This window comes from Capricornis sumatraensis, chromosome 22, assembly GCF_032405125.1.
Source record: "Capricornis sumatraensis isolate serow.1 chromosome 22, serow.2, whole genome shotgun sequence".
Taxonomy (NCBI): domain Eukaryota; kingdom Metazoa; phylum Chordata; class Mammalia; order Artiodactyla; family Bovidae; genus Capricornis; species Capricornis sumatraensis.
In genome coordinates, this window is record NC_091090.1 from 15,675,706 (window position 1) to 15,812,592 (window position 136,887).

The window sequence follows — 136,887 nt, forward strand, 5'->3', positions numbered from 1 at the left end:
CCAGGGATTGAACCTAGGCCCCCTGCATTGGGAGCACGGAGTCTTAGTCACTGGACCACCAGGAAAGTCCCAGCTTAGAACACTTGGCCCTGGGGCCCTCAGGTCTCTGCCCCGTGGGCAGGGGGATTTCCTGGCCATTATACCTAACCCAGTGCCTTGTTACTCTTTGCCCCTGACCCTCCTTTATTTTTCCTCAGAGCGGTATCCTCCTCTGTTTTCCCCACTAAAATACAAGTTTTATACAAGCAAGAACCTTGCCTTGCTTGTGGTTACACTCCCAGCTCCTAAATAGTGCCTAGCACATAACAGGTGCTCAGTTGATCATACTGATGTCAGCTGGACTTAGCCTGCAGCGGCTTGAAGTAGGGTTTTGGTTCCCAGCCAGAGATGGGGGTTGGGTAGCGGCAGTGAGAAGCTGTATCCTAGCTGCTTGACCAGTGGCCAGTGACAAGGCCTTGGCCCTTCAGCTGTGCAGAAAGGAATTTCCACACAGAGACAGAAGGCAGTGAAACAGGTAATGCGTTTTTTAGGAGGAAAAGAGTCTATGTGGATAGACAGGTGGGCAGGCTCAGCCAGTGTTGTGACCTCGTGGTAGTTTGAATCGCTTCCATGGGGCGTTTCTTCCAGGTTTCCTTTGGCCGATCATTTTGATTTGCCTGGTTCTGAGTCCATATTTGGTAAATCTCAGGAACTTCCCATGTGTGTGTGATCATCTCTTAGTCAAGATGGATTCCAATGAAGAGGCCTATGGGTAGTTGACATCACTCCCCTTTAGACCTCCAATGAGCTTTATAGTCAGGAAGTTCTCCTTGATTTTGAGAATGAGAAATATGTGGTCTCTTATCCTTTACCTGGGCAGGACCTAGCCTCCTGTCTCGCTCCTGCTGTTGTGGAGTTTCTGTCTACAGGGAACGAACCCCAGCTGCTCACCCTGGGGCCCATCTATCTGCTCCTCAATATGACTATATGAAAAGTTCATAAGTTTGTCTCTCCCCTCTGAAACACTGACTCATTCAATGAGGACCCTTGGCTTCTACTGAGCAGTCCCAAACAGGGTTACCACCACATGCATCTCACACCCAGCCTTCATCCATGCAGCATTTATTGAGCATCTATTATGAATTCAGTTGTTGCATTGACAACTATCAGACTGAGACTCTCTGGGCTCCGTGACCACTAGCACAGAGAAGGAAAGGGATCTTATCTATTTACTTTGTTTACCGAGACCTACCATGTAATAAGCACAGCAATACGAATTTAACACCCATCACACGCTGAATCCTCACAGTAACTCTGCGATGCTATTGTCCCATTTGATAAACTCTGTGCCATGAGCTGGGCTAGTTCACTACCAGGGAGAGAGAGACCCAGCCTCCTCAGAAGCTCTGTCCAGTAGAGCTGGAGCGCTTGTTTTGAGTTACGTTCTAGGAATCTATCGAATACGGGTCTTAACTTGCCCAAGTTCACACAGACAAGCAGCAGAGGGCAGGATGCAAACCCAGGCCCTGTCTTTGCCTGACACCAGGCCGACTCCTTCAGCCTCTACTCAGGGCTTGTCGAGGAATCTCGGTGTCTGTGACGTGGCCCCTCACCTGGCCGCGGGGCCTAGTCTGGCGCGATGTGATCTGTGCTCAGAGCCTTGTCCCGTTTACTTTTCACCACAGCACAGACATCGCAGCACATCACTATCTGCCCTCCTCGATCCTCCCCTCCAACATTTAACCCAGTATTTAGCTCTTTATTGTGGTACTGGAAACCTCAGGGCTACAAAGGACTTGAAAGATAATGCAACTCATTTTGATTTTACAGATTTGCAGTCTGAGTCCTAGAGAGGGAAAGAAATTGGCCAAGGTTGTTTTGCCAACAAGTAGCAACTGGAGGTAAAAACTAACAGTTCATATTAGAATGAACTCCTAGGTCTTTTCTTCTCTTAGCTCAGCTCCTTCAAGAAAGGATGGATCCCCTTGACTTTATAAATGCAATTGTGCCATCTCTGGGCTTTTTGTGATAGGGGCCAAGGTGAACCTCCATCTCCACCAGAACCAGCCACATGGTTGGCCTGGCCCTTCTTCCTGCCATTTCCTCTCCACCAGGTACCACCACTTCCAGGAAGCCAGCCTGAATTCACCCAAGGTCACCAAGTTTCTCCTTCCATTGAACCTCCAAAACCTTTCTCTTAGGTAGATTTTCCTCTCTTCTCCACTTCACAGGGGGTGTACCCTGAAGGCTTTGGTCCCTGGATCTTGGTCCTCTATAGCCTGCCCTTTCCCAGCCTCAGCCTCCCTCTCTTCTTTTTTGCTGGATTTAATTACACTTGAACATATGACTTCTCAGTCAGCCAGTCTGCTCTTGGGCCTCCTGAACTCTCTCTTCATTTGATCTCAGCCATTTCCTCTTATTTGTGCATCTTGGGAAATGGAGAATGAATCCTCACATTTGAATCTTCAGAAGCTTAAAAGCAGCCTATGTCACTTTCTGAAGTCTCAGCCTCCCACCAACACACTTGATGTTCTCCTGATTGGCCCAGGGGGTGGGATAAAACAGCTGGATTGAAAGCCTTGATTGAGTCTATTCCCCAACCCCCTCCCATTTCTCCCCCTGGCCTGGTTGCTTGAGGGTCTGCATAGGCCTCAGGTGGATGGGCAGGGAGGGGGGCCGACACTCCACCCCCACCATCGGATTTTTCCTTACCCTACAGCTTTTAGCATGTCCCCCGGCTGGACCTGCGCTGGGGCAGTCTGAAAAGCCACCAAGGGTGAAACTTTTTTTTTTAAGGTATAAATTAATTTTCATGCCAAACTGCTTGTATCTGCCTGCCTGGCTGCGGAAGAAAACGGAAACGTGCATGAAATGCCACGAGCCTGGCTTTGTGTGGAAGCTGAAGTCCCGGCGGCCCTGCCCTGGGGGCACGCCTGCTTGCGTCTCCAGCTGCCTGCTGCGATTTCCCCGAGTTCTATTAACTCTGGGCCCTGCTCGTCAGACACACTTCGAGTCTTGCCTCCTCCTCCTCCACCCCTGGCTAAGAAAATCTGCCCTGATTACGGGAAGCGTGTGTCCCCTGTTCTCCGATAAGCCTATCAGGAGCTGGGCTGAGGCTCAGGCGTCGGGCTTTGGAAGCTGCTGCCGGCCTCTCGGGGCTCGCCTGGCCGCCTGCCTGGGGGCAAGGGGGCAGCACAGGGTTGTCTCCACTCCGACCACTCACGTTGTGACCTTGAACCCCTCATTGTATCTCTGCTTCTCGGGTTCTCCTAGCTTAAAAAAATGGGGATAATAATACCCATTCCACCTTATCCCCTCCAAACTGGTATGAGATTCCAATTAGATGAGGATGTGCTAGAAGGAAATACCATCATAAAACTGACCAAGTTTAGACCACAGCATGGTGAGAAAACAAGTCTGGGCCTCTCATTCTACAGATGGAAGAAGCCCTGCCAAGGGCACGCAACAACCTGGCTTGAAATGACCAGCCTCCATGTTGTCTGAGCTGGAGAGAGGAGGGGGCACAGGATGGTAAGGAAACCATTCCTGGGGGAGTTTCGGGTATGACCAAGGGAGAGAGCAGACCCAAAGCCCAAAGCTCAGCCTTGCCATGACCCAGTCAATCAACACAGAGCCTTCATCTACAAAACGGATTCGTTGAAGTGGACATCATGATGTCTTGTTCACAGGCCTTTGGAGAGGATTCAATGGAGTAATCTGTGCAAAGCGCGTGGCACGTTCCCCAAACACGAGTTCCTTACCGTCTTCTATCTTACACGTGCTTTTGAAAAGGGGAGGCACAAGGGGAACGTTTTCTCTAAGAGCTGAATATTGCCAAAAGGACAACTGTGAGTCTTGGATTTCCTTTTCTTCGGGGGCTTTCCTTATACAGTGACTGTGAAATGGCCATTTTCCCCATCAGCATAATGAGGAAGGAGAAATATTGCTTCTCCCTCCTTCCCCATTGCTTCTGCTGTATGAGAGCTCCCTCGCAGGTACTCAGGCCAGCCAGCTTTTCATGACGCTGTGGCCAGATCCTCGCAGAGGGGAAAGTGATTTCTATGAGATTAGCTGAGTGGTGAGGCTAATAGTTATGATCCAATAAACTCACTGATTAGGGTCATTTGTGCTCCTTCCCTCCCTCCCTCCCCTCCTCCTGCTGAACCTCGGCAGGACTGTGGCAGGCTCTGCTCGGAAGGGCCTTCAAGAAGATGGCTAAGGCTGGGGCTTCCTGGCCAACTTGACCTGAGGATGCTCTAGCATGGAGCCGCTGGACAGGATAGCCTGCAAGGCAGGCGATTCGGGTCCTCACCCGTGCCCTGCACCTAGATCGCTCTCTTTTTCTGCACCTGATCTTCCTCTGAATGTCAAAGGTAGAGATAAAAGGGCTGAACTTCGCATCAGAAGTCCTCAAGTTCAAGAGAACTTGCCTTTCACTAGCCATGCCTCGCTGGGTCCATTATTCCATACACCCCTTCACTCTGTCCAAGGCTTTCTACTTGTGTTTGGTTCTCAGTTGGCTCATCTGCAAATGGGCATACTAAATGCCAACCTCAGGGGCTGGTTTTGGGGATTAAGAGAAACATACACATAAGCAGCTTCCACAGACCACAGAACAAAGCAAGGGTGGCAACGTCTCCTTTTCTTTAAGATTCCTTCTGGTTTCTATGGAAATATTTGCGATTGCTGGGCCTAAAAGATGGCTCCAAAGGTACTTGCTGAGGGATATAAAGTGGCTAAGAAGGACCTGGCTCTTTACCATGAGGCATATCACAGAATCAGGCCCTGAGCACCAGGGCTCATTCCCCGTTCCTATGCACAGCGGACTTCTCCACTTAGTCCCGTAGACAGGAGAAAGAGCCTTCCCAGGCCTGTTAGTGCCAGGCTGACATCTCAGCTCTGGCCCCACACAGTCCGAGCAGTAGCTGGTTTTCCACATCAAAGGGGTGGCTGGCCTGGCTTAGAATCAATCCTGAAAGCCATTGGTAGGCTTCTGCCTCCTAAAGAGACTGTAAGGCTAAATTGTATTCACACTGGCCTCTAGTGGCAAATTTCCAAAACAGCATGCTAAATGGAAAGTTGGCAGTGGAAGGAATCTTCTCAGAATGACCTAGATTTCGAAACTTAGGGTTAATAGGGGCCTCATTCTGATCTTCGTCTGATGAATGAGAAAACAAAGGTTCAGAGGTAAAATGATTTGTCCAAAAGCCTTACAACTCATTGTCATTAAACTGGCTCTCTGTGGTTTTAGGAATGCAGTTAGGGATCATGAATTACCTACTTGAACAAATAAGGATCCATTTTTTCAAAATCAGACCAAGCCAGCCTTAGAACGAGACCCTGTTTTCTCCCCCTATACATTTTGCTTCTTTTTTTCCCTCCCCTCTTTTATCTGTTAAAAAAATTAAAAATGTTGCTGGACAATCTCCTGTCCTGGTATCGACATGAAGAACAGTAATCTACTCTACAGGCAACAGGGCTCTGAGACCATCAAGGGCTTTGTAGGCAGTAAACTCTGCCACTTACACAAATGTGCTTCTCAGTGTTTCCTCCTCCACACGTTGCAAGAATGTAGTGCCAGAAGGGGCCACAGTGACAGCTCGGATTGGCTCGAGGATCTGGGGGTAGGAATCGTTTCCCGTGTGCAAGGAAAGCTATTTTGACATATTCTGGAGACGCAATCCAAAAATAAATCAAGCTGAGGACTTCCACAGGGCTTAGTGGAAAGGCTTTGCTGCCGTAAAGCTAAAGCTTGGGTTGGTAAAGCTATTTCTGCAAATGGATCTCAACCTTTTCCTGACAGAGAACAATTTTTAATTTGATTTATTCAGTAATAACCTCTCAAAGAATTGCATAAGGTGCTGAGGGGGCCCCCAGAGAGGAATAAGACAAGGGTTTTTGCTCTCCGAGTTTAGCCCGGTGGGAGGGAGCGATGTGCAACTTCAAGCCGCTGAAATGCTGGGGTGAAGAGGCAGAAGTGTGCGGTGGCTTCAAGGACCACCAGTGCGAAGGACAGCTGTTTCCCAAAGGCCCGTCCCTGTTCTAAATATTTGCTCCAGTTCATTTAATCTTCACAACAGCCTTAAGAGGTAAGGACCACTGCCCTCATTTTGAGGAAACCAAGGCACAGAGAGATTAAGGAACAAGTTCATCATACTTCTGCTAAGTGGTGACGCTGGGCTCTGAGGCCTGGAAGTCTGGTTTCAGAGCCCTTTACCCTCAATGTCATGACCGATGATGACATATCCCTGCCTTTGTGATGTCTACTAAATCATACCATCTTAGTCATTCTGGTGCCCTCACAGGATCTCAGGGTCACACGTGGTCTGATGTCCATGGTACACTAAATGGGAATGGAAGGTGGAAGGGTACTGGTTCTTAAAGCTCCACCTTAGCTGCCAAAGGCACGAGCTGGTAAAGCTCACCCTGTGCTTTGAATCCCTCCAATCTTCATCATCTTCTGAGAACATTACTGGTCTAGGAGGCAGAAGAAATGGTTAATGTCCTGACTGCCCATGCTCTTAAGAACCACCCCCTTGCCCCAATTTCATGTTGGGCAAACGTGAGAGTTAGACTCTCACTACTCAGTGTGGTCTCTGGACCAGCAATCACCACCACCTGGGAGCTGGTCAGAGACGCAGAAATCTCTGGCCAGATGCTGAATCTGGATCCGCTTTCTAAGGGCAGGCTCCCCAGTGATTCTTATGTGTGGCTAAGTGTGAAAAGCTTGGGCTAGACCCCATGGGGGCCATGCCCTTTTCAGTCTGGGTATACGATCTATTTCATTAATCTCCATCTAAGTTACAAACTCATCCTGCATTCTCCACATAACCTACGCTCATCTTGATCTATTTGAGCTGTGACTGAAATGAGCTGTGTCCCAGCACATCCCACTTCCATGAGAATTGTCCTAACTGTACTTTTCCAGAGAGGATGTGAACATTCATATGACAAAAGGGTCAACCAGGATTCCTTTTACACAAGCTCCCTTTCTCTGGCTACCTGGCAGAATCACTAGAAACTGTGACTCAGTTCAAGTTTTACTCTTTGAGGTCACATCCTTTCTGAAAACTGGCATGTGCTTGCATGTATGATCACCATGGCGTACGTGTAGTATACTCATCCAGAAGCAAGGAACCGTGCCCGTGCGGCTCTCTTCCCAACGTAATCACAACCTTGTTTACTTCTCAAAGTAGCCATAACACCTTTCCACCACTCCCATGACCTGGGTGAAAACAGGGATTTTCAGGATTATAATTTTGGAAGGTGAGTGGCTGAGTGTCTTATTCCTTGCTCCCAGAGGAGGATTCAATTATGTCCACCCAGTCCAAACTGAAAGAAATGTATTTCTACTTTCCTGCAATAGAACTCTGTACCCTAAAACCATCTCTGGGAGGTTAGAGTCAGTTACATAGTTCGTTATTGGGTTTTGCTTTCTTGTCATTGAGAGAAAAGAGAAAGATGTGCATGGGGAAAGCTTGGGGAACAGAACCTTGTTTGGCCATCCCATAAAGAAAATCACCATTTCCAAAATCGGAGAGGCATAAGGAGGAACATTATCTCCTGCAAGTTCACGTAATGGTTCAGGTATCTCAGCACATCCACTTGGTTAATCCACAGGGGCGTGCCCCTCACTCAGAAATGCTGGTCAACATCACTTAACTTCCTTCTCTGGTACCCCCTTTTAAAAGTCAAACCTACTCTTGGATGGCAGAAATCTACTAGAGATCTCCAAACCTAACATAATACGAAAACCTAAAGATCAGTCCTACAATAAGTACTTCTTGAGATGATTCAGAGGTCCAAATGGCTGTTAGAACCTCGTACAATGTTTAAGATCAGACTACAGCAGTGATTTCAACCATCAATGGCATTTTATTGTGGAAGTTTCTATGCATTCCATAGGTATTAACTTCCTTTCCCTCACCACTCCCTCCTTAAAAAAAAAAATTGGAAAGATTAAAAAAATACATATAAACTCTCTTACCTAATTTCTCTTAAGTCTTAGTTTAAAAAAACTTAACTGGTGCTTCTCCTTTATGAGAATACTGCTTTTTTAAGAACTCACAGTCTGCCTTTGTGCTCACGACAGATTTCTACTCCTTCCTGGAGAAAAAATGGTCAATGCGTCTGCTTCTTTTTAATAAATTCATTTCTCGATTATTACACATTATCATTCCCCACTTGACACCTTCTTAGAAACTTGATTGTTGGATGCATTTTTCATTTGGCAAAAATTCAATGTGGCTTTGCGTGGGATGTCTAAGTGTCAGAAACAGCAGTGTTGATGCTCTGAGAGGAAAAATATATACAGAGATGCATACAATCCCTGGAAGAACAAATGCAAGAGACTGAAATAGGGGGCGCACACAGATAAGAAGGCTGAGAGACACTACTTGGTTTTGGATTCTACGGGTGTCAGCCACTAAAGACTGCAGTGTAGGCCAGAATATAAATTTCCACAAGAGGCTGGTTAGGCACAGCGAATGACAGAGTGGGCTTCACTTTGTTTGAAGGGCATGAAGCAGACACACAAGAAGGAGCAGTGTGGGTCGTGCGCAGTGAGCAGCTGTCTGTCAAAGATCACGTAGGAGCATTTCTGCAAATGCTCAGTCAGCACAGGCACGGGGAAGAGAACAGAAGCATCTGATCGAAATACACGTCCGTCTCCAACTCACCCAAGACCCCAGGCCTCCTCAGCGCCTCAGATTTGCAAGGCCAAAACGAAGTTTAGAGTTATGCGTCATTCTAGGTCATCTGCAAACCGTTTTGTTGGGGCCATCTCAGAAGACCTGGGTGTGCCCGAGAGGGCAGCAAGTCTATCCGGAAGGGTACGCCTTAATGATCTTCACGTCGTCCACGGGGCGGTCCTGGGAGTTTGTTTCCACCATTCCAACTCGATTCACCATGCCTATACCCTGACACACACGGCCAAAAATGGTGTGTTTGCCATCAAGCCACTGGGTGGGAGCCAGGGTCACAAAGAACTGGCTGCCGTTGGTGTCAGGCCCTGCATTGGCCATCGCGAGAATTCCAGCCCCTGGTGGCAAAAAGGAAGAGGAAAGAGTATGAGTAAGCCTGACACTCCGGCCTGAACCTGCTATACCAGCCTAGGGATAGAAAGAAGCCACACCAAGCACCCAACCGGACAACCCTGCCCTCAGGCAGGCGCTCTACTCTCGCACAGAGGCTGACAACTGGACTACCCCAATGGCCTCAGCTTCCTTGTCTTCACCAAGTGAAGCTGCTCAGTCATGTGCGACTCTTTGCAATCTCATGGACTGTAGCCTACCAGACTCCTCCATCCATGGAATTTTCCAGGCAAGAGTACTGGAGTGGGTTGCCATTTCCTTCTCCAGGGGATCTTCCTGACCCAAGGATCAAACCCAGGTCTCCCGCATTGCAGGCAGACACTTTAACCTCTGAGCCCCCAGGGAAGCCCTGTCTTCACCTACTCCTCAGCTTATATCCATCGTGATCCCTGCTAACTGCTGGACCAGGTTCTCAATTCCCCTCAAAAATCCAGGAAGGTCTCCTGCTTCTTTGCAGAATCTTTTGCTTTCTTGCAACATTCAACAAGCAGTGAGAATTGAGATCACTCAGACCAGTGCTCTGAATCGCTCAGGACTCTGAGTGGCGCCGCTTTCCCTAATCGGCCGGAGCTCTTCGGGGCGCTGCAGCTGGGCAGCTACATGGCACCACACCATGGTGTCAGGCAGTCACCCTGAATCACTGCCAAATGAGTGAGCTTTTAAAATCCACTCCCTCTTCCTACCGAGTCCAGCCAGATCATACACTTACCTGTGAATTTCAAGTCTGGATGAAGTTCATCTTCAAACTGCTTGCCATAGATAGATGCACCACCTCGGCCTGCCAGTTAGAAGATGGGAAACCAGTCAGTCAGTCCCACATTCTACCACACAACAATGGTCCAGGGCCAAAAGATTGTTCGGAGTGCAAGAAAGGAAAATCAGTGAGCACACCCAGCCAGCTGCTAAGTACAGTGCAACTACACAGCCCAGCAGCAGAATCAAGCACTAACACAGCACACTCACATCACCGGTTTCATTTAGGCAGGACGTTTCTCTTCAAAATAACACTGGTTTTTTTTTTTCCTGCTTATTAAAGTAATACATGTTCACTGTCAAAATGCAGAAAACATAGATCATTATCAAAGGAACAGCAAATTCTCCTGAATCTAACAATCTACACTAACCACCATTCATGATTTGACGTGTTAAGAGCTTCCTTAATTTTTTACATTTTTATGAGTACTTCAGACAGGAGTGGTCCAAGCCCTAACCCTGCGCCCGTCACAGACATTGCTAATCAATCAGCATTCTTCCCTGCAGAGCTCAGTTTGGCCTCTGAATCTGTACCCACCCACAACTCCAGACAGCTGTTTTCAATGGATCAGAGATGGCATAAGAACTGAAACCTATTCACTATCCTTAACCTAGATGAAGGGAAATAAATAATTTAAGTCAAAGATAACTAGCTTAAGGAGAAAAAGGGACAGTGTTAAGTGGCAACGCGGCAGAAAATAATAATATTACAGTAAGCAGAATTCATTAAGAGGACAGGCCACATACCGTAAGTGAAGGAGGAAACAGACAGAGCTGGACTCCGTCTCAGGCCAGGCTGCGAACATTGGGCTACACACATGGTCACCCTCCCAATGGACTCTGAACTCTGTGGCCAGTGTCTACAGAAATGGAACACCAACGGGAAACCAGACCCCCGGAAAAAAGAGCCTCAGGACTTGGACTTGGACTCTCCGTTGCCTAAAAGAATACGCTAATTATCTCTGTAACAGAACAAAGTGGTAAGTTCCATTATGTTTATAGGAATATGACCACAGGCCTACTGATAAACATCCACTGTTCATCTAGTCTTGTGACACATGAATCATGGCTTAACTTTGATCGTATCTCTCTTTTACCTTGTCCAGACTAGTTTCAAGGAATTTGGGGAGGTGGGTTTGAACAAGTACACTTAGGGTATATAAGGTTTTCACAGAAACTGGTCGGGGTCCTTGGCTAAGGGGAGACTCTGCCTTGGGCCCGCCGGTGTAATGAGCTGCACTCCACTATCTGCACTGTCCTGAGTGAGTTTGTTTCCCGGAACGCGTGGCTACAACATTTGGTGCATTGGCCGGGAAACTTCTCACTTTGAGGAGACAAGTCCCATTTGGGACTACGCTGGGGCCTTGCGGCTTGAATCTTCTAGAGGGGGGAAGGCACCTCGCCCTTCTGGAAGGATTCTGCTTCTCAACGCCCGAACTTTTCACATTAGCAGGTAGTGGATGGCAGCAGGGGAGCTGAGCGCTCAGGTGAGGAGGACTCCACCAGGCAGGGTGGAAGAGGGGGCCTGATCACCCCCCTGGGAGGGACTAGAAGGGGCACAGACCCACAGGGGCCTGGAATAGGCAGGCAGCAGCGATTGCTTGGTACACAGGTTGACGAGCATGCTAGGGCTTAGGAAGGGAATTTGAGAAGGTCATTTAGGAGGTGTGTCCTCGCCGTCTTGGGAAAAATTATTACCAAGCGATCGCCAGGGGATTTTAAGATAGACAACTGGTCCTTGTATACTCGTATTCTGCCCTCCCCCAGGAGGTGTCCCGTCTGCTGTAAAATTCTTGACCCCTTCGGAATTGTTAGGCTAGAAGGAGGGGGGATACATAAGTGAATATAAATTGACTTTTCCAGATGTGGCCTGGGACATGGGATATTTAACCCATCTGTGTTTTCATCTGCACCTGATCAAGCCCACCAAGGCAGAATGGACTTTAAGGGAAAAACAGTCTTAGACCACGTGGTGTTCTGGTTTGGCTGTGCTGACCAACAGGTAAAGAAAGACATGCCAACCCCCCTTTGCCCTCTGGGATCTGGCAGGTAAGGCTCTTCTCACCCCAATTAAAAAGGAGGCAGAATGGCAATTTAAGTGTCATTGAGTGGAAATATCGAAAGTACGTAGGGTACTGAGAATTTCATAGACAGAACAAAAAAAACGTAGAAGAAGCTCTGAAAGGTATTTGTCTCATGGACACATTCCTATGCAGACTTCCACAGCACTTCCAGCTGCTGGGTATGTGGGGCTGTGCCTCTGTCAGTGATGGAGGGACTTCCTTGGTGCGGGTCACTGCTCTGCAAAGGAGATTTTAAACCACTCTGCTCTTTTCTGGGATGACAAAAAGAGACTTTCCTCTCTCTTGTCAATCATAACCTCCCCTTGCTCTCCTGGTGTAAGCCCTACAGTCAATAGACTTGGGTCATGGGGTTACATTTGATATAAATGCCAGCATAACAAAAGCCTAACCTACATCAAGCCCCGGTAAATCTATCTTATTTACATGCTAGGTGGACAAGATCCGTGTTTCAATGGTGAGAGTATACTGCTGCCTTATTCGTACCCTCTATAGAGACAACAGATATCATGATTAAAGTAAAGGCCTTGACTAATTTCACAAAACAGGACCTCCTAGATAAAACAAAAGCCATCCAAGCCTTAAATAAAAAACAAACCCAAATGAAAAAAGTGGTGATTCATAAATGGCTTTGGACATACAGCTGCTCAAGGAGGGACCTGTGCTATAATTAAGGTTAAATGTTGTGTATACATTCCTGACTTATCTGGTAATGTATCGACTGCTTTAGATGACACAAAAAACCAGGTAAAAGCAATGTCAAATAAAAACATCCCTTCCTAGACTTTGGTCCTATCTTGGGTGAAGGACGATTGATGGAAGACTTTATTTACCATTGTTATAGTTGCCTTGATAGTTCTGCTTTGCAGATCCTAAATTTTACAAGGTATTATAAACTTTGTAACCCAAAGGCTGATGTCATTCTCCTAAACTGGTGGTCAGAGAGCCAGGGTACAATATATCCCTATGAGTGATGCTCATAATATGAGTTAAGAACATCAAGAGGGGGGAATGAAGAAGGAAACAGACAGAGCTGGACTCCGTCTCAGACCAGGCTGTGAACATTGGGCTACACACATGGTCACCCTCCCAATGGACTCTGAACTCTGTGGCTGGTGTCTACAGAAATGGCACACCAACGGGAAACCAGACCCCCTGGATAAAAGAGCCTCAGGATTTGGACCTGGACTCTCCGTTGCCTAAAAGAACATGCTAATTATCTCTGTAACAGAACAAAGTGGTAAGTTCCATTATGTTTATAGGGATATGACCACAGGCCTACTGATAAACATCCACTGTTCATCTAGTCTTGTGACACATGAATCATGGCTTAACTTTGATCGTATCTCTTTTACCTTGTCCAGACTAGTTTCAAGGAATTTGGGGAGGTGGGTTTGAGCAAGTACACTTAGGGTATATAAGGTTTTCACAGAAACTGGTCGGGGTCCCTCGCTAAGAGGAGACTCTGCCTTGGGCCCGCCGGTGTAATGAGCTGCACTCCACTATTTGCACTGTCCTGAGTGAGTTTGTTCCCGGAACATGTGGCTACAACGTAAGGAGAAGATGAAGAAACACAGCACTGGGAACGATTTGCTGGGAACCATACCACCACATGATTTATATTATTGACACGCCCATAAGAGTCCATACTCTCGCTATGCTGGGCACCCAGGTTTATTGTTAGAAAAAAATGATATGTTAAATAAGAATTTACCATAGGAAAAAATGTCCTAATAGGAGATAATTCTCCTAATCAATTATTTAGTTAGCCATATGCCTTGTTGAACTATTTTGGCCTCTCGGGGCTTTCCTGATAGCTTAGCTGGTAAAGAATCCACCTGCAATGCAGGAAATCCTGGTCCAATTCCTGGGTTGGGAAGATCCGCTGGAGAAGCGATAGGCTACCCACTCCAGTACTCTTGGGCTTCCCTTGTGACTCAGCTGGTAAAGAATCTGCCTGCAATGTGGGAGACCTGGGTTCAATCCCTGGGTTGGGGAGATCTCCTGGAGAAGAGAAGGCTACCCACTCCAGTATTCTGGCCTGGAGAATCCCATGGACTGAACAGTCCTGAGGTCACAAAGAGTCTTACATGACTGAGTGCCTTTCACTTTCACTTTCAAGTTGACCAGTCAAGACAAAACAGCCTGCAACAAAGTGAGCAGAGGATTTTACCAGCTTATTCTGCTCGCCTGGCAGCCAGGAAACTGGCCAGAGGCAGGGAGCTCACTTTCCTTTACAGCCTGCTGTGAAAGTAGCACGTTAAAGCACCATGTCCACCCCCAGAGGGCCCTGGGCCCTGCTAAGATGTAAAAAAAATCCTTTCCTTTATCTTTTAGGATGCTCCACCACAGGGAGCCTGTCACAGCCCCCGGTTCAGGAAGGAAACACTGTTCTCATGTAAAGAGGCATAGGGGTGAATCCTAACAGAGCTGGGGAAACCTCCCACCTGGCCCAGGCTACCTAAGCTTCTGGAAAATTACTGAACTACCAAACTATGTAAAAATTCACTCCAAAAATCCCAACCTGCCAGTATACCTCCAAACAGCACTTATATAACCAATATATTCCCTCTGACTACAGGGTCAATGTTCCTGCTTGAGCCTGGGGTGAAGGTAGTGGGGGTTAGCTGCAGGGCTAGGCCTGAAGATGAAAGAGGAGAAAGAGGGCTATGGGGACAAATCCAGGTCAAGCCCTACCCCCAGGGCTTGAATGAGCAAGCTGAGGGTTCAGCAGTTCAGAAATATGATCTCTGCAAGTCAAGGACTGCCAGAGCCTCATGGATGAAGCCTGGAGTTTTAAGCAATCAGGAGATGAGAAGAAAGGGCCTGGAGGCCCCTTTTTACTCACTAGGTATAGTCTGACCAACCACAAGTACTTCGGGCCATGAAGATAGTTTAGTCATAATGTTATCTTTTCATAACTTAATTCAGTTCAGTAGGGTTTGCAGCAAAATGTCAGAAAGACAGATAATTCCAATCACAGCATTCCTTTGGGCATGTGGAATAGGCGAGAGATGGTAGGAGGACAGGAGTGATTAAAGAGGTCTCTGGTGCGAGAGCGCAACAGGTCAATGATCACACACAAAGCCAACAGCTAGGAAGCTCTGCGGTCAAAACGCACTGTGTGCCTCCTCTGGTACAAACACAGGCCTGTTTTCCACACTCTACTCTCCAAGTCCTTTCACTCTTCAGTCCTCTCTTTCCCACATGTACTCAAAATATTTACTATTTCAGACATAAAATAATACAAAGGATAATAGGACAAGCAAGTGTGCAGCCTCCGCTCGAGGAATAAAAGCGTGCAGGGGCTCCCCTGGTGGTCCAGTGGCTAGACTCCGCCTCCCAAAGCAGGAGGCACAGGTTCAAATCCCTGTCCAGGGAACTAGATCCCCACATTTGAGAATCTGCAACTGAGAGTCTGCATGCCGCAAGGAAGACCTGGTGTAGCCAAATAAATAAAAACAAAGAGAAGAAAGAAAGAAAATACGGCTAGTCTGATAGGGACAGAGTAAAGGGACAAAGTAGGTGATTAAATAATTAACCCCACTAGGGGACTGTAAGTAGAAAAAACATGGGAGACCCTGTAAGTTAATGATAAACAGCCTGCTTGCTTATGAGACCTGCCCCACATCCGGCCCAGTAAGTTCAGTGAGCTAATGATGCCCAGGACACGCTCTCTGCTCACATAAAAAACACAGTAATTCGTGGACCTAACTTGACCATATAGGGATGAAAGACTTTCCTACGCAACCTGGAGAAGGAACTGATGATAGAAACAACGTCTACTCAGAAAAGACAAAAAGAGTTCTTCCCCTGGCTCCCTGCTTTTGATTATAAAACTGTAGCCCAGTAAGTTCTCAGCACCTGGCAACCCCTCGCCTGCCCCCCTGTAAACCACACAAGCGTCCTATTCTAATAAATCACTTATCTGTATCTCTTTGCCTCTCACTGAATTCTTTCCGTGCTGAGATGTAAAGAACTGTGGTACTGGGAACTCTGGAACCTCCTGAAATGACACCAGACAGTCTCAAATCCAGTCAAAGACCCCAGGCACACATCCCCCAGCCCATTTCTCTCTCTCAACTCCACTGTTCCCCGAGAGCCAACAAGGGCTGTGATGGAGCTCACTTTCCTCTCAGATAACCACTATTCTGACCAGGGATTTGTCATTTCTGGGCATTTTCTTTTCTACTACATATTGTCTGCATCCTTAAACAAGGATACTGTTGTTTGCATGCTTTTAAGTTTATACAAATGGTACTATACTCTATATGTGCTATGCTAAGTCGCTCAGTCACGTCCGACTCTGTGCGACCCCGTGGACTGTAGCCCGCCAGGCTCCTCTGTCCATGGGATTCTCCAGGCAAGAGTACTGGAGCGGGTTGCCATTTCCTTCTCCAATACTCTATGTATTCTTCTGCAATTAGCTTTTTTTGGCTCACGCTGTAAGTGATATTCATCCATTTTGTTCCAGGCAGCTCTCCGTAGTATTCATTCTGTTGTCTGATTACACTGCAATCTTATCTTTTCTCGTGGCGATGGATATTTAGGATCTTGCCCATGTTTTTGCTCTCATAAACTATGCTGCAATAACCATTCTTCTACTGTCTCCCGAACACAAGTGCAGGAGCGCTCAGGGACTACACCTCACGGGGGGACGTGCAGGCTCACAGGTTATGAGCGTTTCACCATTACGACATTTCCCCACCTATCCTGTCAGATGGGGCCCCACCCCGCAGGGCTCTCCCTCTCACTGCCTGAGGTCCTTTCGCCAGGCTTTTTAACGTGTGTCAGTTTGAGAGGTATCAGCTCTCTTGTGTTTTAAACTGCGTTTCCCTGGAGCTGTGCGTAATTTCATGTTTAGTGGTTATTTAGCTTTCCTCCTCTGTCAACAGCCACATTTCAACTGAGTGGTCTGACATTTTACACTGTGTGTGTGTGTGTGTGTATATATATATATATTTTACTAGTAGGATTATTCTAGATACTGATCCTTTGTCAGTTAATGCTTTTGCAAGTATTTTTTTTCCAGTTTACTTTTTTCCACTCGTTTAATGGGATCTTCTGGCACTAAGTTTTTTTGCAGTTGAAATTCCTTAAACTGTTTCTGTATGACCTGTGCTTTCTGTTTCTTAAAACTAACAAAACAAAAATCCTTTCTTATTCCCAAGAGTCCTCTGATGTCTCTTCCTCCTGCTCCTGCTCACTGACTACAGAAACCTCTCAAGGTGAACTGAAGTGGCATCTGAGACATGCAGAGTGGTCTCCCACACAAAGATCACCAAACTTGGCGCTACCTGTCCCCACCACTCCCATAGCTGATGGGATCATGGATCAATATCCAGCCCTAAAGCAGCCAACGGTCAGCCAGTTTACTCATTAGGAGGCCCGTGTGAAAGCTCTGCTTGGGGCATTTGACATGAGAAGGTGACTAACCACAATCCAATCAAAGCCTCTCTTCCAGCAAGAAAGCCTCTAACAGATACTGAAGCTGTCTTCTGAGCATTTCCAACCCCTTCTCCACAGCCTGCCTCAACCTCAGAGACAAAAAAGGCAGGTACTGACCAGTCCCTTTTGCAGCTAACGGTGACCAGATGACCCAGTTCTGACTTACTAACGTATACAGAAGCCACTGAGTAGAGCTTCTAGGAAAGCTACAGCTTTCCTGACAAAAAGGGACAGACTTCTCTGTCTCTCATCTTCCTCCCTGGAAGGCGGAGGTGACGTCAGCAGCAACAGCAGCCATCTTGCAACCATAAGACCAGTTTGATACCAAAGGCCAAAGCACTAAGAATGGTGGAGTGGAACGACACAGCAAGCCTGGATCCCCGACAACTCCGCTGGGCAGGGGAGCCCCCCACAACTGCTTAACTCCGGACATTCTGTCACATGAAAAAAGCGAAGCCTCTGTGGTTTTCTGTTACTTGCAGCCAAAAGGATCCGAAACTGATACAACCACTTTGTTAGTTAACAGTAGGAAGGGGAAGCTGCCTAGTGGGGCTGCTAGTGGATTGCCAGGGCAAACGCCAGATACCAGATCTAACACAGCAAATGACACTACAGCTCTCCAAGCAGCTTTACAGTTCTTAAGATAAGAGTCCTCTCTCTCATGCTCACTTGCCTTTGGGGTCAAAGAGATCTGGATTTTGGGTCCCACTTCACCACGGACTAGTTGTGCAACCTTAAGCAAGACACTTACCCTCTCTAAGCCTCAGTTTCCTTGTCTGAAAAATAGGAATAGTAGTAGAAATTATATTTCACAGGACTGTTACAAGAATTAAACGGGATAATGCAAGAAACCATGTGATATATAACACGAAGCACATACAGCGGTATCAGTGATAATGAGCCCCCTCTGAGATAATCTGAGCATTTTCTGTGAGGGGAGACTGTAGGTCATGATCCACCCTGGGAGTCAGTCTGCCTGAGCTTATTCTAGTTCGTCCTCAAACCTCCACCACCCCCCGGCTGCTCCTGCTCTTTGTGGGTAACTTTGCTTCTTAATTCACTAAGAAGAAGATGAGAACTTTCACATATTTTCGCCACCAAGTCCTCTTTCCTTCCTACATCTCTACCCATTTACTTTCCCTCTTCTGCTATTAAACACTCAAACTGTCCAAATGATTATCCTACCACCACATACTAATCAAGCCCATTCACCTTTAAAAAACTTGGCAACTTCGATGTTCTGCTCTCCTATATCAACTTTCTTTCTAGTACATCATTCCTATCAGCATAAAAACATGGTATTACTGTTTCCCATTCTGGAAAAATGGCAACAATAACAAACACTGTCTCCAAGTTTCCCCCTATGTCCCTGCGTCAATTCCCAGAAAAACTCCACCCCACTTCTGCTGCTGCCTCTTGACGCCCTCCATCCAGCTGCTTGCCCTCACTACTCCGCCGAGACGGCTCTTGTCAAGGTCGTCACTGAGTCCCACAGTCCCACTACGTCGTCACTGAGTCCCACAGTCGTCGGGCCTCACCCTGCCTGATCTGCGAGCAGCGTCTCGCCCCTCCTGAACCCCACCTTCACTGCAGCTCTCCACTTTCCTCTGCTGGCCCTTCTCTGCTCCCTCCTCTTCTATCACAGATGCTGGCCCTGCACCGTTACGTGAAGACTTCTCTTTCCAGTCCTTGCTCCCTCACCCCTTTATCTTTCACAGGTGTTATCCCATTAAATCTCCTGAACTCCTAACTCTGTCCAGGCATGCTCTTCCCAGAGGACCAGCACCAAGGGAACCGCTATCGCCGTAGTCCAGACCACAAGCTTTAGCTTTGGCAACAGTGAGACCTTCTAACTGGTCTCCCTGCTTCTGGCCTTGCCTGCAGCTTTCCTCACTAGTCTATGCTCCACGTGGAAGTCAGGGGTATCCTTTTAAAACAAGTCTGATCGTGGCAGACCTCTGCTCAAAATCCTCCAGTGACACTTCTCCACACTTAGGACAAAATGCAAAGTCTTCATGACAACTTACAACACTTTCCAGGACCCCCCGCCACTCTCGGCCTCGCCACCTGCTCCAGCCACACCGGCCTCTGCTGTGTCTTGCAGAGCACACTCTGCACTGAGACCTCTGACTGCTGTTCCCTCCGGATGGCCCCGGCCCTGGCAGTCTCATGGCGCACTGCTTTACTTCATCCAGAGCTCCGCTCACATAACCTACCAGAGGCCTTCCCTAATCACACTATCCACAATACCGCCTCTCTCCATATCCCAGTGGTTCTCAACCAGGCGACACTCTGCCCCTTGGGGACAGTGAACAATATGTGCAGATATTTTTGGTTATCACACTGAGCGGTCTACTGGCATCTGGGGGTAGAGGTCAAAGAAGCAGCTAAATCCTACAAGGCACAGGACACTCCCACAACACAGAACTGTCCTGCCCAACATGTCCGTAATGCCAAGACTGAGAATCCCTGCTCTATCCCCTTATCCATTGTTTTTCCTATATCATTTCTCACCCATATTAGGTACTTATTTGTTCACTCTATCCTACTAGAATGAGTTTCACAGGGGCTTTCTTAGTCATTACTGTATCCCCTGCTCCTAAAATAATGCCTGGAGTCCAACAGACACTTGTTAAGTGAATTAATAACCAAAATGAATAATAAAAGCCCTATTTTTCTGCGCTCGTATTTTGTATCAAGTCTGTGCTAACCATTTTCCAAACATCTGCTCATTTACTACTCACAATAACCCCACGAGGTACATATAACCACACTCCCCATTTACAGATAAGAAGCTCAGCAAGGTTATATAACTTGTCTACATTTAAGAAGTGTTCATGTGAAGCCAAGATTCAACCCCAAGCCCACCAGGCTCCACAACCCTCTGTCCACCCCAGCACTACATTACCTTGCCACGTACCACGGGTGGATTAAATGTCCTCACATACTTTCCTTACGAAGAGTCCCAAATGGTCCCCGACGATGCTGGATCAAACCTGAACTTCTGTCTGTGGACCTCTATGAACCGGCCTGATCCAAATCCCCACTCTCTCTCCTACTGCTCTGCACTCTGTCCCTAACTGGCCCTCCCTTACTGTCCCTTAAACACGCGGTTCAGGGGCCTTAGAAATCACATTTCCAGCATCTGTCCTGGGTGTGGAGAGGTAGCTGGGCTGCGTCACTGCCAGTCCCGTGCAAGACACGGTGCCTGGGGTGACGGCTCTCCCTCACACCCCGGAGGCCTCTCTCCCTTGCGCCTCTTCTTTGCATTCATTCTGAAATCTAAAGTGCCCTTCCCTGTCCTCTCAAGAGTTAAAATTCTACATTTCCTTTACGGCTCACCTCAAAATATGCTTCCATCCCATTCCAGCCCCACTTCCACTGTGCTTCCCTCTTATTATGAGCTATCCCAACCTCTGTTCTATAGATAACCGAAAGCATATAACCACGAATGTGCATGTTTATCGTATTATTACTTCTTTCTGAAAGTGAGTCACTCAGTTTTGTCTGACTCTGTGCGACCCCTTGGACTATACAGTCTGTGGAATTCTCCAGGCCAGAATAATGGAGTGGATAGCTTCTCCAGGGGATCTTCCTAACTCAGGGATTGAACCCAGGTCTCCCACATTACAGGTAGATTCTTTACCAGCTGAGCTGCAAGAGAAGCCCAAGAGTACTGGAGTGGGTAGCCTATGCCTTCTCCAGCGGATCTTCCCAACCCAGGATTTGAACCGGGGTCTCCTGCATTGCAGGCGGATTCTTTACCAACTGAGCTATGAGGGAAGCCCCCATGTTATTACTTTCCCATTGTTTCTTATAATGAGTACCGTGTCTTCATGGCAGGGCAGGGAGCTCTGCAAGGAAGAGAAAAATGCCTTGGCTTCTCATGTTTAAATACTCCTCACAGGCCTTGGAATAGTACAGGATACCTCGCAGACTCTTACCAAACATTCATCAAATGAACAAAATTAACAATGAGCTTGCTGTTCAACACTTTACGTTTCAGGTGTTCCTGGAGCTACTAAGAGGTGAGATGCAATCAGAGGGAGGGTGATGCACAGCACAGGCAGCGCGATCACGGCAGCCGGTGGAAGAGCGAAAGGAGAGCTTGACGGGATGCCAGGTCACTACGGAGGGGACACAGAGAAGTCAGCAGACGAGACACAGGGGACACTCAGAGGGCTAAGGACGCTTTCAACACATCATTATTACAATGAGGGAGATTTAAAAGAAGAAAAATGGTTTAATATGAACAGGAGGTCAAAGATAGCCAAACTGAAAAAACATCTGGCAAAGGTGTCTCAGAAAGATCATGGAAAGTATAGTTACAGAGAAGCCAGACTGAGGGACGGCTGGGGATGGAAATGATTCATTGACCTGCTGAGGAGCTCAGGATGCCATGCGCAGCATATCTTGTATTACGTAATCAGCTAGCAGTCCACACTCGGGACCCAGGAGGGCCCAATTCCTGCTTGCCTTCCATCATAGGCCTGCCAGCAGGCTTAGCTCAACTACTCACTATACTTGAGGTTGGATGCAATTATTTGGAAATCTTCTGAGTGATTCAATTTCATTAAAATTACATCAGGGAAATGTGACATTATGAAGGATTGAGAACCAAGTATAGAAATATTGGGAAGCTCTGATATGAGCACTCACATCTGAGTCACTTCCAATTCTTGTACACTAATCAAGGGCACTCTCAGTTCTACTGGTGTTATAAATTAAAATTTTATCTCATAACAAGGGAGAGGAGGAAGGCAGGAAAGAAGTACATCAACGTGTTGATAGGACGTTTTCAGACTAAGAAAGTGGAGTGAAGCAGAATTAGACTCGGCCCCCTCGAGTAATGGATGAAGCAAACCCAAAAAATTCAATCTCTTTCAAAGTCAAAAATTCATCAGCAAAAACCAAATTGGAAAAGAGAGACAGTCTTATTACAAAGATTCTGGCACAGTCAAGGAAAGAATTAAGAGATTCTTCTTCCTGCACTCCTTAAAAGTAGAAATCAGGAAAGGACATGCCACACAGAATTATTACACATACCCTCCAAGTTTGTGAAGCAAACAAGGGGAGTGGGTGAATAGCCCTGAAAAAGTTAAGGAGAAGCCCACACACCAGAGGCATTCAGTGGTGGTGGTCAGGCTACCAGCAATGGCCACCTTAACGGGCAGGAGGAACACAGGGCCGTGATGGATTAGGATACACTACTCCAAAGAAAGGGTCCACACTGAAGAGTTCAAGTTGAAGGAATCTGAGAAACAGCAGGTGCAGGAAAGACTTCTGACCTTCCCCTGAAGTGGGCATAAAGACCCTCAAGTGAGAGACACCCTTCGTACACGCAGAGGAAAGGAACATTCCTACCTCCAAGAAAGAAGGACATCAAGAGAAATCTGAATGAACAAGCCTTGCTATGTCTCCCCTAGTTTACTACACTGAGCTCATACTCATACCCACTTCTGTCCGATCACATCTTCCCACAACTTTCCACTCTGATCGACGCTCGCATAGAAACGCTCAGACCTTTTCAGGTCTCCATTTCCTTGTAAAGGAAATGTCATGCACAATCTATATGAAATGAATTTGTAGGCTGTTCTCTTGCTAATTTATCTTCTGTTATGGACACACAGCTGAGAACGATAAACGGTATGAGGCTTCTTCCTCTGCTCCAGCTACACTCAAGGGCTGCCCAGGGCCCAGGGCAGAAGGACACCACTAGCCTGGAGTCTGGGAAGACAGGGCAGAAGTCGGCAACGGAGCATTTGGTATGGGAAAGGCAGGCAGTCCCACACAGGTGGGGACAGCAACAAAGAGAACCCACTCAGACTGCACCCAAGCGGGTAAGGGGCAAGCTCAACGCAGATTCCGACACTAAGCAAGGATAAGGCGACAAGAAGCGGCACGGAGACTGTGCGAACATACACAACAAACGGAAGGAGAAAAAGAAGGCAGAAGATAGAGCCCAAGAGGGGCTTCTCCGTGGCTGTCTCAGCTACAGACGCTTCAGCAGTAAGAAGAATCCACCAGAACAAGAGCTCAAAGACAAGATAATATAAATCAACAGGGTAGGGTGAAAAGGTCGCAGAGTTGAGCGAAGTCTGAGAGCCAAATGACACGAAGACTGCACTAATAAATAAGTCAGAGCAGGAAAGAACAGAACGGACATGACTCAAAATTGAATAAGGCAGAGAGTAAAGGTCTGAGATTATTTCAGCGGGTGCAGGAAAAAATAGAGAAACATCATCTCACTTACTCAGAAGAAATGTGACAGATATGGAAGGTAAAGGTGATGAAACCAAGAATAACTAGTTCCCTGAAACAGAAAATCCAATGAGTATAAAAGAGAAAATATTCAGAAATACAAATTTTTTTTCCCTGTATTGAAGGAAGGAGCAAATCTGGCCTCAGTATTTTCCACGGCCACATTCAAAACCAGGAGGCAATGGGGCAGAATTGTCTGAAAAGATCTGAGGGAATTTGTCTGGCCCAAGTATACAGTCATGGTCTTTTTTTAACTGGAAGAAATTCTTAAACACGATTGAGTTAAAAAATATAACACCCTCCAGCCCTTGCAATAAAAGCCATTTCTGCCTTCTAGTACTTACGAATAGAAAAGCCTAGCGGTGAGTGCTGAACCCTCTGAAAATGTAACCCACTCTGTAACTGAAGGGCTCATGGGTGCAGTATAGAAAATGCTCTGCACTGTGCTAAGGAAAAACAAAACTAACAAAAAAAGGGAGCAAAGGAGGGAGGACAGGTGTGAGATAATAGGCAAAAATAGAGAGAGATACCTGCCCCTGGTTCCTGGCACAGAGCTTCCAAAACCTTTGTAATTTCCCAAGTGATAAGAACACTAAGAGTATTTCTTGTTCTAATATTTGGTCTTTGACCCTGTCCCTAACAGACAGCTCTTGAAACCTTTATAAATTCCTAAGTGATAAGAGCACAAAGACCATCTTTTGTTTCAGTGAGGTGACTCTGGGGGGCTCCTGGATGGGGGATGGTCACCAGAAAGACTAAGTCATAATTAGAAGTTAGAATCATCAGTGCCTGCCCCACCCCCTTCTCCACAGAGGGAGGGAGAAAGCCTAGAAATGGAGCTAATAATTGATCATGCCCACATGAGGAAGCCTCCATAAAATCCCAGTAGTACAGGCTCTGCTGCTGCTGCTGCTAAGGTGCTTCAGTTGTGTCCGACTCTGTGCAACCCCACAGACGGCAGCCCACGAGGCTCCTCTATCCCTGGGATTCTCCAGGCAAGAACACTGGAGTGGGTTGCCATTTCCTTCTCCAATGCATGAAAGTGAAAAGTAAAAGTGAAGCTGCTCAGTCATGTCCGACTCTTTGAGACCCCATAGACCGCAGCCCACCAGGCTCCTCCGTCCATGGGATTCTCCAGGCAAGAGTAATTGGAGTGGGTCGCCATTACCTTCTCCAGTATAGGCTTTAGAGAGCTTCAAAGCAGATGAACACATCCACATTGGGAGGGTGATGCACCCCAACTCCACAGGGACAGAAGTTCCAATCTCCAGCACCCTTCCAGACCTCACCTGAAGCATCTCTGTTCATCTGTATTCTTTGTCATATCCTCTAATAAACTGGTAAGTAAGCACTTATGTTTCCCCGGTTCTGTGGCCTGCTCTAGCAAATTAATCAAACACAGCTGGTGTCCAAGGAATTGCTTGACGTGGGGAGAAAAACTCCATATATTTGGTGACCAGAAATGTAAGAAGTACCGTGTTCTATGTGAGCACATAAAAGTAAAGGAGAAGCCCAGGAGGTTAGAACTGAGTTTTTCCCAACACAGGAGGCAGACAAAACTAAGTTTTTCCTAAACAATAGGAATGGGTAGAAATTTAAGTATAACTGCCTCATCTTTCAGAGCAGGAAGTCAATTTTTCTGTTAAATAGATAAAAATTAAATACAACACTTTTTCTTTAAAAAACAACAGGATTCATGACATAGCCTAATTCTCTTGAAATTATTTCCATCTAGCTGGCGATCCATCCTTTTAACTAGGTATCTGAAACGCAAGATGTCTAGAATAATGGTCAACAAAACTTAATGTTCGTTATTTCTGAGAGGTGGGATACTGGGGGAAATAGCTAACGGTGGTTAGGAATCCTTAGGAGGTGTCCTTGTGAGTGATTTTTCTTGTTTTGACCACATTGTGCGGCTTGCAGGATCTTAGCTCCCCAATCAGGGATCAAACCTGAGCCCCGTGAGACGGAAGCACAGAGTCCAAACCACTGTACCAGCAGGAAGTTCCCTCTTATGACTGACTGTTTTATTCTGTTTTTCTTTTTTTTTTTTTAAATTTTTTAATTTTTTTTTAAATTTAAAAATCTTTAATTCTTACATGCGTTCCCAAACATGAACCCCTCTCCCACCTCCCTCCCTATTCTGTTTTTCTACTTTCTTCTATATTCTGTATTTTGAAATGTGTCCATATATATCAAAAAAATAAAATGCCTCTTAATCATAAAGGATAAAAAAAAAAAGGACAATTGAGAATGACAAGAAAAAGACGGAAAAAAAGCTGCCACAGAGAGACCCAAGCTGACTTAAAGGGAAAAGAGCAGGAGTAGGAATCAGCACAGAGAAAATGCAGAGTGAGAGGCAAGGGCCCTTGAAAGTTATAAATGCTGGCATCTAGCGATTTCAGTAATAAATTCCACCTAAATGATGATATCTCCAGAATTCGTACCTCGATCCTAGACCTTTCCATGAACTCCACACTCATATCCCATTACTTACTCTATGGAAGGTCTGACAAGTTTTTCAGACAGTGTCCAAAACCCAAACCAAACTCTTGGTCCACATCCAAATCTGCTGCTCTCTCAGCTTGCCCATTTTACTAAATTCAAGTCAAGAACCTTGAGGTCACCCCTGACCATCTCTTTCTCTCACCCACCTGCCCCCCGCCCCCTTTGCAACCTCAGCAAATTCCACCGGCTCTATTTCTATCAAAACATAACCTGAATCCAGTCACTTCTCACCACCATCTCTACTATCACGCGAGTCCCAACCACATCGAGACTAGCTGACGACAGCTGCTTTCTAACTGGTTCCCAGCTCTCATTCTTGCCCCATCTCTATTCTCCAAACAGAATTCAGTGATCTTTTTTTTTTTTTTCAGTTATCTTTTTAAAGAATAAGTCAGGTGGTGTCACTCTTTTGCTCAAACCTTCTAATGGCTCCCCTCTTATTCAGAATAACACCCGAAGTCTCTACTACTATGCCCTACAAGGTCCCAGCTGATCTCTTGCAGGGATTCCCACCTCACAGCCTCTGGACCTACTGGAATGCTCTTCTCTCAATAACAAAGTTCATTCCCTCACTTCCTTCAGATTCCTGCTCCAGCCACACCTTCTCAGACAGGACTTCCCCGACTTTTCCACTAAAATCCTATCACCGAATCCTTCTCCTGCTTTATTGGGAGCAGGAGGGTTTTTTCCCTTCATTCTGAGCCATGTCCCTCAAACTCAGAAAAATATCTGGCACAAGGTAGGTACTCAATATTTGTTAAATGAGTGAATCAAAGAATCCACTATTTTCTTTTCCTTAAAACATTGCAAATATCTTTCTTCTGATTATCCAGACTATGTGCTTAGTCGCTGAGTCGTGTCCAACTCTTTGCGACCCCATGGATTGCAACCCACCAGGCCCCTCTGTCCATGGGGATTCTTCAGGCAAGAATACTGGAGTGGGTTGTCATGCCCTTCTCCAGGGGACCTTCCCAACTCAGGGATTGAACTCAGGTCTCCCACATTGCAGGTGGACTCTTTACCATCTGAGCCACCAGGGAAACCCATGAATACTGGAGTGGGTAGCTTATCCCTTCTCCAGGGGATCTTCCTGACCCAGGAATGGAACCAGGGTCTCCTGCATTGCAGGTGGATTCTTTACCACATGAGCTATTTACTACAATTCAGGCACATATTATTTGCTCTTAGTAAGCAATACATAGAAGTTATGAGAAACTCTGTAAAGCTCAAGAGTCAAGACTGGTTTCTTGTCATATGTGTGTGTTTGGGGAAGGGTGTGAGGTAGCAAGGGCAGAAGTGGTCGCCAGAATCAACTAACCCAGGCCCTGATACTTGGAAGAGAGCTCTGGTTGCCATATACCCAGTTATAAACAGGATGAGACTTCAGAAACTATCACTGACTTAACTGTACCTGTTCCTGTTGGGTCACCTCCCTGGATCATAAAGTCTTTGATGATTCTGTGGAATTTGGTGCCATTGTAGTAACCTCGACGAGCCAATTCAGCGAAGTTCTTACAGGTCTTTGGAGCATGCTTCCAGTACAGCTCCAGCACGATGATCCCCATGCTGCAGGGGGAGAGGACAGTAGAGCTCCAGTCAAGAACAAGGTCACGGCAGACAAGAACGTTATGGGACCGCCCCACAACTCTTCATTTGCAAGCTTATTGAGTCATGAAATGATGACAAAGGCCAGATTTCATGCTCAGCAAAGGAAAACAACACAATGCAAGTAACATAAACACAGACACCTCCTTGGAGGAAAACATGCTAGGGCTTCTGGTCCTTCTTTCAAGCAAAGTAACCACAGACAACTAAAAATCCTAACGCCTTATACACAACAAATCACTGATCATTGGAAACCAATATTACCAACCCCTAAATTAGGGAGGAAAATCTTACACCTCGTTTATAACTTTATTTAAGTTGGATATTAAAATATTGGGAATTCACATTTATTTACAAAACCTAAGTTTCTGGGGGCTCCCCTGGCAGCTCAGCTGGTAAAGAATCCACCTGCAATGCAGGAGACCCCAGTTCCATTCCTGGGTGGGGAAGATCCCCTGGAGAAGGGATAGGCTACCCACTCCAGCATTCATGGGTTTCCCTGGTGGCTCAGATGGTAAAGAATCAGCTTGTAATGCGGGAGACCTAGGTTCGATCCCTGGGTTGGGAAGTTCCCCTGGAGGAGGGCACAACAACCCGCTCCAGTACTCTTGCCTGGAGAATCCCCGTGGACAGAGGGGCTTGACAGGCTATAGTCCATGGGGTCACAAAGAGTCAGACACGACTGAGTGACTAAGCACAGCACACAGCACAAGTTTCTGGGGATGGGGTGGAAACTGAGTAAATGAGAGACAGAAAGGCTTTCAGTGATTTTTGAGCCATATAAATTTGTAAAAAAATTAATGGAAAAAAAAAAAAGTACAATTTGCGTGTAATGAGGAACGGTGCAACAAAGGCAAAACCTGATTAGTTCAAACCTTGCCCCAAACCTGAGCAAACTCCGGGAGATAGTGAAGGACAGGGAGGCCTGGCATGCTGCAGTCCATGGGATTGCAAAGAGTCAGACATGACCGAGCAACAACAATGTGATGAGCGCTTTTCCCCCTGAAATGCAGCTAAGAAAAAGGAACGAATAAGATTTAAGATAGGTGCTTTCCTATCTTAATTTCATTCATCTACCTCCATTTCATCACTCACTTAGACTTTAAGCTCCAAGAATGTAAGAATTGAGTCAACTCTGTATAGACTGAATACCTGGTGTGAAGCGCAGTATAAGGACTCTATAATTAAACGTGCTATGTGCTAGAACATAGCTTTCTAAAAGCCTTTCTAGTGGCAATTCATCCTTTACACTCCTAACATTCAACATAGATTAACAGTTACTCTGTGCAAGACACGGTTCTAAGTGCTTTTCCTCTTACAGAGGAACATTCTGGTGGATACTTTTAAAATACAGGGAATAACTTTTTGGAATGGCAATCAGAAAATAAGCTATACAGATCTGGAATGTGCATACCTGTTGGCAGCAATTTCAACTTCGAAAGTTTCTACTCTATGTGAAAACTTACAAAAGTGCTTGAGGATATAATAGGTGCAAGGATGTTTACTCCAGTAATTGTCCTAACAAAAAAAAATGAGAAGCAATTTAAATGTCCTTCATAGAGGGAATGACTAAAATATGAAATATCTATACAGAAGCCTGCATGCATTACATGCAAATTACAGAAAAAAAACATACAGTATGATCATACAATCTTATTATTGTTTAAATACAGAACATAAAAGAGACGTCTTTATGTACAGAGAAAAAGATCTGCAGTTCATCCAACATCAGTTCAGTCGCTCAGTCGTGTCCGACTCTTTGCAACCCCATGGACTGCAGCACACCAGGCCTCCCTGTCCAGCACCAACTCCCGGAGTTTACCCAAACTCATGTCCATTGAGTCGCTGATGCCATCCAACCATCTCATCCTCTGTTGTCCCCTTCTCCAGCCCTCAATCTTTCCTAGCATCAGGGTCTTTTCAAACTATTAGTGGTGTGTTTACAGACAGGAGTGGCTGTCACTTCTTACTGTATACACTTCTACAACTGCTTGAATTTAAATTTTCATTTATTTTGTAATTAGAAAAAACAAACAACAGGTAGTTGAGAAATTACATACTTTCAAGCAGACCAGAAAAAGTAGAATTTTTCCCTTGTAAGAAGATGGGCAAGATGGCCAGGGGGCAAAAACAGCATCTGAGAGAACTGTGTTCTGAAGGAAAGCAGCACAAGCAAGAGGACAGAAAGCCAATGGCTGGACTCTGGCTTACTGATGCGCAAATGGAAGATTGTAGGCAGAGAGGTAGGCAAAAATGAGATGAAAAAAATCACCTTTGAAGGTGAGGCCACAAAATTTCAATTTTATATTGCTGGAGCAGTAAGAAATTACTTAAGGTTATTTGTCCTGCAAAAAGATCACTTTTAACTTTTTCCAAAGAGGCAATGGAATGAATGGGGCTAAAGAACCTAGCGCAGCAGGCAAACAGACCAGGCTCCAAATGAGATTCCCCTACTTTACTGGCTACAAGATTTTAATCAAGCAATTTACTTTGTAAATTTTGACATTTCCCCTGCTAAAACTAGAGAGAAGGTGGAAGAGTACCTACATGATCTGAGTTGCTAAGAGGATTAAAGTGAATGTGATGCTACACATAGGGAAAGCGGCACTAGCTGGTTTGGTGCTCAATACTACCTGGGGGCTTGGGCTTCTCTGGTGGCTCAGAGGATAAAGGGTCTGCCTGCAATGCAGGGGACCTGGGTTGGGAAGTTCCCCTGGAGAAGGAAATGGCAAACCCACTCCAGTATTCTTGCCTGGAGAATCCCATGGACAGAGAAGCTTGGCAGGGTACAGTCCACGGGATCGCAAAGAGTCGGACACGACTAAGCGACTTCACTTCACTTCACTTCTTCACTATCACTTTGACAGGAGGGAATGAATGCGCTTCTTCCTGTGTTCTCCTAAATATCTGTGTCAATAACTGAGCTACTTACAACCCTTAATATTTACATGTCTGTCTCCTTCACTATACTGTAAGTTTCTAAAGGCAAAGCTGTTTCATCCACCTCTGACCCTCCTATCGCACGTCCCTGGCCTGTAGACTGAACGCGCGCTGGTTGAATGAAAGGATGAATGAACAGAGGGTTAGGAGGTGGGCACTCGGGCCGCTGTCGCTAACAGAGCAAGTGGGTGTGCAGCTCGGACGCGGGCACTGGCGGTCCCCACTCAGCCCCAAGGCGGCCCTCACTACCGCCCCTCCACGAGGAGGCGACCGGCGCGAGCCCGGAACCCAGCCCCGCGGCTAAGCCTGAAACTCCACGTCGCCTCCACCAGCCCAGCCCCGGGGGCCGGACCCTCACCTGGTCTCCAGGTACACGTTGGGCGGCTGCCAAGAGTCTGGAGGAATCGCCGCCATGGCGAGGATGGCGGAAAACTCCCGAGGCGATCGCTACTTCCGGCGTCGATTCGCCGGGGACCGGCGGCTGCTGCAAGACACTTCCGGCTCCGGCTGTTCAACTCGAGAGATGCCAAAATTGGGGGGATTTGAGACAAGGCAGAAGAAAGGCCCCCACCCCCACCCGCACCTCCAAGGCCGAGAATCTAGAGCGTGAGGCTAAAGCAAGCTGTCTGCTAGGACGGAAAAAAGTGCCAAGCTCCTTTGGAGGTGATCTCCAAGTGGAGACGGCGCCATTCTATGGACGCTCTGATTGGTTCCTTTAGGCATGGGGAGGCGTGACCGACCAGCAAATCCGCACTTCTAATGGAGTTAAAGCCTAACCTTCCGTTCGGAAGAATTTCTTAGTCCCACAATAGTGCTGACACCCAGGAAGAGGAAGAGAACGGAAGGGGATAGAGATGAGAGCTGCCAGAAACTAACACTAATGTAAGGCGCTGTACATTTACATAGCACTTGAACATTATAATGTTATCTACTCCGCAAAACAGTCCTGTAAAGTTGGTGTTATTATTCCCATTTTTCAGATGTGAAAACTGAGACTCAGCAGTTAAATGACTTATATGTCCATAGCCAGGCTTCCCAAGTGGCTCAGTGGTAAAGAATCCACACTTGCCAATGCAGGAGACACAGGTTAGATCCCTGGGTCGGAAGATCCCCTGGAAAAGTAAATGACAACCGACTCCAGTATTGTTGCTTGGGAAAATCCCATGGACAGAGGAGCCTGATCTATAGTCCATGGAGTCGCAAAAGACCTGGACATGGCTTAGGTACTAAACAGCAACAACAGGTCCATAGGCCCATGCTGCTGCTAGGTCACTTCAGTCGTGTCCGACTCTGTGCGATCCCGTAGACGGCAGCCTACCAGGTTCCCCCAGCCCTGGGATTCTCCAGGCAAGAACACTGGAGTGGGTTGCCATTTCCTTCTCCAATGCATGAAAGTGAAAGTGAAGTCGCCCAGTCGTGTCTGACTCTTCGGCGACCCCATGGACTGCAGCCCACCAGGCTCCTCCGTCCATGGGATTTTCCAGGCAAGAGTACTGGAGTGGGGTGCCATTGCCTTCTCCAATAGCCCCATAGCCATGAAGCAAATCAAACTTAGAGTCTCCAAAGGCAAAGTGTCTGGGGAGAGGGAAGAGGGAAGGACTGGGAAGAAAATCAGAGATAAAGGAAGGGAAAGCTAGGAGAATGAAGATCAAATAGGTCAGGGCTAGAAGCAAGGATTAGAGTGACTGCGGCTGGGATAGATGGAAGTCCAAGGTTGTTAGGAGTGTTTGAACATTATCAAAGACAATGAGAGGAGGTTTGGAGGGAGGACAAGAAAGAAATGGGGTCAGTGAACATACTGTAACTGCTTTGCACACCACTTGATAATGGCAGTTAAATGAATGCTTGCTTTATACCAGGCATCCAGTAAGCACTATTGTGTACTTTCACACCGTTAAAAATCAAACACAAATGGAACTCAGACTTGAAAATTTCCTCATTCACAATTGTAGAGGTTATACTCCATTTATAGTTATTATAAAATATTAGCCATATTCCCTGTGCTCTGCAATATATCCTTGTAGCTTATTTTTGAACTTTTGACAACACTTAATCTTCAAACCCACAAGAGGTAGATATCACTATTCCCCCTTTTATTTTGAGCAAACTGAGACTTACACAGATAACTTGCTCAAAGTACCGCAGCTGTGATCCTGTGTTCTTGACCACAGTTCAATCCTAGTTTCCTTAATTGCCAGGCAGGAATAAGGGTATACAAGATTGTAAAGGTCAAACCAGACAGTGCGCTCCTTGAGAGAATAACTGAGCCATGTTCATCTTTGTGCCCTCCTCGCAGAGGACTGAACATAGGATGCTTAAGTTTCATTGAATGAATAATAAACAGAAAATTACATTTTAGGGGCTTCCCTAAATGTTTACCACTGGTGGCTCAGTGGTAAACAATCTGCCTGGAATGAATCCCTGCAGGAAGATCCCAGGCACCACCTTAACTAAACTAACTAAGCCCGTGTGCCACAACTGAGCCTGGGCTCTGGAGCCTGGGAACCGCAACTACTGAAGCCTGTGCACCCAGAGCCCATGCACCGCGACAAGAGAAGCCACCACACTGAGCAGCGCACGCACTGTAACGCAGAGTAGCCCCTGCTCTCTTCAGCTGGAGAAAAGCCTGTGCAGCAATGAAGACCCAGCACAGCCATAAATAAATGAACAAAATGAGTAAATGAATAAAATTATTTTTAAAAAAGAAACTTACATTTTAGACTGATGAAAGACTAATGTAAGGCATAATTAATTTACACTTCCTGCAGTCTTGCGTTCGTGCCCTCTTTATGGCCTTTGAGCTGGATGGAAAAGTTTTCATTGTTGGTCCTGTCTGTTGTTATCTGAGTTTCCTTCCTCTGGACCTTACATAGTTCCTTACTACATATCTTGGGAGGCTTAGGGCATGGTGAAGATGCATTGGGGTTTAACAGAAGCATGAGACAGCACCTTGCTGGCTCATTCCAAAATCCTTACTCAAGAAGCTCAGCTTTGGTTGGACTTTTTATTCCCAAGAGAACATTAGGTGTCAGTGACTTCAGGGCAGAATTGACAAAGAGGCCTAGATTCCTGTTCTAAGTTCACTATTAGATTGCAGTTTGTACTTCATTTATTCTGTATCTAAGTTTAATGTGTCTTCTGAACAAATGCCCCTTATTAAAAACAAAATTATAACATCATTTTTGAGCTGGAATCCTAAGGATCATCCTCTTTATCTCTGCTCCCTGTAAATGACACATCATCAAACATGTCAACTCTTTTTTCCAAAGGTCCCCAAACTGTATTCCTTTCTTCCCATTCCCACTGCTGCTTCAGACCTTTAACACCAGGATTAGTTCAGAAGCTCCTTTGCTGGAGCTTCCCTGCCCTTTGGTTTCCCTCTAGTAACCCATTTTACACACAGCAGCCAAAGCCCTCCTCTGAAATACTATAAGATATTGCCATGAAGTATTAAATGGTTTCTCTTTGCCTATTAAAATCCCAAATCACTTGGCCTGAGCTTGAAGGCCCTTCATCATTGACTGCTCACTGACTTCTCCAGTCAGATTTTGGACTACTTTATTATCCAAGCCTTATATGTGCAATCAGCATTCCCACTTTCAGTGTGCTGCCCAAGCTAGTCTTTTTCCTTGCAGTGCTTTACCAAACTTCACCCAGTCTCCCCTGTTCCATCTCCTGTCTACTCATCCTGTCTGTAGTAGACTCTCCTTCTCTCTTCTTGATCTTTAATTTGGTGCCACATTCCATCACTGTCTAAATTCTTGTTTCAGATTTTCTTCTCACCAAGTAGACTGTCCACCTATGTTAGGGACCCTGTCCTTATGCAGCTGGGCTTCCCAGGTGGCATAGTGGTAAAGAATCAGCCAGCAATGCAGGAGACAGGAGTTCAATCCCAAGGTCAGGAAGATCCCCTGGGGTAGGAAATGGCAGTTCACTCCAGTATTCTTGCCTGGAGAATTCCATGAACAGAGGAGCCTGGAGGGCTACAGGCTATGGGGTCACAGAGAGTCAGACATGACTGAGCAGGCATGCCTTATCCAGTTCAGTTCAACATTCACACAGGGCATGTTCCAGATCAGAATCTGAGCACAGCGAAAGTGAAGTCGCTCGGTGTGTCCGACTCTTTGCAACCCCATGGACTGTAGCCTACCAGGCTCCTCAGTCCATGGAATTTTCCAGGCAAGATTACTGGAGTGGGTTGCCATTTCATTCTCCAGGGGATCTTCCCAATCCACGGATCGAACCCAAGTATCGCGCACTGCAGGCAGACTCTGCTGCTGCTAAGTCGCTTCAGTCGTGTCCGACTCTGTGCGACCCCATAGACGGCAGCGCACTAGGCTTCCTCGTTCCTGGGATTCTCCAGGCAAGAACACTGGAGTGGGTTGCCATTTCCTTCTCCATTGCGTGAAGTGAAAACTGAAAGTGAAGTCGCTCAGTCGTGTCTGACTCTTAGCGACCCCATGGACTGCAGCCCAGCAAGCTCCTCCATACATGGGATTTTCCAGGCAAGCGTACTGGAGTGGGGTGCCATTGCCTTCAACAGGCAGACGCTAATCTCGAGCAATTTAACCTTCCCATAAACTTCAGCTTGGTTAGTAAGAGGGTAAATGAAGGTTGTTGAAGAAGTTTCACGAATATAAAGTCCTTTGTAATGTGTGGCAAAGAGTAAACATTAATGAGAGTGTATACAGAGTGTATAAAGTGTATAAAGAGTAATGAGTGTGCCGTGCGTAAATTTGAGTGATCTGTCTGCCTTTCTTTTAGATTTCTTATGTTATCCCTCCCACTTCCTTCTCTTAATGCCTAACACGCTGCCTGTCACATAGTAGGAGGCTCAACAAATACTCATTGAGTGAATTAGTTCAGCGATGAAGTCGGCATTGGCTCACAAAGAGACCGCTGGCGATGACTGCAGAAGACCGAGAGGGAAGAACTGGCCGCCAGGGGGAGCAAGAAGCCGTGCTCTCCAGATCTCGTGATAGTTCCCAAGTTCTCCGAGACATCGCCTGTTCTACTTCTGGCGGAAGCTTCCGGCGGGAAGAAGGAGCGCTGCCTCGTCTGTGGAGTGGGAGTTGCTTCCGGGTTGCGCGCCCGGAAGTAGGAAGTTGTCGGCCTATCCTCCTCGCCCGGCGGCTTGCTGTCCCCGAGGCGGGAGGAGCCCGAGGGGGCGCGGGCCCCGCATGTGAGTGACTGGGGCCCGAGGCCGGGAGGGGGGAGGCAGCTTCGTGACAACACTGTCGCCGCACCCGTCTGTAAACTCCTCGCGCAGCCCACCTTTTCGCGCCAGTGCCACTCCTGCCCCTGCGCTGACCCCTTCTCTGAGCCTTTGGCGTTTTGCGGACTGACAGCACCCTTCACCAACTCCCCCGGGGTCAACTTTCTTAAGACTTCTCCCGTTTTTCCCTTGGCTCTGCCGGGGAGAGCAGAGAGTTCCGCCCTAATTGAACTTGTTTCGCGGGGTCACAATAGTGACCAAAACAGCGGTCCTAGCGAAGTTTATTTCATTGCCCTTTTAGCTTTGGCTTTTTTTTTTGAATGTTTACAGTAGATTTCCCGCCCCACTCCGAAACGTCTTTTTCTGATAATTGTTAGGGAAGGAATTTTTTTTTTAATTTTATTTTTTATGATAAACATGGAATCTCGGATTTCAGAAAGGAATATGACTTGGTTTATTGGCTTGATTAAATGAGCTGTTTGTAATCTCCATTTAGAACAAGGAAATTTGCCTGCTTCATGTTGCCTAGTATTTTAAGATCATTAGTCCTGCAAGCCACACTTCTTTTCTGATCTAAGAGCCTGCATATTCTTGGTATTTGCCATTACACCAGTTTTAAGGTATTTGGCCTTCTCTTCATGATAGGGGCTTCCCTGGTGGCTCAGATGATAAAGAATCCACTTGCAATGCAGAAGTGGGTACAATCCCTGGGTCAGGAAGATCCCCTGGAGGAGGAAATGGCAACCCATTCCTGTATTCTTGCCTGGAGAATTCTTTGGACAGAGGAGCCTGGCTGGCTACAGTCCATGGGGTTGCAAAGAGTCAGACTGAGCGACTAACACTTTCACTCATAATAGAGACTACTTCCAGAATAATTTCTGGCTTTTCCTATTTGCTCATTTGGTTGTTCCCATAGTGGAATCTTCCGTGGACATCTTTCCCTTAATAAATTTGCTTGTTTGAGTTATGACAGTTTTCCTTTAAGGAAGGACATGCTTTAACCTAAATTTAGCTTTGCTACATTGAAGTTTTGACTGAAGTTCACATCCACCAATTTGAATACCACAGGCCCTGTTTGCCCTTTCTGCTTTAGACCAAAACAGTTTTCAAGACCCAGTTCAAATCCCTGTTCTTCCACAGCTATTTAAAGCTCCACACACACAAAATCCAAGTGTGAAGTTCCTATCTTGCTCACCTAAACTCTCATTAGGCTGATGTGTTTTTGAAAAATAAGTAAAATAAACCATTAGTTTGTGAACAAAATGATTAGGTCTTTTCTATAAATTGTTCAACAGGCAGTGATAAGGTTCCATATCTCTGAGGTGAATTTCCATGTCTGTTACTAGTTTGTGTTGTCATTTTCTCCAAAAAATCTGCTTTCAAGAAACAGTTTCGTGGCAAGGAAGACAAGGAATAGATGTAATACAGGGTGATAGGGTTGTGTTTAAGGTTCAAAGGGCAGAAATGAAGGGCTGAGATTCAAAGGGCACAAATAGTGTTCACTCATTGGACAAAGCACAGGAGGATAGTTTTTGTAAACAGAGAAAATTATGTGTACAGAAGCAGAAAGGTGTGAAATAGTATGGCAGCAAAGAATATGAGGAAAGAATGGGAAACGAGACTGAACAGATAGGCAGTAACCAGTGGGTCATGCTAAGTAGTTTGGACTTCATCTTATTATAATTATTACGTATTTAATTTGGGTAATAAGACAAATGTTTTAGATATATCACCTTGTAATTGATTAACAACATGGTTGAAAAGACACAATTATCCTTATTTTATAGACAAAAAACTCTGAGGCTTTAGAGAGATTAGAACAGTGTCTTATGGCCACACAATAGATGGAGAATCTGGTATTTGGATTCAGTTTTTTCTGACTCCAGTGCTGGCATTCTTAACCACCATGCTAAACTGTTCCCTAGCCAGGCGTGGGAAGTCAAGGAAAGTGCTAAAGTGCTTTGAATAGATGAGCAATGTGAGCCAATTTGTGTTTTAGAAAAATAATTTGTAGAGACAGGCTCAGAAAGGAGAAAAGGGGTTGGAAGTATAGAAATTGAAATATCTTTGTGATGGTCTATGGGAGGGATGTTGAGGGCCTTGACTGCCACTAATGCAGAGCTAAAGAGGAGGTGATGAATGTGAGAGCTATACAGGATATAAAATTGAGGATTTGGTGATTGGTTCATTGGTGGGGATGAGCAAGCAGGAGGAGAGGTTTTAAGTTTGGAAAACTGATGTTTCCATTATTTAAGAAAAGGAATATAGTAGGATAAACAGTTTGCAGAGGAAAAATAATAAGTCAGATATGGACACATCACACGTAGGGGACTATAAGAAATTTGGGCCAGGATGTCTGGTAGCTGATTAGATAGATGGGTCTTGAGTTTTGGAGAGTTCTAGATTGGAGAAGTGGAGAAGGCAATGGCACCCCACTCCAGTATTCTTGCCTGGAAAATCCCATGGGTGGAAGAGCCTGGTAGGCTGCAGTCCATGAGGTTGCTAAGAGTCGGATGCGACTGAGCAACTTCACTTTCACTTTTCACTCTCATGCATTGGAGAAGGAAATGGCAACCCACTCCAATGTTCTTTCCTGGAGAATCCCAGGGACGGCAAGCCTGGTGGGCTGCCATCTGTCGGGTCGCACAGAGTTGGACATGACTAAAGCGACTTAGCCCCAGCAGATTGGAGAGGAGCTTTAGGAATCACTAAAGCTGGTGGCTAAAGCCGTGGAGGGATGAGACAGTCAAGGACATCCGTGATGAATACCAACATTCCGAGAGAATGAGAACAAGAGAATTATGCCAAGATTTGAGGGCACTTGAGGGAGATAATGGATGGGAATGGCAGCTGCTGCAGAGAGATAACTGAAAAAGTGTCCTTTGGACTTGGCACATGAAGAAGGCCTTTGGTGACCTTAGTGAAAGCAGCATCAGTGGCGTGAGGGGAAAAGAAACGAATGGAGACCTGAGAAACGAGAGGGAAGTGAAACTTTTTTTTTTGAGAGCTTAACTTCGAAGAGAGGAAGTATAAGCTCTGGAAGTCTAGAGAGGAAGAATTTTTTTTTTTTTTTTAAACCATAGAAACTAGAAAAAGTGAGATGAGGAGATATGTTTAAAAATCTAGGGGTTCTTGCTTCAAATATGTCAGTGTCATAAAAGGCCAGAAAACAAAACACCAGCATCTGTTGTAGATTTAAGTAGACCAGCGAGGCATAACAGCTAACTGTGATGTGTGATCATTGGTTGGTGCCTAGATTTCTAAAAAGCTGTATGGCCTTTCTTTCCTTCCTTTTTTTTTTTTTGAAAGTTTGACCGTGGACTGGATACTAAGTAATGTTAGAGAATTATTACTTTTAATAGGTATGACAATGATGCTGATGGTTATGTAGAATAATACCCTTATTTTCAGAAGGTACATATTGAAACATTTAGAAGTGATTTCATGATGTGTTACATTAATTAGTTTCAAATGGTTCTAGTAAAAAAAAAAAAAAGACAGTTGGACCGAAAGTAAATATAGCCAAATGTTTGTTAACAATTGGTGAATCTAACTTAAGGATATACAAACATCCTTTGTACTATTACAGTTTTTCTAGAGGCTTGAAATTTTTCAAAATAAAAAATTGAGAGAAAAACAGTATATTTTCAGAGAGCAAAGAAAACACTAGACTCTTCAATGAAGTCTCAATGAGCAGAAATGTCCAGAAAGAGGAATGTTGATGATAAGAGTACAAAAAAGTGGAATTCCCTTAATTGTAAATTTAAAGCAGTTATTACAGTTTTAAATTGCTCCTCTTTTAAATTGTATCATTTTAATGTTTTATCATTTATCTTTTCTTTAAATGTGGAATTTGGTTTTTATTACAATTCAATGATAACATTTTTTTTCCAGTTTAATGAAACACGTCTTCAATCAGTGAGAATCATTGGAAAAAATAGAATGGAATATATTCATAACACTGAAGGATGGATTATTATACTACATAGCTAGCATAATACCAAAGAACCTAGTATGTGGAAAAAGAAAATTTATTGTTAGGTACTCTGTATGTTCCTACCATAGTTGAAGATTGGGAAATATTTAGATGGGCTTTTGAAACTTTCTTTCTGAATACAGCTTTTGTGTTTTAACTAGATGAGTCAGTATTGCATCTTAAGAGTTGCCTAGATGGTATAGCTGTTTATTTAGGGAAACAGCTTTGGATTTGACATCCAGGGTGATGTCATATCAGTGTTCAGGACATATTTATATCAATAGAGAAATTCTGTTTTAAACAGTATAAAGGAGAAATGTACATTTTGTCTGGCCTCTTATCCTGTTTTCTGCCTTAAACATCTTTATTGGTGAGTTCTGTTGGAGTCATTCTACCAGCTATGGCTCTGTCCTGTGTTTTCCTAGACTGAGATTGAGAAGGAATTGTGGAGAACGTCCCTTCAGAGTTGTCAGTTGCCTCCTCCTATTCCTGAAGTAATCCTTCAGACATTAACAGCCCCCTGGCTTAACTCCCCCAGGCCGCTCTTGAAGGCAAGATTTCTTAACCTCAGCACTCTTAATATGTTGAGTTCTTTGTCATGGGGAGTTGTCCTGTGCATCATGAGAGCTTTCGTCTTTATGCATGAGCGGCTTGTAGTGCCCCCTACAGTTTTGGTTTGTGTGTGTATAGCTTTATTTGGAGAAGAATGTATCATTCACAGTCTATTGCCAAGTGCACTAATGTGTGTCCACACCACCGAAGATGGTAATCTGTTACGTAAGAATTTGTTTTGTTCAAGATCAGAAGTAAATACAAGCCTAGGAGACTTGCTGCGAGGCATGAGTTGTGACTATGAGAGAAAGTAGAAATTCCAGGTTTTCCTGCCTGTTCCCTTTGGTTTCCCTCTTCTTGGGACTTTGAAGTTGGCATGGAGAAGAAAAAAATCATTGGGAAACGTTGAGTATCCCTCCAGTTTTGACAGTCTAAAAGGTCTCCAGACATCCCCTGGGGAGCAGAATCACCTGCTTGAGAAGTACTGTTCCACAGCAATGTCTCCTGATTGGGGGTGTGCCTGTGATCAGCAGGAAAGAGGTTTGAAAACTTCCACACCTGGGTCCCACTCCCAGGCTTCTGGCATTTCAGTGTAGAAAGGGTGTTGCATGATACCTTGATTTTTGTAACTCTGCAGGTCATTCTCCCTCTGCCCTTGCAGGTATAAGCCACTGTTAAGGGTCGAGCTCACTCATTGAAACTTCTCTCTGTGGCAAAGCTCATTTCTGCCAGAGTTGGACCTTCTTACTAGAGAGAAAGGGATTGCCATCAAGCTTCAGCTGATTTCACTCAGTCTGGATGAATACACTTGATGCTTAATCCTGACTTTGTTTGTTTGTTTTTTAAGGGACAAGTTCTTTGTATTTGTTTTTTTAGTACAAACCCTTGTGTTGAGGGTTGACTTTCAACAGATCCCAGCAAGGGAGCTGCTCTGCTAGTCTGACCTAAAGGGACAAGATTTTTTGTTGTTGTTGTTTAATTAACATCCACTAGATGCCAGTAGTATCCCTGAAGTGTTATAATCACAAATGTCTCCAAACTTTCTACATACCCCTGGGGGGAGGGGGAGGAGAGTTGCCCCTAGTTGAGAACCACTGAGTTTACCAAAGACAAAAGGAAAGCTTATTACCAAGACCCCCCGTGTGCTCGTAGAAACTTCATTAAATTATTAGTAACTATCCTTTTGGTAACTCGGGAAATGCATCAGAATCTCAGGGAAGAAGGATGTACAGCTTGCAAGAAGTGTGTGTATTCAGTATCATATTATCATTTTGTACTTCCTGAAATAGTCATACTCCCCTGCTAAGTCGCTTCAGTCACGTCCAACTCTGCGCGACCCCGTGGACTGCAGCCCACCAGGCTCCTCCATCCATGGGATTCTCCAGGCAAGAGTACTGGAGTGGGTTGCCATTGCCTTCTCCTGTAACTGCATAGTGATACACCAATTCAACTTACTGCTATGGGGGAAAAACACCATTTAATGAGACATGAAGGCAAAGCACAAACCTGACTAAGGGGACACACGCTGTGGACCACAGCACTGCTCTGACCAGAGCAAGTCGGGGGACGGGGGAGGGGAGACGGATGGGAAACTACAGCCTCGGGGGCGGGGGGGCGGGGTCTGGATTGACGACAACTAAGCAGACAATAGGATGAGACAGGAAAGGAAACTTTAAAAACATTCTGGCTCAGTCCTCATGTCTTTTGGATGAGGAAATAGGTCAAGTGACTTAGCCACATCATAGCAATAAGTATAGTAAATGCCACAACAGCGCTAAGTTCAAATTCTATAAATACACATTTAAAATATCTTCACTGAGATATAATTTATGTATGCCGTGAAACTCACATATTTAAAATATACAGTTCAGTGGGGTTTGTTTATTCACAGCGTTGCACAACAATCACAATTTGTTTTGAACATTTTTCTCACTCCTGGAAGTAGCTTTGTATCTATTAGCAGTCACTCCCCATTCCTCCCCACCCCCTCCCCTAGGCAACCCCTAATAAATATTTTCTGTCTCTATTTTGCCTGTCCTTGACTTTTCATATACATTGTCATGTAATTATCTTCTTTCATTTAGCATAAGGTCCTCAAGGTTCATCCATGTTGTAGCTGCTGCTGCTGCTGCTAAGTCACTTCAGTCGTGTCTGTACCTGTGCGACCCCGTAAACGGTAGCCCACCAGATTCCTCTGTCCCTGGGATTCTCCAGGCAAGAACACTAGAGTGGGTTGCCATTTTCTTCTCCAATGCGTGAAAGTGAAGTTGCTCAGTCGTATCCGACTCTTCACGACCCCATGGACTGCAGCCCACCAGGTTCCTCCGTCCATGGGGTTTTCCAGGCAAGAGTACTGGAGTGGGCTGCCATCGCCTTCTCCAGTCATGTTGTAGCATGTGTCAGTATTTTATTCCTTCTTATTATCCAGTAATATTCCATTTTGTGGATATTATTGATACATGAATATTATTGAAATCCATTTTGTTATCCTTTCCTGGATATTTGGATTGCTTTCGTTTTTGAGCTCTTATGAATACTGTGGCTTAAACAAGTTTTCATGTGGGTATTTGTTTTAGATTATCAGGGGTACATACTTCCAAGTGGAGCTGCTGGCTCCCGTGGTAGCTCTGTATCTGAGTTTCTGAGGAACTGCCAAGCTTTCCAAAGCCGCTGCATCGCTTTCCATCCCCACTCGCAGTGCACAAGAGTCCCACCGCCAGCGCTTGTTACTCTCTGGCTGTTTGATTATAGCCATCCCAGTGGGTGAGAGGCGGCATCTCACTGGCGTTTTGATTTGCACTTCCTTGATGGCTAATGAGGTGAAACCTCTTCTCATGAGTTTCTTGGCCATTTGTATATCCTCTGTGGAGAAATATCTATTCAGATATTTTGCCCATGTTTAATTGGGTATTTATCTTTTTATAATTGAGTTGTAAGAATTCTTTATGAACTCTGACTGCTAGTCCCTTACAGATATATAATTTACAAATAATATCATCCCCTCCCCCCCATTCTGTAAGTTGTCATTTTACTTTCTCGGGTATCATTGGCAGCACAAAAGGTGTTCGTTTTGATGTATCCATTCTTTTGCTATTTGTGCTTTTGGTATCCTGTCTAAGAAGCCATTGCCTAATCTTGTGTTGTAAAGATTTCCCCCTTTGTTTTCTAGTTTTAGGTCTTTTATCCATTCTGAATTAATTTCTATCTGTAGTATAAGGAATCATCCAACTTTGTTCTTTTGCATGTGGATATGTAGTTGTTCCAGCACCATTTGTTGAAAATATCCATTTTATTTTATGTTATTATATTTTTTGGCCATGCCATACAGATTATGGAATCTTAGTTCCCCAACCAGAGATTGAACCCCAGCCCCCAACAGTGAAGGAGCCAAGTCCTAACCACTGGACTACCAGGGAATTCCCGAAAATACACACTCTAGAATAGAGTTTCACCACCCTTTCACCTGAACCTTAAAATGAAGCCCTGTGTGGTCTTAAAAAAGAACGCTTTGAGCAACAGCAGAGCGTTTGGAGAAAGATTGTGTCCCCTAAAATGTGTGGGGTTCCTCCCCCCTCCAGTCCTCAAAATCTAGGTTACCTGTTTGTTAATCTACCGTTCGAAGTCTGACTCTGATTTGGTCAGCCTTGGCTTGGGGCCCAGGTATGAGCATTCCTGAAAAGCTCTCTAGGTGATCCTGCTGTGCAGGCAGTTGAGGACTAGGGCGCTGTTCAAGGAGGAGCTGTACCGGGATGTGTGCTGGCCTGTGGCAGCGCAGGCGGCCGCCTCTGCTGGAGCCTCCTGACGCTTCTGCTCTACAGAGGGCAGCATCTCCTCACAGAAGGGATAGAGTTGTTCTGTGTTCGTGCTTTTCCATGTTAGAAACACCTCGGGGATGAAATCTGTGAAATAAGAGGACCCTGTGCATTAGGAAAACAACAACAGCAAAACTCCCAAGCAACAGAAGACAGCATGGATCCCAAGGGCTGTTTCTCCTCCCATGAAGAAGTGAAAGCGAAGTCGCTCAGTCGTGTCTGACTCTTTGTGACCCCATGGACTCTAGCCTACCAGGCTCCTCTGTCCATGAGATTTTCCAGGCAAGGGTACTGGAGTGGGTTGCCATTTCCTTCTCCAGGGGATCTTCCCAACCCAGGGATCGAACCCAGCCTCCCACATTGTAGGCAGATGCTTTACCGTCTGAGCCACCAGGAAAGTTTTTTCCTCATATAAATGAAGAAAAATACTGTTCCGTAGCCCGAGCACTTTTTAAAGAGAAGTGCTTTATTTTGTTTTACAAGTGATCCAGGGAGAATTCTATATTGCCTTTACTTTTTGCCTTTTATTGTATGACCATTGTGAAACGGCCTGACTTTAAAATAACTGTGAGAACACAAATTGAATTTTAGAATGAGTTATATAGATCTTAGGTTTTTAAAACATGTAAAATACAAACAAAATGCCCTTTGTTGTCTAAAATTCTATTTGCAGAAAAGCATGAGGACTGCAGCCTGCCAAGTGTGAAGTGCTCCCATGCCATGATTTTGTGTTGTCTGAAATCCTTGCTCAGCCAGGAACGAGGCCTATCAGCAGGTTCCTCAGTGAATCTTACCTTCAGTGATCAGTTCCTCCTCTCATGTTGCTAAAAGGTTCATTTAATGTGAAAGGAAGGAAATAAGTGATTAATAACACTTTCTGTAGTCTATTTCTTTTTATTTTAGTAAATTACCTGTAGCAGATCTCCTGTGATTGGTTTCAGAAATCATTTGGGAGACTTCCCAGGTGGTCCAGTAGGTAAGACTCCTCGTTCCCAATGCAGGGGGCCCAGGTTTGATCCCTGGTCAGGGACCTAGATCCCACACGCCTCAACTAACAGATCCCTCATGCCACGACATAGATCCCAAGTGTCACAACTAAGACCCAACACAGACAAATAAATATTTATTTTAAAAAAATCATTTTAGATGGGCACTAGCATTTCGGAGTCCCATTAAGGATTTGTTTTTGTGCTCTGAACTGGTATTCCTGAAAGTGTTTGGGAACCAGTGCTGGTCTGCAAACCATTTTTGTTACGAACCCACAATTAAGAAACACTTAAAAATTTGTATCACATCTTGACATTATCTTAACATAATATGTTTTACAAAAGAATTGGTCAGCAGTGGATTGAGAAAAACACAGAAATGGTCCCTCCCCACAGGTGGCCGAGAAGAACTGTTCTGAAGGATGTAACTTTGAGAAGGAAGTACTTTCAAGAAATCATCTTTTTACATTTATTTTCTCTCTGTCTCTCAGAGACTCTGCATTGGAAGACATGGATCTTGCCGCTAATGAGCTCAGCATTTTTGACAAACTCTCAGAGACTGTTGATTTGGTAAGACAGACGGGCCATCAGTGTGGCATGTCAGAGAAGGCAATTGAAAAATTTATCAGACAGCTGCTGGAGAAGAATGAACCTCAGAGGGGGCCACCCCAGTATCCCCTCCTTCTAGCTGTGTACAAGGTAAAGACTTGGAAATAGCTTAGACAGAGCACAGGCCCATCAACATTCTCCCCAGATATTACTGGTGACTGATTCCACCACTGAACCTTGGTTTTTCTATGAGTCAGTTGGCCTTTACTCTTTGTTACCATATATGATTAGGAAACTTGACTCTTTTGTTAATGTTGTAGATGAAAGTTGTGTACTTACGGTTAGCTGTGTTTGCATGTATTTTTAAATGGTGAACATGGCCCTTGATCCGTGTGATATAAACTTGGTGAGCCTTGCAGTTGTCACCGTTGTCAAGCTTTAAATCCTTTCAGAAGTGAATGTCAATGGCTTGTTTATGAAAATGGATTAGTTCTTAAAACACGTTGGACCCTGTGGGTCTCCAGGCACACTCTGGCCCTTCCCAGAAAGGGGACGGGTCCTTTTTCTCAAAGCTTCAACCACCTGTGTATTAGGCAATCATAGGAGCATTTTATTGTTGATCACAGTCATTATTATTTTATTATATTACTATTTTTATTAAACTTCCCCCTACGGTTGAGAAGGGGGCAAAATAAGTATTTATCTTCTCAAATGCCATATGCCCGGGAGGGATCAACCCTGACGCTCTGTGAGGCAGTAAGAAACCAATAAAAACAGCTTTGTAAAAAAAAAAAAAAAAAAAAAACACGTTGGACATAGTAGAAGATGCCTGTTGTTTTTTTTTTCTTTTCCCTTGGCATTAAAGTATTTCATTTGCTGGGACCATTATTAATCCATTTCCTGTCTTTCCTTGTAGGTCTTCATAACCTTGGGATTAATCTTGCTCACTGCCTACTTTGTGATTCAACCTTTCAGCCCATTAGCACCTGAACCAGTGCTTTCCGGAGCTTACACCTGGCGTTCCCTCATCCATCACATCCGGCTGATGTCTTTGCCCATTACCAAGAAGTATATGCCAGAAACTAAGGGAGCTCCTCTGCATGGGGGCAATGAAGACAGACCCTTTCCAGGTAGAATACTACATTTACTACTTATTAGATGCAGCTTTCTTGGCAGTATATCATGAGAAAGAAGGTCACATTTATTGACATCTAATGAGAGACACTTTGCTGTATTGTCTCATTTAATTCCATCCTCAGTAAAACTGTGGGAATGGGTTTTATTGCCCCATTTTGCAGATTGAGAAACTGAGGCTCAGAGGATGAAGAAACTTGTCAGAGAAACACATCTGGTGTTGTCAAATTCAAGCCCCCCAGTTCTTAAACACACATGTTGGGGATGAGAGTTTTTCCTCATAGGAAGGATTTGAGTGTATCTTTACCATTTTCTCTCCTATGATCCCTATCCATAATAGATATTTTAATAAGCAGCTCTTGCTTTATTGAAAGCATCTGAGTCCAGCCCCTTAATAGTCCTTAGCCTGTTGGGCTAGGTTTTTGTCTAGGTGTATCCCTCTCTTTTAGTTGAATCTTTTCTGTTTCACGATTCACTTACATAGTGCTCATAAGTATACAACTTTGCCAATAAGTTGAATTTAAGAAACCCTTTAATTTAGTAACAGTGCAGTGGTAGCACAGGAATTCCTGGTCCGATAGACCATTTGAGGAGTTGCTTTTTTGAAAATAGTGTAATGCAGTAAGACTTGAAATTTACTTTTTGAGAAAGAATAGAGGAATATTATTTGGGGATTTTATTTTAGTCATTATTATTTTATCTGTTTATCTTATTCGCCTGTATGAAGGAATATGTACATTAACACCACAAATGGATTATAGAACTTTTTGTATAACCGTGTTCTGAAACCTTCGGCTTCAACATAACTGTTGAAAAAGTATGTCTTCTCTTCGATGTTTTCCAAAAAAAAAATTAGTAGTTGAAACCAAGCTTTATAATCATAGTGCTACTCTTTAAGCCAAGACCTAATCAGTCATAAAAATCATCACTTGGTTTGGGTCTCCTTTGAAAGCTATTTTTGTACACTGGGGGAAATCCTGAAGAGGTTTCCAGGATTGTATCAAAATCAGAGGAAGGGAACATTATAAAACAAAAACCCCACCTCATAAGTCTTTTTTTTTTTTTAATCAACTCATATATTTAGACTTTTAAATTCCAGATATAACTCTCTTATGTTTATTTGGAAGGTTATTTTTGAAATGTCATCAACAGAGCTCCAGCTCTTTATCAGGGAGGTCCAGAGCACGTGGGGAAAAAGCCAGAGAGACTGATCAGTGAGGCCAGCCTGCCGTGCTTCCTCGGATGCATCAGCCCCCATCCTGTCTTCCCCTCCCAGCCTCCCGAAGCTCATCTTCTGGTCTGTGGCACGTGGGAGGAAGTCCACAGTGTTTAGCACCAGGTTCACGGCATTTATTTTCTTTCTCCTCATCTTATAAACTACATCTCCACAGATTCTTGAGTTAAAAAAACATAGTCAGTGGACAGTGATTGCTCATTCTGTGTATCAGAGTTTAAAAATTCAAGAAACATCTGTGTCTTGTCAACAAGCCAGGTTCAACAAGCCAGGTTGTTTGGCGACTCCAAATGAATATTTTGCCTTGCATATTGAAATAAAATGAGTCCTTAGAGTGCACTTGTAAAGAGAGAGCATTGGAAGGGTGTGGTTTTAGGTCTTAAATGTTGTTGATTCTACTACAAAGCTGCTTTTACTTGTAAATGGAGATTTGTTACCCTATTTTCCTGTGTCTCATAATTCTGGGAAGCTGTAGACACGTAACAACATTTTGCATAGCATTTGGAAGGAAGCTTCAGTTCAGTTCAGTTCAGTTCAGTCGCTCAGTCGTGTCCGACTCTTTGCGACCCCATGAATCACAGCACGCCAGGCCTCCCTGTTCATCACCATCTCCCGGAGTTCACTCAGACTCATGTCCATCGAGTCCGTGATGCCATCCAGCCATCTCATCCTCTGTCGTCCCCTTCTCCTCCTGCCCCCAATCCCTCCCAGCATCAGAGTCTTTTCCAGTGAGTCAACTCTTCTCATGAGGTGGCCAAAGTACTGGAGTTTCAGCTTCAGCATCATTCCTTCCAAAGAAATCCCAGGGTTGATCTCCTTCAGAATGGACTGGTTGGGTCTCCTTGCAGTCCAAGGGACTCTCAAGAGACTTCTCCAACACCACAGTTCAAAAGCATCAATTCTTCGGCGCTCAGCCTTCTTCACAGTCCAACTCTCGTATCCATACATGACTACTGGAAAAACGATAGCCTTTACTAGACGGACCTTAGTTGGCAAAGTAATGTCTCTGCTTTTGAATATGCTATCTAGGTTGGTCATAACTTTTCTTCCAAAAAGTAAGCGTCTTTTAATTTCATGGCTGCAGTCACCATCTGCAGTGATTTTGAAGCCCCCCAAAATAAAGTCTGACACTGTTTCCACTGTTTCCCCATCTATTTCCCATGAAGTGATGGAACCGGATGCCATGATCTTTGTTTTCTGAATGTTGAGCTTTAAGCCAACTTTTTCGCTCTTCTCTTTCACTTTCATCAAGAGGATTTTTAGCTCCTCTTCACTTTCTGCCATAAGGGTGGTGTCATCTGCATATCTGAGGTTATTGAGATTTCTCCTGGCAATTTTGATTCCAGCTTGTGTTTCTTCCAGTCCAGCGTTTCTCGTGATGTACTCTGCATATAAGTTAAATAAGCAGGGTGACAGTATACAGGTGACGTACTCCTTTTCCTATTTGGAACCAGTCTGTTGTTCCATGTCCAGTTCTAACGGTTGCTTCCTGACCTGCATACAGATTTCTCAAGAGGCAGGTCAGGTGGTCTGGTATGCCCATCTCTTTCAGAATTTTCCACAGTTGATTGTGATCCACACAGTCAAAGGCTTTGACATAGTCAATAAAGCAGAAATAGATGGTTTTCTGGAACTCTCTTGCTTTTTCGATGATCCAGCAGATGTTGGCAATTTGATCTCTGGTTCCTCTGCCTTTTCTAAAACCAGCTTGAACATCAGGGAGTTCGCAGTTCGCGTATTGCTGAAGCCTGGCTTGGAGAATTTTGAGCATTACTTTACTAGCATGTGAGATGAGTGCAATTGTGCGGTAGTTTGAGCATTCTTTGGCCTTGCCTTTCTTTGGGATTGGAATGAAAACTGACCTTTTCCAGTCCTGTGGCCACTGCTGAGTTTTCCAAATTTGCTGGCATATTGAGTGCAGCATTTTCACAGCATCATCTTTCAGGATTTGAAACAGCTCAACTGGAATTCCATCACCTCCCCTGGCTTTGTTCGTAGCGATGCTTTCCAAGGCCCACCTGACTTCATTTTCCAAAATGTCTGGCTCTAGATTAGTGATCACACCATTGTGATTATCTGGGTCGTGAAGATCTTTTTTGTACAGTTCTTCCGTGTATTCTTAAGAATGCATAATGAAATAAGGGGTGAATGGAAACATGTTAGGGAGACTCAGGTAACAGAAGTGCAGGGACTTCCCTGGTGAGTCCAGTGGTTAAGACTCAATGCTTCCATTGTAAAGGACATGGGTTTGATCCCTGATCAGGGAACTAAGATCCCATATCCTGGGAGGCCCCCCAAAAAAAGAAGTGCAAACTGCTGGTCCTGGAAGAGGGCCAGAAAAGCAAAAAACATAAATTATCATTCCTGTTGTCATGTACCAAAAAGCAGCGGGCTTTCAGTCAGGACTACTTAGCAGTACCTTTGCAGTAAATGTGGAGGGAGAATGTAAAGTGAGTGTGGCTGCCCAGAGGAAAGCCCTTCAGCGTGCGTGTCCCTCAGGGCTGGCCTGGTGCCCCCAGCGGTCACCTGACGCTCTGCAGGGCCACAGGCAGCACACCAGTGCTGTTAGGATTCCTCCCGACCGCGGGCGGCTCTCCCTCTTGACTCTACCCAGGGAACAAAAGGCAACAGAAGTGGGGTTTTGTTTTTCTAGGTTTCAGCCTTGGGTAGGAAACCCTGCCCCTGAATCCTCCTCATAGGGTGAATGAGGTGACTCTGTGGTGAGTCATGTAAACACCCCACTCTGCAGCAGAAAATAACTAAGCTGACTTCTTTAGTACTTGCCAGTTGCCAGGCCCTGTTCAAAGGGCTTTCCATGTGGTGGCTCATTTGATCTTTACAATATTCCTAGGCAGTAGGTTCTGGTTTTATGTCTGTTTTACAGAAGACACTGAAGTACGGTGAGATTAGGTCACTTGCCTGAGAGTCCAAGGCTGGTAAGTCATGGAACCAAGGCAGGCAGATTCTTTACCAGATTCCTGACCACTGAGCCACCAGGGAATCCTTGACTTACTATTTGACTTAATCTTTTCTCTCTCTTTTTTAAAAAAAATGCTGGTTGATTTATTCTGTTTGGCTGTGCCAGGCCTTTGTTGCAGCATGCAGGCTCTTTAGTTGCAGCATGTTGGTTCTGTTTCCTGATTGGGGATCGAGCCCTGGCCCACTGCATTGGGAGCTCTGAGTCGTAGCCACTGGGCCACCAGGAAGTCCCAGTCCTTTCTCTTATTAACCTATAGTTTTCCCTTCACATTTACATTTTTAGTTCTTACCCACTCTCCCACCTCCATCTCCCACCTCCTACCTTTATATCCATTTTGACCCTGCCATCTGTCCTCTTGGATTTTATCCTTCCCTAAAATCATTGTCTTAGAGCTCAGAAGGAACATTAGAGTTGATCTGGTACATACTCCTGTTTTTTTTTTTTTTTTTTACTTTTTATTTTGTATTGGCGTGTATCCAATTAACAATGTTGAGATTGTTCAGGTGAACAGCAGAGGAACTCAGCCATACATGTACATGAGTCCATTCTCCCCCAAACTCCCCTCCCATCCAGTCTGCTATAAAACGTTGAGCAGAATTCCACGTGCTATACAGTAAGTCCTTGTTAATTTTCCGTTTTAAGTACGGTGGTGTGTACACGTCCATCCCAAATTCTCTGACTATCTCTATCTTGGAATCTTCCCCTCTGTCAACCATAAGTTTGTTCTGTAAATCTGTGTCTATTTCTGTTTTGTAAATAAGATTATTTGTATCATTTCTATTTTGATTCCCCATATAAGGAATATCATACAGCTTTCCTCCTCCTCTGTCTGACTGACTTCACTCAGCATGACGATCTCTAGGTCCATCCATGTTGCTGCAGATGACACTGTTTCATTTGTTTTAATGGCTGAGTAATAGTCCATTGGACATACATACCGCATCTTTATCTGTTCCTTTCTTGATGGGCACTTAGGTTGCTTCCATGCCCCTGTTTTATGAAGAGGAAACTGAAGCTGGGAGAGGGGGAATAGCTTGCCTACCCAGTTACCCACGACAGACTAGCACTTGAACCTTAGCTTCTTAACTCGAGTCTGCCTCTCTCTCCATCACATCACATTTACTGCCTGCGCCCTTTGCCCTCAGGCAAGCCAGGTTCCAGCCTGTTCAGTTCAGTTCAGTCGCTCAGTCGCGTCCAACTCTTTGTGACCCCATGAACTGCAGCACGCCAGGCCTCCCTGTCCATCACCAACTCCCGGAGTTTATCCAAACTCATGTCCATTGAGTCGGTGATGACGTCTAACCATTCATCCTCTGTCATCCCCTTCTCCTCCTGCCCTCAATCTTTCCCAACATCAGGGTCTTTTAAAATGAGTCAGCTCTTTGCATCAGGTAGCCAAAGTATTGGAGTTTCAGCTTCAACATCAGTCCCTCCAATGAATACCCAGGGCTGATTTCCTTTAGGATGGACTGGTTGGATCTCCTTGCAGTCCAAGGGACTCTCAAGAGTCTTCTCCAACACCACAGTTCAAAAGCATCAATTCTTCGACGCTCAGCTTTCTTTATAGTCCAACTCTCACATCCATTCATGACCACTGGAAAAACCATAGCCTTGACTAGACTGTTAGACTGAACTGTTTTGTTTACTTTGGGCATTTCTGATGTTTAATTGTAACACTCATATATCCTGAGAAGGCCTGGGACAGTTCCTCACATAGTTAGAAGGTGTACCTCTGTGTCTGTACTGCATGATTGGAACCTTACGTATCCACGAACTTTGAAGGGATGGTTGAAGTGGATCTCCTAATATTAAGGAGTTTGGGGAAGAGTAGATCGTTCATTGACTTAGAACTAATCAGACTTAGAGTCCAGGCCAGTGCCCAGACCTATTTATTTGCAAATAAAAGAGTAAAGAGATGACAGCTCTGTCGAGCGCTTACAGTGTGTATACCAGGCACTGTGTCATTTATGCACCCTGTATTCCTCAGTCCTCACAGCAATCACATAAGGCAGTTAACATTTTTATGTTAATATTTCAGAGATGGGGAAGCTGATATGCAAGGTGGTTGACTAACTTAGCTGAAGTCTCACATTTAGAGACAAATTTCTATACGAGGAGGACTTATAAAAATAGATGGACTCTACAGTCTGGAATTGTTCATACGCATTGCTTCCTGACAGCAGAGCTGTTGGCAAAATGATTTCTTGGGTTCTTTCCATCCCTATAGTGTATGAAAGTGTCTCTGGGCCTGTTGCCACTCCTGCATGGGGCCTGGCCAAGGTCAAGGCTTCACCCCTGCCTCATGCCCAGGGAGCCGGAAGTGCTAAGCAAAATGAGCTGCTGGAGCATAGCCTGATTAAATAGTGAGCACGCACCAGTGAATGTCACAGAGGCTTTGTTGTGAACTTTGCAGGCTTCTCTTAGGTGCATTTCTAATATGAGACATCTAAGAAATCATGAGGTTATATTTATTTAATTCTTATTTTGAGGTTTTTCTCCAAATTCAGATCATCTGATTTTTTTTCTCCTGATGGACTTAATCCTGTTGTGTGTGTGTGCACTCAGTCATGTCCAACTCTCAGCGGCCCCGTGGACTGTAGTCCACCAGGCTTTTCTGCCCATGGAATTCTCCTGCGAAGAATTCTGTCCACCAGGCTCTTCTGCCCATGAAATTCTCCTGCGAAGAATCCTGGCTTGGGGTGCTGTTTCCTACTCCAGAGGATCTTCCCGACCCAGGGATCGAACCCGAATCTCTTGCATCTCCTGCATTGGCAGACGAATTCTTTACTACTAGTGCCGGCTGGGAAGCCCGATCCTATCATTAAATCTTTTGAAAAGTCAAAGTTTCATTCATTAAGTCAGTCATTCAGTGAGTGTGTATTGAGACCCTGCTGTATACCAGGCACTGTTCTCAACAGAGCAGCGAACAAAACAGTCCCCACCTCCGCACCCCGCTATCGTGGAGCTGGTCTTGACTTTGTGCTTTTCTTCTTTCCTATCCTTTTTACCCATAGGGAGGTTTTTGTGCTCCTGGAAAGAAATATATATATATGGTTTTTTTTGTTTGCTTTTTGCCAGATTAATAGTCTGTGTAAAAGGACTCTCCACTTCAAATTCTAGAGTATGTTACAATTGTTCACAGCAAGCCAGCCTGGGTGCGTTTCCTTTGTAAACAACTCTCAGGCACCAGGAAGCCTCCTGACAGGCCCTGGCTTGCTGCCGTTCTGCAGGGTGCCCAACTCACAGAGAAGCCTGGGAGGTTACAGATTCTGCCTTCCTTACCTTCAAGGCTGTGTTTTGTCTGCATAGCTTGTATAAGGAGGATACCTTGAGTAAAGAAGCCTTGGAAATCAAAAGAAAGTTAGGGATTGCCATCCAGCTTCCTTTCTGTCTGGTGCTGGAGGACAAGTGGACAGACGCCGAGGAGGGCTGAAAAGAAACGAGATGCAGTGTGTTCGGTAACTGAAGAAAAGCCGTGGACCAGGGTGGTGTGGGATGGTCTGCTGTGTGCTGTTGGCTATTTTCCAGCATGAGTGAGATTTTGCTCACAGAGCACACAGCAGACAAAACCTTTTCAGACAGATGGAGGCCAAGTTGAAGTCTGGTCTCTTTTCCTTTTGTTGTTGGAAATTCTATGAGAAGGGGAGAAGGAGCCCCAGCTGTGCACAGCCCCCCTCCTCCTGGTCACTTCACTGCTTAGCCATTCCTCAATCCCTTTCTGAAACAAATATGAGCACATTCTTTATCCATCTTGGTGACAAAGGCTGCAGAGAAGTCCACAGTAGCTCTCCCTTTTTAAGTGCAGGCTCCCCTTAATTCAGGTGGAGTGCATGAACTACCCCATTCTGGGGGTTGTTTTTCCTCATCACCTCCCCTCTTCCTTGGCTGGCCACCACCCTGGCCCAGGTTCCTCTTCTGTCAGGTGCCTCTTCAGGGACCTGCCTTCCAAGGTGGCTAAACTCTGCATTAAAAGTTAATACTCTCTGTTTGAGTCTTCATGGTCTTCAAAGATGTAAAAAAAAATTTTTTTTTTATTGAAGCATAGTTGATTAACAATGTTGTGTTTCAGGTGTACAGCAAAGTGATTCTGTTCTGCATATACACGTATCTATTCTTTTTTTCCCCACCATTCTGCACGGCTTTCAGAATCTTAGGTCCCCAATCAGGGATTGAACCTGGGCCCTCGGCAGTGAAAGCTCAGAGTCCTATCCACTGGACCACCAGGGAATTCCCTCCAAAGACATTTTTATTTGGAAAATACATAAAACATATATGAAGACAAAAAAAAGACAAGATTTTGATTTTTGAAAAAAAATTTTTTTTTAACTTTTTTTGGCTGTGTCACATGGCGTGTGGCATCTTTATTTCTCTTCCAGGAATAAAGCCCGTGTCCCTTGCATTGGGAGAACAGAGTCTTAACCCCTGCACTGCCAGGAAAATCCAAAAATATATTTTTAATGAAGTAAATTCTCTCAGCTCTACCCCTCCCAACTCCTCCACCCAGGCAACCCCTGGTAATAATTTGAATATACATCCATCTTTCTGAGTTTTTCCATGGCTGTGCAGATTGCTATACTTTATAAATATAAAATATTTTTTGATTCACACACACAAGGAAGGCTTATGTAAATATTTTTGGCTAGGCACATTGTATTAGTTTCTAAGTTTGCTGTAACAAAGTATCAAAGGTCAGGTGAATTAAAACAACAGAAACTAATCTTCTCACAGTTTTAGAGGCTAGAAATCCAAAATCAAGGTGTTTCAGGGCTCTTCTCCTTCTCAGAGGCTCTAGGGATGAATCCTTCTTCGCTTCTTCCAGGTTCTGCTGGTTGCCATCAGTCCTCAGCATCCTTAGCTGTGGCCACATAATTCTGTATGGCCATCTTCCCTCTGGGAGTCATCATGCAGCCTCGCTTCTTCTGATAAGAATGCATGTAGCTTGAATTTAGGGCCCACCCCACTTCAGTATCACCTCATCTTTAATTAATTACATCTGCAAGGAACCTATTTCCAAATATGATCAAATTCTGAGGTTCCAGAAGGACTTAAATTTTAGCAAGGGGACACTGTTCAACCCAGAACACACATTTTTCAGGAGTTTATTTTATTCCATTGTCTGAGGATTGCTTAATAACAGTTTCTACAGTTTTTTTGCTGTTATTAAAAAAAAATGATTTGGGACATTCATATACACATATTTTTATATACCTGTACTATTATTTCTGTGGGACTTCCCTGGTGTTTCAGATGCTAAAGAATCTGCCAGCGATGTGGGAGACCCAGGTTTGATACCTGAGTTGGGATAATCCCCTGGAGAAGGGAATGACTACCCACTCCAGTATTCTTACCTGGAGAATCCCATGGAGAGAGGAGCCTGGTGGACTACAGTCCAGGGGGTCGCAAAGAGTCAAACATGACTGAGCAACTAACACTTCACTATTATTTCTGTAAAACAGATTCTTGGAAGTAGAATACCTGGGTCAGAAAGCATGGACATTTTACGTTTTAATATAAAAAGTTATCTTCATAAACTTATGTCAGCGTGTAACTTTCATTAACATGTATTGCTCATCTACCCTGGTTATTATCATTGTTTTGCCAGTCAAGTGACTGAAAAGTGGTATCTCACTTTAAGTTGCATCTCTTCAGTTATCAGTGAAGGTGGATGTCTTTTCAGTTGTGTTTTTAGGCCATTTGTATTTGTTTTTCTGTGGACTACTTGTCCATATTATCTACACAGAGAGAACAGAACAGTGCCCTTTGCCTCCAGACCTGCCCTCCTGCCCAGCACAGAGGTGAGCCATGAGCAGTCAGAGGTGAGGGTCCTCGGGTCTGCCACATGCCCAGTGTCTGTCCCAAGGCTCTTACTACATTCTCTAACTGTACCTGTGCCTAAAGGTGTATCCTGCATAGATTATAAGCATGACCATACTTTATAATTCATTTTTGTTACCCCCGCATGCCTTTGGGCACGTAATCATCTCCTAGAGTTAATTTGGCAGGTGGTGGATTGTTGCCTGTGGTTATTCTCGTACATTTTTCTTTCTAGATCAACTTTAAAATGCAGTTATCACAGCCCTGCCTCATCCCCACCTTGACCAATAGGAGACTCTGATGAAATTCTATCCAGTTGTATTAAACTTATGTGTATGTGTTTTTGAGTAGACTTGATATCTTTATGACATTTAGTCATTTATCTAGGTCTTACTTTATATCCTTCAGTAAAATTTTATAGTTTTACCTTTTTTGTTAAATTTTTTCCCAGTTATTATGAATGAGATCCTTTTCCATTTCTGTTTTTAAAAGATTATGGTTGGTAGTGTAAGAACAGGGATTCCCAGGTGGCTCAGGGGGTAAAGAATCCGCCTACAGTGCAGGAAATGCAGGGTTGATCCCTGGGTCGGGAAGATCCCCTGGAGAAGGAAATGGCAACCCACTCCAGTATCCTTGCCTGCAGAATCTCATGGACAGAGGAGCCTGGCGGGCTATAGTCCATAGGGTTGCAAAGAGCCAGACTCAGCTGAAGCGACTGAGCACGCACAGACGCAATATAAGGACTCTGCTGATGTTTACATGTCGAGAGAGCTCTGTCTTGTATTCTGCCACCTCCTTAAATTCTCTCTTTAGTATTCTCTTCTTGTTTTCTTTTCCTCTCTGGGTTTTCTTCCCTCCACCTGCTGTTGAAGCATCTCTACCTGGAAATCCCAAGAATACCTAAAGCTCAGAATAAAACTAAAGTGAAAGCTAAAATAATCTCTTGATACTCTTAGGTTCAGAATTGCTGCTACTAGCCCGTGAAGCGGGTAAAGAATCTGCCTGCAGTACAGGAGACCTGGGTTCGATCCCTGGGTTGGGAAGATCCCCTAGAAGAGGGCATGGCAACCCACTCCAGTATTCTTGCCTTGAGAATCCCCACTGGCAGGCTACAGTCCGTGGGGTCACAGAGTCGGGCACGACTGAGCGACTAAGCACAAGCACAGCCCATGAAGCACCTTTGTATAAATTAGAATTTCTCCCAGCACTTCACTCCTGATATGATACTCATAATTAATGGACTCATATGGAATATGACATGTTAGTGCAGAAAAATGTGATAATAAGTATTTGCAGCCCTCCAGTGTCTCCCTTAAATGAGGAGCTCTTGGACCATCTCAGCCTGTATGGATGGTCTCAGCAGTGCTGCTGAGAGCCATGGATTTTTGTCATCACTGCCTCTGGAATCACCCCTTTCTTAACAAGGTCACTGGCTCAGTTAGACTGCCGTTAAATTTCCCCTCTCATCACCATACACCTCCTCCCTCCCCAGTAAAAGGACAAAAACAAAGCATGACTGGGTCTGCCTCTTCCCAGCCTCCCTCTTCCAGGACACCCTAGTCAGAATAACCTCCCTAGAAGGAAGCCCTAGAGACCTGTCGCTCTTCCTCAGCAGTCTCTGTGCTGTTCCCACCCCGCCCCCTTGGGTGGTGATTCCTCTCGCCTTCACTCTCAGTGTGCTCATCTGTAAAAGCAGAATAGTGATGCCTGCTCAATAATTACAGGGTAAGAGTAAACAGTATACTACCTGCGGAGATACAACTCATACTGGGCTCAGTGCTGATCACCTTAGTTTTCTCTTCCCTTTCCCCCCACCCCCACAAGTACTCTGGAAACTGAAACGTTGTATAATTGTAACATAGTATGTTGCCTCAGGGCTCTATTTTGGCAGCTTTTCTTCTGTGAGAATTAAGACTTTTAAATTGAATTTGACTCAATGTAAGTTGCATTTGGGGCTTCCCAGGTGGCTCAGTGGTAAAGAATCTGCCTATCAATGCAGGAGATGTGGGTTCTCTCCCTGGGTTGGGAAGATCCCCTGGAGGAGAAAATGGCAACCCACTCCAGTATTCTCGCCTGGAGAATCCCATGGACAGAGGAGCCTGGTGGGCTACAGTCCGTGGGGTCGCAAAGAGTTAGACACGACTGAATGACTGAACACATGCTGAACACGATTACTTATGCCTCATTGTACGTCCATTACCCGGAGTTCTTGTGTTTTGGCAAGAGTTCATCATATTTGACTTCTAATAAGGAACATGTGAGAATACTCCAGAAGGGAAAATCAAAGGGTAACTGCAGCCTCAGCGTGCTGCTAAAACAGGTGCCACTGAAGGTTTTTCCGCTGCCTCTGGAGGCTCGCGGTGATCGCTGTGTGCTGCGGCTTGTGCTCCTCCCGGGGGTGAGAATAGTGGGTGGTGCTGCCTGCGGGAGACACAGGGTCTCTGCAGGAGATGCGGGCTCAGGACGTGCTGAGCACACGCACCACCCTCCCCCGGTGAGTGTTCCTTATCCTGCAGACTCCTGCCTTGTGCTCACTACAGAAAATGTGTTAAGAGTCAGCTTCCACGTCTGTTTCTTGGCTCTCAGAACTGGTTTCCTTTCAGCCACATTCGATTGTTGTCTTTTGTTCTAGGCTCTCTCCTGATTGGGTTTTCATTGGGCTTTAATCAGAAACCATCTGGTGAAACATTTTGGATTCAAATTAAAGATCTATCACAAACACATATCTCAGAGAACACAGATGAAACCCAGACTGGAACAGAAAGCAAACAAGACATAATGCAATAATATTATAAACAGAATAGTCTCAGAGGGAAGGAACGCAGAGAAAACCAAGAAGGGCTGCATAGAAACAAAGCCAGCCCCTCAAAGAAGGACCCACCAGGGTAGGGTGTGGGGGAGCCAGCGAGCTCTCACATCAGGGCCTGAGTGGGGTGTTCTAGGTCTGACCACCCTGCAGTCCTTGGGGCTGGAAGCCACGGTTAGTAGCCCTTTCCCCTCCCCCGAACTGGGACAGAGTGCTGATGAGCAGAGGCCATTTACTTTACTCCACAGATGGGCCCTGAAAAGTCCCGTCTCTCCTCTCCATCCCTTCTCTCTGCACCCATTTCTCACTCTTCCTTCCCAGAGCCGTCCTGGCCCGGCCTTGTACCTGTGAGCCCAGGGTCTAGGATATCAGAGAAATGCTGGCCTCACTGGCAGTGGGACCACCCTGCCTGCCTGCCCCTCCCCGCCGTGCTGTAGCCGGTTCAGACCTGTTGGTCACAGGTTAGAAAACCGGGAAAGAACTGCATCTCCAACCCCATGTCACAAATACAGCTCTCCAAACTGTCTGACTTCAGTTATTGATTTGACTTAGGAGATACTTGTACGTGTTAAAAAATATTTTCCACAAAGCCTAGAAGAGTATACAGAGAGAAGCACCTCCCCTCTCCACCTCTGTCCCCAGCTAGGCTCTCTGTTTCCTTCGTGAGGGTTAACTTATTTGATACGTACCTTTTCAGCGGTCGTTCATGGTGATCACTGTGAGCTTTTAAAATTATTACGCCTCTCTGTCTCCATTGCTGGGCCTCCTGAATTCACCCGCTGTATCTGCTTTCTCCACATCCTTTCCTCTCTCAGACTTTGACCCCTGGTGGACAAATGACTGTGAGCAGAATGAGTCGGACCCCATCCCTGCCAACTGCACTGGCTGTGCCCAGAAATTACCCCTCCAGGTGATGCTCCTGGAAGACACCCCAAGGAAATTTGAGAGACTGCATCCTCTAGTGATCAAGGTGCGCAGAAAGACTGCTTCTCCCCCCATTAGACAACATCAGGCCCTGGGGCATTCCTGATAAGTAATTCCATGTTGTCTTGTTGCACTTTTGTTTTCTGCCTCCCCAAGACGGGACAGTCCCTGTCGACTGAGGGGCTTCAGGATTTTTTGTGCCAGTATCCGGAGGTGACAGAAGGCTTCACCGAAGGGTTTTTCACCAAGTGGTGGCGCTGCTTTCCTGGACGGTGGTTCCCATTTCCGTATCCATGGTGAGTGCAGAAAGGGGCACCCAGCCATGTGTGTGTACAGAAAGAGGGCAGACCAAATGTCAAAACGGTACTCATTGCTGCCGAGACTCTGCTATGCCTAGCACTGTGTAAACTTTGCACCACACCCTCCAAGTCAAGGGATAACTCCAGAGCATAGTGTTGAAAAACTGATGGAGAGAAAGAGAGGAGTTGAAGAGGTGTGTCAAGAGGGGCATCACCATGGTGGACACCGAGATTGCCTAATACAAGCTTCACTCACTTCTAACTGCAGTGTTTAGCATTTGCTTTCATGCTGAGTGGGTCCTGAGTGTTGAGGACTGCAGAGAGAGCACAAAGAATAGAAGGGAAGGTTATTTCGTGGCATTTGTTTGTGCCAGGCAGCATGCCTTGGTGCTTAGTGTCTGTTACTCATTGGAGATGCTCATAATAGCGCTGGGAAGTCGGAATTGTCATTGTCGTTTCTCAGTTCAGGAAAAGTGGGAATCAGAGAGGTTAAGTACTTTGCTTAAGGTCACCCAGCCAACACTGAAACCCGCATCTATCTCCCTGTTCCTTCTCAGGTCTGATAGACGACATGGGCCATTTCTTGGGGGTGAACCTTGCTTTCTACAAATAAAAGGAACGCAAGTTTACTTCTAGAATCATTCCAAAAAGGATTAAAACTGCTTTTTCAGGCTTTTTGTTGTGTAGCTCCTCTGCTTCTGCCTTTCTTTAAATTTGCTGTTTATTTGCATGATCAAATACTCCGTTTACGAGCTGATACAGGCTTCCCACGTCATACTGCTCCACTTCAAAAGGGTCATGATTGTTGCCCCCCCTCCTCCCTTCTCCTCTCTTGCCCTGCCTGCTGTTACTTCAGTCTCTGCCAAGAGAGAATGAATGGAGTGTTTCTTTTCTCCCTCTATATGTTATTTTAGCTGGATTTTATAAACACCCCACCCACACAAGACAAATTGTGGCTGTAGAGTGTGTGTGCGTGTGTGTGTGAGTGTGATGTTTCAGTTAATTGATTCGGCATGACTGCTCTTCATGGACCAGATACTTCAGTTGTTGTCCTGACATCTTTCCCTCTTCACCCACCACCCACAGTTTTCCCACCCTTGCCGAGCTCGCTTTAGCCATGGTGTTGGGCTGGGTTGCCCAGTTTAACTACGGTTTCCCTCTTACACATTCTACAGGAGAAGACCGCTGAACAGATCACACATTTTACATGAGCTTTTCCCTGTTTTCACGTATCTGCCGTTTCCAAAAGAAGCCTCCTTGAAAAAATGCTTCCTTCTTCAACCAGAACCTATTGTGGGGAGTAAGGTAGGAAATTCTGAGAAGATCTGGATCTAGAATTTTTCTCGTTTGGTACCTGGGCTGATGTCATAATCAAAGCCTTTCCTGTATGTCAGCTTAGAGGGTGACCTGAAGGGTCATCCACAGAATCTGGAGTTCTCTCTTCCTGCTGCTTGCCAACAGGACCTGCAGCGGCCTGACTTTTTACTGAAGGCATGCTTCCAGAAAGTCTAGTGACCTTGCAGATCTCTTTCCTGCCCTTAACACCTGGGGGCAAGCAACCTTTCTACATTAAAGGAAGTAGAATCCTCAAGTTTAAAGAGTCCTGAGCATGCAGTCAGACTTCTCTACCTCCAAGTCGAGAGCAGGCAGACTGTGAATGAATAGTGTGTAAATGAACAGTCCAACATTTCTCATTTTGTGAGAAATTAAATGATTTGCCCAAGGACACAGCAAGTTAATAAGAGGTCTCACCTCATCCTCCACTCCCAGATTGGCTTTCCCCAGAAATAAACAAATGAGAAGCTTCAGATGGAGAGCAAAAAGGGAGAGCAAGAAGCTTGGGAGCGTGGTTTGGGAACAGAAGGGTTGACAAGCACGTGCCTGAGGCAGTGTGTGGCACTGCCTCTTACCTCCATCCGTGGCCAAGTACCCGGAGCCCACATTTATACCTCTGGGGCCAGCAGACTGGGCAGAGCTGTTCTGTGTTTGTGTCTGTTTACTTTTCTCTGAATTGCTCTTTTGTTGAGTCTCAACCCTGAGGAAGCTTTTTGAGTCTGGATTGGTTTGGAATAATTAAAAGGATGAATTTTCCTTTGTTAAAAAATTAAATTTGCTGAACTGCGACCCCTACCAACTCGGGGTTGTGTCTTTAACCTCTTGACACTATTGTTTGGGTCCAAATGTGCTGAATCGTGTTAAAGGAATTTCAAAGCCTTTAAAAAACAATCATTTTGTCTAGAAGTAAGAACTTCTGCCTGCCAGCTGTAGGGTGGAGGTGCTGGGCTCTGGCCTCAGGTTTTAAAGAAGTTTATTCTGCTGCCTTCGGCTAGAACTCGGGGCCCTAGTATGATTTCATCTTCATAATTATGATATATGAAAAAATTATGGGTGAGGGCTTTTATCACTGTCTTGGGTTTTCCCACTTGAATCTTAATTTCACCAGTCTGCAGAACAGGGACACCAGGGAACCCAGCCAAAGGGGTAAATACAGAGTTCCGCAGACGCCTGTCAGAATATCTTGTTGTGGTTCTCAAGGATGTTTTTGGAAGAGGAGTGGCCCAAATAGGCAGAAATTCTGAGAGTCTGATTTCTTAGAGCATCTGTTCCCCACCCTGGCCCAGGCTCTCCTTTCTCCACAGCCACGTTACTCCACCCTTGTTCCACATCCCTGGGCCCTGGACTCTGGTTAAGTCATGTGTCTGTGGGCCCAGATTCCAAAAGGCAGCCTTGGGATAAAAGATAAGCAGTGGAGTCCCCTTGTGGAGAGACCCTGGGGGAAGAGGTGAGGGGCTCCAAGCCCCACTGCACCCGCCCCAGATGTTGCCCAGGGCCAGCCCAGCCCATCCTGTTGTCTGCTTCTCCTCATCCTGAATGTGGAGGAGCGTGGTCCCAGCCCCTCTCAGGCCCGTGTGAAATAGAGATATGCCTGCTTAGTTTCTGGTCTTCTGGAATTTTTTCAGGACTGCTCGTGACAGGGCTTCCGTCGGTCACAGCGGCTCCAGACACGTGTCCTCCTTCTGCCACTGCAGCAGCGGTTGCAGTGGCTCGAAGCGTTTCCGTGGACACAGAGTCAGGCCAGGGCCTGTGGGGAGCAACGGGGAGACAGGGTTGGGAGGCAGGAGAAGGCAGGACCACATTCTCAGGCTCCAAAGGACCCAAATGGTGGGGAAAAAACAGGACATGGCCTAAGGAGCCGGACTTCTGACTCCTGCTTTGTAAGGGCACATAAGGGATTGGGGTTTTCTCTTGCCATCTAGACAGAAAGAGAAGTCTGACCAAGAGCCCCCTATCCCTTTGTTTCTATTCCCTACCCCTCCCAAACCCCAGGCACACAGCAGATTGCACTTAATGCTTGCTGGAAGCAGGACTGATTCCCTGGTGGTTCAATGGTAGGGAATCTACCTGCCGATGCAGGAGATGCCAGCTTGTTCTCTGGGTCAGGAACATCCCCTGGAGGAAGAAATGGCAACCCACTCCTTTGGGTTGCCATACTCCTTGCCTGGAAAACCCCATGGATGGAGGAGCCTGGCGACTGCAGTCCATATGCCCTCAGAGACCTGTAGTTACCTGTGCAGTTGTACATCCTTAGCTTTCAAGATCAGAGGCTGATCTTAACTGTGTTTAGTCCTTAATCAGTAGCATCATATATCTGCTTAGCTGGGTCTTGCCAAAAAATTGTAAACTTGAACTTGCTGCTGTCCAATTCTCTTGAAAAGTCTGACAGTAAGAAATAATATTCCACAGACCATTGCCCAGAGGATATACAGACTGTCTGTCTGGATCAGACCAGACCCTCAGATGATTGCATATTTAGACCACCACATGTTGGCCTCTGCGAGACTTTTGTTAAAATACAATTAGATATTTTGCCTATGACCTACTTGGAAACTATGGCTAGAAATTGTGAATTATGAAACTTGAGCCATTTCTGCTACAGGGCTGTCATTGCAGATGTTGCCCACAAAACTACACAGTGTCTCTTTAAGAAAAACCCTAGAAGAGATCTTACCTTGGGACTTCCCTGACAGTCCAGTGGTTAAGACCCTGAGCTTCCATGGCAGAGAATGCAGATTTGAACTGTGGTTGGGAGCTAAAATCCCCCATGCCCGCTTAACATGGCCAAAAAAATAGAAATCTTCCCTTAGCCTCAGTACAGGGAGATGCCATGCTTAGCAGAAACTAATTTGTTTTTTGTCTTTCGAACAAAATTGTGAGTTTTATCCTTGGTTCTGTCTTCCTCTTTGCTTAGGCTGCCAGGAAACCCAGAGCCACATGTGTAAGAATTTTTGTGTCCTCTCCCGTGCCCCAGGATTTGACTTGGTTTTCCTTTCCTTCCCCTGTGTCCTTTCCTCCAGACGCACAGGATGCATGACCTGTTCACCATCGGCAGCGGGGAGGCCATGCTGCAGCTCCTCCCGCCCTTCCAGTGCCGCAGCCACTGCCAGTCCGTGGCGATGCCGCTGGAGCCCGGCGACATCGGTAGGTGGAGCCCCCAGAGGGCAGGGTCGGCCACAGGGTCTTTTTAATTTTTAACTCAAAAAAGCATTCTAAAAATTAAATATTGCCTTTACAAATATTTATTAAAGTCAAAAATAGCTTTTTTTTATTAGCAAGGTCAATTATTTATGCTTAGATGTAATGGTAAGTAATTACTAAGAAGATGTAGCAAAGAGAAATGGGTCACATGCACATTTAGAATGCATGTGTCCATTGGCTTTAGAGATTTCAAATTAGGAGGAATTATTATGGAAAATATTTAGAGCAATACTTTGTTTGCAGATAAGGTAATTGAGACCAAGAGAGGAGAGGTGACCATTCCAAGGCCCAACGGTCAGTTAGGTGAAGCATCAGGTTTAAGTGACTCCTTTTACACAGTCAAGCCAGAGGAGGTCCAATTCAGATTCGATGAAACCCTTTCTGTGCCCAGTTTGCTAGTAAAACAATTCAAGCAGTATGTAAGGGCAACAGCCACGCAAGGAAATACTATCTTCCTTGTGGATCCCACAGTCTGGTCACAGCCTCACAGTCATGACCCACCCTTGGCTCCATGATTTCCCGACTGTGACTTGTTCTGTGCCTTACCATCTAAAAATTGGTTCCGAAGAAACAGACTTGAATCAACCACTGGCAGTTTGACAATAGAACTGTCTTGGCAGAAGCAAAATAAATCAACAAGCATCACCATTGCCCTTCTTGTTTTTCTTGCCTCACAAAACCTAGGGTAGCCCTGACTCCCTGACAGAGCCCAGACTGATTTTCCAATTTTATTTCTTTTAAGTTTTTCTATTTGGAAGACCCCAGTCCCTAGAAACCTCTCACCTCACTTGGAGGTAGGATGCATACTGAAAACTGCCAAACTTTAATCCAAGTTTCATAACTTTTATTTCAATTTAAAAATGAAAAAAATGAAAACAATGCTCAAATTAAGCATTTAGCCACTAATGGAGCACAGCTGGCCTGGCCCTTGAGGATTACTGCAAGAAAAGAGGATTCTTGTGTGGAAATTACTCAAACCCGTCATTCTGTAGTGCAGTGATGCTGCACAAGTCTGTGTGGCATTCTGGTTTTGGACTGTGTAGCTGTGCTTGAAAAAGTTTCTGTCTTATGTTCTACAAGTGCCTGACAGTTCAGACAGCTACAGAAACACTTTTGTTATCCAAATTCCAGGTTTTCAGCTCCCACAAGCATCCTGAGTGCCAATTATAGAATTAAGGAAAAAAGGAAAAAAAAAGATGGGTGACTGGCAGTGATCAAAGAAGCTTTGACTCTTTGATCAAAGGCTGGTGTGGCTAGTCCGGAATGGCCCAGAATCCAGAGACTGATCCTTGTCGTTCTATGACCAGCCAGCTTGTTGACTGGAGGGAAAGAAGCCCTGTGCTTGGCAGTGTCCATGAAGGGCAGAATGTGATAGGAATGTGGAGAAGGGATGGAGGCTGATGAGAACCAGAGAAGAGGGCAAGTCAGGAGAAGGCTGGGGGTGGGGAGGGCTGGGGAGGACAGTGGACTCAGGAAGCAGGGGCAGAAACAGAAGCAATGGCTGCAGCTGCCGCAGGGGAGAATGAGGACAGAAAGGCAGACCCTGACAGTGGACGAGAGTAACTTTAGTGGCTGTTACACAGATGGCTGCTCCTGCACCTCAGAGACCCTCAAGAATAGCACCGTGTCAAACAGATTCTGTGTTTGTTGACAAAATAAGCATTATCCCATGATGGCTGGGTTCAGAGGACAGTGCCCACGATCACCAGAAAACCCATGACGGACGGCATTTTCAAGAGTGATGTGGGTGTCAAGCGTCAGAGGCTGACGCTGGTAAGCCCATGTTACCTGCTGTGATGGTACAGTCATGGCTCATAGTGACCTTTCTTGAGTCACCAAGCAGAGGTTACATTCCATTCAGTGCTCCCAGTTTAAAGATGAGTGGTGTATCCTTCTCTAGAAAATTTTTCATCAGTTACTTTACTGATGCATTAAAGTTTTTTAATTTTACCTTTTGAGCCCATTCCTAGATACCAGTGCTTAAATGATCCAGGTCATGACCCTAGGGTTCATAAAACAGCCCTTAGGAAAGACCCTTGGCAAATAGGGCTCTGTCTTTGGGAAATGCCTGTCTTGTTGAAACACAGTACACATTAGTGTACAAAAGGCTCTGAAAAGCCCTGAAGGGGTCTGGTGTTTTTCAAACTCACTTGACCATGGAACCCTTTTTGCCCTGGACTGCCTTATAGGGTGCTACTGTTGGCAGAATGCAATTTAGGAAGTATTGGTTTGGGTTAGTCTGGATGTTCTGTAACGAGACCATGTTGTGTATAACCTCAGAACTGGACAGGGCGCCCTGGCCTCCATTAGAACCCGCCCTGTCTTTTGCTGAAAAGAAGTGACCCTGAGAATTGATGCTCCATATCAACCTTATCTGGGGCTTCACTTGTGGCTCAGTCTGCCTGCAGTGCAGAAGCCTCAGGAGATGTGGGTTTGATCCCTGGGTCAGGAAGGTCCCCTTGAGGATCCCCCGGGTGAGTGTGGCACCCCACTCCAGTATTCTTGCCTGGAGAATCCCATGGACAGAGGAGCCTGGTGGGCTGCAGTCTATGGGGTCGCAAAGAGTCAGACACGACTGAGCGACTTAGCACACACACATGCACATCAGCCTTATCTAGGGCTTCCCCGGTCCTGCTAGTGGTAAAGAACCCACCCGCCAGTGCAGGAGATGTAAGAGCTCTAAGTTCGATCCATGGATTGGGATGATCCCCTGGAGGAGGGCATGGCAACTCACTCCAGTATCCTTACCTGGAGAATCCCATGGACACGGGAGCCTGGGGGACTGCAGTCTATAGGGTCACCGGGAGCCTGGGGGACTGCAGTCTATAGGGTCACACCGGGAGCCTGGGGGACTGCAGTCTATAGGGTCACACCGGGAGCCTGGGGGAGTACACTGCAGTCTATAGGGTCACACCGGGAGCCTGGGGGAGTACACTGCAGTCTATAGGGTCACACCGGGAGCCTGGGGGACTGCAGTCTATAGGGTCACACCGGGAGCCTGGGGGACTGCAGTCTATAGGGTCACACCGGGAGCCTGGCGGACTGCAGTCTATAGGGTCACACCGGGAGCCTGGGGGACTGCAGTCTATAGGGTCACACCAGGAGCCTGGGGGAGTACACTACAGTCTATAGGGTCATACCGGGAGCCTGGGGGACTGCAGTCTATAGGGTCGGAGCCTGGGGGAGTACACTACAGTCTATAGGGTCACACCGGGAGCCTGGGGGAGTACACTACAGTCTATAGGGTCACACCGGGAACCTGGGGGACTGCAGTCTATAGGGTCGGAGCCTGGGGGACTGCAGTCTATAGGGTCACACCGGGAGCCTGGGGGAGTACACTACAGTCTATAGGGTCACACCGGGAGCCTGGGGGACTGCAGTCTATAGGGTCGGAGCCTGGGGGACTGCAGTCTATAGGGTCGCACAGAGTCGGACACAGATGAAGCCACTTAGCACACACAGATGCATCAGCCATATCTAGAACATCCTGCTTTTGTAAACCTGCCAAACTGTGATTCACAGTTACCCAGGTGAGGGGTGATGCTGAAACACTTTGGTTCATGGTTGGAGGAACCCGTTAGATATCAGCTTACAGAGAGGGCTGATGATAGCTGGGGACACTTATGCTAGGAAGAGCTCACAGACCTCCAGAGCAGGAATGGCCTCTGAGTCTGTAGGTGAATCTGAGGGCAGCTCTGCAGACCCGCCTAGCTCGTGCCCACAAGTCGGCCCAGTCCCTACGACTCACACGCTTTCCTGTCGCTGTCTCCCTTCAAGGCTACGCTGGTGCCACCCACTGGAAGGTCTACATTATGGCCAGAGGGATCCAGCCTTTGGTCGTCTGCGATGGAACCACCCTGTCAGAGCTATAGGACACAGATCTAAAGGAACAGCTTTGAGAGTTGAAGACCAGATCGAAACGGGGAGAATAAAAACAAAAAACGATGAAACCACTTTCCAGGGGTTGGTTGCTTAGTCACCTGCCCCGTGCATGCGTGTGTGAGCCAGTTGTGTGCTGGAGGCAAAGGCCAGAGCCTGGGCCTCCCAACTGTTCCAGCCCAGCCGCTTGGCCAGGACTCCACCACCAATACCCGTCTATGAGAGACGGGCCTCTGCCCAGCCCCTTGGCACCAAAGCCTTGAGGCTGCCTTCAGGCAGGGAGCAGGGTTGGTACCCTCCCTCACTTGCATGCCATGATCTCCTCTGCTGGCTCCTGGCCACGAGAGGGCAGTCAGCAGGTCCTGACTTCAGCGCCATCCTCTGCCAGGTGGGCCTGCCTGTCCCATCTCCCTGGTAAAACCACCCTGTACATCTTTTGGAAAGCCATGGATGGTTAAAGAAGTTATGGCAGTTTCCCAAGCACAGTGGAATCTCGAACCAGTGAAAAGGATCAAATAACCTCAAGCTGCACTCGAGAAGTGCACTTCTTTCCCAAGTGCGCGTGGCTCTCAGAGTCTCCGATGCCAGGTCAGAGCCTGACTGTAATTGAAGCGGTAATTCCTAAGGCAATACCTTCCTCCATTCGGTCAGGTTCTCAGTCTCCCCCTCCCTCCCCTGCTCTCTCGCCTGTCTGGCCGGCTTCTCAGCAGTTGGGCTCCCCGCGCCCCTCCCTTGGCCCAGCCAGAGCCCTTTACTGCTGAGGCAGCACTGCTCTCATCAGCCGTGTTGCTTTTACCAAATGTCTTCAGAGGGGGGTGAGTTAAGAGTGCTGGCCTGGGGAGAGGGCGCCTCCCTGGGTTTGATCTTTAGGGCCCGACTTTCTGCAGAGAAGATGTTTTACAGATGTGTCAAAGTGATGTTGTCATGTGGCTAGGGAAGGAACTCCAGACGCAAAGTGCTGGTCAGCTGGGCGTGCGACTGTGTGACTGTCTGTCTTGAAATGATTTCTCTCTCTCTGTACTGGGAACCAAGGTGAGGTGTTTTTAATTCTTGTGAAAATACAAAACCGTGTTCCTTTTGATTGGACGATTCGCTCTGCTCGTTGTTTTCCCCGAATGCTTTTTGTATGTCTTAAGTGTACAAATAAGGACCCTCTTTTTTTGTTTCCTTTCCCCCTTTATTATTCCTTTATCGACTTTGTTAAATATCTGGCCTCTGATCGTGCCATTGCCAAGCTGAAGGAAAAGAAGCAGACCACGCTACAGCCCCTGGTTCTAAATGGCAGAAATCAAACAGATAGTGGAGGTGTCAGACCAGAGGCAGACAGTGGTGGGGGAAGAGGATGGGACTCACTGTGGGGTCCTCGCCATCCTTTGGAGGCACCCCTGCACCTCGTCCCAGGCCCTCTGTCTACACATCTCATGAGCATCAGTGAGGATCAGTGTGTGCTTGAATGGCCTGTTTCGGGGCTTGTAAAGGACAGGGAGGGTTCACATCGCTCAGAGCCTCCTCCACGGACTTGAGTGAAAGTAGGATGAACTGTACCTGAGGGAATTTTTGCTTAAAAGAATCAGTACCGTGTGTGAAGTAATACAGGAAAAACAAAACTTCACGTCTGTATAAAAGGCACGCTGCTAAGCAGTTAGAGTTTAAGAGGTTTTTGTGCATACTTGTAGAGCCTTGGCAATGTCCTTGCCCCTGGTGATATGTAAACACGGTCTTTAGAGGTCTCTCAGAGTTCTCTTAAATTAGGCCCTTTGGGTTAACAAAAGAGAGGGTTTCTTAGGAGCAAAGCAACTGTTTTGATGATCGAAATTCCCTGTTGTGTTTTTATGAATTACCCCGTGTTCCTTCCCCATTTTACTCCAGCCTGTCACACCTTAAATGATCATAAAATGCCCTCTTCAACTCAAAGCTGAAAGAGCCTTGTGTGTGTGTGGGTGTTCTGAGGCCTCCTGTGGGAGGTCCCCAGAGCTGTCAGCTGTCTTCAACAAAGAACGGTCTGGCAGCAGATAAGTAGAAACTTTCCGTGTGTACACCACTCATTTTACTTAAAATCTGTCCAGTTCAGAATTGAACGTAGATTTATGTTAGGGGTGAAATTCTTCAAAGAAGGTTTTTTAATTAATGTACCTTCTTCTCAAGGTAATTCTGAAAAGCAGAATCTACCACTGACTGGTCAGTAGTCAGTGAGCAACCAGCTAGTACCTTTCTAGTTACACAAGGCTTTGTGTGAGGGTGCCGCGGGGTCACCCCTGCTCACCTCGCTCTCAGCTCCTCCGTGGAAGCAGCAAAAGTTCCTCCATATGACCCAGTGTGGGAAGGAGGCTCATGAAGATGAGGAAGCAGGGTCAGGGGGCTGGTGGGGCCATAGAAATCCCCGTGTCTACCACCACCCTAAGAACAAAGCCACAGGGCTTGCTTTAAACAGAGGTCCTTGCTCACAAGTTTGTTGAGTGTTTACCCAGAGATGACATGGCAGTGAAACTCATATACTGTGTTTCTCTGGGGAGAAGTCAGCTCTCTAGGGAGAAAGGCTGCTTTGGCCCCGGTTTGAGGCATTATATCCAGGTGTCCTGAGGTCCCCAAGAGTCGGATGTTGAAAAGAACACTACCCCTGTCCTGGTTCACGAAGAACATAAGTAGAACTTACCCTCTCCCCACTCTCAATTTGTTCAGCAGTGGGAGAGAGTAAACTAACCATAGTTTATGAAAACAGAATCTGCCTCTTTGGTGAAATAGCAAAACAATCCATGAAATAGACAAATTTGGGGTCATTTTCTGAGAGAAAGACATAGCAATGTTTCTTAATAATTAAATAGTCCGTTCCAGCTTCAGAGTGTCTGGGTATGCGTGAACTTCTCCTCTGATCTCCTCCTCTGATCTCTGCCCAGTCCTGTGAAGCAGCTCTGAGAGCCTCATTTACAAGTAAAGAAGCTGGGGCCGAGGACAGTTCCTTTGCTGGCGGTCGATGGCTGGCTCCACAGCACAGTGTCTTCCTGCTGCAGTGCAGAGTGGTGCCCAGGAACAAAGCCGTGGGTCTAGCTGACTCTGGTGAGCCCAGCTGAGTGGGAGAACCTAGGGGCAGGGTCAGCAAGCCAGGAACTCTCCAGGGTTTGTTTTCAAAACTGTTTGAGACAGAAATGGAGAGAAGCTAACAGATGACTTCTATAAAAAGCCCTTCCCCCGCCCCCACCTGAAAGCGCTTTTTAGGAGTGAACGTTCCAGCCATTTTCCCATCACCGCAAGTTTCCAGATGTGTGACCAGCGGAGGGACTCAGCCCAATTCCAGTTGTGGGTCCCCTTGGAGTTTACATCACTTGTTTTTTTAGTTCACGGTTTTCTATTCCCTTCTTCCAAAACCCAGCATAGGCCTCGGTGTAGGAGCAATTTTAAAACAAAATAATTCCTTAGCTGCAGGTGAGGGCCTCAATCATTTTATGTTTTTTATATAGGCAGTGTTTTTTTTTTTTTTTCGGCTGCACTGCATAGCATGTGGGATCTTAGTTGCCCGACGGATTGAACCCACACCCGCTGCACGGGAAGCACAGAGTCTTAACCACTGGACCACCAGGGAAGTCCCTCCATCATTTTCATACAGTCTGGATGCAGTTTTGCTCATTAGCCAGTGGCTTCCATAGTGAAAATTGAAACCCTCAGAGTAGATGTTTGCTTCTCATGCAGTCCTTACCCAGCAGGGGCCAGGTTGTAGAGGAAAGAGACTAGTGCAGAGAGAGAAGCGATCTGGTCTACCTTTTGAGAATCAGTTATTAAACAGGAATATTTTAGACTTTTGAGTTTTCCTATTGCTAGAAGACAAACTCTCCTGACTTATAAGTTCCACACTCATTAACTTCCTCTTTTCAGCTTTTTCACCCACTAAAGTCAGTTGAAGGAAGGGAGTGCCAGAGATGTGCTTTAAAATAGCATTTTGGTTTGAGAATCTCTCCACATTCGGACCCACAGATATTGGGTCCAGAGCTGACGCACGTCAGGGCCAGGCAGCTAGGAAGGTGAGGTGCTTACAGGGCGAGCTCTGTCGCCATCAGCCCCTCCATATCCTGCAGCTGCTTCTGCAGAAGCATCTCAGAGAAGATGGACAGGTGGTCTCCCTCGTGCACCACGTCCGAGTCCACCCGCCCTGGGTGCGGCGTGGCTCTTCAGTGCTGGCCCTGGTGAGAAGGCCTCCAGCCAGCTCGTCTGTTGTCCAGGTCGCTTTGTGTCTGGTTTTCCTGCCCTGCATAATTTCAGCATTAGAGCTAACTACACCCATCATGTCTCCCTCTCTCGAGACCGTGAGACATCCAGATCTTTGCAGAATATTGGAGAGAAGAGATGTTACGAAACTCCCAAGCGGAGGCCTGGAACTGTCCAGACGTGATGGGGCTGCCCATGGGCCACTGCTGCCTTCATGCGTCTGTCTGTCTGTCTGTCAGCATCAATCCAAGAGTGGGCCATAGCTGTAGACACCCGTGCAGAGAAGGGAAACCAGCTTAGTTCTGAGTTTCAGACAGAAATTGGAGAGTCGGGACATCTGCTTCACGCCAGGCTCAATTTACCTCCTTATCCCTCTCCATGGTTCTGTGGGGGAGGTGAGGTCAGCCTGCAAAGCCACCTTGACCTACAGCTCAGCAGGGTCCCAGCCTTCAAGCTTCAGCCCCTCAGAGCACTTCCAGCCATTTCAGGAACAAACGCTTACCTGTGAGAGTTGGTGACCGGAACTGGGTGGACACATGCCATCATTCCCAGAGAAGACGCAGCCTCCGTCACAGATGACCTTCCCTCCAAACTTCTCTCCATAGTCTCATCCTCAGAAAAACGCTGGCCTTGGTCTCTTCCTCCTCGTCCTTCCCACGGGAAGGTCAGTGACAGACACCTAGGGCGGAAGGGAGCGGGAACTGGGCACTCGGCAAAGTCCTTGCTGCCCCCAGGGACGGGATCCAGAATGGCTGCAGTTCCTCTCTAGGGAGCCAGGGGTGGCGGGCCCCGGGGGGTCCCTGTGAGCAAAGGGGTGGACACCTGTCCAGCCACGTGGGCTCCGAGTGGTCTAAGATGTTATTCTGTGTTCAGTGTGGAATGTTGATTGTAACTTAATGTACTGCAAATTTGTAAAGAATGTATGTACATTAAGGTTTCATGTGACAAAAAATTTTACTTTTTGCAATTAAAAGTGTATATGTTGGTTGATAAGCACTGGCCTGTACTTGGTGTCATCCTTTGGTTTCCTATTTTCTCTTCTCCTGCAACTCGGAGACTGATAGTCACATCCTACTCCTGAGGCAGGCCTCTGCTGTGGGCCTCCAGGTCCCCTGTCCACCCCGGCCCGGGTCCTGTCTCACATCCGACTGAGCTTTGCACTCGCTCACATTCGCAGATGCTTCTTCTACCCCCATTCTAACCCTTTGCCTGCAATGGCTTCTGATCTCCTGTTCCCATGAATTCTCAAATTTCAGTCCTCTTGATAATACCCTCCCCTGTTCTTGCACTTTGCCCCAAATTCGAATGAGACCCTCAACGCCTTTTTCCTTCTCCCAGCTGGCTGGACACAGCCCAGGTGCCCTCTCAGTGTCGCCTCACCCATAGGTGTCCTTGGTCCTCGCAGGAGGACAGCGAGGCCCCCTCACTGGCTGGCGCCCTCGCCAGCTCACCCCCAGGCCCCCCGATTGAGGCCACTCACAGCACTCGGTTAACTCCATTGCAGATTTAAGTCATTTTTGTGTGTGCATTCTTTTTTGATAATTTCTTTGTGCTATTTGCACAATTTTATATAAGTGCATAAATATGGCCATTTCCTATATAGTATTTAGTGTTCTCTTTTTTCTTCAGTTTTTTTAAAAAATAATAATTTTTTTTACTCTCTTGGCTGTGCTGTACAGCGTGTGGGATCTGAGTTTCTCCACCAATGCAGGCCCTCTGCATTAACAGCATGAAGTCTTAACCACTGGACCTCCAGGGACGTCCCCTGTTTTGTTTTATTGCTTGCTGCACCCTTGTCCCTCCCCCCACCTCATCCCTCCTCTTCCCTGGTCAGGCGAATGTAATATGTATACAGCCATATCGTGCCATATATCTTCCCACTCTTTCTTCTGTGTTCTCTGTAATCATAATCAGAAATCACAAGACTTTTGTCACTGCTTGGCCAAAAGTGGGATCATATTACAGGCACTTGAGGTTTCTTGCTTTTCTTACTCAGTACCTCACAGAGTTCCCTTCAAGTCAGCTGGCATACTGGCATAGCTATCTAATCCATTCTTTTTAGTGGATAATACTCTATGGTGTGAATGTGCCATCATGTATTCAACTCTTCTCTTGCTGGTAAATCACATCCTGTACAATGGTTATCTGGATTATGAGTCAAGGAGTCTAGAGTTAAGTTTTTTTAATGCTTGTTTTTACAAAATATATATTCATTCTTGTTTGTGCCAAGTCTAATGTACGTTCTTTGAAAATTAGTGTGTTCCATAATGCTATTCATTAACCTGCTTGAAAACTGTACTTCAACCAAAAAAAAGAAAACGGAAGTAAGTCTTGATTCCATGTAAAAAGGTGGCAGAATCACCAGGCCCCTTCTCTTCTCAACCCCTCTATAGCCCTTGACACTGACGTGTGGAAAACCCCTCCCTCCCCTGGCCTCTGCAGCCACTGCTCCCCTCTTGAGACTCCTCTTTCCACTCGTCTCCTCTATAGGACCTCCCACCCATCTCTGAAATATTAGTCTCCCCTACCAGTCTGCCCCTGGATCCTCCTCTTTACTTCCTCCGTGGGAGAGATCGCAGCCCTTTGCTTTACCTTCCACCCATGGGCAAGTCACCCATGAGCTCAGGCCAGGCCCACTCCTCACCTGAGCTCTAGACTTGTCAATCCAAGCATCGGGATCTCATCTCCATCAGCTCTCTCCCAAAGCACTTCTAATTCACCATGTACAAAACAACGGTGCAGTCTCTCTGCCCCCTCCCAGCCTCTACTTCTAGTCAGGACCAAGCTCCGGAGCCCTCTGCCTCCTTGTCACATGCCCAGCCCCAGTTTAGAACCTTGCTGTTTCACTCCTGGACTCAGCCAGTAATTGCCCTGTTTGTTTCTCGTGTACTCCCTAGCATCCCAATTCACCATCCACTTAGCTGCCACAGGGACCTTTCTAAAGCATCTGTTCCCTCACTTCCTTGCTCAGCACCCTTCAATGACACTCCATTACCCACAAGACAGGAAGTCCTGGCTGGCCCCTCCAGGCTCATCCCACGTCTTTCCTTTGCTTTCCCTGCTCATCTACTGTGCCCCACCGCTACTGGACTGTCCATAACTCCTAGAAACATCCAGACTGTGGCGCTTGTCCTCTTTTAAAGAGCAGTTTTAGGTTCATAGCAAAATTGAGCAAAAAGTCAGTTCTTGTATACCCCCTACCCTCACACAGCACAGCTTCCCTCAACTGTTGACTTCCTGCACCACAGTGGTACATGTTAAAATCAATGAACCTGCACTGACGCGTTACCACCCAAAGTCCAAAGTCCACTTACGTTAGGGTTCTCTCGGTGTTTTACACTCTGTGGGTTTGGACAAATGTATACTGACGTGTTGGCTTCCCCGGTGGTGCTAGTGGCAAAGAACCCACCTGCCAATGCAAGAGACATAAGGGGCGTGACATTGATCCCTGGGCTAGGAAGATCTCCTGGAGGGGAGGGCATGGCAACTCACTTGGGTATTCTTGCCTGGAAAACTCCACAGACAGAGGAGCCTGGCTGGCTATGGCCCATAGGGTCACAAAGAGTCAAAGACAGCCAAAGCAACTTAGCATGCACCCATACTGACATGTACCCATCACGATAGTGTCATACAGAATATAACATCATACAGAATAGTTCCACTGCCCTAAAAAATACTCTCCGCTCTGTCTATTCAACCCTTCTCTCCCTGCCGATCTTTTTACTGTCGCCATAGTTCAGCTTTTTCATACTGTTCATGGGGTTTTTGGGGAGAAGGGGATGACAGAGGATGAGATGGTTGGATGGCAATGGACATGAGTTTGAGCAAGCTCTGGGAGTTGGTGATAGACAGGGAAGCCTGGCATGCTGCAGTCCATGGGGTCAGAAAGAGTCGGACACAACTGAGTGACTGAATAGAACTGATAGTTCTGCCTTTTCCAGAATGTCACGTAGTTTACATCCATCACACGATATGTAGCCTCTTCAGATTAGCTTCTCTCACTTAGACATATGCATCTGAGTTTTCTGCATGTCTTTTCATAGCTTGACAGCTCAATTCATTTTAGCCCCGAATGATATTCTATTGTCTGACTGTGTCACAGTTTATCCATTCACCTATTTGGTTGCTTCCAAGTTTGGGCAGCAGTTTGAGTAAAGTTGCTGTGAACATCTGTGTGCAGCTTTTTGTGTGGACCTGTTTTCAACTCCTTTGGGTAAATACCCAAAAAGCAGGGTTGCTGGCTCGTATGATAAGGGTAATGTTTAGTTTTGTAAGAAACTGTCAGACTTTTACAAAGTGGCTGCACCACTTTGCATTTTCACCAGGAATAACTGCAACTCAGCAGCAGCAGCAGCAGCAGCAGCATTTGCTCTACATCCTTACCGGCATTAGGTACTGTCAGTGTTCCGGATTTAGGCCATTCTCATAGCTGTGATACCTCATTGTTTTTTTTTTTGTTTTTTGTTTTTTGCTGTGCTGAGTGGCTTGTGGATCTTATTTCCCCAACCAGGGGTTGAACCCAGGCAATGGCAGTGAAAGTGCCACATCCTAACCACTGAACCACCAGGAAATTCTCTCACCGTCCTTTTAATTTGCAATTCCCTGCAACGTATGATGTTGAGTCTCTTTTCACATGCTTACTTGCCATCTGTGTATCTTCTTTAGTGAGGTATCTGTTCAGGCCCTTGGCCCATTTTGTAATCAGGTAGTTTATTTTTTTATTGTTGAGTTTTAAGACTTCATATATTTTGGATAACAGTCCTGGATCAAACATACATTTTTATAAACATTTTCTCCCAGTTGGTGGCTTGTTTTCTTATTCTCTTGACGTTATCTTTCACAGTGCAGAAATTCAATATTTTAATAAAGCCCAGCCTATCAGTTGTTTCTTTCACAGATCATGCCTCTGGTGTTATACCCAGAAATTCACCCACATACCCAAGGTCACCATAATTTCCACCTGTGTCATCTTATAAGAGTTTGATAGTTGTGGGTTTTACATTTAGGTCCATGAACCATTCTGAGTTAATTTTTTATGAAGGGTGTTAGGTCTGGGTTTAGATTCTTTTTTTTTTTTTTTGCATGTGGGTGTCCACTTGTTTCAGCACCATTTGTTGAAAACACTATCTTTGCTTCTTGTATTGCCTTTGCTCTTTTGTCCAAGATCAATTTGCCATGTTTATGTGGATCTGTTTCTGGGCTCTGTTCTGCTCTATTGATCTTTGTTGTGTTGCCGATGCCAAATTATTTGGATTACTGTAGACTTTGGTAAGTGTTGAGGCCCAGTTGTGTCCGTTCTCTGACTCTGTTCTTCAATATTGAGTTGGCTATTCTGGGTCCTTTGCCTTTCCATGTAAACCTTAGAATCAGTTTGCTGATATCCACAAAATAACCTGCTGGAATTTTGATTGAAACTGCATTGACTCTACAGATCAAGTTGTATCCAGGTTGTCTTTACTTCCAAGTTATCATTCTTATCCCATGATATTTTTAAGCTTCAATATGTCCTTTTTGCTCAGTTGGAATTCCATTGTATTAGTGCACATTCTTTCAACATGACACATGTGCTTTAGGCTTTCTTACTAAATCAAGCTGACGAGCCTCTAGACAGCATGTTGAAGATAGCTATTTCACCAATCTTAGTTTTTCAGAATAATGACTTTATTATTTCTATAAAAATGATTCATTTTCTTTTAAAGTATTGAAGACAGTTTGAATGATGTTATGGAAACCTCCACCCAGACATAACTACTGACAGCATTCTAGGCATCCCGAGGGTATTCCTAGCTAGAAGGTTAGATAGAAATGCTTTTATTAAAATGGGCCCAGTCATACCAAAGAATAAAAAGGCTACATCAATTATATATAATTATGATAGAAGAAAAAGAAAGTGAAGAAGACTTCTCTTTCCCCCCACACAAAAAATTGATTCCTTAAAAACCTCTCTGAAGTTAAGATTATGAGAAACATTGAGAAAACTAGAACTGTTCTTAATAAAGTTTCATTTCTAGGTGATATGGTTCAAGGTTCTGAAGGTGAAAAAATAGCTCATTCTTTCTCCAACCTTATCTCTTCCTCTACTTTTCAATCTGTATGAATTACAGCTACATGGTCTTATCACTGTTGAATTTCCTTCTGCTCTGAAACCATCTTTCCCAGAATTATTTAGCCTTCATTTTATATTTAAACTGATTTGTGACTCATCAGCAGTACTTTTACCATCACTCTTCATTCCTGAGTTGTTTTTAAACTCTTGGTTGGCTGAATCATTGTTAAGTTTTTCAGGGAATGGCTCATAAACGCTGTGCTTTCTGCGTTTGAGAATGTTTCTGTGGTCTTTATGCTTGAATACAACTTGGCTGAGTATTCTTGCATCACACTTTCTTTTGCTCAGAACTTTGGAGGCATTTCTCCATTGTCATTTGGCAGCTTGACTGTTCGTAGGAACAAGGTGGGCCACCCTCAGATTTCCCCTTTCTTCTTCTTCCCCTCCTCACCTGCCTCTTTCTTCTTCCTCTCGTCCTCTCCTTCTCCTTTTTCTTCATCTGTGTGCTTGAAGAATTCTTTCTTTTTCTTTATCAGCTTCTCTTGGAGCAAGGTGTGCTCTTTTGAGTGGCAATTCCAGTCTTCATCCTGGGGAAGATGTCTTGTATTTTCCTTAAAATGGATGCTTTGTCATTTGTTAGGTTTTCTGTTTCAGAGTCTGTCTTTATTCCTTTGTTTCATTGTCTTGATCTTTTATGACTGTTGTCTTGTCTCTCTCTCCTTTTTTTTTTTTTTTTCGGCCGCCTGGTGTGGCATGTGAGATCTTAGTTCCCAGACCAGGGACTGAACCCACGCCCCCTGCAGTGGAAGCCATCTTAATCACTGGACTGCCAGGGAAGTCCCTCATCTCTCTCTTTAATACCTGTCTTTTTTTCTCATTTACCATGAATATCTCAAGGGTTCCCTCTGTATCAGTTTATTTTTCAGCCATATCTATTTAGTTTCTTGTTATTTTTGATAAGCTTGTTTTATAGAAGTGCCAACAGTTTGTTCCCTTTCTATTCAGTTCAGTCACTCAGTCATGTCCGACTCTGTGACCCCGTGAACCGCAGCATGCCAGGCCTCCCTGTCCATCACCAACTGCCAGAGTCCACCCAAACCCATGTCCATGGAGTCAGTGATGCCATCCAACCATTTCGTCCTCTGTCATCCCCTTCTCCTCCTGCCTTCAATCTTTCCCAGCATCAGGGTCTTCTCAAATGAGTCTGCTCTTCGCATCAGGTGGCCAAAGTATTGGAGTTTCAGCTTCGGCATCAGTCCTTCCAATGAACACTTAGGACTGATCTCCTTTAGGATGGACTGGTTGGATCTCCTTGCAGTCCAGGGGACTCTCAAGAGTCTTCTCCAACACCGCAGTTCAAAAGTATCAATTCTTTGGTGCTTAGCTTTCTTTATAGTCCAACTCTCACTTCCATACATGACTACTGGAAAAACCATAGCCTTGACTAGATGGACCTTTGTTGGCAAAGTAATGTCTCTGCTTTTGAATATGCTATCTAGGTTGGTCCTAACTTTCCTTCCAAGGAGTAAGTGTCTTAATTTCATGGCTGCAGTCACCATCTGCAGTGATTTTGGAGCCCACAAAAATAAAGTCTGACACTGTTTCCACTGTTTCCCCATCTATTTGCCATGAAGTGATGGGACCAGGTGCCATGATCTTCATTTTCTGAATGTTGAGCTTTAAGCCAACTTTTTCACTCTCCTCTTTCACTTTCATCAAGAGGCTCTTTAGTTCTTCTTCACTTTCTGCCATAAGGGTGGTGTCATCTGCATATCTGAGGTTATTGAGATTTCTCCCGGCAATCTTGATTCCAGCTTGTGCTTCCTCCAGCCCAGCATTTCTCATGATGTACTCTGCATAGAAGTTAAATAAGCAGGGTGACAATATGCAGCCTTGACATACTCCTTTTCCTATTTGGAACCAGTCTGTTGTTCCATGTCCAGTTCTAACTGTTGCTTCCTGACCTGCATACAGATTTCTCAAGAGGCAGGTCAGGTGGTCTGGTATTCCCATCTCTTTCAGAATTTTCCACAGTTTATTGTAATCCACACAGTCAAAGGCTTTGGCATAGTCAGTAAAGCAGAAATAGATGTTTTTCTGAAATTCTCCTGCTTTTTTGACGATCCAGTGGATCATGGCAATTTGATCTCTGATTCCTCTGCCTTTTCTAAAACCAGGTTGAACATCTGGTTAGTGCAAATGTAATTGTGATTTCAGACTATAAATTTTAAATCATCATTACTAGGCTCAAACACATCTTGGTGCATCTCAATTTACTGAGCATATTTCTCAGATGTAACGGTTTCTTTGGGAGTCAGAAAGCTGTGGTGGGTCAGACCCACAGCAGACCAGGAAACAGTGACCATGACCTTTCTTTAGCACAGGTTTGGCTTTGGGAAGTGCTTTGGGGCTTCTTGGTCCAACCACTGAGCTGGTCGTCACAGGTTGTCACATAAAATCCACTTTTTGTCACTCATCACAATCCAATTGAGAAATGGTTTGTTGTTGCATAGAATGAGAGAAGACACTTCAAAATGATAATCTTTTTGATTTCGGTCAGCTCATGAAGCACCTACTTAGCAAGTTTTCTCACCTTTCCAGTTTGTTTCAAATGTGAAACTTTTCGTGTAGGGATAAGAGGATCAGCTTCTATGACTGCTCTCAGTTGGTTATTGCCAACTTCCAATGGCTGGCCACTATGCTCCTCATCTTCGAGGCTCTCGTCTCCTTTGCGAAATTTCCTGAACCACCACTGCACAGTACATTCGTTAGCAGTTCCTGGGCCAAATGTGAGTTGTCTCTGCTGCTTTATGACCATTTTGAACTCAAATAAGAAAATTGCTCAAATTTGCTTGTCTAACATCACTTCCATAATCTAAAATACATATAAAATAAACAGCAAGTAGTAAGTCATTAGCCAAAAAAAAGGTGAGAAATGCATATTAAAATGTATAGCATAACCACATTTATTCAAGAATGTATTCCAGTATCCAATTGAAAACTTCAGCAGTGCAAAACTGCAATTACATCTGCACCAACCTAAATATTGTCATCGCATCTGTGCTTGCTTCTTGAATTCATGTTGTTAAATTTTTCTGTAGCTCAAAATGCTGTAGGGATTTACTTTTTCTGTTCCTTGGGTTCCTTTTTTTTCTAGACTTGATTTTCATTGATCACAGGCATGTTTCTCTTTCATATATTTCTGCAGCTACTGTCAACTCTTTTCAATGTCTCATGCTTAACATGGCAGCTCTGGCCAAGTCTTCATTTCTGTATAATCTGGGTACGTTCTCAATTGTAACAGTGTCTGTACTCCCCACTAAGATTTTACAGGTGCTAACTTTTCACCATAGTAATGATGTACTGACTTGTGCAGCTCACTTAGTGCCTGCCATGAAAGCCCGGTCTTTGCTTTCTTATCTGAGGACCCTCCCCACCAGGCAGACAGCTGAGACTCTCTCACTCTTCCTCCCTGACCTCAAGCTGACTTTCTCCCTTCACTCTGTCCTGATCAGGAACTCATATTTTCTCAACTGCCTACCACATTCCATCTTCTCTTGTTTAAAAAAAAAAGTTCCTCATTTCCCTCCCCACCAAGTGAAAGTATTGAAGACTAAGTTAATGAAAACCTAGTAAATGTAAGAAAATACATTAGAAGCCAACTCAGTAGGCCCTTCCTTTCCAACCACTCCGACACACACCCACACACAGGGCCTCCTCGCCCCTCAGGGACTTCTCTGTGAAGTGAAAGGGCTGGGGAGTCGGGAGCCAGAGGCCTCAGTAGGAATCCACTTCTGGCTTGTTAGGACAGTGGCCTTGGGGAGTTCCACTGACCTCTCTGCTTTTGGTTTCCTCATTCCTAAACCAGTGCAGCTAGTCCTATCTTCAGAGCATCAGTATAAAGACACCTGAGCCCTGGTGTGTGAAGGGCCCAGTGCAGGGACTCGGCGTGTTCCCCCGTTTTCCTCTCACGCTCAGCTGAGACCTCTCTCACAGTTAGCTGCTGATCTTCACTGCGGACGGCCCTCCCCCAGCCTCAAAAGCCATCTGGAAATCACAGGCAGAGCCGGACCAGGCCCCAGAGTTTCTCTAGTCCCCTCTCTGCTTTTGTGAGGAAGTGAAGCTGAGGCCTGAAGTTGATGGCTGAGTCAGGAGTGGACGCGCCCACCCGGTGCTCCTGACTGCCAGTCCTGTTAGGTTGATGGAAATACTGTCTGTCTGCTCCCTACCCAGCTGCATAGTCCTCCCCATGGCTTCCCTTAGCCCAGTTCCATTCTGAACCCTCAGTAAAAGTCATCTGAAGAGAGACTTCCCTGGTGGTCCAGCGGCTAAGAATCTGCCTTGCAGGGCCGTGCAGGGTTCGCAGTTCCCCTGGTCAGGGAACCAAGATCCCACATGCTGTGGGGCTACTGAGACACCAGGGAGCCTGCATGAGGCGACCAAGTCCCACGTGCTGCAACTAAGACCCAGCGCAGACAAATAAATGAAAATTTTAAATACATTTAAAAAAATCACCTAAAGATGTCCCCTCACAGCCTCCCACTAAGCTCTTCCCTCATCTTCTTTTGCTGACTCCCACATTTAACACTTTCTTTCACCCGCCCTGTCTGGCCCGCATTTGTGGGACAAAAAACAAAGCTCATTCTTCTCAGCTGAACCCATTCCCATTCCCAGCTCCCTGCGCTTCTTTATTGCCCTCTGGTTCCCTAAGGCAGCTCGTGTGGACAGAGTCAGCCACATTCTCCTTCCACCCACACAGATCCCTCCCTGTCTGAGGATAAAACTCTACACGGATGTCCTGCCAGCAGCATACTCCGGAGGCCTCTGAGAGAACTATCTTGGCCCTGAAGATGCCTCTCGGCTCTCAGGTTCCACGACTCCTGCCTGAGCCCCAGTGCCTGGCAGATCTGTCCTCTGCAAACCTCCTGGCATCTCCAGTCGAGCTGCGCAGAGCACCGTGGGCTGGCTGAACGTGTCAGGTTTTTTTTCCCCCCAGATGTCCTCGGGGTTACAGAAAAGAATATGGTCCCAACCCCTCAAGGTTTAATACAATTTGTGTTGTGGAGACACGGGAGCAAGTGTAAAGGGCACTTGAACTAAATACTGGAAAGTAAGATGTTCTCTGAGAATTAAACCGTATCAATGCAACATGAATCAGAACAGATCTGCAGAGCCACATGAAGGAACCGTTTCCACATCTGACTGAAATCAGAATGGAGATATAATACAAAGAAACAGTCAAGATCGTCCCCATCAGAAAGCGGAGAGAGTGGCCACCAGTGGAAACCCAGAAAAGGGAGAGCCGTGGAGGCAGAGGCTGGCAGTGCCCGTCTGATTGGGAAGACAGTGCCCTCCAGGTGGTTGGCATAACTGACCTTACCCACACCTCTTTGGACTACGAAGCTTCATCCATGCTAAGTTGCCAGAGGAATGGCAGAAAGCTGGGAGTGGGGAACGGGAGTGGGCCGGAGTCACTGGCGAAAGCCAGGCTGTGAGCTCCGTGAGGACAGGCTCCTCGTGAGTGTTTCCTGAACGAATGCTGCAGGGTAAGAACTACCTCAGAGAAGGTGAGGCCTGAGCTGGGCCTTCAGAGATGGGAAAGGACTTTAGTGGATGAGGGAGAGGAGAACATATATTCCAGAATGGGTGCTTTGCCTGGAAAATGAAGGCTCGATGGAACAGCTCCATGCGTGCAGACGACTAGGAGGCTGGCAAACACTGCACACCCTGGGGTAAGGGCCAGCTTGTGAGATGAGATGCAGCGTGGTGGGGGCCATCAAGTTCCCCAGAAGGAAAGACACAGGAGCAGAGCAGTGTCTCAGAGTCATCCTGGCTGGGCGGCTGACGGATGCCAGGGGAGGAATGGGGCTGTGGGTCCAGACGTGAGCCAGGCAGGCAGCTAGGAGGCCTTGAAATAACTCTGGTCAGGATCATGGGACTGTCTGTCACAGTCCCATGGGCACCGGAAATGAAGTTGGGAAAGACAGGCAGAGATATGCACAAAAATAATTCCCGTGCTATCCTTCGTATTTGGGGCGGCGGGAGGGGGGATGGTGTGAGGATAAAACCCAAACGTCCATGAGTGGGAAAATGGATAGGGAGACAGCTGTGTGTTCATGCAATAGAAAACTGCAGCAGGGAAAATGAGCAGAAAGCTCTCCAAGCCTTGATGTCAAGAAACCTTGGAAAGAGAGGGAGGAAGGAAGGGAAGGAAGGAGGAGAAGAAGGGAAAAACCGGGTTTCAGAAGGATCTAACCCATGCTGTCCAGTGCGGTAGCCACGAACTACATGGGGCTATGTAAGCGTAAATTAATTAAAATGTAGATACAATTCCTACAGCAGCCACATTTTAAGTGCTTGAAACCACATGCAGTTAGTGGCTACCATCTGTGATGGCACAGATAAAGAGCCCTGCCACCATCACAGAGAGTTCCTTTGGACAGCGCTAACGTTTCCAAAGACAGAAAACAATGTATGTTGTGCCTGGATAAGCAATGTGTAGTCAAAGTACAGTGGAGATCATGCAAGTGTCAGACAGCAAAATCTTACAGCGGGATGTCTGGGAAGGGACGTGTTCAGGATCAGAGAAGGGGCACTAGGGGCTTCCGTGTTTTATCTCCAAAGCCAGTGGCTAAATGAGTCCTCGATATATTATCATCTATACTTTTATATGCCTTAAGTATTTCGTAGTAAAAACAGTATTGAAAGGAGGACTGGACCTGAAGGACAGTGTGATGGAGACTGAGGAAGGGTCAGGCAGGAGGCCGAAATGACTTGAATTTCTCACCTGAGAGGTGTCAGGAGGAAGGAGGGAGCGCTGGCTGTGGGGGCATCTGACCGTCCTCAGCCTGGTACACACAGTCCCACGAGTACTATTCAGCTGCTCCCTTGCTGCCGTCACACCCTCCATCCTCACAGGCACTCTTCTCGGGTCCTTGCTGCCATGATTACCTGGCCTGCAGACAGCTATGACAGGGTCAGGCACAAGCACCTGCAGAGGCTGACCCCCTGCTGGTCACACACACACCTCCAAGTGGCCCCCTGCTGGCCCAGACCTAGCCCCTACCATCCTGACCACACACCTCTTCCCACAGGCTCCTCCGCCCAGCTCCAAACCCAAGCCCAGCCCACACTGGTCAAAGGGCCACTCACGTCCCATTAAGAGTCCAGCAAGGCCTGGGACAGCTGTGCTCTGTCAGGAATTTGTCTGCCGCAGGAAGCCAGCGACCCAGGGGAGGTCTGGGCCAGGCGCCCAGCTCTGCTAAGGTCAAGAGGCTCCTGGATGCAGGCTGTGGGCACTGGCCAAGTTTGGCGTTTCAGGGGAGGGAGGGAGCCTCTGACCCCACTGGGCTGGGCACCGGAACCTGGTCATGATTCAGGGCTGGCTGGGTTAGCCTCCTCTTTAGAGCAGTTTGTTGTGGCCTCTACTGTGGGGGTGATGCCGAGGTGATGCCTTCTCGGAGCCCCTCAGTCCCTGTTCCCAGAGCCAAGAAACCCTAGACCAAGATACTAGTTAGCAGATCCCATTCTGCACCATTGAGGCATCTGGGCACCTCATGCCTCTTTCTACTGATTCAAAACAGCTACCATTTTTCAAGTGCTACATATGTGACATTAATTTTACTGAATCACCCCTGCAAGTCTCTGAAGAAGGTGGTGTTATCATTTTACATATGAACAAAGTGAGGTTTGAGGGGGTAAGTGATTTGCCCAGCTAGTGAGTGACACTCATGCTTAGAACCTGAAAGGGTCTGACCTGCTTTCACCGCTGAACTCTCTAGACCCACTTTTCATCATCTCCCTTCCTCTGGCACTCACCCTGCCTCCCGTCTGTCTCTTCCTCCCCAGCCTTTCTCTGTACCTCTGTCTGTGTGATCCCCTCCTCTGTTCCTTTCTCCTTGCCCCAACACTTCCATCTCCCCTACTTCCTCTCCTTCCCTGACCCAGAAACACAAAGATAATTCACTATACAGTGAATTGCTGTACCATCAAGTGGCTGGGAACTGCAAAAGCCAGGACTTTCAAAGTGATTTGGATTCAGTGCCAGTGACCTTTTGTTTCCATGAGAACACAGAATGTGGCACCCAGCAACCTGGCCTGAGTCTGCTCTGTCAGTGCTAATAAAAGAGCAAGCTGAGCTACAATGATGAGAATGAGAACTAAGAAAATAAAACCCACAATATAAGAAAAAACCTTGCACGCACAGGGAAGTGATTCACCTGATGTGTAACCTTGAGAACTGGTTAAGTGACATCACAGCTACTCTATGATGTAGCTGGAAAATTATTTCGCAGTTTTTATTTTGCAAACACTGCAAAGTGGTCGTTAGGAAGATATGACCAAGTTACAGAAACTATTTATGATAACTTCCTAGGAAAAAAAAAAAAGAATCCAGCATTGTACATGCGCTATCGCTTCATTCAGTTCAGTTCAGTCGCTCAGTCATGTCTGATTTTATGACCCCATGGACTGCAGCATGCCAGGATTCCCTGTCCATCACCAACTCCTGGAGCTTGCTAAAACTCATGTCCATCAAGTCGGTGATGCCATGCAACCATCTTATCCTCTGTTGTCCCCTTCTCCTCCTACCTTCAGTCTTTCCCAGCAGCAGGGTCTTTTCAGATGAGTCAGTTCTTCACATCAGGAGGCCAGGGTATTGGAGTTTCAGCTTCAGCATGAGCCCTTCCAGTGAATATTCAGGACTGATTTCCTTTAGGATGGACTGGTTGGATTTCCTTACAGTCCCAGAAACTCTTAAGAGTCTTCTTCAACACCACAGTTCAAAAGCATCAATTGCTTCATTAAGGAAAGAAAAAGGAAAGATCCTGGGACTGAAAGATACTGAGAAGGTGAAGGACCTGTTTGTGTTTGTAAAATTTCCAGTCCATCACAAATCAGTAGTTTTGTAAAGTGCCATAAAAATAAATAATAAACATATATCTATCAATGCACTAGCATCCAGGGAATTCCCTGGCGATCCAGTGGTGAGAACTCAGCACTTTCACTGCCGAGGCACAGGTTCAACCCCTGGTTAGGGAACTAAGATCCCACAAGCCACATGATCAAAAAATAAATAAAGTAAGTAAATAAAAAAGATAAAAAGGACTAGCGCCTAAAATATACTTTAAAAAAAAAAAACTTGCAAAACTAGACAGTAAAAATAACCCAATTTGAAGTGAGTAAGACGTGAACAGACACTTCACCAAAGAGGATGGCAAATAAGCACATGAAAAGACATCCACTATCATCATCCACCAAGAAATCACAATGAGATCTCACTGCACACAGATGAGAATGGCCCATCAGTTTCCTAGGGCTGCAAAACAAATGACCACAAACTTGGCAGCTTAGAACAGCAGAGCTTTATTCTCTCACAGCTCTTGAGACCAGAAATCAACACATCAAGGGTACCATGCTTCCTCCAAAGGCTCTAAGAAAGAATCCTTCCTGGCCTCTTTCATCATCATCATCTTTTTTTTTTTTTTTAAGGAAATGGCAACCCACTCCAGTATTCTTGCCTGGGGAATTCCAAGGAGAGAGGAGCCTGGCAGGCTACAGTCCATGGGGTCACAAAGAGTCGGACACGACTGAGCAACTATCACTCACACTTTAAGATTTTAAAATATATTTATTTGGCTATGCCAGGTCTTGGTTGCAGAATGTGAATTTTTAGTTGCTACATCTGGGATCTAGTTCTCTGACCCCTGCTTTAAGAGTGCAGAGTCTTAGCCACTGGACCACCAGGGAAGACCTCTCGCTCAGCTTCTTGAGGCGGCGAACAATCCCCGTGCTCCTTGGCTCGTAGCCGCATCACCTCTGTCCCTGTCCCTTCTTTCATCATCACACGGCCTTCTTGCCCGTGTGTCTGTGCTTTCTCATAGTCGTCTTATAAAGATACCAGTCACTGAATCTAGGGTCCGTCCTAATCCACTGTGACTTCACCTTAGCTTGATGATATCTGTGGAAACCCTATTTCCAAAAAAGACCATATGCATACGTTTTGGGGGTTGGGACTTGATCATGTCTTTTAAGGAGGCACAATTCAACCCACATTAATGGTGTCAATAAGAAAGAGGGAAGGTGTTAGTTGCTCAGTTGTATCCCACTCTTTTTGACCCCATGGACTGTAGCCTGCCAGGCTCCTCTCTCCATGGAATTCTCCAGGCAAGAATACTGGAGTGGGTAGCCATTCCCTTCTCCAGGAGATCTTCCCAACCCAGGGATTGAACCTGGGTTTCCCAGATTGCAGGCAGATTCTTTACTGTCTGAGCCACCTAGGATAACCACAAATGCGGACAAAAAAAGAAAAAGAATGGGCAGGAACTAGATCTCTCAGACACTGCCGCTGGAAAGTAATTTCACAGTTTTTGTAAAATAAAATACATATTCATCAAATGACCCCGCAATCATATTCTCAGGCATTTATCTCAGAGAAATGAAAACTCATGTTCAGATAAAAATCCATACACCATGTTTATCTTATAATAACCTCAAACTGGAAACAACCTAAATGTCCTTCAAGAGTGAACGGCTACACAGACCACGGCACATCTATACTGTGGAACACCATTCAGCCAGCTAAAGAAATGGGCTATTGATATTAATACATGCAACAACCTGGATGGACTGCAAGAGCATTTATGCTTAGTGAAAAAGTCAGTCTCGCAAGGTTACATGCTATATGATTGCATAATATTCTTGAATTATAAAACAATAGCAGTGGAGGAAAAAGTAATGGTTGCCAGGGAACAGGGTTAGGAGTTGGGGTTGAGGCTATAAAGAGGTACAAAAGGAAGCTGCTTTAACTTCCGTATATTAGTTGTCATGATGACTACACAAATCTGAGATCAAACTGCACAGAACCACACATGCACACACATGTGCACATACACATATGTGTACAACACGGAGCAACTGACTTGTTCAGAACTGGGAAGGAGTACGACAAGGCGAGTGAAATCTGAGCAAGGTCTGTAAACTCAGCACAGCAGTGCTGCACCAGTGTCAGTTTCCCGGTTTAGATATTGTACCACAGTTACATAAGATGTCTGGGAGAAGCTAGGTAAAGGGCTCGTGGGACTCTGCTCTTTTTGTGACTTTCTGTGAGTCCATAATTATTTCAAAAACAAAACATTAAAAAGTTATTAAAGGGCTTCCCTGGTGTCTCAGTGGTAAAGAATCTGCTTGCCAATGCAGGAGACACGGGTTCAGTCCTTGGTCCGGGACGATCCCGCATGCCGTGGACCAACTAAGCCCACGTGCCCCAGTGACTGAGCCTGCGCTCTGGAGCCCGGGAGCCGCAACTACTCAGCCCACGCGCCTAGAGCCTGAGCTCCGCAGCAAGAGGAGCCACTGCCACGAGAAACCCACACACTGCAATAAGGGAAGAGCCCAGGCAGCACGAAGACCTAGCACAGTCAAAATAAATAAGTTTTAAATAGAAAAACAAAGTGAAAAGTAGATACACAAAATGCAAACAAAAAAGGTCTTAATGACCTGTATAATCGTGATGGTGTAGCCACTCACCCGGAGCCAGACATCCGGGAGTGTGAAGGCAAGTGGGCCTTAGGAAGCATCACTGCGAACAAAGCTAGTGGAGGTGATGGAATCCCAGCTGAGCTATTTAAAATCCTAAAAGGTGATGCTGCTAAAGTGCTGCATTCAATATGTCAGCAAACTTGGGAAAATTTGCTGTGGCCACAGGCCTAGGAAAGGTCAGTTTTCATTCTAATCCAGAAGAAGAGCAATGCCAAAGAATGTTCAAACTAACCTAGAATTGTGCTTATTTCACATGCTAGTAAGGTTATGTTCAAAATCCTTCAAGTTAGGTTTCAGTAACACCTGAACCAAGAACTTCCAGATGTACCAGCTAGGTTTAGAAAAGACAGAGCCAGAGATCAAATTGCCAACATCTGTTGGATCACAGAGAAAGCAAGGGAATTCCAGAAAAACATCTACTTCTGCTGACTAACATCTACATCACTGACTATGCTAAAGCCTTTTACGTGTGGACCACAACAAACTGGAAAATTCTTACAGGGATGGAAGTACCAGACCACCTTACCTGTCTCCTGAGAAACCTGTATGAGGTCAAGAAGCAACAGCTAGAAGCAGACATGGAACAACTGACTGGTTCAAAATTGGGAAAGGAGTACATCAAAGCTGTATATTGTCACCCTGCTTATTTAACTTACACGCAGAGTGTGTGTGTGTGTGTGTGTGTGTGTGTGTGCACTCTCAGTCATGCCTGACTCTTTGCAACCCCACCGACTATACCCACCAGGCTCCTCTGACCATAGGATCTTCCAGTCAAGAATACTGGAGTGGGTTGCCATTTCCTTCTCCAGGGGATCTTCCAGACCCAGGAATCGAACCCACATCTCTTGCATCTCCTGCATTGGCAGGAAATTCTTTACCACTAGTGCCTCCTAGGATACATCATGTGAAATGCCAGGCTGGATGAATCACAAACTGGAATCCAGACTGCTCAGAGAAATATCAGCAACTTCAGATGTGCAGATGATACCATTCTAATGGCAGAAAGTGAAGAGGAACTAAAGAGCCTCTTGATGAGGGTGCAAAAGGAGAGTGAAAAAGCTGACTTGACACTCAACATTAAAAAAACTGAGATCACGGCATCTGGGCCCATCACTTCATGGCAAATAGAAGGTAAAAGTAGAAGCAGTGATAGATTTTATTTTCTTGGGCTCCAAAATCACTGCAGACAGTGACTGCAGCCATGAAATTAAAAGATGCTCACTCCTTGAAAGGAAAGTGATGCCCAACCTAGGCAACATATTAAAAAGCAGAGACATCACTTTGCCCACAAAGATCCACCAAATAGTCAAAGCTATGGTTTTTCCAGTAGTCATGTGTGGATGTAAGAGTTGGACCATAAAGAAGGCTGAACGCCGAAGAATTGGTGCTTTCAAACTGTGGTGCTGGAGAAGACCCTGGAGAGTCCCTGGGACTGCGAGGAGATCAAACCAGTCAATCCTAAAGGAAATCAACCCTGAATATTCATTGGAAGGACTGCTGCTGAAGCTGAAGCTCCAATAATTTGGCCGCCTGAATTGAAGAGCTGACTCACTGAAAAAGACCTTGATACTGGGAAAGATTGAAGGCAAAAGAAGTGGGCAACAGAGGATGAGGCGGTTAGACAGCATCATCGACTCAATGGACATGAATTTAAGCAAACTCCGGGAGATAGTGGAGGACGGAGGAGCCTGGCACCCTGCAGTCCATGAGATCGCAAAGAGTCTGACCCAACTTAGCAACTGAACAACGATGACAGGACAAGATGCCTCCATTTTTGAATCACAAGTTCAACAGACATAAAACAATTATGCCAAACTATGTCAGATTGTAAGAGTACTTCAGTGCCCACTTCTGTCTTCTGAACCTGTTGTGCTAAGGAGGAGCAGTGACCATCTGGCAGAACGGCACTGTGCCATGGACCACACTTTAAGTAGCACTTACTCAAAGACTAGAGGCGAATACACAGAGGTGGAATTTTCCCCCTCTTTTTGGCTTGATTTTTTGTTGTGGAATTATATTGCTATTCAAAATTTGGGGAATTCCCTGGTGGTCTAGTGGTTAGGACTCACACTTTCACTGCTGGGGCCCCTGGTTCAGTCCTTGGTCAGGGAACTAAGATCCAGGAAGCCATGCAGCAAAGCCAAAAAAAAAAAAAAAGCCAGAAAAGAAAAACAATTTAAAATATGTACCGATAAAAACTCAAAAAATAAATTTCCTCCAAGTCCTGGTTAAAGAGAAAAATGTACTTGACATAAACCACAGCCAAGCCTGCGTGCTTCCTCCGTCTCCTCCCCTGACTTCACTTCCTGTCCTCCACCCCTCTGTCCCCAATCTGCTTGCCCTCAATCTCCCTCTCTCCCCAGTGGGAGGTCCCAGGCTCTGGTGCACCCCTTCCTGGCCCCCAACATTGGGGACATCACTTCATCTCTCTAAGCATCAGTTTTCTCGTGTGTGGTACTTACAGTACCCACCTCAGAACTGTCATCTGAGGAGTAAAAGAGATCACCCACACAGCAAGAGCTCTGAGCCCGTGGGGGGTGTGTGTGCGTGTGGAGTAGGGCCCTCTGGCCGCGTAGCAGTCCCCAAACAGTCAGGCCAGCTCCGGTCAGCCTCCCAGTCTCATTCCCATCTCACCCTCCCGTCTCAGACAAACCGGCTCCTCCTTCCCTGCCTCCGCAGTCTACCTCCCTCCAAGTGTACACGTCCTCCCCTTCCAGCTGTGAGCTCCCCCAGGCCAAGGGGGATCCTTCCCAGGGGAAAAGCCAGGCCAGGCTGCTGTAGTATTTTTCTCTGTTAGAACTGAAGGCCCTGTAATTCCTCCCACCTGTAATAATAATAATACATTCATCTTGGCTAACTCAGTGAGCCCTCAGTGTGTGCCAGGCACCATCCCAAGCCCTGTCTGTGTTTAAACTCATTTAATGCTCACAGCCATCCTATCAGGTAGGTTCTGTTCTAAGCCCAGTTTACAGTTGAGGAAACTGAGGCCAGCAAGCAGGGAAATAGCTTGCCCAAGGCCACCCAGATGATAAGCCCCACATTCTTATCCACAAAGCTATGCATGCTTCCTGGTGGTTTTCCTCTTTCCTTATGGTGGGGATCATCAGATCTCTCTTACTCACCCAGCTCAGGGCCTGGCACCATGGAGCGTGTGCGCGTACTAAGTTCTTCAGTCGTGTCCAACTCTGTGCGACCCTCTGAAATACAGCCGTCCAAGCTCCACTGTCCATGGGACTCTCTAGGCAAGAAATACTGGCGTGGTTTACCATGCCCTCCTCCAGGGGATCTTCCCCACACAGAGCAGCTCTGTGAAACCTCTGTTAAATGAATGAATGAATGAGTGAATGGGTGGATAAATTCTGCCCCACTTACGTGTATAGTTCACTGAGAGTGCAGGCTTCGAGGATCCCAGCTGAACTCTGGAAGTACTGGTTCCAGGACCTCCGTGATGGTCCAATGGTTAAGAATCTGCCTGCCAATGCAGGGCACACGGGGTAGATCCCTAGTCTAAAGATTCCACGTGCCACAGGGCAACGAAGCCTGTGCGCCACAACTACTGAAGCCTGAGTGCTCTAGAACCAGAGCTCAGCAGCAAGAGAAGTCCGCCCACCACAGCTAGAGAGCCTGTGCTCATCCACGAAGACCCGGGCAGCCAAAAGCAAATTACTTAATCAAAAAGATGACCGATTCCAGCTTCCTACCGCGTGAAGGCCAAGAGCTTGGTCCCCGCTCGGTCATTACAATGCAAGGGCTTGACCACTGCGACTGGGCCTCTTTCCCTTCCAACACCCTCCCCTCAGAGTCCTTGCTACAGCAGCTCACACACGGCTCTGCTTTTGTGCGCTCTCCCGATTTAAAAAAAAAAGAACAGACATGTTCTATCTTCTATATATTCAGGGCAGGAAGGGTCCCAGCATCCCACCTCCAAATAAGTACCTCAAGCGCATGCCTTCGCTGAGGGCACATGGAGGCCATAGTTTTATCCATAGTGAAAAACGTTATTCCAAGACAGTGTGGTTGCTGTCTATTGTGAGGGCCTATTGTTGTTTAGTCACAAAGTTGCGTCTGACTCTTGCGACCCCATGGACTGTAGCTCACCAGGCTCCTCTGTCCATGGAATTCTCCAGGCAAGAATACTGGAGTGGGTTGCCATGCCCTCCTCCAGGGGATCTTCTCAACCCAGGGACTGAACCCACGTCTCCTGCATCACAGGCAGATTATTTACCACTGAGCCACCAGGGAAGGCCCACAGAGGGCCTGCTCTGTGCCAGGTACTGTGCTGGGTGCTTTTTGTATATCTGATCTCATTTAATCCTTCCAGCTCCATGAGGTAGGTACTATTACTGTCACTGGTTCAGTTGAGAAAACTGCGAAAAACATAGCTAGAAAAGGAGCAGAACCAGGATTCAGACTGAGGTTGGCCCAACCTTTACTGAACACACCCTGTCTTCCTCTGTCCTTCCACGAGCCACCTGCAGCTTTCTTATCTTGCCCAGTCCTCTGAGCGTAGAGTCCATGTGGCTTCCTTCCTGTTATGTGTCCTTAGCACCCAGTGGGTGTGACCCGCGGTGCAAGCAGTCATTGCAGAAGTTGCTGTGATTCTGTGGCCTGGAGGACCTGTCGGGGGGACTGCAGAACTCACATGGCTCTTGGCCTGAGCCCCCGTTACCCAGAGAAAGGAGGCTCTGGCCAAGGACTCTTGACGGGGGAGAAACGCTGGGAGTGGACTCAGCTCTGGTCGGGACCCAAGCACCCTGCCCTCCCCGAGACATTGTGTGAGCAGGGCCAGGCCTCCAGATTCAGCCCCTCCCACCCGCCCCAGCCAGGGTGGTGCTTGTGTAGGAAGGACTTTAAATCCAGCTGCCAGACCCCTGATCAGGAGAGGCAGAGAGGACTGGCCACCATGCACGGCTCCAGCAGCCTCGTGGTGTATCTGCTGCCACCACTGCTACTGCTGAGGGCTGCCCCAGGCCCCGCCGGGGCCCTCAGTGAGCAGGAGCAACACGTGATGGTGGAGCTGCACAACCTCTACCGAGCCCAGGTGTCCCCGCCGGCCACCAACATGCTGCAGATGGTGAGTGCAGCCCAGACCCCCGCCAGCCCCTTTCGCTCCATGAGCGGCTTCATTCATGAGTGGGTGAATCCCTCAGATTCATCTCTCCGACACAGACAGGGTCCCTGATGCCGCAGAATTCTCCGGCCCCAAAAGCAGTCTCATTATACAGATGAGGAAACTGAGGCTTAGAGGGACTTGCTGGCCCCTCAGGAGCTTGCAGGTCCCACACCTGGTAGAGCTGGGCCTGGAAGCCCTGCTTCCCGACCCAGTGACCCCTTCCCAGCACCTCCTAAAATGCACATGCCCCTGGGAGAAGGAACACAGGAAGTTCCTAACACCTGGGTGAAACCATCTTGCAAATGCCTTCCAAGGAGAGAAGAACAAACAGGCAGCAGGATGGGAACCAGCACCCAGTGTAGGAGGGATGGACTAAGGAGGTGGGGTGAGAACAGGAACCAGAAGCAGAGAAGGCTCTGGATCACACACATCAAATTCTGCTCGACCACCCAACAGGCCAGCAATTCAGGGTGAGTCCCTTAACCTGCTGTGCATGCAAGCATGCTCAGTTGCCTCAGTCATGTCTGACTCCTGGCAACCCCATGGACCACAGCCCACCAGGCTCCTCGGTCCATGGGATTCTCCAGGTAAGAATACTGGAGTGGGTTGCCTTGCCATCCTTCAGGGGATCTTCCCAACCCAGGGATCAAACCCACATCTCCTCCACTGCCAGCAGATTCTTTATCACTGAGCCACCAGGGAAGGCCCCTTAGCCTAGTAAAGATCCTCAATTTCCCATCTGTAAAATGAGATCATAATTAGGGCTCTATATCAACATACGGGCTTCCCTGGTGGCTCAGTGATAAAGAATCCACCTGCCAGTGCAGGAGATGCAAGAGATGCGGGTTCAGTCCCTGGGTCGGGAAGAGCCCCTGGAGGAGGACATGGCGACCCTCTCCAGTATTCTTGCCTAGCCATGGACAGAGGAGCCTGATGGACTATAGTGTCCATGGGGTCGCAAAGAGTCCAACACAACTTAGCTACTAAAACAACAGCTAATATCAACATGACTGAATCTCAGAGATGTCATATTGAATAGGGGGAAGTGAAATCTCAAAAAATATACACATATTCATTTAAGTAGACTAAGGTATATCTACATGAGGTTTAAAAGCATGTAAAAAGTCCTGCTGCATACCAGTGGAGGACATATGCAAATGGACATACCAGTGAATGACAGAAGCCAGATTTGGGGAGGTGGTTACCACTGTCAGAGGGGGAGTTATTTGATGCAGGCTTAGGGGACAGGATGCTCAGGATTAAAAGACATAAAGTGAGCGATTGACCCCTTTTTCTGCCCCCTGCCGAAGGCTAGACCAGCCCATCTTCTCCAGTCACCCTTAGGTGGGGAGCAGTGTCCAGGGCCCTTTAGCTGGTGCCGAAGAACAAGGCTGCACCTGTGGGGCCCAAGCCCAGAGTTCTAACAGCTCTGTCCAGCCTGGTTCAGTGACTCTGGGTGAAGTGACCCTCAAAAGCCTCTGTTTCCCGACCACATGGCACTGGCAACCCCTGCCCTGGGGTCAGACAGGAAGACCTGTGAGAAAGATCTACAGCTCCGCAGGTGCACACAGCATCCCTCTTCCCAGTTCTGTCGGCCTTGGCAACCGACAGGAGCTACAGACAACAAATTAGGAACCCCTGGTGCTGGGACCAGGGCTTCCCTGGTGGCTCAGTTGGTAAAGAATCCGCCTGCAATTTGGGAGACCTGGGTTCTATCCCTGGGTTGGGAAGATCCCCTAGAGGAGGGCATGGCAACCCACTCCAGTATTCCTGCCTGGAGAATCCCATGGATAGAGGAGCCTGGCGGGCTACAGTTCATGGGGTCTCAAAGAGTTGGACGCGACTGGGTGACTAAGCACAGCACAGATGCTGGTACCAGCTCTTCCTACAGTTCCCTGATTGAGGCCTGGAACTCATTGTTGGGCCTTGGTTTCCCCATCGGTAGATTCCTGATGCCCTACATTCTTGCTGGCTAAGACTGGGGGCAACACAGGCTGGGAACTGCTTTGCAGTCAGAGGTGGACCTCAGGAGTGGGGCAACAGTTTCTGAAGCAGTTCAGATACTGACAAGATGTGCTGCTACCTGGTAGGAAGTGGTCTGAGGAAGGGGGGATAAGGCTGGACTGGGACATCAGGCTAAACTTGGGACAAGGTTCAGGCTCAGCTTCAGCAGTGATAAATTCAAGACTCTGGAGTTAGATGGCCTGGGTTCACAATTGACTTTGCCCTTTATTAGCTGTGTGACCTCAGCCAAGTTACTTATCCTCTCTGTGCCCCAGCTGTAAATCAGAGATGACAACACTATAACAATTCTCGTAGAGTGAGTGTAAGGACAAAATGAGTGACTATGTGTAAAGTACTTAGAACAGTGCCTGGCACACAGCGAGTGCTCAACAAGTGATACAGAAGAGGGAATGGCTCCAGGGTGAGGCAGGTGGGTATCATCATAGACTCTTCTCTCTCCCTCAGCCTCCAAGTCTAATTATCACCACTTTCACCTCCCAGAAGGCCCAACTGTTCTTGAATCGCATCTCCTCTCACCCCCTGCCATCTCTTTGACACAACCCTGGTTCAGTGTTTCTTTTCCCATGGACCTCTAGAACAGCCTCTACCTGCTTCCCCAGCCTCTGGCCTCTACAACCAGCATGAAGGTCCGATACATTGGTCTGACCTTGCTCAAAACCCTTCCTTGGCCCCCAGTGGCTCCCTGCTGCCTCCAGCTAAAGCCCCAGCCCCTGAGAGGCCCTGCTCTGGGTGTCTGGCCCTGCCTCCTGCCCCTCCAGCCTTGCCTCATGCACACCTTCTTCCTCTGTAACCCAGCCGCTGTCGCCCCCCGCCAAGACCTGGTTTCCCCTCTCCACCTCTTGGTTCATGCTTTGCTGGCTCACGACGCCTTTCCCCCCTCCGCCTGGCAGTGCCTCACTTTTAACACTTAGCTTCATGTCTCCTCTCCATCCTCGTGCACGCATGCTCAGTCGCTCGGTCGTGTCCGACTCTGTGTGACCCCATAGGCTGTAGCCCACCAGGCTCCTCTGTCCACGGGATTCTCCGGGCAAGAATCATGGTGTGGGTTGCCATGCCCTCCTCTAGCCTCCATCCTCTGCTGCTGCTGCTGCTAAGTCGCTTCAGTCGTGTCCGACTCTGTGCGACCCCATAGATGGCAGCCCACCAGACTCCCCCGTCGCTGGGATTCTCTAGGCAAGAAACACTGGAGTGGGTTGCCATTTCCTTCTCCAATGCATGAAAATGAAAAGTGAAAGTGAAGTCACTCAGTCGTGTCCGACTCTTTGCCACCCCACAGGCTGTAGCCCACCAGGCTCCTCTGTCCACGGGATTCTCCAGGCAAGAATCATGGTGTGGGTTGCCATGCCCTCCTCTAGTCTCTATCCTCAGGATGGGCTAAATGGCTCTCTTTGGTAAAGGTTACGCCATCGCAAAGCTGTCAGTTACCACATAGTGGCCTAATTAATGGTTTATAACACTAAGATCTTGAGATTCTTAGCTCTGGCCGTCACCCCAGGGCTGGCATAGTGCCCAGGACTGTTGAATGAATGAATGAGTGAATGAATGGACTTGCTTTCAGATGGTGACCAACTGGCTACTGTGGGTGGGTGTTGTGACCCTTGAGCCTCTCCACAAGGGTCTCTGGACAACTGAGAAGCCTTAAGACCCACAGGAGTGACTCTCTAATGGTGGGGCTCAAGGCATCCAGTTGGAACAGAAATTACAGCCAAGGTCTGTAGAGGAGCCTGCTTTTTTGAGCAGGGCTGTGTCACAGACGTCAACAGCAGACAAATGTCTGCTGAGCACCTGCTCTATGCCGGCCACCCTGAAGGAGCTTATGCTCTAGTCTGGAGCCCCGAAGGTCATCCCAGACACCCTGAGCCAGGCCCCTTTCCCCCTCCCTGTTCTCCACTATTCCCCATTTGCGAGAACCTCAGAGACCAGGGACTTCGGGCAAAAATGCCCACAGAAGGGAAGGGGATTCACCCGAAAGTTACAGCGGTAGAGCTATCCAGCCAGGGTTCCCATTCCTGCCCCAGGCAGCTGCTCTTGAGAACCGTGTCGTGTGTTGGGGGAGGAGTGGGTGTGACCACGTGGCCCCCTCCCTTCAGGGTCACCCACGCTCTTGGCCCTTTATGGGCCGTCTGGCTCCTGCAGCTGGCAGGGCCCCCAGAGGGTGGAGCGAGAGTTGCTGCCAGGCCATCCATTTCCAGGAGAGGCCAAGAACAAAGTTTAATGGGATCCAGGCTTCCCTCCTCAATCCTTTGGTCAGATGCTTCGTTAATTCCCTCTTCCCACCCACACTGGGCCTGTCTTCCCTGCCAGGGACACAAAACCTCTGCGGCCCCTTAACCTGAAATGCCCCCTCCTACCATCTCACCGGAGGTCCCCCCTGGAGAACCCTGCCAGTGAGACTAGATGGCTCTCTGGGCCACCAAAGCTCTGAAATACTTCTCTCAGTGGGCGTTGCACAGAGACACTTCGTTTTCTTGGGGAAAGTGGTTGTTTAGTTGACAAGAGAGCAACTGGGAGGGAAGCCTGAAGCTAGAAAAGCCACGGAGGCCGAGCTGTCCCAGGAGGAGTGAGTGAAAGTGTTAGTCGCTCAGTCGTGTCTGACTCTTTGCAACCCCATGGACTGTAGCCCTTCAGGCTCCTCTGTCCACGGAATTCTCCAGGCAAGAATACTGGTGTGGTTTGCCAGGGGATCTTCTTCAGGGGATCCCCTTCTCCAGGGGATCTTCCCGACCCAGGGGTCAAACTCAGGTCTCCTGCATTGCAAGCAGATTCTTAACGATCCGAGCCACGGAGAGTGGGAGGTTAAAGGGGAGTGCTGGCCCCTCAGTCCGATTTCTGGTGGGTGGGTAGAGGGAGCAGAATGGCTGAATAAACCACCCAGCCCCGAAACATCTCACTGGACATCTGGTGCTTCAGGACAGTTCAGGCAGCCCTGGCAGGGCACCACAACCCACCTTTCACGCAGACAGATATTAGTATTAATTAATAGTTCCACTGTCAAAAACATCATCCCATTTATTCTTCCCAAAGTCTTATGAGAGTTCAGAAAGGTAGGCAATCTGTCTAAAATCACACAGTTGAGGAATGGTCCCAAGCTTGGCTAATTTCTCCCGACCTGGGGTGCCACCCTCCCACCTCCCCACAGAAGCCTACCGGGACCAGAGTTCTGCTCCAGATCACCGCCAGGAGTCACCCCACAACGAGGGGAGGGCCTTCCTCCTCCAGAGGGCCCCCAGCACACCCTCAGTCTCCTATCCTCACCCCCACAGAATCGTGGGCATCCTCCCCTCCGCTCTCCCACCCTCCTCTCCCGCCTCCCCTGAGCCCGAGGCGTCCTCACCTCCCTGATCTCTGACCCGCCCCTGCAGAGGTGGGACGAGGAGCTGGCCGCCTTCGCCAAGGCCTACGCGCAGCAGTGCGTGTGGGGCCACAACAAGGAGAGAGGGCGACGCGGCGAGAACCTGTTTGCCATCACGGGCGAGGGGCTGGACGTGCCGCTGGCCATGGAGGAGTGGCACCACGAGCACGAGCACTACAACCTCAGCGCCATCAGCTGCGCCGCGGGCCAGATGTGCGGCCACTACACGCAGGTGAGGGGCTGGCCGGGAGGGCGGGGCCGGCCGGGAGGGCGGGGCCATGGCAATGGGGCGGGGCCCCACGGCGATAGGCGGAGCCATATGGCAGTGGGCGTGGCTCCACCGCAATGGGCGGGGTCACCTCTCCCCTCAGGTAGATCCCAGAAGTCCGGAAGCCCCCGCTTCCATCCTTCATAAAAGTCGTCTCTCCACAGCAATTCGGGTGTTGTCCAGGCCCCCAACGAAGTTCTGTTTCTCACGAACCATCTTCAGGTGTCTCTTTTGCAAACCTAGGCAGCTCCCCCTCTCTCGGCCTTCTGGTCCTGAAGAGACCTGAATTAGGTGCTCCCGAAGCCTTTCTCCTGGAGGATAGTTACTGTGCCAGGCGATCCTGACCGAACTCTAAGCAATATTGTCCGCTGGCCGAGGTTACACACGGTTGTTTGTCCCAACAGTAAACACATCCCTCCTTTCTCCGGTCCCTCTCTTGTCATTTCTCAGAGTGTCCAAGTTGCTCCTTCTTATCTGCTAGGGATTGATAAAGCAAATACACAATCTTAATTTTGTCTTTAAAAACGACATGCAAAATAAGAGAATCAGTTCAGTCGCTCAGTCGTGTCTGACCCTTTGCTACTCTATGGACTGCAGCATGCCAGGCTTCCCTGTCCATCACCAATTCCTGGAGCTTGCTCAAACTCATGTCCATTGAGTCAGTGATGCCATCCAACCATCTCATCCTCTGTCCTGCCTTCAATCTTTCCCGGCATCAGGGTCTTTTCCAATGAGTCAGTTCTTCCATCGAGTGGCCAAAGTACTTGTAGCTTCAGCCTCAGCATCAGTCCTTCCAGTGAATATCCAGAACTGATTTCCTTTAGGATTGACTGGTTGGATCTCCTTGCAGTCCAAGGGGACTCTCAAGAGTCTTTTCAAACACCACAGTTCAAAAGCATCAATTCTTTGCGCCCAGCTTTCTTTGAGGTCCAACTCTCACATCCACGCATGACTACTGGAAAGACCATAGCTTTGATGAGACCGACCTTTGTTGGCAAAGTAACGTCTCTGCTTTTTAATATGCTGTCTAGGATGGTCATAGCTTTTCTTCCAAGGAGCGAGCATCTTAATTTCATGGCTGTAGTCACCATCTGCAGCCATGATTTTGGAGCCCAAGGAAATAAAGTCTGTCACTGTTTCCATTGTTTCCCCAACTATTTGCCATGAAGTGATGGGATCGGATGCTATGATCTTAGTTTTTTGAATGTTGAGTTTTAAGCTAGGTTCTAATAATTTTAAAATAAGAGAAAAATAAATAAATAAATAAAATTTAAATAAGAGAATACATGGTCACAGAGTGAAGGTTTCAGAGAGCCTTCTGAGAGTATTTCCTGACTCTTGCAGTCACTCATTGTTTTACTGCATTTTGAAAGTTTGCATTTGCGGACAAGGGGTGTAGGGGTGTGTGTAGAGTAATTAACATTAGTATTATTAAATTCTTTTTTTTTCTCCTCCCAATGCTCTTTTGTTGTTCAAACAATAACACGACAAATTTTTTCAAAAGGAAAAGGAAATGAACCAGCCACCTTCCCACCCATATCCACCAGTTCCACTTTTCAGTGTTTCTTTTGGGTGGTATTTTTAGTGCTGATCTTTAGGGAAGGAAATCCCAACATCACCCATCCAGATCAGGAAGTTGTGAAACCCCAGCCCTCCCTGCCCTCTTCCCCCTCTCACATGCCCATACATATATCTACCGGCAGGAACTGCTGCCAGAACCAGCAGGAGAGGACTGCCCCGCCTCCACCCCTATGTTCTCTCAGGCTGAGTGCGTCTGCATTCGGGTCATTTCTGCCTGGCAGAAGCTCAACCGTGGTACCTAGGGAACTCTCAGCTGAGTCAAGCTGCAAGACCCCAGGCCTGGGAAGTTGTGCAAAGTTAACAGTGAGAGCCTTATCTTACCACAAAAACGAAACAAAACCAACCAAACCAAAAAAACTGGCTTCAGATTGGGTGACTCCCGGGCAGACTGAAATTAGAAATAGCAAAGCGAGGCTATGTTGGCTTGTTTCAGCCAGTGGCAGTGCAAAAGGTTGTTTTGATTTGTTGCTAATGTTTAAGATTCTCCTGTTTAAGATTCACCCGTTTAAGATTCATTCCTTTGTTACGTCCCTTATTTAAAATGTAAGGGACTCTAGGAAGAGCCCTCAGGAAGAATTCATGAGGGTCTGTCAAAGGGGAAGGTTTTCAGAGGGATAGAGTCCTGGTGAAATAGTGTGTGTGGTTGGTTGAGAGTAGACTGCCTGGGACAGTTTTGTCCTGAAGCCGTGTGTCTTCGGGAATATGGCTCTTACATATAGGGTTCCTCCTCTCTCACGCACGGAAGGCTGATGTAGAGAGACGCTAGCTAGGAGCCAGCTTGCCCAGGCTAAACTGTTGGGTTTGCCTTCCTTCAGGTGGTCTGGGCCAAGACAGAGAGGATTGGCTGTGGCTCCCACTTCTGTGAGAAGCTCCAGGGCGTTGAGGAGACCAACATCCACTTGCTGGTTTGCAACTATGAGCCCCCGTGAGTGGGGTAGGGAGCCCTGGGGGAAGTGGGTGGGCAAGAGCCAAGGGCAGGGCCGAGCTGGACACAGTTTCAGGAAGAGGAAGCGGGCTGATCTGGGGCCCATCTCCTGGGGAGCTAAGAGGGCATTGATGGAGTCTGCTCTCATCGGTCCAGCAAGTTAGTTCAGGGCGAGTAAGACCCAGGGAGCACTTCTAGAGAAGGCCTGTATATGAGGGACAGGGTCGGGGTTGGCCGGGACCTTGCCCCCAGCATCCTCCTCACCTCCTGCAGGGGGAACGTGAAGGGCCAGAGGCCCTACCAAGAGGGGACTCCATGCTCCCAATGTCCCTTGGGCTACCACTGCAAAAACTCCCTTTGTGGTGAGTCCAGTTGGGGTGGGGAGGCGTGGCACAGGGGGAAGGCAGGTGGGGAAGGGAGGTGAGGAGGGGGACGCCCACTGGCTGGTCTAGAGCCTCCTGTGGCTCCAGAGCAGCCGTGTGGGCCACAGGAGGAACCCCTCAGCAGCCCCAACGTGTCCAGGTTCCCAAGCCCACTTGGCCCGCTTTGCCCTCCTTGCATACCCACTTTGGTGCCCTGGCATTCCAAGTGACCAACTTCCTACCCTCCAAGCAGAGGGTGGAGGAGTCAGGGGCTCCCCGAGCGAGTGCAGGGGTGGGGGTGGGGGTGTGTGCCCAGATGGGTGGTCAGAGGGACCAGGGCCTGAGATGCAATGGGTGTGCTAGGAACAGTAACCCAGCTGAAGTCCCCTGTGGAAGTGGAAGTGCGAGTGTGGAGAGGGGAGGACTTGGACAAGGAGGTGGGTGGAGGGGCAAATGTCAATCACAAGAAACAGCAATGAGGGACATATTCGCTGGAGAGGGTGCGTGTGTGCATGTGTGTGTGTGTGTGTCTTCACAGTACATTTGGTCTCCTCACCTTGATTGTGGTGGGGTGAGAAACACAGGATCCTGTTTGCAGCACTAATGCCAGGCCTTGCCTCTCTTCTCAGAACCCATCAGAGGCCAGGAAGAGGCTCAGGATTTGTCTTCCCTGTTACCTGAGGCCCCATCTTCTTTAGCAACAGAAGCCTCAAGCTCTAGGAAAGAGGGGATCGATTCTTCCTTAGCAACAGAACCTCAACCCTTCTTGGTAACAGAGGTCTCAGGCTCCCTGGCAACAAAGGTTCTATCTTCTGTAGAAACCAAGGCCCCATCTTCCTTAGTAACGGAACACTCCCCTTTCACGGCAACAAAGACTCCACTTCCCTTAGCAACTAAGGTCCCTTTTGTTTTGGCCACTCACAACCTGCCCTCCTTGGATAAGTGGCCACCTACCCTCCTCCCCAAATCAACCCGTGATCCCATCCCCAAATCGGCAGACAAAGAGGCCAGCAGTACAAGAATGCCTTCCAGGATCCCGGAGAGTTCTCTGCACCCCAAGATATCCTTGATGGGGACACGGGAGCTGCTACCTCTCTCCCAGGAGGAGGGTGAGGCTGAGGCCGAGTTGCCTCATTCCAGTGAGTCCTTGGCCTCAGTCTTTCCAGCCCAGGACAAGCCAGGTGAGCTGCAGCCCGCACTGAAGCACAAAGGGCACTCCTCCTCCAAGTCCCTGTCCAAGTCCCCCAGCGCCTCTGCCACCGCCAATGCCATGGGCGGGCGCACCCTGGCCTTGCAGTCCTCCTTGCCAGGTAAGGCCTGTAGAGCCCATCCCACCTCCCCTCAGAGCTGCAGAATGTCAGCACCCTGCTCGAGCATAGGTGGTGTGGGCAAGGCGGGGCGTGCGCCCCCCGAGTAAGAGCTTCCTCCCTGGCTGCTGCGTCCCCATGTGTGTGCCGGGTAGGGTGGGCGGGAGGGTGGGGAGAGATGTCCAGGCTGAGGCCAAGCCTCTCCCTTCCTGCAGATGTGGAGGGCCCTGGAAAGCATGGCTTCAGATCAGGGTCAAATGCGAGCCCTGGGCACGTCGGGGGCCTCCTCCTGGGACTGCTGCTACTGCTTCCCCTGGTGTTGGCTGGAATCTTCTGAAGGGGTCACCACTCAAAGGCAAGGCCTCACAGGGGGATCCCTCGCCTCTGGATCGTTTTCCTCCAACAAGAGACCACCGTTTCCTGGGAGGTCCTCTCTGGGACCCAGCAGCCCTCCTTCACCCCAGCCAGACGGCAGGCCAGAGGCCTTGTGCCCACAGGAGGCCTCTACAGGGCCGACCCCTGGCACTGCCCCACGAGCGCCTCTGCCTCTGGGGAGGTGCTCCCCTTAGCCAGCTGCAGGTGGCTCTGAGCACGTTCCTGTGGCCTCCAGGACCAGCTCTCCAGGTGTCCTGTGGTCACAGTCCCGCCCTTCCGGGAACAGAAGGTCTCAGGGCTTCCCAGGGACCCCTCAGCCCCTTCCAGTCCCCTGGCCTCTCCCTTAGGCCATCAGAGCCTGGACCTGTTCCCAGGAGTGCTTCCTGCCTTCTCAGGGTGAAGAGGTCCGCCGTCTCCAGCCATCTCCCCTACCTGTCCCCAGCCCTCCCCAAATGAGACGCTTCATGGCCGAAGTCCCTCTGGAAGGGAAAGGCTGTGGCTTCATGGCCGAAGTCCCTCTGAAAGGGAAAGGCTGCAGGGCATGTGTCTGATCCAAATCCACAGACCTCTCTGGGAGCACAGGGCCTGGCCGCTGTGAGCTCAGGTTGCTGCCTGCTGACTGCACGCATCACTTGGGCCCCTCTGGTTCCTGCCTTCTCAGTCTGGGGTGGGGTGGGGGAATGAGGATTCTGGGGAGGTCTCTGCCTGCCTTGGCCTTGGGTTGTCTGCTGAGGCAAGATAAAGGTTCTCCCTGAGAGTCCCCCTCCCTGAACTTGCCTGTTTAGCTGGCAGGGGCTGCTGAGGGGCAGATGAAGGACAAGCCCCATCTGCGAGGGGTTCTATAGGTGGGCAGGGACCAGGGAAGGGAGGCGGCCCCTGACTCTGGAAGAAAAGCCTGTGTATGAGCGCTGGTCTCCGTGCTTGTGAAGGGTGGGGGGCAGGGGAGGGCTCGCTGGGGGGCCCTGGGAGACTCACATATTCCGCTGCTGACCCACAACCACCGTTCTCTCTTCTTCACACCCCATGTCCCCCCAAACAGTCCACTGAGTTCTTTGAAGCACTTTTCCTTTCCAACTGCACACCTTCTCCAACAAACAAAATCTTCAGGTAGCCAGTGGGAGGTAGACAGGGCCAAGGGGAGGCCAAGGGTGTTGGGCTCTCCCGGCCCAGTTGGGTTCGTGACCCAAGATGGGAGTAGCACACAACCTCTTCTTGGGGGTGCTGCTGCCCAGGCCCATCCTGGATGCAAGGTCAGCAACGCACCTCAGGAATGGCTGGGCCAACCGCTGGGACGTGGAGGGGTCCTGAGAAAGGGCTCTGGAGTTCCAGACACCTGCCTCCCCACGACACTGCCCCAGGGAAGCACAGGATTGTCTAGAAGTGCTGTGGGGTAGGAGACCACAAGTGTGTGTGTGCACAGAGCTCACAGTGGTAGGTGAGGAGGGCAGCTCGGGACCCAGCTGGGGCTGGTGGGGAGGGGTGGGCAACTGGCTCCAGGCAAAGCTGGGCTGTGAGCAGTTAAACAGGAAATCAGCCCAGAGCTGCACACTGCATGTGTGTATGTGTGTGTGTACATATTTATATGATATCGATATCTATATACATACACACATGTGATATATATATATTAAGGAATAACTCATAGAACGTAACAGTCACTGATTTATAGTTATCACTCAATGGTTTTTAGTATATTCACAGGGTAAGGCAACTATCACAATTTTAGAACATTTTTATCACCCCAAACAAGAACCCCGTACCTGTTGACAGCCCCTTTCTCCTTTCCTCCACCCGCCAGCTCCTGCCCTAAACAACCACGCATCTACTGTCTCTATGCGTTTGTCTATTCTGACATTTTGTATCAAGAAAACCATAGAATATATGGGCTTTTGTATCTGGCTCCTTTCACTTAGCATATGTTCAAGGTTCATCCACGTTGTAGCATGAAACAGTACTGTATTCCTTCTGATTTCCAAGTAATAATCCTTTATATGAAATATAACTTCATCCATTCATCAACTGGTAGACACTGGGTGTGTTCTACAATTTGGCGATTGTAAGTGATGCTGCTGTAAACATTCATGTGAAAGTTTTTGTTTGGTCATACGTCTTCACTTCTGTTGGGTACGTACTAGGAGTGGTATCATACGGTTAACTCTGGTCATATAGTAACTCTATGTTTAATTCTTTCAGGTACTGCCAAAGACTACTTTCCAAAGTGACTGCCCCGTTTTACAATCCCAGCAGCAATGTACAAGGGTTTCAATTTCTCCACATTACCAACACTTGTCTTTTTTGATTATAGTCATTGTAGCAAGCATGAAGTAGTATCTTGCTGCGGTTTTGATTTTCATCGCCCCGATGGCTAATGATGTTGAGCATCTTTCCATGTACTTAGTGGCCATCTGTGCATTTTTCTTTGGAGAAATGTCTACTCAAGTCTTTTGCCCATTTTTTAACTGGAGTATTTGTCTTTTGAGTTGTAGGGATTTCCTTATATATTCTAGATACAAGTCCCCTATCACATAAATGATTTGCAGACATTTTTTTCTTATTCTATGGGTTGTCTTTTCTTGATGGTATCCTTCAAGCATAAAAGTTGCTCATTTTGATGACTTCTGGCATCAATGTTTTTTTAATTTGTGCTTTTGGTGTTATAGCTAAGAAACCCTTGCCTAATCCAAGGTCATAGAGATTTATGCCTATGTTTTAAGAGTTTTATAGTTAATTGTGTGAATTAAAATGTAAATGTTTATTTCTAGACTCTCAATCATATTCCATTGATTTATGTATTTCTCTTTATGCTATTACCTACCACACCACCTTCATTACTGTAGTATTGCAGTTAAGTTTTGAAATTGGTAAATGTAAGTCCTCCAACTTTGATTTTTTTTTTTCCAAGATTGTTTAGACTATTCTACGTCCCTTGAATTTCCATGTAAGTTTTAGGACCAGCTTGTCAAATTTCTGCAAAATTTTTATAGGGATTATGTAATCCATCACTGTAACAATGTTAAGGCTTCTAATCCAAGAACATGCGATGTCTCTCCATTTATTTAGGTTTTCTTTACTTTCAACAATGTTTTATAGTTTCCAAAATAAAAATTTTGTAATTTGTTAAATTTGTTTATAAGCATTTTATTTTTATGTTGTTGTAAATGAGACTGTTTCATTAATTTCATTTCATTCTGATTACAAGCATATAGAAATACAATCAACTTTATATACCACAACCTTATTGAATTCGTTTGTTATAACAGCATTTTTTAGTGGCTTCCTTAGATTTCCTATATACATGATCGTGTCATCTGCAGAGTTTTACTTCTGCCTTCTAACCCAGATAACTTTTCATTTTCTTGCCTAACTGCCCTGGCTAGACCCTCCAGTACAATGTCAAGTAATGGCCCGTCAAGTAATGGAAAGGCCTGTCAGTTTTTTCTTATTCCTGACCTTAATGGGGAAAACATTCCACCATTTGGTAAAATATTAACTATGGGTTTTTTCACAGATGCCGTTTATCAGGTTGGGGAAGCTCTCTTCTTAGGTATTTGAATGTTTTCATCATGAACAGATGTTGAGTTTTATTAAACACTGTGCCTATTGAGATGATCACGTGGTTTTGTTCCTTCTACGGGAGAAAGTGTGACACTAACTGATTTCCAGAGGCTGACCCTGCTTGCCTTCCTGAGGCGGGAAGGGCATCATCTCTGCTTTCGTGAGCCTGTTTTCTCAAGCTAGCCCCAAGTCCTGTGAGGCGCTCAGCTGAGGGAACCTCGGGGTAGAGCCAGCGGGTGGAGGCCTAAGCCACCTCCCTCCTTTTGGGGGTGGGATCGGCCGGCGTCCCGCCAATAAACGGCACCTGTGTCCACAGCCTTCAGGAAACCTGTCATGTCAGGGACCTCTTTGGAGATTTTTGGGAAATAACTGAAGCCAAGAGACGATATCCCAGAGTAGGGCTCTGACAACTGGCCAGGAGTAGGGGCGGCGGGGAGAGGGGCTGAGATGAGAATGGGAGGGCATGTTCAAAAAGAGTGGGAAGGCGGTCTTGGACCCTGAGCCCTGGGGACCAGAGTGGGCTGGGTCTGCTCCTGTGCACTGCCGCATGGCTCCCAGACCTCTGCACACAGCCACGGGCTCCAGTGGGGCCCTGCACACACCACTGCCGCCTTTACGTGGGATGTGGGCTTCAGCACAAGAGGTCCCGAAAGGCCTGTCAGGGGACCTTCCCGCTTTGTCCACTGGAATTAGGTTTTCCAGGAGGGGAGGGAGGTGTCCACAAGGATATTCCCACTCCCGTCACCCCTCCTTTTGCAGACAGCTCCACCCCTCCCATACCCCAGTTCAATCCACTCTCTTTTCTCAGATCAGGACCTTGTCACTCTAGTTTTCAGGACTGGGAGAAACATGCCAGGTGCTATGGCGGGTTAGGGGAGCGGGTGGCAGGGGAGGATTCAATTCTCAAAGAATGAAAGGTCCAGGAAACAAAGGGAGCATTTAACATATCCAATACATGCACCTGAATACTGAACTGAAAATGGTTAGCAACTGCTCAACTAAAAACTGAGATGGAGTATCAAAGGTGATTCTCTTGCCATTTCCGGATGTGAAAGATAACCCGGGAAATGTAGTCGAGAGCCTGAAATTCAGGAATCCCGGGGTATTACCTGGGAACGGCACTGCCTCTCCTCAAAGCGACTTGCCAGGCTCGCCCAGGCTGGCTCTTTACCTCAGTGGCTTCTCCAAACACCTGGGAGGCGGCGGCTGCCAGAGGGAGGGGTTCTTAGGACTAGCTCAGCTCTGACTCTTGAATCTGGGGGCCTACAGGAAGCAATTAATCCAAGAACAGGACCTGAGGGTAGAGCAACAGTTACCCCGGGGCAGTGGTCAGTGCCAGGGGAAGCCACGCTGGGCTAGAGAAAGGCCACGTGCCGCGTGGCAGACCCGCCTCTGAAGGGTCTTCCTTCTCCACAGAATCCATGCCAGCGAGCCCCGGCCCGCTCGCCTTGCCATTTGCTTTCCCTCCCGGCCACTTCGGTTATCTGAGCTTGAGTGTAAGATCTCAGTGACCCCCCACCAATGTACATTTACAGGATACCTGCACAGGCACGCTCCCATGTTCCTGGGGAACAGGGATATGCGAGGTAAACTAGGGCAAAGGCATCCCAGGGCCATCCCTGGGCAGGACCCAGCCACACTGTGGGGAAATAGGACCTAAGTCCCAAACCCCAACTCCCGAGGCCCGCGCCCCTGGAGCAAGGGCAGAGAACACCTGGGGAACCCAGCTGGCCCTCAACTGGTATTACCACCCTATCAGCTGGAAGCCCAGTCTCCAGGGACCACCATCTTAAGTTTTGCCCGTTTATAGGCCCTGGTATTCGGCAGGAGCAAATGGAGGGAGCTTTGCCTTTTCTAGAGAAGGCCAAGCTCGGTGCTGCAGCTGGGCCGCCTACCCCTTCTGCTGTACCCACGTGACTGCTACCCCAACCAACTTGGTAAAACCCGACAATATCATCTGCAAACAGTGCTGAGGACAGCTGGACTTTTGCATGGAACATTTTCTGAAGCTGGGAGGACTTTTCAAGGGCCTGTCTCCCTGGGAAGAAGCCTATGCACTAGCTGCTGCTCTGTGAACTGGTATCCTGGCCTGTCTAACTCAGAAAACCGCCCAGCAACCTGAGCCTCCACCCTCCCCCTGCCCCTGCCCACTGATCTACGCCAAGCCCGGGCCCTCTGCATGCCCAGGCCGAGCTGCCCCCAGCCCCGTCACTTTACAGCCCCTTCTCATATAACCAGGCTTCCCTTGTGGCTCAGCTGGTAAAGAACATGCCTGCAATGTGGGAGACCTGGGTTCAAGCCCTGGGTTGGGAAGATCCCCTGGAGAAGGGAACGGCTACCCACACTAGTATTCTGGCCTGGAGAATTCCACAGACTCTATAGTCCATGGGGTTGCAAAGAGCTGGACACAACTTTCACTTCACTTCTCATACAACCACAAAGGATTGAGAAACACCCTGCAGACAGTTAAGCTCATGAAAATAAGAGACTTTCCACAAAGTTCCAAATCACCACCGATGCATTTATTTGCGGGAGAAAAGGTCAGATCTTATTAGGAACTTTAAACTGGATACGACCAGAGACGCTGATCTGCGTAACATCTGGGTGTTCACAATTGCACAGATAACCATTTCCTGCATGTGAGGCATCACCATTAAGTCGACGAGCCTTTAACTTGACGGGGAGGGGACCACATTCTGAGCAAACACATGATTTCCCATTTAGAAGGTGCTGCCTTAATCAGACAAGTAGTGTTGAGAAAAACGAAGACAGCCTCCTAGTCAAGGCCGGGGCGTGATGGCAGCCTCCCGAAAGGGGATCACACCCTATTTACAAAGCAAGAGCGCGAAGCTCCCAGCTGAGCTGCGGGGATGAGAGCTGGGGCTGAATTGAGGGGTGTGAGTGGGGCAGTGCCACCTGACCTCAGGAGCCTGTACCCATCCAGTGTGGGCCTCTGCAAGCCCCGTGCACGAGGCCGACTCGGGAGATCTGTAGAGTAAGTGGATTGGGGCCCCATTCCCCAGCCCCGCCCCACCCCACCTTCCCCGGGTCCAACAATGCCCAGCCCACTGGACGCAGCCTCACCCCCACCCAGCCCCTGCTTCTGGACAGACACATGGGAAATATGGAAACTGGAGCCCAGCCGAGCTAGAGCACATCTAGGTGATGCTGGGGTGGTTGTCTGACAGGTGCCCCGAGATGATCAGGCCTCACCCGCAGTGGCCAGGCTGAGACAGCACGGTTGGTTTAGCTGTTTGTTTTAGGTGATTCAGGTTACTCCAGGGCAAAGCATGATCCTGATGACACGCGGCGGAAAAGCAGGCTGGAGCCTCGGAAGAGCTGGCCCTGGATTGGAAAGAGCAGTCAGGTCAGTTGAGAGGGGAGGCCAGGCTCCGGAACCCACACAGAGCTGGGCCAGCATGTGACCAACAAAGGGCCGGGAGCTGTGAGCCCCTGGGGTTGGAGGCAGCCGGTCTGGGTTTGCACTCCTCGGGGGGAATGTCAGAATCTGCTCTGCGCTGAAGCACAGTGTGTCCAGTGTTGATGGGGCTCCTGAGGAGGACACTCGCTGCTCTCTGGCATCAGAGCCAAGGGGCCTAGAGCTCCTCCCATACACAGGCTGCGATGCATGTGGAACCACCTGAGTCGCTGAAGGCCTGTGTCTGTCTCACGCCTCCCTGCTTTCTTTCCATCCATCATCCTTCTCTCAAGCCGGAGGCCCGTCAGTGTGCTGGTTCCTCCTGCCCGGGCCCCTGCCTCATCTTACTGAGGCCAACCAGGGCCAGGGAAGCCAAGGACCTGCCCTGGGCCAGCCACCTGGACCTTTGACCCAGAGCTCCGGCCAGCAGGAGTGTGCCTGGGCAACACAAAAACTTCAAGACTGGCACTCTCACCAAGCTCACCATGTGGCCCAGCGCCAAGCTCAGGCTCTCTTAGGCACCCGGGGCGTCCTGCGGGAAGGAGGGGCCGGCCTCCAACAGGCCAGGTGTCTTCAGCCCAGGTTACTCAAGGTTATAAGGAGTTCTTGGGCTTTACCACCTACCCCGTGGGCTTGCCCATATTTGTTCTGAGTCTTTAAAAGGTGAAGAAAAGACCTAGTCTGATGTTTAATTCTTAAAGAAATTCAGATCTAAGCACCTCAAACCCCTTCTAAATAGAGTAAAATTTGCTTTTAAAAGCCTTGGATTCCATGACAAGCCCTTAACTTTCCATGTAATGAAGAGTATACAAAAATCTTTTCTCTCTGATCAATGTTGTAGAGAAACGAGGAGAAAACTCCCTGGAGTGCATGCTTACCTGCACGCTCAGGTACTTCCAGCAGTGGATCCAGGATTTGAATACTGGGGAGTAAGGAGGGAGCCCAGCCTGCAGCCTGCCCGGGAAGAAGAGCGTGTCAGACCCAGAAGATGGCGGAAAGAGCTAGAGCTGCCACCATCCACATACTCCTCCCAAAGGGGTACGATGAATCCCAGAGGAAGCCGGCGTGCCAGGTGGGCCGAGGCCACAGTGGGCAGCCAGGGGTGGGGGGTGCGGGCGGGCTCAGCCAGGTACCGCCAGCAGCCCTGGCAGGGTGCCTGGGGGAGGGGCACACACCTACCCGCAGTTGTTCACAGCCATGAGATCACCGACCAGCAGGAAGGGGTAGGTCAGCATGCTCACTGCGATCTGCAGGAAGACCCGAGGGTCAGTGACCCCACCCACCGCCGCCCCAGCCTGAGTTCAGGGGGTAGGCACACCCCGTGCCAGCAGCCTTCACTGAGGCCTGCCTCCAGCCACCACTGGAGCTGGCCTCCTAGGCCCCACCCAGGCCCCCAGCACCGTGGAAAGGGCCATGCGGGGCCCGACTTACCCCCATCACAAATTTGGTGTAGCTCCGGATGGCCAGCGCCTGGCTGAACTGGAGACACACAAAGGGAGACGGGTCTGGCTCGGGAAGCAGACTTCTGATGTGCAGGCCCCCTCTTCACTGCCTGCTCTGTGGCCCCATTTACCTTGCCGTCCACGCTGGCCTTGCACCCTACTAGCACTCAGCTCCTCACATGCCTGCTGCACATGCAGTGCCCACTTTCAGGGCCTGCCAGCAGCTCCTGCAATCTGTGAGTCAGCTGCGATCATCTGGGGGGTGGAACTGGGATATCCTGACTGAAAGGGCTTCTGTGACCCCACCAGGGGTGGTGAGCAGTGAGGAACAAGAAAGTGGACTTCTGGGCTGCAGCCTCTGTAAGTCCTGAGGACTGGACCTTTGTCTGATCAGTGCCCAGGGCTCAGCACACGTAAGTGCTTACTGAGTGGAAAACCAGGTGCCCATCTAAACCACTCAGACAGAATCCTGGGTCCCACAGTGAAAGGTGAGGAGCACCTCTGGGTTTTCTGCCCCCTACCTCCCCAAACTCTCACTCCCTTCAGGCCCAACTCCTGAATTCAACTTTACCCATGAAACAGCCCCAAACCAGGGTGACGACCTATCCCTTAGCCTCCTGTGGGGCTGCCCCACCAGATGGACACCCTGCAAACCTGGGCAGAGGTCTGCTGGGCCCTCTGCTTGAGCGGCAGCCTCACTTTAGCCTGAAGCACTCGAAAAATACTTTCAGTGAAGTGCTGACTGCTGCTGTCTGAGGTTAAGTGCAGCAGCCCCTGGTCAAACACCTGCCCACCTGGACTGGAGGAAGCCGTCAGCTGGGGGACAACCCCCACCAACCACCCAGCTGTCCCAGCTCACCCACTCACTCCCAATGCTCTGGTGCGAGGGCAGGGCCATGGGTGTGCTACTCTAATCACTGTGACTGGAATTTGCTTGCGTTAAAATGCCAGTAAGACTCCACTTACCCACTTCAAATGGCCCACTTCCCTCTGCCCCAGCTGCGAGCCCCGAGGCACTCCTCACCATGGACTCTTTCCCAGACCACCCTCACCTCGGAACTGCCGTTCTGGGGCCCAGACACAGACACAAGACGATGAGCCCCCAATCCCCAACAAAGCAATTCTGGCAGACAAGTCCCCAGGCCCTCGTCAACCCTCCAAGGGTAGGCGATCCTGGGATGTCTGGCTACCAGAAGCCCCAGCCCATCACGGCCCCCCAACTCGTATCTTGGTTCAGGCAGACCTAGTCAACCTATCAAGTCCCCAGCTTTCTTAACCAGTGTTTTTTAGAAGGATCAAGGCTTCCCCATGCCAGACTCAACCAGCTGAGAGGTCTGTGCACACCTAGCTATGGAGACTCCTGCTAACAAGAACAGGGTATGCCTACATGGCACGTGCCCTAGCTGACTGAAGCACCCTTAGCTGGGCCCAGGGAGGGAGACCTAGTCCCAGCACTGCCGACTCACAGCCAAGGGCCTCAGGACAGCCCTTCAATCTCTGGGGCTCATCTGTCTGTAAAACAGTGTCACCCTGACTCTGCTTCTTTCACAACTGAGGTGCTGTCAGGATCAAACGTCACTGTTCACAAAAGGGCCTGAACAAGCCTACAACACTAAGTGAAAGCTATCTCCTGACTTACTAGGGACCCCCTAGTTGGGTCACTGTCTCAAACCAGCCTTGGATAAAGTCTGTATCCGTGTTACCGGTGAAGCTGCCCAGAGATGGGCATCCCATGAACCCCTGTAGGTCTCATTAGCGATCTCATCTCCTGGGAGACAAAGTTCACTCAGGGACCACCGGACGTCTTCTGCTCAGACCCCTCCCCGCTAGGGACCCTCTCCAGCCCCCAGGGCCCAGTGCTCAGAATCCCAGAGTCCTCAAGTCTGCCCCAGACCCTGGGCATCAGCAGTACATGGAAAGATGGACAAGTCCTTGTTCCAACCAACCTGGGAACCTGGATTCTGGTCGTTCCCCAGCCCCCCTGGGGTGTCACTCACGCTGTCATCCACCAGGTAGGCATTGATGAAATGGGCCAGCAGGTTACAGCCCCACAAGAAAACCACATCGCCCAGGAGGTGAGGGATTAAGCCGCTAAAAAAACAAGGTGAGCAGAGATGAGCAGGAGAGGGAAGGGAGCAATTACTGGGGACTCCACACCCAGGAAGCAGGCAAGAATGTTCCAAGCTCTAAACGTCAGCGTTATCTACCAGCACCGCCTCAGGAAGGAAGGCTGCAGGGGCCACGTGGGCCAGCGGCTGTCCGCACCAGGAAGGCAGTGTTCCCTTCTTCGCAGGGTGTGGGGTGGCGAGGTGCGTGCTGTATGCCACATCTGAGAGCACAAGTTAAGCCTATGATCTCATAAGTGGTTTTCAAACTACGGAAGCTGGGCTTTAAGACATGAATGTTGCAAAATCTGGGATTTTTAAATGCAGATAAGGAGAGAGTACTTACACTTTGGCAATTTTCCTTTTGCCTATTTACCTAATCAACTCTCCTAAAACTTTGCTCAAGGAGTCTGTCTTCACCCCTGGAACATTCCACCAAAGACTCTCCATACAAACTTCTGTAAGGAGGGCTGCCTTTTAAAGTGATGGCCTTTAGAATAAGCATCTCTACACAGTAATATGAAGTTTTCCTAAGATACAGTGCTGAGGGCAAAAAGCCAGATTGGTATCGGTGGGTCCTGTGTGATCCTTATGGTCTTTTTCCTTTTTTAAAAAAATGCGTTGCTTGTTTAGATATGAATTCATGTGGAAAGAGGTTCAGGAGAATGGCTGTATCTTCGGGAGAGGACGCAGAATTAGGATTTTTTTAATTTTTAAAAATATTTTAAAATATCTGAAAAGTTTTAAAAAAATATATAACACACCTATTAATATGATATGAGGGATATTAATAAAATGAACCTTCATGAATGCAATTTCCAATCCTGTTGGTTCCATCTGTGTTCAGACTGACTTTTCACATATACACTCAGCGATTTCTGAGCACACAGATCATGTTCTACAAATATGCAAAAGAAAAAAAGAATCCAATGGGTAAGCAGCTGTTGTGTGGGAGTCCTATTCACACATCAGAATAGAATGTATATACAGTGAGAGTGAAAAATACCAGAGGCAATGATATGCAGTGTTTTAAGGTCTGAAGTACTAGTCACACAAGCAAATATTTATTCACACACACACACACACACACACACGTATAGATACACATAGATATGAACGTATGTTTGAATAAGTATGTGTATATAAATCAAAGTTTGTCAGCCTTGGCACTGTCGACCTTTAGGGCTGAGTAAATTCTTTGTCGTGGGAGTCGACCTCTGCATTTCGAGATGTTTAGCAACATCCCTCGTCTCTACCCACTAGATCCCAGTTGTGACGACCAAAAGATGTCTCCGGACATTACTTACATCCCCTGTGGCAAATCCACCTCCTACCGAGAACTACATACACACGCACACACGCCTATGTGCAGAACACCTGGCCGACATGACACCTCCACGTGAGTTAACACAGAGCCCCAGGTCTAGCACACTATGCTCGCGACAGCATCTAAGTCAGTGTCTAGACCTAAAAAAAGAAAAACAGAAGTATCTGTAAGGCCTGGCTTTTGGGTTCTGTTCATGGTTGACAGTCTTTTTATACAGTGTGAGTTTTCTTTAGAGGTGGAGCAAGGGGGGTGTAAGACACCAAGTAGGGTGGAGGGTCTGGGACCCTCAGGAGATGGTGTGCCCTGCCGACAGCTGCTCTGCAGAAACGCAGGCCTGGAACAGCCAGGTCTTAACTTTTGAAGAGAAGCCAGAAACAGGGACTATAATGCGAAGCATTCTGAATGTTGAATGTCAAGTCACTTCAGTTGTATCTGATTCTTTGCGACCCCATGGACTATATATAGCCCGCCAGGCTCCTCTGTCCATGGGATTTCCCAGGCAAAAATATTACAGTGGGTTGCCATTTCCTTCTCCAGGGGATCTTCCCAACCCAGGGATCGAACCTGTGTCTCTTACATCTCCTGCATGGGCAGAAGGGTGACCAGTTCTTTACCACTAGCACCACCTGGGAAGCCCAAATGTTGAATATGAAAAACTACTTTGTCAAACGGCATTTATCAGCTGGAGTCAGCTTACGAGCTGCCCAGGGCTTGACCTTCAGCCCAAGTCACAGACTTCCAGCTGTTTTTCTGCAGTGAAATCAAAGACGATGGACGAGCTGAAGACCTCCTGAAGGCCAGCCTTGTGCCTGCCCCCCAGCCCTGGAGCGGACGGACGGAGGCAGTGGGGTTGGAGTTGGGGGATGGTCCCCGCACACCCGGTGTGCTGGACGGACAGTACTATTGCTGGGCGAGCCGTGGCGTGGAGGGGGCTGGGCAGCTCTGGTTCTGCCGGTCCACAGAGCACACGCTGTGGAGCTCTACGGGCCGGGCCGAGGCGCGGCGGTTAGTCTGAGGCTAGCAACCGTGGCCTGAGGATTGAGAACGCGCCTGTTAGTAGACCCTGCTCCATGACAGTTACAGGGAGTATAAAACTCACGTACACGAAGAATCCCAGCAGGCCCTCCTCTTTGAAAATCTTCCCAATGGAGCTCAACACGCCACTGTGGAGAACACGGGGAACACAAGGTCACCAGGTGCCTGCGAGAAGCCCGCACCCGGGTCGGATGGGGAGCCCCCCACCCCTGCTCAGAGCCATCCGGCCCTGGCTGGGATGGGGAGGGGACATCCTCTGTCACCGGGCAGAAGCCAAGTGGAGATGGTCACAGCCCTTGTTTGGGGGTGAGGGGGGCATCGACACAGTTCACTGAGACTCAGGAAACCCACCCCACCGGGGGCAGAACCCCAGTTCTCTATGGCTATCTTGAGTGGATCTGGAATATAGGAATGAACCTTCCAGCCTGGGCTGCTACAAGGCGACGGGCCCTTCTCCTGGCAGGCTTTTGTGCTCAGCTCTGGCTGAACAACCTTCTGGAACCTGCATGCCTGACAGAGAGACAGAAGAGGCGAGTGCAGAGAGGCTCCTTCCCAGAGGGCAGGGAAGGAACAGAGGGTCCTGCAGCAGAAGGCCCTGCAGCAGATGGCCCAGATCGCCCAGTCTGGGAAAAGACAGACCCCTGGCCTATCCCAGCAGGGAGCTGGGAACGTGTGCCCCGCCCGCTGCAGCCTCTTAGCCATCAGAGGGCAGGCTGGGACTTCTTAGATGTGAAACGCAAAGGAGGCTCACCTGCAACCTCCGGGGCCCAGACAATGCAGGGAGGCTCTGCAAAGCTGAGGGGCCTGGGGTAGCCTAGGTGAAAGGCGGGGGGAGCCAGAGCCCTGCCAGGCCCCACTTGTGCTCGGCCCACTGGGTTCTGAGCCCACTGGGGGAAATGGGTCAATTTCCCACCGGTGAACTCAAAAGGAGGCACCATGGCAGCCAAGCTTCCTGGGGCAGTGGCCCCAGGGACAGCTTCAGGCAACCACCGAACCCAGGAAATGAGAAGCTGAGAGGAAGGGTGACAAGCGCATGACTCCTGCCGTGTCTCCAGGACCCCCTCCTGTCCTGCACCCAGAGGGAAGGGAAGGCACAAGTGCCCCAGGGAAGGGCGGGATCAACACACGGATGACCCCAGAGCACCCAGTGCCGGGCATGGCAGGTAAACAATGGGAGGGACAAGCCCTGAGCCCACGGGCTGGATGGTGGCTTAGCAGAGCAGGGAACCAACTATAAGCCCGCTCCTGCAACAGCTGGAGGCAGGGTCAGGACATGACCCAGGGGTCAGGAGGGAACCCTGGTGGGACCCCTAATCAAGTGGACTCCAATCCACCCCCGCTTCTGCAGGGCATCCAAGCTCATCCAGGGACGCCCTAGATGAGCGAGGGAGAAGACGCCCTGGACTCAGACTACAGAAGTCACTAGCCCACTCCTCTGAAGCTGTTAGAAACGGCAGAAACGGGGCAGGAGCTGATCCCAGTCTGGCCTGTCCTGGCAGACTCTGAGTAGTGACAGGGCCCTCCTGCTCATCCTGAGTAGCATTACCCACCTGTACTTGGCCTCCCGTCCCACAAACTGGACCATGCAGCGCATTGAGATGACTGAGGAGAAAGGAAACACACACACAGGTGACACGACGGCCAAAGGCCACAACTCCCCGGCCGCGGTGCCTGGCATGGCGGCCACCGCGCCGCAGGGCCTGTGTCCGAGCCCAGGAGGGGAGGCGGCCTCTGGGATTCCTGTGATCATGAGACACCCTGTGAGCACGTCCCATTTCTGCTGCCTGGGAAGAGCCCCGACTCCGCTGGACTGGACGTCCGGCCGATCCCAGTAACGCTACTTCCCAGTCACTCCACTGCTCCCCGTCTACCATCTGCGAGGGCTCGTCCCACGGCTGGGATGCAGTCTCCAGCGGGGCGGCTCACCGTGCAGGGGGTGGGCCAGCATGCGCGACACGCACTGCATCATCATCTCGTAGGAGGTCTGCAAGAGAGCAGAGGTGGGGACTCAGCCTGGCCCGTCTCCGGAACTGACGCTCATGGGGAGCTATGAGTACTTAACAGGGAGAAACCAGGATCCCGAGGCTCCCACGTGGGTCAGTCTACCTCAGACGGGCCCCGGTTCACCCTCGCACAATCCTGCCCTCCACCCCCCACTGAGCACGCAGGAGGCCCCAACTGTGACTCTTCACCGACTGGCCTGACTTGGCAGTGAGAAATGATGATCAGGCTCTTCTCCGGAGCTGGGTACCCACCTCCTTCACCACCTTCCTCAGAGAAGTCTTCATGTCATCCTTGTTGGAAACCTGCTCGATCTCATCTGGAGGGAAAACCTGAGATGCGAAGAGCAGAGGCGGCTCAGAAGCAGAGTGCGAGCGTGCCTCTGAGATGGAACTGGGAGGGGACGCAGAGGGCAGGACGCGGCTCCGGCTGCTTTTCCTGGCCATGTCTGTTAGCGGGGCCCAGCGTGGGAAACCCCCCCAGGGCTGGAGCTGGCGGGGAAAGCTCCCGTTGAGTGTCACAGGGTGCATCATGCAGCAGGAGTGTTTCCAATTGAGGGGACTCAGCACCGGACCACCTGGCCTTGGAGTCTGGCTATGGTGCTGTGGCGGGGCAGGGTGCCCCGACCAACCCAGGCACTGAGAAGCAGGACGGGTGCCCACAGTGGCCTGCAGGGGGGTCGGGAGCTCGGGAAGCGCCAGGCAGCCGGTCCTGGCTTCACCCCAGGCTCACCTTCTTCATGCTGCCCCGGGTCACAGTGGAGAGGGCGTTGGACATCAGCCGGGGGCTCAGGCCTCGGAACAGCCCTATCTTCCCGTCCACCTGCACGATGTACTTGGCTGCGGGAGAGCAGATGGGGCAGCGTCACGCCTGGCCCCGGCGCACCCACTCCTGGGTCACACTTCACTCCCAGAACAGGCGCGGCCTTGTCCCTCGGTACCTGCCGGATTCCGTCATGGGAGGGAGCACCGGCCACGCCCCTGGGAACACTTGGGCCCCACTCCCAATCGTCTTCTCTAGCCCATTTCCTTTTGCAAAATCTTCAAAACATATATATTTTTTTTTTGGACAAACAGGTTCATCGGTTTTTTTTTTAGCTTTGAAAAATCTTGGCAAATTGAGCAACAGGTTTTCAACTCGGCAGCTTCAGTGCTACAACCTAGGAACCAACTCTGTTGCTGATGAAAAATGTTTTCCTCTGGAGAAAAGAAAAAAAAAAGGAAAAAGACTGCCCCCAGGGAACAATGAAGTTTGCAAACTAAGGGAGGGAAAAGGAAAAGGAAGGGGTCCCGGGAGAAAGGCTCGAGAGGGAGAGGGACATGCCCACTTTGTCACGTGCTGCACCCAGGACCCCACCAGGCACCTCCTGGCATTTATTAATCATGGGGGATGGCAGGGCAGGGGAGTAAAACCAGAGGAGAAGAAACTAAAAGAGAGGCACTAATGAACTGCTCTACAGAAAAAACAAGTGGTCAGGGAAGCTGGACCCTATCCAAGTCATTGCTTTTCGCAAGGGTCTCTAAATGGATACTTTCTTAACCTTTTGTTGCTTTCTTTCGTTAAATATCAACTTTTAGACAATGTTCAAAAAGGAGACAAGACAAATTTTTATAAACCTGAGTGCCTGGAAGCTAGCAGAATGGTCCCTCACACGGAGCCCCTCAAAGCCCTGACCTCGGCTCTCCAGCTCCGCACAGTGGCGGGAACCCGAAAGGTGCCTGTCTTCCCCTCCCCGCGTCTGCCAGCAGCCATTCCGCATGGCAGCTCCACCGGCTTTCCCGGCCCCAGGGCACCTGGTACCGGCTGGTTTGGCTTCCAGAGCCAGGGGTAGGGCTGGAAAGAGAGGAAGAGGAGAGAGGAGGCTGGGCCACTGGGAGGACGCTCTGGCGGAGGGAACAGGCAGAAGGAAGGTTTGTTTTGGGGGAAGGGAGCTCCAAGCAGCCGGAAGGAGAGCTGGTGGGATAAAGCCTGAGCGTGAGTTCCAGAAAGAGAGGACACTTAGCCTCTTTCTATTTCCACCTAGTTTCCGAGCCAGAAGAAGAGGAGGGAACATGCCTACCTCCCCCTATCTCAGAGCAGAATTATGAACCAGGGCAGAGAAGGGCAGGCAGAAGTGCCTGGAGAGGCCTCTGCGCCACCAATGGGCCCCCTGGCTGGCTGGGGGCTCCATCATTCCATGGTTTCCCTGTAGTCCCCAAAAAAACTCGCCAAGAGGTCCTTCCCAGGAGAAGACTGAAGAATGCCACATTTTTCACCTTGATGGGGAGGAAGAGATCTTGTCCGAACAGTGTCTAGACAGCCAGACAGCTGGGCCCCCTCCCCAACTCGAGAGCAGGTATGGTGTCCAGAAATGCCCATCGGGCGCCTGCTTCCACCATCTGCACTGAGACCACATTTATATAAACAGGGCAGGAGGCACCTCAGGACTTGGCTCATCTTCACAAGAGGCTATAAGATAACTGTCAAGACCCTCCACCCTGTGTCCTTTCAAGAATGACTGTGGGACATCAACAGAGACGGTCTGGGTCCCCATCTCTCTAGGCCTAGAGCCCGGCACGGCCGTGTACAGAGAGACGGCAGCGCGGGGCTGGCAGCCTGCCACCCGGCCTCCCACAGGGCAAGTGTCCACTGTGTACACTGGCTTCATTGTGCGACAGTTGGGGGGGGCGGTGGGGGGTTCCCTAAACCTGTGACATCTTCCTCCCCGACACTGACAATTTTTAAATGAAACAAATATGAACAGACTTCTCCCCCCAAAACGACATCTTCCACCTGGCCCACGCTGTACTCAACAATAAGGTGGCCAAACTGGAAGAGAAACGGGACGTGAGGTTCTGCCAAGAGTGTGTGACGTGGAAAAAAGGTGGGGGGCGGTCGGCGGCGAGGGCCTAAGTTATTTAGCAGGAGGAAAGCTTTTCAGAGGACTGTTCTGGACTGACTACACAGATAAGATGAGCAGGGATGGATGGAGCAGGTGGGGATCAGCCCGGCTGTGAGAGCAAAGGCACGTTTAAAAAGTTCGGGAGGCGGGCAGGGATGGCAGATGTGAAATGGTCCTGGCTGGCTGTGGACCTGGGGATGAACAGTGTGGGCAGCTGGTGAGCTTTGCTGGCATCGGGCAAGCCCCACCCACTGTGGTGGGCTTCTCGATGGAGAGACCCTCAGGCAGGCAGAGCTGCTGTGCTTGTATGAAGGGCCTGGGTGGGCAGCAGCTGACGAGGAGGGCAGGGCCAGAGCTCGAGCAGGTCATCAGGGCCAGAGGTGAAGCCGAGACCTACCTGAGTGTTCCACCCCAGGGGATGGGGGTGCTTGAGTGAGAGGGCACTCCTGCCTGGGGAACAGGGCGGGAAAGGAACCTAGGAGGTGCCAACAGGCCTCCTGCTGGAGGAGCAGGAAGGCCAAAGAACTGGTAACAGGACAGCCAGACTGCTCAGGAGAGAAATAAAGGAAAACCACTGCCGCTCTCGCTCCCAGGCACCGCCTGGGGTGGCAGAGATGACAGGCACCTCTGCCCCGGACAGCCCTCGGGCACCTGTCTGCTCTCCCACTGACCGCGGGCAGCCCAGGCAGAGGAACTGTCCCACAGCCGTGCTGATCACCAGCTCCCACCCCGACACCCCGCTGTCCCTGACCCGACTCCCACACCAGCTCTGACGCTGGGTACCCCACGCGGCCCCATGTTCCCCACTGGCTACCCACGTGGCACCCCATGTTCCCCACTGGATACCCCATGCGGCCCCTCCATGTTCCCCGGGCCCAGCCGGGCCTGCTCCCTGCTTGACACTTCTTTCACATCTCTCTGGGCACGGTCTTTCCTGCCTGGGGAGCACACTCACCGTAGGTGAAGAAGCTCGGCAGGTAGAGGACCTTCCTCCCCAGCACGTTGGTCCCAATGGTGGGGGGCATCGGCTCATGGCCCACCTTCAGAATCGACAAACACAGAGGCAGAGTCAGATTGTCCTGCTGATTCGGTCTCCCTTCTCCTCTTTCCCAGGCCTCGAACTCTCCTCCCAGAGTCCAGTGCTGCTCCTGATGACGCTTTCCCCGTCAAAACATACCCAATTTCATTGCTGTCTGTTATCAGCATCATGAAATCGCTTGAGGCACAGAAGCGTCCAGTTCCAGATATCACACTCACCACAATCCAAGCCGCCCATCCCCCAACGTTATGACCTCCCAATTCCAGGTATTTCCAGTGCAGGGACTCTCCCCTCACCCCACGTTCAGGTACTTCAAACCCCATGCTTATCTCAGGAAAAAAATCTCAGTTAATTCTCATCTCTAGGGTAAAAACGTCACTCCAGTCTCAGTCCCAAGGTGGCAACACCAAAACCCATCACACCCAGATCTCAGCCCCAAACTTCAGATGGCTCCTGCACCCCCTGCAGATGTCACAGATACGTCCCCTCGCACTCCCCAGCAGAGCACACTGTCACCTCAAATAATTTCTCACCGGTGATCTAACCTTGATCACCCCACATCCCTGGGACAGAATGACCCCCTCATTTCTGTGGAGTTATAATCCTTGCTGTACAGATGATGATTATAATTAAGGTGTCTGCTAAAGTCCTGGGTGAGTGAAGGACCAAGCCACCCCAACCTCTGTGAGGAGGAGAGGGGCTCTCCTGAGGGGTGAGGCCATTTGTTATACTGCTGATTAATGGAAGATTCTCCGCTGCCTGGCTAGAGGCAAGGTGTCCAGGAGACCAGCATCTCAGTGGGCTGTGAGAGGGCCCCTCCCTGGCAGGGGACTTCAGAGCTGCCCAGATGAATCAGAGGAGCTCCGTGAGGATGTGAAAGAGAGCAAAAACAGCCGTATCAGTGGAACTATGCATGCTTCCAGCTTTTGGGCTTAATGTTTCTGCTTCTTCACCTCAGTCAAGTGTTTCTGGAAGTGTTTGAGGTTGTCCCCTGCAGATGGGATTCTGAGCCGCATGACAGATTACTGATTATGACTTAAGAAACTCCCTCCAGGACAGAGAACTTCTTACAAGAAAAAAATCAAGCCCAGGGGAGCTGAAGGGAAGGGCTGGGCCAGGCGACCTAAGCAGTGAACCCTCCCCCTTCCAGACCTTTCCCCTTCGGGGCTAAAAGCTTGAAGGTTCTGAGGTTAGGTTTGTTCTGATTTTGTTTTCTTATATAGGCCGTATTTCTTTATACCCTCAACTCCAAGTCTGAGCCACTGTCCTTTTGCTGCCTTATCCACTCCAGTCACCACAACTGGGGAACCCCACTGATTTGATTTCACCCTTAAACCTGGTCACTCCCTTCATCCACATTCCCATAGCTCCCAAATCTGTGGAGTCTGTTTTCTTAACTTCTACCTGTGTTATCGAAGGCCTGCTGATCCTATCTCACCCCTATTCCCTTCCCTCTCAAAGTTTTTGGGTTTTCGCTGCGGCCAGTGGGGTTCCTCCGGTTGCAGGGAGAGGGGGTTAGTAGCAGCGCCCAGGCTTCTCACTGCAGTGGCGTCTCCTGCTGCATGGCTCCAGGGTGCTCGGGACGCACAGGGTTAGCTGCCCCAAGGCGTGTGGGACCTTCCCGACCCGGGACTGAACCACATTGCAGGCAGATTCTCTACCGTTACTCATTTTTCTGGGACAACCCCCAAATCTGCCACTCCAATCCTGCCACCCAACCCCAAACTGGAATCTACCTTTTTGCAAAATGTTATCTCTAATTCCCAAACTATATCCATTTAAGATTTCACCCTCAAATATGTTACACTCAGCACCAGCTGCGTTCAAACAGGACAGACCACCTCAGTCACCCCAGCTGGGCTCACTCACCCTTACCACCCACTGTCCAGACTGTCTCACCCTCTCGACTCCCTCATTCCCCAATTCCCTGTTCTCCCTCATTCCCCATTCGCTCTCATTCCTCAACTGCTTTTCCTAGTGACCCTTATTTCAATTTTCTTCTCCTGCAAGAGAGAAGGGAGAACCTTCTCCTACCAAGGTCCCAATGATGAAGCCACTTCCAGTTTCCTTCTCATGGAGACCTCTGCCCAATTCCTCGTACTCCAGCAGCCCCCACTCCACAGACACTCCTACTGGCCACCCTGAAGTTGCAGTTCTTGCCCAATCTCATTCCATCATCCTTGCTTCTCATCTCAGGTACCACCGGTTCCAAAGCCTCAGTTTCTCTCTGAAACCTGTGATCTCTATTGGTGAAAATACAACCTGAATTTTTATAAGAAAAGCAGCCCTTATTCCCAAATCACAACCAGACACCAGTCTCAACCTTTACCCTGTCAGTTACTTCCAAGACTGAAATGTCCTCATTCTTTGTCATATTCCTTGTCGCACTCCAAAATCCACTGGCCCGGGTTCCTCAGACCCCAGATTTCAATTACTCCTGTTCTCAAGTCCCTCTCTTTCCAACTGTATCTCCCACTCTCAGTCCGTCATCAGGACAGTAAATCTGATACCCATTTGCCTCAACTCAACTCAAACCTCAAGATTTGGTTAGGTTTCCATCTCAATTTTTAACCCCTCCTGCTTCTTAGCTAAAAATTCTAGGCTGAATCTTCAGATAACAGTCCAGGCCTGAACCACCCCATCTAGGCTGCGCTCCTTTCGGTCACGCCCACCTAATTTTGCCAAAGGCACTCCCTCGCCCCACTGCACCCCGCCCCTTTCCAGCTCCATCTCTCCCTTTCTCAAGCAGCCCAGTTCATCTGTAAAGGCACTGCCGGTCCGATCAAAAGCGCCCAGTGCCCCTGCATGCCTCGACTGCAGAGACAGACTACCTTGACCTCAGTCTAAGCCAGTCCCTACATACCCTCCCACCTTGTGTTCCCAACTGGCCCCGCTGGCCAATTCCAATACGCCCAGACCACTCCAGCCCCCAACCGTGACTTCAATGTTCTGCAAATGCGTCATCCCTCCCCCCACCAAAAGCCTCCGCCTCGCTCCCCTTTCCAGACGGATCGCCACTACTCCTCCCCCCAACCGCGTCTCCCTATCTGCTCCCCTCCTCCAAAGCACGTCATCCTGTCCCCTCCTCCCATCAAATCTGTCGTCGCCATCAAATCCAGAGCCCCCATCTCCTGTAAACCGATAGCTTTCCTGTGCTAACTCCTTCGCCTTCGCCAAATTCCATCAACACTGAATCTGTGCCTCTGTCCCCTTCTCTCCAGAAGCTGATGCCCCCTTTTCTTCCATGACCCCAGTCCTTTGTTCCGCGCCCCCCTCGTCCCCCTAAATCGCTTTAAATCCCTCTCTATCAAATCCAGAGCTTTGGGTCTCCTTCACTCTAAACAAGTGTTCATCTTCTGAATACTGTGCCTTGGCCCCCCATCCTCCTGTCCACCCTATCGCCAAAAACTTCCCACCCCTCCCCCAATTCTGTTGCTTCTTTCACCCCAAAATGCCGCCCCTCCCCTCCAAGTCCATTGCCTCCGTTCTTTCATTTCCTAAACTTATCTCTTCGTTCCAATACTCCCTCCCCTGTACCCCGAAATTCCTCATTCCTTCCATCTTCTCCCAAATTGTCGCTGACCCTTCTGCACTCGTCTCTGCATCCCCAAACTATGCCCGCTGCATCCCTGAAACCCTAACCGCTTTAGTCTTCTCCCGCTTCTGCGCACCACCCCGCCCCCTCCTCGAATCCTTCGCCTTCGACACCCCCCCGCCCCCATCCCCCTCCAGACCCTGGCCGGTCACCTTCATATCCGCCCCCTATCTCCCCGTGGCACCCCTGGCCCCCACACCTGGATGAGCAGCTTCACGTAGAGCAGCGGGTGGCTGAGCGCCGTCACTCCTGCACCAAGCGCCACAAAAAGAGCCTCGGTGGTCGGGGCGTTGTCCCCGGAGCCCAAGCCCCCGGACGCACCGTCCATCCTGCGGGCCGAGGGCTGCGCCGCCGGCCGAGGGTGGCGCGGATGCGCGCGGTGTGCGGGCGGCGGGTCGCGAGCCCGGGCCTCGACCCCCGCCGCCGCCCCGCCGCGAGCTCCGGCTCCAGCTCCGGCTCCCGCCATCCCCGCGGCACCGCCGGGAGCCCAGGACGCCACTTCCGGGTCCGAAGCCCCCATTGCGCGGGGCGGCGAGGTCACTCCCCCGTCACGTGACGGGGTGGGTGCCACGCCCCCTCTGCGTCATGCGTCAGGGGGCGGGCCCGGGCCGCACCACTCATGGGGGCGGGGCATGCGGGAGTCTGGCGCGGGGGCTGTTGGCGCTGGATGTGGGACCCCCCACCAACAACACACACACATACACACACCCGGCGGGGTTGAGCCCTAGCTCAGCGCTGAGCCGTGGGCTGGGGGTCAGTGGTCGCGGACGGCCGGGGCCGTGGCCTCGGAGACTGTGAAGGCCGCCGCAGGCCTGGGCGCGCCCCCAGAGCGGCGGGGGCGGGGCTTGGCGGTTCTGGAAGCCAGGCTCCCCCAATATGGTCTGAGGCGCTTCCAAGCTCCCGCCATCCCTGGCTTCAGGAGTCTTCTCCGCGGTTCTGGGCCCGCCCCTTTGCGGCCCGCATCCCGGGCCCCGCGGCCTGCGAGGCCTCCTGTGGCAGGCCGAGTCCCTTCGCTCTCCCCAGACTTGTCACACCCCGCTGCCCTCCTCACTCGTCCAGACCCAGTTGCCGCCTCGGCGGTTGTGATCTTTCTCCTTGGCAGCTGAGCCTTCGAGTCAACCTGCCTTCGAGTTCGCGGTTATACTGTGTATTCTGCGCTAGAGTACGTGGAATTTCCTTTGTTGGGTAGGAAGGTTTTAATTAGTCCTTCAGTGTGAGCACCTGCAAGCATTCTCCTAGGAGCCGATAGTCTTACCTTTAGTTCATAAAAACAAGTAATAGGTGACTCTTAAATCGTACTTATTTGTGCCACTTTTTAAAGTGCTTTGAACAAGTTGACTCCAGTCTGAGCCTCTTGACAGTCCTGTGAGGAAGGTATTTATTCCAAGTGCCCTGTTCATGTTTATAAGTGCTCCCTGCAGCAACACGTAGAACCTGCTAGTTATGGGGGTGCTCAAAAAAAGCTTCTGTTTAAAGGGAAAGAAATCCAGGATCCTAGAGTCGGCAGGGACACAGCAATGGGTGACCTGATCCCTTTGTACTTATCCTGTCTTCGTTGTGAGAAAGTTCTTGAGAATAGTCTGCCTTCTGAACTCTTAGTCCGGGTTTCCTGGAATCTGCCCTGCCTGACTCCCTTCCTGCCCTCTAAAAAGCCACATTTCCGCTGGTTACTCCTGACAGTAAATTCTCCACACACTTTCCACGTCCCAGTCCTGTCAGGATGCCTCCCTCATTGCTCTCTCCACGCTGAGGTCTTCAGCCCAGGCTTGCTCTGGTCTGTATCTGGTCTGTAAAGCCTCCTCATCCTCTCAGGTTACAGTGACATCGAACCTACCTCCCACCCCCAGGAGCACTTCAAAAGACTTCCTTTGGCCTGGTTTCTGATTTAACTTTTTTAACAGGGACCTTTAAGTCAGCTTCATTTAACGTTACAGCGCCTTACTAACTACACCCAGAAGGGGGGTTTCCTTCCTTTTTTAGAGGGAACCCTTCACCTTCCTTCTGAAACTTCCTCACACAAATCTCCTCCTTTGGGCTTTTCCTCTCCATGTTTCTCCAATTCTTGGTTTTTCCTTCCTTTCTGACAGGAAAGGCCATTAGCCTTTTATCTGCCTTGGGTAGTCACCTTACTTTTTGTGTATGTTTGGCCCTTTCAAACTGTGGTTCCCTGTAAGGCGGCTTTATTGTGTTGTCTTGCGTTGTTCTGTATCTTCCACAGTAAGTGTTCAGTGAATTGTTTTTAAGTAATTAAATAATTTCCTGGAAGAAACTGAAGTAAAAATAGGTCAGTGACAACCATTATACCCCTAGGGAACAGAGCGGAAGCAAATGTTAAAACTGCCCTGTAGCTAAATTACCACAACTTGGCGCTCATGGGGACACCAAAAGGAAGCGGAAAAAAAAAAACCTTCACAATAAAAATACTACAAGCCACTTGAAAAAAGGTCCATACAGTCAAAGCTGTGGTTTTTCCAGTAGTCATGTATGGATGTGAAAGTTGGACCATAAAGAAGGCTGAGCACTGAAGAATTGATGCTTTTGAACTGTGGTGTTGAAGAAAACTCTTGGGAGTCCCTTGGACTGCAAGAAGGTCAAACCAGTCAAACAGAAAAGAAATCAATCCTGGATATTTATTGGAGGGACTGATGCTGAAGCTCCAATACTTTGGCCACCTGATATGAAGAACCAACTCATTAGAAAAGACTTTGTTTGTTGCTGGGAAAGATTGAAGGCAGGAGAAGGGGATGACAGAGGATGGGATGATTGGATAGCAACACTGACTCAATGGACATGAGTTTGAGGAAGCTCTGGGAGGTGGTGATGGACAGGAAAGCCTGATGTGCTACAGTCAATGGGGTTGAAAAGAGTCGGACTCGACTGAGTGACTGAACAACAGCAGCACTCAAAAACACGTTCATTCCAACATGAAAATGAATGGGCAAAACAGGAGGATTAATACTCCCTGGAACTTGATGTAATAGAAAATGGCAGTTTTCAAATGAAAGCAAAGAATGGAAAGTACTGAAAGAAAGGAAAAAAGAAAAAGAACATGACATTGTGAGAAAAGAAGAGGTGTATTTGAAAATGAATCAAATGATCTAGAAATAATATACGTACCTGAAATGACTGAGTGAAAGAAAATCTTGCTCAGCATTCAGTCAACTGAGCAACCTGTCAGCCTGTACTTCCAGCTCAGCTGGTTAGTGCCCTCCTGTGGTCCCTTACCCTCTGTGACTGCCCCCTCACAGGGGCATTATCTGTGGCATTACATTACCACACTGCCATATAGCTGCCTCTTTCCTCCCCTGTTAGACTGTAAGTTCTGTGGGCACACTGGACTGTCCTATTTATGGTTGGCACAGTGCCTGGCACATGGTAAGAACCCGGTGAATATTCACTAGAAAATGAATGAATGAGCAAAAGTACTTTCAACCATTACAAAGTTATTTATGCTAGCACCACTTAAAGAATGAAAACTTTGGGAAGACCCATATGCCCCCAAAGCAGGATCAAACAAACAACAGAAAATTAACAAGAAATACTGGGACTTCCCTGGCGGTCCATCGGTTGTGACTCCACACTTCCACTGTAGGGGGCTCGGGTTTGATCCCTACTCAAGAAACGTAAGATCTGGATATGGCCCCCAAAAAGAGAAATAATACATAATACTCTTGTAGACCTTGAGAATGGTCAGGTATGTAGATTAGCAGTCCCTGGGATCACGTGGGGAACTACCATTAGAATGAAAAGACAGAACACAAAATAGCAATCTTTCATTATTGCAACCAAGTTGATGTCCCGCTAACCAGGTCAGGAAGCAACTTGAGGTGATGCCAAAGCCAGAATGAGAACTCAGGCCTCACCCGAGGAGGGGTGAGCTATACCAGGTGTTAGAATTTATCCTGGTATAAAGAAGATGGGTTTGTCTGGATGCAGACTTTGTGTTTATTACTTTTGGGTGAAAACGTTCTGGCTGCTGCCTCTGTTCACCTGCTTGCCTGGAGTAGGGATGGGGAGCACGGGCCTTCCTTCTGTCCTGAATCCCTGGGGTTCCATACCTGCCTTAACTCAGGAAACACCTCTTGTCCTAATTAGGCTCAAAAAAGGTACATTGTAACTGGCACTGTCTCAGGAATTCCGGCATATCATGCAGGTCACTGGACATATTGTTATGTGAGATCACTAAGCCTTCCAGGAGAAACATGGAAGACAGCTATGAAACTAATAGATCCCAAGGCCTTGGGATGAAGCCTACAAGAGTGAAGAGGGGAAATGGGACCTCTTCGCACCCCACTCCAGTACTCTTGCCTGGAGAATCCCATGGACGGAGGAGCCTGGTGGGCTGCAGTCCATGGGGTCGCTAAGAGTCAGACACGACTGAGCGACGTCACTTTCACTTTTCACTTTCATGCACTGGAGAAGGAAATGGCAACCCACTCCAGTGTTCTTGCCTGGAGAATCCCAGGAATGGGGGAGCCTGGTGGGCTGCCGTCTATGGGGTTGCACAGAGTCGGACATGACTGAAGTGACTTAACAGTAACAGTCACTCAGGGGAGAGGGGGCATGTCACAGTGAGCACAGTAATTACTCTAGAGTTGGAAAGGACCAGACACCTAGTTGGTGTTCTGTTCTATTATCCTCCTCTTGGTGGAGAAAGGTCTCTTGTGCCCAATGTCTGTTTGCCCTGAAAGGTGGGAAGAAGTTTTCTTCTCCTGCAGTAAAAATCAAACATTAATGGGCCCTTGCCCCGAGTCTGGGTGAGTTTGGAGATTAAGACAACATCAGGTCTTTTCATTCAATGGAAGGATACTCAGCACTGAAAAGACATTGATTTGGGCAATGACATGGATGAGTCTCAAAAATATTTTTCTAAGTGAAATAATCCAGATCCACAGAATGCATGTATAATTCCATCTATATGAAGTTGTAAAACAGGCAAAATGAATCTATGGGGTTAAAAATCAAAACAGTGGTTGCCTATGGAGGAATGACTGAAAAGAATCAAGAGGACGTTTTGATGGGAATAAAAGCATTCTTCATCCTGATTGGGGTGGTGGTTACGTGAGTGGGTACACTAGTAAGATCTCACCAAATTGTATTCTTAAAATCTGGGCATTTTCTTGTAAGATCATTATTCCTTAATTAAGGAAGAAATATTGGAGTAGGAGATGGCAAGCCACTCCAGTATTCTTGCCTGGAAAATTCCACGGACAGAGAAGCCTGGTGGGCTATGGTCCACAGGCTCACAAAGAGTCGGAAACGACTGAGCACGCGTGCATGCAAGGGAGAAAGATTTTAGAACTAAGATTCTTGTTGTTTCCTTTTAGCAGGTATCTAAGGATTTTAAAGGAAAGGTGCTGTCACAACATCTATTGGACACATTCATGTGAATTCTTACGTAACTAGAGAAACAAAACCATTCCTTTCTCCCTTGCTTCCCTACCAGCCCATGGCAGAGTCTAAATCCTGTGCAAACACATGTAAGAATTAAAGATTTTAAAATTTAAATAAAAATAAAAATAAAAATAAATCCTGTGCAGGGCTGTCCTGATAAATGTTTAAGAACTAGCTTTCTAGGAAAAGAAAAACCCTGATTCATAGCACTTGCTGATAAATGTGGTGTAAATACTCTCACCAGGGCTGATTTCAATGCTGCTGATGTGATGTCAACAAGCGTGGACTTGGGAAGAAATGGGTACAATTGAATTTTACAAGCCAGTAGGAGCCAGCTCCAGCACAACCCTGCAACAAGCCTTTATTGCAAAACTTCAGGGGAGTCTTGGCAACGCTGAGGGAGCAGCTGTTAAAAGTGGTGTGAGGCTCTGGGGCAAGCAGTCATTGCCTGTTAGCTTGAACGTGAAGGGTGGCAGGAGGAAGGGACACTGCACTAAAGTGGTGGTGTGAAAGACCACCCACTTGTAAGAGCGGTCAGCCTTGCTAGATACGGTGGTTTAGCAGCCATGTAACTGGGGTTAGCAACCTGTTGGCAGCATCAGGATTTTTAAGTGAACATATGGATTAATAGATACCATCACTGACTCAGTGGGCATGAATTTGAGCAAACTCCAGGAGATCATGAAGGACAGGGAAGCCTGGCATGCTACAGTCCATGGGGTCCCAAAGAGTCGGACATGACTGAGCAACTGAACAGCAACAACATGCGTTAGTTCATTTAAAGTTCCTGAATTCTGGTTTCTGTTTGGAAGAACAGAGAGGAATATCTGACACCATGGGGCCTGCATTCCCTCCTGAAAAGAACAGAAGGTGCATCTCAACACCATACCTACTGCAGTCCAGGGTTTGCCTGCATGGCTCTGGTTGGCATGTGAGTTTGTAAATCCTGCTTTAGGTTGTGCTGCCTCTGAGAATTGGTTTCTGGTAGAACTGTGTTTGTGTAGATGGTTACCTACTGGATGAACAGAAGAATACCCGTGCACAGCCACAGTTCTCCAGTTGGAGGATCTAGATGTCCACTTGATGTCTTAGGATACCCATGTTCACTCTGGGTGCTCTTGGGACACCAAGGAACAGCATCACGTGGCCAGGGCATTGCCTGGAGCCCCCATTCTCTATTCTGGCAGAACATTAGAATCACTGAAGTGAAGTGAAGTCACTCAGTCATGTCAGATTCATTGTGACCCCATCGACTGTAGCCTACCAGGCTATTACTTGGATGGAGAATCACTGAAGGAGTTTTGTTTTTTTTTGAAAAGAAAAAAAGCTCAGCTCTCAGCCCAGACAGTTGCCTAAGAATTTCTGGGGATAGAGTCTGGAAATTTAAATGTTTTAGAGAAGCTCTGCAGAGGATCATAATATGTTTTGTTTTGTTTTGTTTTAAGTAAGGCACCACGTAAAGGTGTTTTTTCCTTGGACCAAAGGAAGAATCACATGTAGCCTCCAGCTTACATTTTCTTTCCTCCCCAGGTTGTAGTTCCTGTTCCTTCCTCAAAGAGAAGGACAGGGAAGTAAGGGAGGTGTGGCTTGCTCACCCCACCTCTGCGGGGAACCAGGTAGAAGTTGTATCTTGTACAGAAGAGTAGGGCCAGGGTTCCAGCAGAACACAGAGGCAGAATGAACTTTGGCTCACAGTGAAGCTAGGTGCCCTGTGAGAGTTCAGGAGGGACAGAAAGTAAAAATGCCCGTTGAGTCCTTCAGCCAATATGTATAGAACACTTCCTGTATGCCAAGCACTGGTACAGATGCTGGAGATACAGCAGTAAGCAAAACAGACAAAAATGCCTGCCTTCATGGAACTGGCATTCTTATTCATTTGTTTTTAATTTTGGCTGTGCTGGGTCTTTGTTGCAGGGCAGGGGCTCTCCATTGCTGCTCACAGGCTTTCTGTAGTTGTGACGAGCAAGGGCTACTATCTAGTTGCAGTGCATAGGCTTCTTGTTGCAATAGCTTCTTTTTTTTTGGCGGAGCATATGAAATTAAAAGATGCTTGGTCCTTGGAAGAAAAGCTATGACCAACCTAGACAGCATATTAAAAAGCAGAGACATTACTTTGTCAGCAAAGGTCCATCTAGTCAAACCTATGGCTTTTCCACTAGTCATGCATGGATGTGAGAGTTGGACCATAAAAAAAGCTCAGCACTGAGGAATTGATGCTTTTGAACTATGGTGTTGGAGAAGACTCTTGAGAGTCCCTTTGACTGCAAGGAGACCAAACCAGTCAATCCTAAAGGAAATCAGTCCTGAATATTCATTGGAAGAACTGATGCTGAAGCTCTAATACTTTTGTTAGGACTGACTGAAACTGCTCACCCTGGTCAGGCCCTTTAGTAACCATTCACATGAGTTGTTTTATGATAGGAGATCCTAGTAAGGAATACGGAACTAATAAGCCACCACCAACCAGAAGAGTTCGGGAAAGGTCGAAAGGAGACACCGCATGTCCGTCCACTTCCCAGAATCCCTCTCGCTAGCATCCATCTTGGCTGAGCAATGCATGCGCCACCAGGAACGACTCTGAATTAGAATGATTGGCCAAAGACTAATCCCATCATCATAAAACCCAAGACTGCGAGCCACGTG

General features: G+C 48.0%; 4 protein-coding genes across 9 annotated transcripts; 2 read left to right on the top strand and 2 right to left on the bottom strand.

Moving 5' to 3' along the window:
* Positions 1 to 7,915: 7,915 nt before the first annotated feature.
* On the bottom strand, positions 7,916 to 31,278 carry PPIL1 (peptidylprolyl isomerase like 1). Of its 2 annotated transcripts, XR_011144085.1 has the most exons (5): positions 31,026 to 31,278; positions 27,534 to 27,688; positions 9,781 to 9,849; positions 8,658 to 9,019; positions 8,258 to 8,271 (listed from the first exon to the last, which is right to left on the bottom strand). XR_011144085.1 is itself a non-coding variant. In XM_068960806.1 (4 exons), exons 1-4 carry the CDS (start codon positions 31,079 to 31,081, stop codon positions 8,799 to 8,801), a joined length of 501 nt encoding a protein of 166 aa, XP_068816907.1. In that variant the 5' UTR covers positions 31,082 to 31,278; the 3' UTR covers positions 7,916 to 8,798. The 2 variants fall into 2 exon arrangements, 1 of the variants encoding a protein (XP_068816907.1); XM_068960806.1 differs by having other exon boundaries at positions 7,916 to 9,019.
* A 4,464-nt stretch (positions 31,279 to 35,742) lies between these two features.
* C22H6orf89 (chromosome 22 C6orf89 homolog) lies at positions 35,743 to 74,510 on the top strand. 4 transcript variants are annotated; one of them, XM_068994340.1, is made up of 9 exons: positions 35,780 to 35,849; positions 45,126 to 45,198; positions 45,700 to 45,907; positions 46,674 to 46,887; positions 60,541 to 60,695; positions 60,806 to 60,945; positions 62,124 to 62,253; positions 65,304 to 65,427; positions 69,262 to 74,510. In XM_068994340.1, exons 3-9 carry the CDS (start codon positions 45,719 to 45,721, stop codon positions 69,354 to 69,356), a joined length of 1,047 nt encoding a protein of 348 aa, XP_068850441.1. In that variant the 5' UTR covers positions 35,780 to 35,849; positions 45,126 to 45,198; positions 45,700 to 45,718; the 3' UTR covers positions 69,357 to 74,510. The 4 variants fall into 4 exon arrangements, with proteins under 4 accessions (XP_068850442.1, XP_068850441.1, XP_068850443.1 ...); XM_068994341.1 differs by lacking the exon at positions 45,126 to 45,198 and having other exon boundaries at positions 35,743 to 35,849; XM_068994342.1 differs by lacking the exon at positions 35,780 to 35,849 and having other exon boundaries at positions 45,022 to 45,198.
* A 21,537-nt stretch (positions 74,511 to 96,047) lies between these two features.
* PI16 (peptidase inhibitor 16) lies at positions 96,048 to 106,414 on the top strand. The gene is made up of 6 exons (XM_068961147.1): positions 96,048 to 96,218; positions 101,645 to 101,866; positions 104,299 to 104,408; positions 104,682 to 104,770; positions 105,400 to 106,080; positions 106,293 to 106,414. The coding sequence occupies exons 1-6, from the start codon at positions 96,048 to 96,050 to the stop codon at positions 106,412 to 106,414; spliced, it is 1,395 nt and encodes a 464-aa protein (XP_068817248.1).
* Positions 106,415 to 112,529: 6,115 nt separating this feature from the next.
* On the bottom strand, positions 112,530 to 129,370 carry MTCH1 (mitochondrial carrier 1). Of its 2 annotated transcripts, none has more exons than XM_068994038.1 (12): positions 129,050 to 129,370; positions 125,172 to 125,256; positions 122,068 to 122,174; positions 121,590 to 121,667; positions 121,261 to 121,318; positions 120,885 to 120,936; positions 119,403 to 119,462; positions 116,865 to 116,958; positions 114,857 to 114,904; positions 114,605 to 114,672; positions 114,304 to 114,379; positions 112,530 to 113,352 (listed from the first exon to the last, which is right to left on the bottom strand). In XM_068994038.1, exons 1-12 carry the CDS (start codon positions 129,368 to 129,370, stop codon positions 113,281 to 113,283), a joined length of 1,119 nt encoding a protein of 372 aa, XP_068850139.1. In that variant the 3' UTR covers positions 112,530 to 113,280. The 2 variants fall into 2 exon arrangements, with proteins under 2 accessions (XP_068850139.1, XP_068850138.1); XM_068994037.1 differs by having other exon boundaries at positions 116,814 to 116,958.
* Between the last annotated feature and the right edge of the window lie 7,517 nt (positions 129,371 to 136,887).

What these genes read in the sequence shown, in the direction of transcription:
- PPIL1 (XM_068960806.1), bottom strand. Translation starts at nt 31,081, where the DNA reads ATGGCGGCGATTCCTCCAGACTCTTGGCAGCCGCCCAACGTGTACCTG. An exon ending in AACGTGTACCTGGAGACCAG is followed by an intron (nt 27,689 to 31,025) that starts GTGAGGGTCCGG and finishes CTCCCCCTGCAG; the next exon opens with CATGGGGATCATCGTGCTGG. An exon ending in TCCAGACTTGAAATTCACAG is followed by an intron (nt 9,020 to 9,780) that starts GTAAGTGTATGA and finishes TTTTGCCACCAG; the next exon opens with GGGCTGGAATTCTCGCGATG.
- C22H6orf89 (XM_068994341.1), top strand. Translation starts at nt 45,719, where the DNA reads ATGGATCTTGCCGCTAATGAGCTCAGCATTTTTGACAAACTCTCAGAG. An exon ending in TGCATCCTCTAGTGATCAAG is followed by an intron (nt 60,696 to 60,805) that starts GTGCGCAGAAAG and finishes TGCCTCCCCAAG; the next exon opens with ACGGGACAGTCCCTGTCGAC. An exon ending in AACCTATTGTGGGGAGTAAG is followed by an intron (nt 62,254 to 65,303) that starts GTAGGAAATTCT and finishes CCTTTCCTCCAG; the next exon opens with ACGCACAGGATGCATGACCT.
- PI16 (XM_068961147.1), top strand. Translation starts at nt 96,048, where the DNA reads ATGCACGGCTCCAGCAGCCTCGTGGTGTATCTGCTGCCACCACTGCTA. An exon ending in GTTTGCAACTATGAGCCCCC is followed by an intron (nt 104,409 to 104,681) that starts GTGAGTGGGGTA and finishes CACCTCCTGCAG; the next exon opens with GGGGAACGTGAAGGGCCAGA. An exon ending in CTTGCAGTCCTCCTTGCCAG is followed by an intron (nt 106,081 to 106,292) that starts GTAAGGCCTGTA and finishes CCCTTCCTGCAG; the next exon opens with ATGTGGAGGGCCCTGGAAAG.
- MTCH1 (XM_068994037.1), bottom strand. Translation starts at nt 129,370, where the DNA reads ATGGGGGCTTCGGACCCGGAAGTGGCGTCCTGGGCTCCCGGCGGTGCC. An exon ending in ACGTGAAGCTGCTCATCCAG is followed by an intron (nt 125,257 to 129,049) that starts GTGTGGGGGCCA and finishes TCGATTCTGAAG; the next exon opens with GTGGGCCATGAGCCGATGCC. An exon ending in ACACCAAATTTGTGATGGGG is followed by an intron (nt 114,673 to 114,856) that starts GTAAGTCGGGCC and finishes GTCTTCCTGCAG; the next exon opens with ATCGCAGTGAGCATGCTGAC.